The sequence below is a fragment of the Vanellus vanellus genome (assembly GCF_965231255.1).
Source record: "Vanellus vanellus genome assembly, chromosome: 21".
In the NCBI taxonomy this organism is placed as follows: domain Eukaryota; kingdom Metazoa; phylum Chordata; class Aves; order Charadriiformes; family Charadriidae; genus Vanellus; species Vanellus vanellus.
In genome coordinates this window covers 6603238-6724472 of record NC_138926.1, presented here as the reverse complement: position 1 = coordinate 6724472, position 121235 = coordinate 6603238, and the positions used below count along the sequence as shown (strand labels likewise).

The 121235-nt window shown below is 52.5% G+C and overlaps 6 protein-coding genes and 1 long non-coding RNA gene across 9 annotated transcripts; 6 read left to right on the top strand and 1 right to left on the bottom strand.

Annotated features, from left to right (window-relative positions):
• Nucleotides 1–4837: 4837 nt before the first annotated feature.
• Nucleotides 4838–12274, top strand: ABCG4 (ATP binding cassette subfamily G member 4; the record flags this gene model as incomplete). The annotated part of the gene is made up of 14 exons (XM_082493788.1): nucleotides 4838–5157; nucleotides 7627–7744; nucleotides 7832–7964; nucleotides 8212–8262; nucleotides 8448–8593; nucleotides 8924–9047; nucleotides 9295–9409; nucleotides 9711–9850; nucleotides 10175–10273; nucleotides 10465–10633; nucleotides 11196–11296; nucleotides 11490–11648; nucleotides 11819–11937; nucleotides 12049–12274. Exons 1-14 carry the CDS (start codon nucleotides 4929–4931, stop codon nucleotides 12272–12274), a joined length of 1929 nt encoding a protein of 642 aa, XP_082349914.1. The 5' UTR covers nucleotides 4838–4928.
• Nucleotides 12275–18178: 5904 nt separating this feature from the next.
• NLRX1 (NLR family member X1) lies at nucleotides 18179–25501 on the top strand. Its single transcript, XM_082493885.1, has 9 exons — nucleotides 18179–18292; nucleotides 20014–20141; nucleotides 20352–20412; nucleotides 20819–20916; nucleotides 21123–21739; nucleotides 22206–23620; nucleotides 24440–24526; nucleotides 24637–24888; nucleotides 25043–25501. Exons 2-9 carry the CDS (start codon nucleotides 20021–20023, stop codon nucleotides 25359–25361), a joined length of 2970 nt encoding a protein of 989 aa, XP_082350011.1. The 5' UTR covers nucleotides 18179–18292; nucleotides 20014–20020; the 3' UTR covers nucleotides 25362–25501.
• A 309-nt stretch (nucleotides 25502–25810) lies between these two features.
• Nucleotides 25811–30098, top strand: NHERF4 (NHERF family PDZ scaffold protein 4; the record flags this gene model as incomplete). 2 transcript variants are annotated; one of them, XM_082493884.1, is made up of 10 exons in its annotated part: nucleotides 25811–26182; nucleotides 26787–26814; nucleotides 27122–27186; nucleotides 27400–27611; nucleotides 27741–27927; nucleotides 28015–28151; nucleotides 28227–28431; nucleotides 28619–28815; nucleotides 28994–29164; nucleotides 29418–30098. In XM_082493884.1, the coding sequence occupies exons 1-10, from the start codon at nucleotides 26167–26169 to the stop codon at nucleotides 29460–29462; spliced, it is 1263 nt and encodes a 420-aa protein (XP_082350010.1). In that variant the 5' UTR covers nucleotides 25811–26166. The 2 variants fall into 2 exon arrangements, with proteins under 2 accessions (XP_082350010.1, XP_082350009.1); XM_082493883.1 differs by lacking the exon at nucleotides 29418–30098 and having other exon boundaries at nucleotides 28994–29254.
• Nucleotides 30099–37959: 7861 nt separating this feature from the next.
• Nucleotides 37960–78894, top strand: CBL (Cbl proto-oncogene; the record flags this gene model as incomplete). The annotated part of the gene is made up of 16 exons (XM_082493831.1): nucleotides 37960–38106; nucleotides 45835–46082; nucleotides 63069–63215; nucleotides 64549–64705; nucleotides 66232–66353; nucleotides 67388–67525; nucleotides 68359–68446; nucleotides 68993–69124; nucleotides 69546–69749; nucleotides 71266–71397; nucleotides 72500–72877; nucleotides 73823–73917; nucleotides 74441–74596; nucleotides 75082–75185; nucleotides 75626–75808; nucleotides 78408–78894. The coding sequence occupies 16 exons, from the start codon at nucleotides 37960–37962 to the stop codon at nucleotides 78686–78688; spliced, it is 2712 nt and encodes a 903-aa protein (XP_082349957.1). The 3' UTR covers nucleotides 78689–78894.
• Nucleotides 78895–78941: 47 nt separating this feature from the next.
• LOC309680377 lies at nucleotides 78942–83093 on the top strand. Its single transcript, XR_014269929.1, has 4 exons — nucleotides 78942–79065; nucleotides 79502–79610; nucleotides 81493–81615; nucleotides 81745–83093. It is a non-coding gene; the product is annotated as an uncharacterized lncRNA (long non-coding RNA).
• Nucleotides 83094–92635: 9542 nt separating this feature from the next.
• On the bottom strand, nucleotides 92636–104216 carry MCAM (melanoma cell adhesion molecule). Of its 2 annotated transcripts, XM_082493829.1 has the most exons (15): nucleotides 104139–104216; nucleotides 99177–99304; nucleotides 98865–99075; nucleotides 98686–98756; nucleotides 98510–98597; nucleotides 98100–98279; nucleotides 97885–98012; nucleotides 97559–97721; nucleotides 97349–97470; nucleotides 96895–97033; nucleotides 96662–96783; nucleotides 96425–96560; nucleotides 95541–95682; nucleotides 94974–95091; nucleotides 92636–94086 (listed from the first exon to the last, which is right to left on the bottom strand). In XM_082493829.1, the coding sequence occupies exons 1-15, from the start codon at nucleotides 104203–104205 to the stop codon at nucleotides 94057–94059; spliced, it is 1845 nt and encodes a 614-aa protein (XP_082349955.1). In that variant the 5' UTR covers nucleotides 104206–104216; the 3' UTR covers nucleotides 92636–94056. The 2 variants fall into 2 exon arrangements, with proteins under 2 accessions (XP_082349955.1, XP_082349956.1); XM_082493830.1 differs by lacking the exon at nucleotides 94974–95091.
• A 9514-nt stretch (nucleotides 104217–113730) lies between these two features.
• Nucleotides 113731–115158, top strand: RNF26 (ring finger protein 26; the record flags this gene model as incomplete). Its single annotated transcript, XM_082493950.1, has 1 exon — nucleotides 113731–115158. The coding sequence occupies one exon, from the start codon at nucleotides 113731–113733 to the stop codon at nucleotides 115156–115158; it is 1428 nt and encodes a 475-aa protein (XP_082350076.1).
• Between the last annotated feature and the right edge of the window lie 6077 nt (nucleotides 115159–121235).

Here is a 121235-nt window from a genome sequence, read left to right as displayed (position 1 = left end):
GGTAAGGGCCTGCCTCACTGTTTCATGGGAAGAGTTGGCACTGAGAGTTGGGGACTGGCAAAGAGTTCAAAATCTGCTGCTCTTGCTCTCTTTACAGCTTCCTCTGGGTAGAACTGGGCCACCTGGGATCCTGGCCACTGGCCCCATGCCAAGGGAGACTACCACCCTGGATGTCTGCTTACCTTTGCCATGTGGTTCCATCACTGTGTTCCTTCCATAAGTTCCGTCCATCCCAAAGCTGTCATCAGAGGAGAGGAGATATTCTGGACTCACTGTCTGGCAGGGCTGCCTTCCTGCCTGGCCCCACCCCATGACTCTCCGGTGTCAGGGGATGCTCTGCGAGCAGTAGGCGCTGGGGAGCTGCACATGTTTCCTGCAGCTGGGCTTGGGGATGTTGGTGTCTTGGCCTCTGCCTGGTGGCTTCCTGAAGGAGGCTCATATCCCCTTTTCTTGCAGAAGCATCTGTCCCATCTGTGCTGCAGGTTGGGATTCCTCTCTGCCAGGTATTTCCTGAAGACGGGCCAGTGTCTGGCCTGAGAAATAGATCTGTCCTCTGTGCTTGCTGCAGGCGTCAGGCAGAGCTGGAACGTGGGACCTGCCCCCTATCCCCATGCCATGGGCAGAGCTTGCAGGGCAGAGCAGCGTAGCCAGGGCTGCACCACCCATTGCTGAGGAATCAAGTGTCAAAGTAGGACAAGCTGCTCTACAGCCTCCCTGGGGCCAGGATAGCTAACTATGTGGGGAGAAGTGTCAGCTCCCAGATGCAAAGTCTTTCCCGTGACCTGATCTGCATGCTGGCTGCAGGCCATGCTCCTTCCAGGGGTCTACAGTTTTGCTCTGAGAGCCCCTTTTGCCAGGGACTTCTCTCCCAGCAGCTTGGGGCCTCGAAGGGACATAGTAGTCAATGCCCTGCAGGAAAGATGGGTAAGGAGATATAGGTGAATGTCCTGAGCGCAGCAGGACCCTTTTTGGTCCTGTAGCTGGAGAAACAGTCCTGGGGTGCAAGCCTGCAATGACTCCTGCGGGCACCTGAGAAGGCAGCTGGGGCTGTGGGCTCTCACTGCCTACCGTGGGGCCTCTTAGGCTGCGCCCGGCTGCTATTAATGTGGCCCTTGGCAGGAGCAGCCATCATAGGCACTGCTGTAACCGTCTACTATGCCACCTCTCTTCCCAGGAGTGAGTTTCTGACCAGGCTCACTTCCCTAAATTCTTTGTTCTCCCCACTGGCCCATCACTTCTCACTGGGGCAATGCTCAGTGGGTTGCATTCATGCTGATGCTGGTACCTGTTTCCAGCTGGGAACAGCCTTGTGCTCCCAGAGGACCACCCTGGCTCCTTCTGAAACAGCAATGGAAAAGCCAGTGGTTTTTATTCCCCCAGGGAAGAAGAAGGTGGGCTGGAGCATGTGTGATGGGATTGCTAGGGGAGCTAGAGGACCAGTAGCACTGCTGTGGGTAATTAAAAATGTATTTACAGGAAATCATGCAGGTTTTCCAGTCATGCAAAGAGATTCTGCTGCCTGCTCTGTCCCCAGAGCCCTGGACATACATGACAGAGCCAAGACAGGCTCTCTCTGCCACTGCCACTGTTCTGGACATGTAAGCCACCATAGGGACAGAGCTATGGTCAAGGCCACTGTAGGAAGGTCCTAGCTGCAGACCAGATGGATGCTGAATGTGCCCATGGCACTGGCCACCAAGCCTTTCTGGGCATTGGATTCCCATCCCTGCTGGCCTTCCACCTTGGAACGACCCCACAGCAGGATGCTGCAGCAGCTACCAGCTTGGTCTCAGGAGCTCCTGACCCAGCCTTGAGCAGTTGAGAAGGAAGGGGCTTTAGCGTCTTGACTCCCAGACCCTGCTTGTGCCCACCTGCAGGGCTAGGATGAGACCTACTAACGGTGAGTGCCCTCGGGATGGGAGTCAGCATGCTGAACGCAGAGCAAACCAGATAGGTCCGGCGTGCCTTTTGCTCCATGGGGATGTGACTTAAAACCTCCATGTGGAGAGTCTGGCTCCACAACCACCTGCTTGCGCCCTCCCCCTGCCCAGCCTGTGGGCTGCCCTGCCCCACAGCCTCCCTGCTGGCTGTACCCCACTCTGTCAAAGAGCCAAATCACTGCCCTAAGCTCTGTCCCAGCCCAAGGCTGGCTGTGGGAGGGGAAAGCTTTCCTTGGCTCAACAGATGGTTTTTTAATTAATACTCTTGTTAGTGCCACTCATTTCCATATGTCTTTCATGTTTAAGTGCTGTGGTGGGTGAGAGGTGTGAGTAACAGCGAGGATGGAGCCAGGCGCGGCGCTGCGGAGGGTGGAGGTGCAGGGGGATGGCAGGTCCCCCCCAAGGAGCTGCAGAGGGGAGTGTGTGCTGGGGGCAAAGCCCTGGGGACAGGGGGTGTGCTGTCTTATCAAGGCTCTTTGCGGCCAGCTGTAGCCCCACCAGCCCTGGCTGTTGACGCCTGGTGTGGGCTTCCCAGGCAGTCTTCTGCATTGCAGCCCGAGTTTCACCCAGCTTGTTCCCCCATTGGGGTGGCTGCGCAGTGGTACAGCCCCTGTCCCAGATCAGTGCAGGGCTGAGTAGGGGGTCCAGTAGTGTCCTGGGTGGGAGCAGACTTAGGGGGTGCTGGGCTCATGGGGTTTTGGGCAGAGGTGGCGATGGAGGGGAGCTACGGTGGGCTCTGCCCCATATGTGAACAGCAGCGGGGAGGGGTGCTGGGGGCTGCAGAGACAGGGCTGGCAAACCCCGGGCTTGTGCCGCTGGGGATGCTCGGGGCCTTCGGGCTTGCGGGGAGAGGAAATAGGGCCGGGCCCTTTAAGAGGATTTTTCGCTGCCTGGCAGTGCTGCCTGCCTGGGCAGCCCATCCTGCCGCCCGACAGGCAGCAGCAGCAGCAGCAGCAGCGGGGACAAAGCTGGCGGAGAGGGACGCGGCCGGGCAGCCGGGCCCGGGGGGCTGCTAGCCACTGCCGGGCTGGGGGCGGAGAGCCCCCCTCTCGCCCTGCCCGCCCGCCCGCCGCCCAGCGCAGCGCAGCCCGCTGCCCTGCCCAGCCCTGCGGAGGGATGGGGAGGAGACCCCGGCTGGGGACCCGCGGGGGCAGCGCCCAGCCTGGGTGCCGGCGCTGAGGAGCCGCCGGCTGCCGCCGAGCCGCTCCTTGCCCTGCCCGGCCGGGGCGCCCGGCGCCGTCCCCCGGCCCCCGCCGCGGGCATCGCCCCTTTGTCTGCGGAGAAGGGAGAGGCGCAGGGCGCTGCGGCGGAGGCACGGCCGGGCGCGGAGCGGCGGCGGGGCACGGCCGCTGCCGGCGGGGAGAGGAGCTGCCGCGCCCGCTGCCTGCCAGGTGAGCCTGCGGGGGACCCTTCCCCGGAGGAGCCCCCTGCCCTGCCCTGCCCTGCCCTGGCCTGCCCGGGGGGCGAGGGGAGAGGGGGGGGGGAGGGCGGCCGGGGATGGAGGGGGCCGGCGGGGAGCCGGGATGGTGGAAGAACATCCTCGGCAAAGCTGCCTTCCCCGCTCCTCGCCGCGGGGACGGGCTAAGCCGCGGAGAGCGGCTTGAGGGATTTAGCGCTCCTTGTAACGCCCCGCCGAAGGAGTCAAGGTGAGCCCGAGGGCGCTTTGTGCCTGCTGTCCGTCCGTCCGTCCGTCCCCCCCCCCCCCCCCGAACCCCTCGTCCCCGGGGCTGGGTACCACGGCGTGTCCCAGACCTCGCGGCTGCTGAGAGGGGCATCCGAGTGCCGGGATCCCGCAGCCCTCCTTCCCATCTCCTCTTCCCCAGGGCTGGGGCTGGCCTGCTTCCAGCCCTGAAAGGGATCTGTCTGCAACGGGGAGAGGGCTGGGAAGATCTCGGCGCAGCTCCTGGCGAGGCTGGCTTCCCCTTTCAGGGGATTGTGCGTGCACTGCAGCTGCAGCGAGGAGCTGCCTGCAGCCTGCGCCTCAGCAAAATGTAGGTTAGCGAAGCATTAGGACCTAGCCTTGGAGGCAAGATGGGTGCCGGGCCCAGCCTGCTCTCGCACAGCTCAGGCTCCTTTTGCTGGTGTCATGGGGATCCCCAACCCCCTCCCAGTCTGTGGTGCCGCAGTAGGACCTGGGGTTAGGATGCTCCCCACCCTGCCTGGCTCAACATCCCTCCAGCACCGCAGAGTCCTCAAGCCAAGCGGGGAGCTTGGCTGTGCTGCGGCCGGCTGTAGGGAAGGCTGCAGGCAGAAGACCCTGCCCAGCAGGAGAGCGTTTGGGCAGGTGTGTGTAGTAGCATCATGCAATGGCCCCAGTTAAGCCCTGGCCTGGTCTCTGAGCCTGTGCTGATAAGAGTCGGGAAGGTGAAATGAGCCAAGGGAGGCAGAGAAGGACTGGCACTAGCAGGGCGCCATCCCTGTTCTGTTAAGTCTTTCTCAGCCAGCCCATGGGGACCCTGAGCACCAGCTGAGGGTCCAATCTAGCTAGGACTGCTGTGCCCCAGGAGCCTGGGTAAGGCACGGCATGCCTTGTCCGAGGAACTGACTGGCAACAGTCTGCTTGCTTGGAACCCCATACCTGTGTCCCCCAAGCCCTGGTCAGGCCAGGCAGGGGGAATTCCTGGTCAGCCCTTAGGGACATCCAGGCACAGCTGAGTGTCCCCCATTGAGGGCAAAACATCAGCTCTCCCACCTCCTGTCCTGTGCACACCGTGGTGGACAGGAGCGGGGCAGGGAGCCCAGCAGCAGTGGGGCTGGGGGAGCTGAACAGCCTGCCAGCTCGGCTGCCAGAGCTGGACCCAGCTGCAAGAGGTGCATGAATTATTGACTGTGGAGCTGATCAGCTCCTTCTTGCTGTGAGCCCCTTTGTGCCGCTTCAGCTGCCCCAGCCAGGTCCATCTTTCCATCCAGCTGTGGGTGCCGGACCCTGGCCCTGAGAGAGGGGCCCACTGTAAGTCAATCCCTGTGCATTTCCCACAGAGCAGCAGGATGGCAGAGAAAGGCATGGACCCCACGTGTGTCTCCATCGCCCTGGAGGACACGGTGTGCCATGCCAGTCCCCCAGATGCCCCGCTCCTCACCACCCATTTGAAGAAGGTGGAGAACCACATCACAGAGGCCCAGAGGTTTTCCCACCTCCCGAAGCGCTCAGCTGTCAACATTGAGTTCATTGACTTGTCCTACTCCGTGCGTGAAGGCTCCTGGTGGAGGAAGAGAGGTAGGAGCTGCCGGCTGGGGAAGGGCAGGGGAGGGGACCTGCAGGGCTATTGCACCCCTCTCCTGTTCTGCATGCCTTGATCTCACCCAAGTCCCCAGCATCTCCCTCTGTGCTAGATTCATCGCTTCTCTGCCAATTCCTGCTCCAGGCAGCCCCAGCCTCTGCAAGCACAGTGCCTCAGCTCTCTGCCTGCCAGCAGGAGCTTACTTCATTGCACGGCAGCAGGGCTGCACATGGGGAGACACAGCGGGAGATGCTGGAGCTGCTCACCCTGCGCTCACGCTGCTGTCCCCTGCAGCAGTGGGGGCTGGGTGGGTGGTCATCCTGTCCAGCCCCGTGGTCTGTCTGAGCGCCAGGTGCTGTTTGTAGCCATGCTGTGGCTGCCTGTCCTTGCTGGGCGCCCACGGGTGGAGGGCAGGTTCGTGTCCCGCAGAAGTTGCTGCATGCCTCTGCTGTGCAATGCTGAAGGAAAGCAGATTGCATCCCAGGGAAGCCTCTGGCCAGGGCTGCACAGGGGAGATGGGGCTGCGCGGGGGAGATGGGGCAGATTTCCTGGTTTAGGGGCAGCCAGGATGCTTTAGTTTCCCCAGCACTGTTGTTGGGGGTATGATACCTGTGTGTGATGTGCCGACAGCAGGAGACCCCAAGGGGTGCCCCAGTTCAGAGCCTGGCAAGGAGAATATGTGTGATTTGCAGGGGATTTCCTCTCCAGCGGCTCCCTGTGCAGCTGAGGCCGCGGTTCCCTTTCCTATGTGCGACTCTGGCCGAGAGCTCAGGGAGGGGAGAGGGGAGGCAGATGGCGGCTGGTGGGTGGTAGTCTGCTTTAATTAGCTCTCTCAGTTAATGGGATGCCAATCAGGCAGCCCCATGAGATGGAGGGGGAGCTGATCTGCAGAAGCTGAAGGCAGGCAGGGATGAGCGGGGGACCTGGGGTGAGCAGACCAAGGGTGCAGGGCTGCTCAGTGGGATGCCCTGCCAGCCAGGAGCGCTGTCCTCAGCCAGGCTCTGCAGCTAGGGAAACTGAGGGACTGAAAGACAGTGGAACCAGCCTGGATATCCCCCCGGATGAGGTCTGCCTGTTTGTCTGGGATGCTGAGGAGGAGTCATAGTAAAACCACAGGTTCCCCAGGGCGGAGTGTGCTGGACCAGCCACTTGCCAGTGGGCCAGTGCCCTGCACGGAGGGAGGGGGAAAGGCTCGGGCAGCTGAAGTGGCGAGGAGCTTTCCAAGAGGTGCCGGTATCCTGGGGTGGCAGTGGGAGGGACTCTCCTCTCTGCTAGGCCAGGTGTGGGTGGAGGAGCAGGCGGGGAGCTCCCGGTGCCTTTGACCGCAGCCCCCAGGATCCGCTGCGCTCTGCTGAAGCAGGAGGTTACTGGCAGTCAATGAACGCAAGTAACCGCTGCGCAAGCTGCAGTGGCGCCGACGTGAGCAGCATGCGCGGTGCTGGAGCCGTGTGTGTGGTGCTGGGATGCGCTGGGGGGGCTGCTGGGCATGCTGGCTCTGCTGTCATCATGCACAGCCCTCTCCCCTCCCCTCCCAGCCCTCGCTGATCCTGGGTGCAGGGTGCCTGACTCTGAGGGGTGCAGGGGAGGAAGCAGGAGCTTGTGGTGCCAGACCCCCTGTCCGGGGGATGGACAAGCCAGCGGGGCTGCTCCCCTAGTGTGGTACTAGGACCATGAGTTGGTCTGGCCCTGGGGCTTGCCCCAGCCTGTGGGCAGGGGATGGACATGTTGCCTTTGTCCAACACCAGCTGCTACCACAGGGCGCATGGAGGGCATATTTCCAGCAGGGAGATGCTCAGACCTGGTCCATGGTTCAGCACGGTTCTAGCACCCTGTATACCATTGCTCTCCTGCCAGAGCTGTGTTTTGGGGGCAGCTCCTGAGAGCCTGAGGCTGTGCCTGTTCCCTACTCCCAACACATCATGTTCCTTCTGCCAGAAAATGCTAATCAGCTGCGTTTAAAGCAGAGATAATTCCAGGTCTGATTAGCAGTGGCTGCTGCCGGGTATCACAGCATGAATGCCAATGAAGGCAACAGCCAGGCATCCAGCGGGCTTGGGGACTCTGCCTGCCCCACGTCACCCTGTTTTTCATTGCCCCTCTCCACTGGCCCTAGGGACTGGGATCTGACAATGTGCGCAGGACTAATGTCACAGCCGGGTAATCTTCCTCAGCAGCTACGTGCCCTGACCCAGAGATTTCCATGGTCTTTGCCGTGATCCAGGGCGTATGCCCCTTCAGTGCTGGAAATCGGTGGGGCCAGCCAAGGACTGGGGTCAGGGATCACGCTGGAAATGCAAGCTGCTGTGGCTATAGCCCTGGTGATGCTGATGGAGACAGTCTCCAGTCACATGCAGCCCCTGGCACGACGCATGAAGGTCCTGAGGTCCCACAGGTGCTCAGATGGCATCGTGGTCCCTGTAGCGCTGCTGCTCTTGAAAGCCGAACCCATGCTGCTCTCCCTCCAGGGTACAAGACTCTCCTCAAATGCCTGTCAGGGAAGTTCTGCCAGCGGGAGCTCATTGGGATCATGGGGCCCTCGGGTGCTGGGAAGTCTACACTCATGAACATCCTGGCTGGCTACAGGTGAGGCTGGGGAAAAGTCAGCAGGTTTGGGGGTGCAGGACTGGGGGTCCTGTGCTACATTCCCCCCGACACGCCTCTTTCCTACAGGGAGACCGGCATGAAGGGGCAGATCCTGGTCAATGGCCGGCCACGGGACCTGCGTACTTTCCGCAAGATGTCCTGCTACATTATGCAGGATGACATGCTCCTACCACACCTCACCGTGCTGGAGGCTATGATGGTGAGTGATGCGGGAGACAGGCAGCCTGCTGGGCTCTCTGGGGCATCCTGTGGACTGTGTCCTTGGGCACTGAGCCCACACTGACATCAGGCATTTCCAAGGGCTCTGGGACACAGGAACAAAATCCTGCTGTTCTAGCTCCCTTCATACTGAGCCGCTGCTCCCAGCCCTTGGCTGGGCCACGGTGCAGCTGATTCTGTTGCCTATGTCTGACAGTTGTGTCTCCCTGCCCATCCTCACCCTGCAGGTCTCTGCTAACCTGAAGCTCAGTGAAAAGCAGGAGGTGAAGAAGGAGCTGGTAAGTGGAGAGGAAGGTGGGCCCAGGCCCCCTCATCTCTCCTCAAGACGGGGACAGTACAGAAGGGAGGGCCTTAAGGGTACGAGGGGATGCTGAAGGGCTCCCAGCGATGGAGGTCTGAAGGGAGGTGGCAGGGATGGGGTGAGGGTCGGTGGAAATCCATGGTGAATGAGGCTGTCTCACAGGTGAACGAGATCCTGACGGCCCTGGGGCTGCTGGAGTGCTCCTACACCCGCACCATCTCGCTGTCAGGGGGGCAGCGCAAGCGCCTGGCTATCGCCCTGGAGCTGGTGAACAACCCTCCTGTCATGTTCTTCGATGAGCCCACGAGGTGAGGCTGCAGGGGCTGGGGTTCCCCAGCACTGCCTGCCCAGCTGGGCTTCCCCTGTGGGGGGACACCGAGGTGGCTGGCACCCTCTGGAGCCCAGCAAGGTTGCGAGACCTGAGGGTGGGATGTGACTGTGCCCTCCAGGGGTCCAAGAGGGCCGAGGCATGGCAGGGCTGGGGCTGTAAGGGAATGCTCTTCTCCATCGACCTGGGAGGAGGGTGCCCACAAGGGGAGGCAAGTGGGGGCACCTTTAGGATGTAAAGATCTCCCCCTCTAAAGTCTCCCCTTCTCTGTCTGCTGTCTTTCTCTTCCACCCATCCTCTGTGGCCACAGCGGTCTGGACAGTGCTTCCTGCTTCCAAGTGGTTTCCCTGATGCGGTCCCTGGCTCAGGGTGGGCGCACCATCATCTGCACCATCCACCAGCCCAGCGCCAAGCTCTTTGAGATGTTTGACAAGGTTTGGACTGGGCTAGGACACAGGAGTCTTCAGGGGTGCAGTGTCCCTCTGGCCCGAAGATGCAGGAGAGAGGCCGTGGGAGGGATGGGCTGCAGGCAGTTGACCTGGGGCTTGTGTGGCACACAGCCCCGATGGCTGGGGTCTGGCAAGGGTGCCTTGTGTCACCCTAGGACAGGGAGGCGGGTAGGAGCAGGCAACAGTGCTCTTGGCTTCTCTGCACCTGCCATATCCTGGCTTTTTCTTGCAGCTGTACATCCTGAGCCAGGGCCAGTGCATCTTCAAAGGTGTCGTGACCAACCTCATCCCCTACCTGAAGGGTCTTGGCCTCCACTGCCCGACATACCACAACCCTGCTGATTTCAGTGAGTGCCCCTGCCCCAGCTGGGGCTCTGGTGAGGAGCAGAGGGTGTCAAGCTCCAAACCCAGTGCCCAAGCTCTACGGGCTGCCCAGCATTCCCCCGGGTTGCCCAAGGAGCAGGACTGCCCGTGTCCTTCCCGTTAGGTGCTGGGTGGGCAGTGCTGCTGTGTGGTGCAGCATCGTGGGTTGGAGGTTGTGCTGGGTTCCCACCCTACTACCCCACAGGGTCATGGTCTGGGCAGGCCGAGCAAAGTGATGGCAAGGGCTGGCTCAGCACCTCACAGGGGTCTTGTCCTCCTCCACAGTTATTGAGGTGGCCTCAGGAGAGTATGGGGACCTCAACCCCGTCCTGTTCCGTGCTGTCCAGAATGGCATGTGCACTATGGCTGAGAAGAAGAGCAGCCCCGACAAGGCAGATCCATCATGCCCAGCACACTGTGTGACGGTGAGTGGGGATGAGAGGAGCCTCCTGTGGTCACAGGGAGTGGCAGGTAATGGGGTGCCCACCCAGGGACACTTCAGTCCCCTCTGCCCCACAGTGCACGGATATCCTGTGATACCTAGAGGCCCTTGGACACAGTGGGTAGCATGGAGGCGTTCAGCCAGCCTCCGCTTTTCTTGATCATCAGCTCTGTGCTTGCAGCTGGCAGTGTCTGTGATCACCAGGGGTGCTCACAAGGGGCACCCTGGGAGTGTTTGTGTGCCATCCTAGTAGGGAGCCCATGTTGTGGACTTGACCTATTTCCCTGACTTGTCCGTGGTCTTGCAGGACGTGGACCACATCGAGAGCCACACGTTTGCCACCAGCACTTCAACCCAGTTCTGCATCCTCTTCAAGAGAACCTTTATCTGCATCCTAAGGGACACGGTGAGGGCAGGGGAGGCTGGGCCAGAGCTGAGGGGATGGGGCCTTTTGGTCACTGGGGGCAGGCGGAGACAGGAGTTGAATGGGGAGTGGGGCTTACCCTTGAGGAGCAGGCAGGCTGTCCTCTGCTCCCCTGGGATGCTCATGGGATGTGGCCCTGCCTCGTTGAGCCCCTGTACCCTCTCTACCTGCAGGTGCTGACCCACCTGCGGTTCATGTCCCACATCTGCATTGGGGTGCTGATCGGGCTGCTCTACCTGCATATTGGCAACGATGCGGGCAAAGTCTTCAACAACACCGGATTTCTCTTCTTCTCCATGCTCTTCCTCATGTTTGCCGCGTTGATGCCCACTATCCTCACCTGTAAGGAGCTCCTTCCATCAACACCCATTCACTGCTCCCAGCCCTTGGGACAGAGGGGGTGCTCCAGCCTTGTGGGAGTGTGTCTGCCAGGAGGCGTATGGCAGAGCCAGATGAATTGGACAAAAGGGGGGAAATAAGAGAGGAGAGGAGAAAAAATCAAACTAAGAAGAGGGGGGAAACTTCTGTTTGGGTATATTGCAGTTTTGCCCTTTATTTCATGTTTGGCTATAATGTACTTGCTGGCCATTTTTTTTTTTGCTGAGAAAATGACTGTAAAGTTGTATTTTCAACTACTTCACCCCTCTTTCACTTCCTCAGAAAGTTTGCCTAAAAACCCCCAGCCAAGTTGACTTTTCCATGCAGAAAGTTCCCACATTGGTCACTGACTTTTTTCCCTGGTGAAGATATGACCACCTGCTCATGGTGCAGGCAGGAGGCTGTCTGGTGCTGTGTGCTGGGGCAGCATCACATCTGCCTGCATCGGGGCAGGTGGGAGTGGGGGCTGGAGCAGCGCAGCCCAGGCCAGGGCACTGCTGGCTGCTAACTCCTTGTTTCCATGCAGTCCCCCAGGAGATGACTGTATTCCTGCGGGAGCACTTGAACTACTGGTACAGCCTGAAAGCCTATTATCTGGCAAAGACCATGGCAGATGTGCCCTTCCAGGTGAGCTTTTGGCTGGAGTAAAGCTTGGCCCTGATGCTGATGTGCCTTCCTTGGCACAGCCAAGTGCCCAGATACCACAATACCTGGCTGGTCTTTGAGGGGTCCCTGCAGCCCTCCATTCCCCGTGGAGGGTCTGTGGGGTGAGGGTGGCCATGGGTCCAGCAGAGCCGTCTCTTTGCTTGCCCTTCTCCAGGTGATCTGCCCCATTGCATACTGCAGCATCGTGTACTGGATGACAGGCCAGCCACCTGAAGCCACACGCTTCCTCCTCTTCTCTGCCCTGGCCACTGCCACAGCCCTCGTGGCCCAGTCCCTTGGACTTCTCATCGGAGCTGCTTCTACTTCCCTACAGGTCAGATGGGGCCTTGGCTTTGTCTATTATTTGGAGATGGGGTGAGCATCGCATGGGGTCCAATGACAAGGAGGGGTGGGGGGAAGTGTTGCCCATAGGCAGGCATGTCAGTGCCACAGGTGGTGCAACTGGGGACAGGGATGTGACACCCAGTGGCCTCTGCTCCCCAGGTGGCCACCTTTGTGGGACCCGTCACTGCCATCCCTGTCCTGCTCTTCTCGGGCTTCTTCGTCAGCTTCAAGACCATCCCCACCTACCTGCAGTGGAGCTCCTACGTCTCCTATGTCAGGTGGGACCCCGTGCTCTGGATAGAAGCTCCCTGCCATGGGCTCCCATGGGCTGGGGAGAGCATGGGGCTGCCTGGGGCATTCAGTGACTCTCGTGGTGTGCTCTGCCCTAGGTATGGCTTTGAGGGTGTCATTCTCACCATCTATGCCATGGAGCGCGAGGACCTGGAGTGCCTCGAGGACTTCTGCCCTTTCCAAAAACCCATCAAGATCCTGCAGGAGCTGGATGTGGAGGAGGCCAAGCTGTACCTGGACTTCCTCATCCTGGGCATCTTCTTCATCATCCTGCGGCTCCTGGCTTACCTGGTCCTCAGGTACAAAGTCAAGTCAGAGAGATAAAGGGGCCCCGGTGCCGTTCCCGGGCCTGGCCTGCTGTGAGAGACAGTTCTGCAGATAGACACAGTGCTCCTAGCAGGTCACGACCACGGCGGAGGCGTCGGTAGGTGCCAGCGAGGCCTGGCTCAGTCGAGAAGGCTTTTGAGACATCTCGGAACTGTTTTAACCTTTCCACACACTCGTCATTGCAAAAATTTTGTACAGCCCTGGCACGTGCCACCCTCTCCCCCAGGACTGCCGAACCCCACGGAGCTTGGATCCCCTCTTGTCTCCCTTGCCTGGCACTGCTCTTCTCCGCCAAACACGTTGGGACACCAAGGACAGTCCCGTGGAGGCGGCTGTCTGCAGAGCAAGGCCAAGAGGAGCTGGCTGCTCTGGGCAGGAGGGGAGCGGTGCCGTGGAGCTGCCTGATCCTGGGGCTGAAGCCAGGAGGAGACACCTGCAGAGCATGGATTGGTAGCACAGCACATAGCCCCGTTGCTCACCCTGGCCAGGAGCGTGTGTGTCAGTGCTAAGAGCCCAAAGATGCAATAGGCAAAGTTGCACAAGGCTTTAGTGTTTCCTGTCGCTGTAGCCACAGAAATTGCTGCATCCCCTTTTTCTTTCAGCATAAATGCCCCCTTTCCCCCCTTTTTCTTCTCTTTCTTTTTTTTTTTTTTTTTTTTTTTTTTTTTTTTTTCATAAACCCCACTGCTTCCCAGTCTGCATGGAGGGGAAAGGGAGCAGTAGGCGGAGGAGAACTTGGGGGTCTGTCTCAGACTTCTGCTTGGATGCCATCCTCAGAGATGGGATCTTCAAACCTCGGGATGTGGCAGGGTCTGTGGGAATGGGACAGTATTCTCAGACCTTAGGAAGTCTCATGTTCAGTTCCTGTTGTCTTTGAGGTCTAAGCCAAGAGGATAAAATCAACCAACATGGAGAGAAGAGACTGGTCCCTTCAAATGCCACATGGAGTGGGGAGGATTTAGGTTCCCACACCCTGCCAGCACCAGGCGGCTGAAAGCAGGGCTGGGCTCAGCCATGCCATCGCTGGAGCCTCTGCTGCAGGAGAAGAGCTGGCCCTGAGCCCTTCCCTTGCACCGTCTCACTCCTCACTCCTCACTCCTCTTCCCTGGGCACAACTGTGGCTGTCTCAGCAGAACAAGGAGGATGAGCCTCGCTCAGCACTGGCTGTGCAAAGAGGGGGTGCCAGCCCCGGAGATGCTCAGCCTCATCACAGAGCAAATCTCCCAGGGCGAGTCTGTGCAGAAGGGGGTCCCAGCAGTGCCAGAACTGGAAAGCAGGTGAGATCTTGGAGCACCGGGCAACACTGACACTGGGAAGGGATTTGCACTTTGTGACTGGTATCAGAAAGAGGTTCTTTTTGGCAAGTGTCTCTGGTGGCTCCTCCAAAGTCACCTGCCTCTCCACATCACTTGCCGATAAAAGGCATTGCAGCATCTCACTGGCTCCCCAAAGGAACGGTGCTGAGACCAGAGCTGGTGGCGCATCTGCACGCATTGCTGTGCTGGGAACACAGCACACTGCTTAGCCACATAGCACAGGCCTGTCTCTGTGGGCGTGCTGGCACTGGTGTTGCCAGGCTGCACTGGTCACCCACGTGCATGGGAACCCACTGCTTTTTAGTGAGCACGGACATGGAGAAGGCAGCTCTGCCCCACTCTGGTACGCTGGGCCCTGGTTCAAGTGCAGTCTGTGAGATGCTGCTGCCGGCACTCTCTGAGCAGCAGGGGATTGCAGGGCAAATGCCAGGTTTCAGCAAAATCCTTGAGACTATTCTTTGCTTTTACTGGCTTGTGTTGGGACTGCTCTGCACAGCAGGGTCTGGCTGGCCTGCAGGTGGATGGCAGTCACGTGCCAGCACTGATGCTGGGCACTTAGTAAAGTCATGTTTCCCCTGCCTGGGCAGTGTTGCTGCAAGGAACTTGTAGCCATGGGGCTCTCCTGCACAGAGGGTGTGGAAACAGGACGTGTCCTCATGTCCATTCCATGGTGAGCATTGGGGTTTTCCTCAGGGGCTCTTGTCTGACTTTCTGCTGTCCCTCACAAAATTCCCCTCCGCTCCTGGATCTTCCTTCACTGCCAGCCATGTGCCATGCTCTGCAATGGACTCATGACAGCTTGGGGGGCTGCAGCCTCCTGGGTGTGACACTGCAGACTGTAGCCACAGGGACACGGTCAAGTGGGGAACGGTCCCCATGTCTGCTCTGTCACCATGTGGATGGATGGACAGGGAGCCAGGGGGATGGTGGAGCTGTGGCCTATCACCCTCTTCTCTCTCACTGTCCATGGGGCTGATGGGACTGGTGCCCCACTTCTGTCCTGCTCTTGGGCTGTGGCTAGTTAAGCCTTGCCCAGTGCAGGGTGTGCACTGCTGGGCTGAGGGTTTTCCTCCAGATGGATACCAAGTCAACAGGAGGTGCCGATGGTGCGGCTTTGCACAGCTTCTGCCTCCTGTCCGCTCCTGCCTCCTGCACACTGGAAGCACTGCCGTCCCCAGCGCTGTGTGCACGCGGTGCCTCCTGGGACACTCCTGTGCCACCACAGCCAGTGCCACCACCAATCCCAGAAGGACCAGGATGAGATGGACTAGTGATGGCCCATTTGTGGAGCACAGCGGGTTACCAGCAGGCACCTGCGACTGTCACTGCCCATGTCTCCCACGCACAGGGATGCTGCAACAGAAGCCTTCACTGGCCAGTCTCTGCTGCTTGCAGGGAAAACCTGTGGCACAGGCTGCCTGAGCTCAGCGTGGCCGGAGGAAGACTGCCGGGGCAGGCAGCTCCACAGGCGGCTGCTTGGACCAGCCTGTCAGGGATGGGGCAGTTGGCAGCACACCCAGGATCTTCAGGACAGTTCAGCACAGCCTGGGCCTCCTGTGCCGGTGAGTGCACGGGTTGCAGAGTCCTGGCTGAGCACGTACGCAGCCACTGCAGGGCAGAGGGCCAGGGCAAGCTTTGGAGATGGAGGATGGATGTGTCCCTAAGCTGGGCAAGGATGCTGGGTCATGGGGGTCATGGGGCAGGCACCCCTTGTCCCCAGGGCCAGGGCAGCAGGAGGCCTGAGGTGCCCTGGAGAAGGGCACTGGCACTCCCAGCAGAGCTGGCAAGTGAATGTGTTGGTACAAAGGGACTGTGATGAGTGGGGGATTTGGGCACCCTGTGGTGACACAGAGGGCCCTGCCCCAGGCAAAGGGGTGGTATGCTAGGGCAAATGGTGCCTGAGGAGTGAGCTGAGCCGAGGTGCCAGAACAGGGCCATCCATTGCCCTTTCCCTCCCGGTGAGGACAGTCCCAGAGACAGTGGAAGGCCCAAAGAAATGCAAAGGGACCAAGCCCGTTTGTACTGAGCCCCACAGGCTGGTGTGGCTGGGCTGAGCACTCAGGATTTATTGCCCCTCTGCTGCCCAGGTGGCCGCCTGTCCTGCAGGAGCAGGACGAGAGGGGTTGTCTCTGCCCTGGCACGGCAGAGGGATGGGGTGCAGCTGCCCTGCTCTGGGGGCACCTTAGTAGAGCAAGGCTGGACCACTCCAGCCCACTGGCTAGCAGGCATCTCTCTGGGATGGTCTCTTCTGGGCAAGATAGGCACCAAGCCAGGCTGTGGTGCCTTGGCAATAACACTGGTCATTTTGTGGTGTGGGGCCAGGGGTGCTGGGCTGGCATGCAGCAGCGAGGATGCACTTTATCAGAGCAGGGGAGCGGTGCCGTGGGTGCTTCTGGCTGCAGGAATCCCACCAGGGAACGCATCTGGATAATCATGAGGAGTATGACGGAGGAGAGCAGGCTTCTTCCCCCGCACCTCCTCTCCCCTCCTGCCCCCTGCCTTCCCTTGCAATGCACTTTGAATGGATGAGGATGTGGTTCAGGCTATGGCTCCAGCTCCCTGGGAGCATCGGTTGAACCTCAATACATCTAAAATTGCTTCAGCCCCTTAGCCTGGCTCCTTCAGTCCACAGGCATGGTTGTATCAGGTACTGCCTCTCCCTCATGCGTGCTGTGAATGCAGGCAGGCAAACAGGGGTATGGCCTCTCACCTCCACGCATGTCCAGGCCACCTTTGTCACACGCACAAGAAGAGCAAATGCATCATCACCTGGCTGGTGCTAGGGTTTGCTGGAGGGGAGACCGGGCTAGTGCAGGGAAGGGATGGGGCTTCTCCCAGAGTTTCATGCCTCTCTCAAATCGGGCAATAAAACAGTGTTTTGTCCTCACTGTGTGTGGACACCATTTGTCCTGTCTGTCTGCCACAGGAGCCCCTGGTGCCACAGGCAGCCTGCGGTTGCCTGGCATCTCTGCATACATCCCTGCCGTGCTGGATTCTGTGCTTTTCCAGCCTTCTCCTTGTCCACATGTGCAGAGGAGGTTGTGTAGTGGGGTGCACGTGTGATACAGGGCAGGGGTGGACCGTGCAGAGAGGTGTATATGTTGAACCCCGTGCTCCCACATGACCAGAGGTGAGCTGCTTCTTTCCTGGGACTGTTTGCCAAAATAAAATGCAGGTAACAGCTCAAAGGGAATCTGCTCACACAGCCATAGCTCTGCTGTGGTAGCCGCATGTGGATGGCATTTGCCCGGGTCCTTCTGCCTTGCTGGGGGAAGGCTGCAAAGCGGGGCCAGGGCACCACTGCCCACAGCTGCAGCCTGGCAGAAACCAGGCAGGGTGGAGGTGAGCCCCTGGGCCTGGGGGAACATGGGGCAGGGCCCTGCTGGCTCTCTGGGCTGTGCCACGTGCGCAGGTAAGTGCCCTGCAGGGACAGGGTGTTTGGGTTCCTGCTTCCTGCTGGTGCTCACCAGTGTTCAGAGCGTCCAGGAGATGTTGAGCAGGTGGAGATGTTGCAGCTTATTTCAGTCTTTCTGAGATGCCAGCTGTACTTGTTGGATTTCGCACATCAATAAAACTTATATTTATAGTGTACTGGCTGGATGCCTCCCCTCCCTGAGCGGCCAGAGGGCATGCATGCAAGGGGAGATGTGCGTGCCCGGGTTCGCTGATGGGCATCCCTACACCAGGGTGTGGAGGGCAGGTGCTGAGGGGCAGCACACAGACAGGTGTCTGCACACATTGCTGGGTACAGGCACCGAGTGTGCGCGCAGGTGTGCAGGGACACGCACGTTTGTGTGGGCAGGGCCTTCGGGGTGCAAGCGTGGCCTCTGGGGTTACCCGGGCGTGAAGCCTTGGCCCCAGCACCCCTGGCTCAGCACTGCCTGTGGCTGGCTGGAGCGGGCTGGCGCTTCCCGGGACAGCACCCAGGGCCCGAGCACGGTGCACACAGCCCGGCAGGCACTGCTGGCTCTGGTCTCAGCACTGCCTCGCGGTGTCGCCAGAGCAGATCTGCAAGCAGCGAGAGGGCAGGTATGTACGTCTGTCTGTGTGTGTGCATGTCCATGCGCGTGTGTTACACAGCCGGGCAAAACCAGGCGGTGCTGGGCTGCCCTGCCAGCACAGCTTCCTCTGGACTCTTTTTTCCTGTGGGGCTGCTGCCGCCCTGCGCCATGCTGTGTGTGAGGCAGCGGCAGCTGGGCACGGGGGGGATTTCACTCCAGAGCAGGACTCGTCCTTGCGGGCTCCTGTTGCACAGCCGGGCACCAGCTGGGCATGCAGAGCCACCAGTGTGTCCGCAGGAAGCGCCCCCTTGCAGCACTGCTGGTAAGACCGCAAGACACCCCCCACCCCCCAAACCGTGTGTGTCCCTGTGTTTGGGGGTACAGGTGTCGTTCCTTGCCGTTGTGCCTGCCAGCGCCGCTGCCGCGCCCCCGAAGCGGGGCCGTGGTTGCCCTCCCCACCACGCTCGGCGGAGCGGGCAGCCGCTGTGCGCGGGGCAGGACGGGACGGGGCGGCGTTGCAGGAAGTTACAGCTGCAAAACAGCCGCCTCCGGAGAGGAGCCTCTTCCCGGGACAGGGATGGAAGGAGGTGGCTAAGCAACACCGGGCTCTCCGCCGCGGGCCCCGCAGGCTCAGCGCCCGGCAGCACGAGCACAGGGAGCCGTGGGCTCAGCCTCCCTGGCAAGGAGTCCTGCTGGAGGTAACCCTGCCGCTTTCGGCGTGGCTGTCACCCTCGCCTTGCTTAGCGCCAGCCTCACCGTCGCCCTGGGCTGCAGGGCCCCGCACCGCCAGGGCCTCCTGCACTGTGTCCCTCCGGACGCGAAAGCGGAGAGGCGGGAGGCCGTGGTAGTGAGAGAGTGAGGGCGTGCGGGCCGGGCGTGCAGCAGGGCTCCCTGAGGGGGATCGCAGCAGGCGGGCGGCACGGGGACCTCCGCTCGGCAGCGTGCCCTGGCAGCAGAGGGGGCCGGGAAGGGGTCGGGAGCCAGGCACAGGACGCATCGGCGTTCGCTTGGTGCAAAGTCCTCAAGGCCAGGACGCCCAGGTTCAAGGTCAGCTCCACTGCCTCCACTCCCGTGCTTCAGTTTCCCCATCTGGATAAGGTGAAAAAAGCCCAGTCTGCTCGTCCTCTCCTGGGGGAAGCCAAATGCAGAGAGATTTGCACACTGCCCCTTCCTATCTGCTGGGGTTTGCTGGCATCCCCCCCCCCCCCCCCCCCTTGCATCAGGTTCTCAGGATGTTGAGGCCTGTGAACACAATCTGTGCTCCTGAAGGATCGCCCTGCTGAGCCGGGGGGGGAGCTTGAGTCAGCGCCGGCACAGCCGGTTCTGCCAGACCGGACCGTATTGGGGCAGGTAAGGCTGGGCAGGGTGCTGCTGTGCCACATCCCTGGGGAGCGGAGCTGCTCGCCCCATCCTGCTCTGCCCCACAGAGCCGGCCCAGAGCACCCCAGAGCTGCTGAGCCCCTTGTCCGCCGCCGGAGATGGGGGCTTTGCCTGGGAAAAATAAGTTGGTGCAGCCCCAAGGGACCAGCTGAGCCCCCACAGCCCCCTGCCAACCTGTGGCCCAGCTACTGCTGGCTGCAGCTTCCCAGGCTGTCTTAAATGGGAGACAGCTGTGCTCAGCACCCCTGTGTGCTGCAGGGCATGGTGAGGGCTGCCCGCCTGGGGACAACACTGCTCGACAGGACAGGCCACCACAGGGCAGCCCTGGGGCACACCAGTGCCAGGCTGGGGGAAGCCGCCATGCACGTGAATATGGGATCACCTTTATTTTCTGCCTTTCCAAAGCCCCCCCTCCCTGCTGTCTCCCCTCTCCCAGTCCCAGCTCCTGGATTCACAGGATTTCATGCAAGTTTGAGGAGAGCAGTTGGTTTGTTCTAATATAAAGCCCTGAAATGTCAAGCCCTCAAGCCTGGGAGGAGGAAGCCCTCTCTCCACCACTTTTGTGCTCTCAGTTACGATAGTTGTTATAGCTGTACTATTACAGCCAAGTCTAGGCTAGTGACTTTTGGCTGCTAACAGGAAGATTGTCCCCTGCCCCTTGTGCCCCTAGTGAACTAGGTGGCTGGTCCCAACAGAGGCCCTGGGGGGGGGGGGGGGGAGGGGGGGCATGCAGACTTGCCTGGCAGGTTGAGTACCTCCTCAGGACCCTGCTTTGCTGCCCTCTTGGCTGCAACCCCCCGGTGATGCCCAAGTAGGTCTGTGAAGGGTGCTGGATGGGGAGTCTGAGGCAGGATGTGCTTCTGCCAGGTCAGCTCTGCTCCAGCCACCCTGCCGGCTGGCCCACCACTGCTCCCCACGGCTGGTAGGTTCCTGATCCAGACATCCTTGGGCTGGGGTGGGGGTAGGTACAGCCTCAAGCTACAAAGCTGGGCTGGTCCAGACACTCAGCTTGCCTCATGGGCTCTCCCCTCTCTTTCAGGCAGAGGATGTCACGGGCCATGCAATGCCAGGGCTGCCTGCCCTGGGGCAGCTGGACGCAGCTGTGTCGATCCCTGCCAGGGAGCAGGGGGACCCGGAGTGTGTATCTGTGTGCTGCTTCAGGGCCAGGTGAGCTGGGCTCTGTGCTTGTAGGACTGTGACCCTGAATTTGTCCTGCCCCCAGGGAAGCCCTGTCCCTGGCAGACACAGCTGCACAGTGGCTCCTGTGTAGTCTATGGATCACCCCAGCAAGACGTGAAGCCAGTGAGCTCGATGGTATTAGCTCTGCTGGGCTGGAGAAGGCCATCTTTGACCATGGGCATTCTTCTTCCCCCCCAGGCACTGCAGGCAGCACCTTCCTCAGGAAGATCCTTTGTGCAAGCAGCATCTCCCTCCCCAGGTACAGTACCACACAGCTGGGGCCTGGCCCATTCTGCCCTGTGGCTGCTTGCCACAGGATCTGGGTGGCTGAGCTGGCTGCCTTGGGACCATCAGGGTTTTGTGGGCAGAGATGCTGCTTTGCCTCCACCTAGAAGAAAACCCAAATCCAATTCCTTGCCGGCTCTGAATTCAGCCCAACTTCTCTGCCTTGCCACGGGCTTGCTGGGGATGCACAGCGCCTGGGTTGCTGACCTGCGTTGAGTTCCCAGCCATGCCCTTGTCCCTTGGTGCATGGGACATAAGGGGTGAGCTGGCTCTATTCAGTACTGCCATGGTACTCACTTGTGATCTGCCCACCCTGCCCCAGGCAGGGCTTGGAACTTCTGCCCCCTGCTCTCCTGGTGATACTCTCCCTCCTCTTGCAGGGGCTGTGTTCGCTACCAGGGAGGGTCCCAGGAGCGCTCTGTCCAGCCCAGCTCCTCTCGCCACGGCCTGTCCCAGCTGAGGAACGTAGCCTCTTCTGGTAAGCTTGCAGCCCTGCGCTGAAGAGGATGGAGGGTCCTGCACAGCAGGTTGGGGGCAGCTGCTGTCTGGGCAGTGTGATGGTTAGCAAGAACTGGGTTGTGTCCTCTCTGCAGCCACCTCACTGCGGTGGCTTGGAGCAGGCAACTTCCACAGTCACTTGCTACTGAGGAGCCCTTGTCTTGTTAAGCACCTTCCTCTTCCTAGATGCCATCAAGAAACATCAGAAGAGCCTGTCTGCATGGTTCAGCCACCAGCCCAATGAAGAGAGGCAATTCGGCCCTTCCTTCTCGCTGGATGCAGTCCACGTGGACCCAGTGATCCGGGAGAGCTCCCTGGAGGAGATCCTGAAGCCCTCACCTGACCTAACCATCCAGAACCAGCTTCAGCAGCCCTGCAGCCAGGTTATCAGCCTTCAGAACCTTTTTGATGTGGATGCCTGTGGGCGGCAGGTGAAGAATGTGGTGCTGTATGGCACTGTGGGCACGGGGAAGAGCACCCTCATCAAGAAGATGGTGGTGGACTGGTGCCATGGTCTCCTACCCCGCTTTGAGCTGGTCATCCCCTTCTCCTGTGAGGACCTGTCCCATAGTCATGCCCCCATCTCCCTGAAGCGCCTCATAACCAAGAAGTACCAGCACCTCCGGGATGTGGTGCCAATGCTGGGCACTTCCAACCTCAAGGTGCTTTTCATCCTCAATGGCCTGGAGCGCCTCAACTTGGACTTCCGTCTGGCTGGCACAGAGCTGTGCTGTGACCCCAATGAGCCTGTGCCTCCCTCTGCCATTGTGGTCAACCTGCTGCGAAAATACCTCCTGCCAGAGGTCAGTGTCTCCCTCCAGCAACTTCATGCTGGAGAAAGGCTGGGGATGAGCCCTGGGGCATTGCAGGCATGGCCATTGTGCTAATTGCTTGTAGTCCAGCTTGGCTATGAGTGAACAGGCAGCCTCCATTCCTGGAGGGACTTACCAAGGTGGCCTCATGTCACTATTACTGGTTTGTGTCTGTGAGATCTTTGGTGAGGCCTGTAAGGCAACGAAGGCAGTCTGCTGGGCTGTGGTCTTCCAAACTCGATATATGTCTAGCAGGGGGTGGGGAAAGATCTTCTGTCCCTTCTGCCTGGGCCAGATTTGAACCAATGCCCTTTGGGCAGCAGCTTCTTGAACCCCAGCCCCTGGGTGGTGTGATCCTTGTGCACCTCTAAGTGGGTTATGCACTTTGGACCCTGCTGAGCTTAGATCAAAGCCATAGAGGGAGCACCTCCAAACTTACCCAGCCCTCTGCTTCCAGGCCAGCATCATTGTCACCACGCGCCCATCTGCGGTACGTCGGATCCCTGGCAAGTATGTGGGCCGCTACGCTGAGATCTGTGGCTTCTCCGACACCAACTTGCAGAAGCTGTACTTCCAGATGCGTCTCAGCCAGCCTGGGTGCAGTGGAGAGAACAGTGTGGGTAGCAGCTCAGGTGAGCAGGAAAACTTGGTGGAGATGTTGTCGAGGAACTTGGAGCGCCACAACCAAATAGCCGCCGCTTGCTTCTTGCCCTCTTACTGCTGGCTGGTGTGCACCACGTTGCACTTTCTCTACTTCACCAGGACGGTGCCTCCCACCCAGACTCTGACTGGCATCTACACCAGCTTCCTGAGGCTCAACTTCAGTGGGGAGGTGCTGGACAGCACTGACCCCACCAACATCTCCATGATGAAGTATGTGGCCAAGACGGTGGGTAAGCTGGCCTACGAAGGGGTAATGTCCCGCAAGACCTGCTTCTCAGAGGATGACCTGCAGCAGTGCTTTGAGGTGGAGATGAAGACTGAAAGTGAGCTCAACCTCCTGGAGGTCTTCCGCAGCGATGTCTTCCGCTTCTTCCTCACTCCATGTGTGCAGCCAGGCAAAGAGCACACCTTTGTCTTTACCATCCCTGCTATGCAGGAGTACCTGGCAGCCCTGTATGTGGTGCTGGGTGAGAAGAAGACTCTGGCACAGAGAGTGGGGAAGGAGCTGTCAGAGGTTATTGGGAAGGTGAGTGAAGATGTTGCCGTCGTTCTGAGTATCATCTCCAAGGTGTTGCCCTTGCGCTTCCTGCCAGTGCTCCTCAACCTGCTCAAAATCTTCCCTCGCTACTTCTCCCGGCTGAGCGGTAAGGACCGGGATGCTATTGCCCACACCATGGCAGAGGAGCTGTTCAAAGAGGAGGACTACAACAATGATGATGTCTTGGACCAGATCAATTCCAGCATCCTGGGTGTGGAGGGCCCCATGCGCCACCCTGATGAGGCCCCTGATGATGAAGTCTTTGAGCTGTTCCCCATCTTCATGGGTGGGATACTGTCCCGCCGTAACCGTGCCATCCTGGAGCAGCTGGGCTGCTCCATCAAGAACCTGGCAGCCTTTGAAATCGCCAAGGCCATGAAGAAGACAGTCATCAGGAACAGCCGCAAAGGGCTGCCCCCCTCTGAGCTGATGGACTACCTCTTCTTTCTGCATGAGTTCCAGAACGAGCGCTTCACAGCTGAGGCCATCCGCTCCCTCCGTACAGTCAACCTCTCATCCGTCAGGATGACCCCTCTCAAGTGCTCTGTCCTGGCATCTGTCATGGGCACCACATGCCATGAGGTGGAGGAGCTGAACCTGACCTCCTGCAACCTTGACACAAGCAGCTTGAGAACCCTCTTCCCTGTCCTGCTGCGATGCAAAGCTCTCCAGTGAGTACCACCTTCTTCTGCCCTTGGGCAGTACTCAAAAACTGGGCTCTCCCTCACCTCTGCCCATGACAGGAATACCCTTGGAGCCTGAGCATAGCAAAGGCAGGGAAGGGTATGGATGCCCTTGTTTATCCTCAGTGCAGACCTAGGGGACTACAGCTTCCAACATGCAACACTTCTTGGGCAGCCTTGCTAGGGCACTGCATGCTGGGACTTGCAGTCCCAACACACCCTCCTAGAGGACTCTGTGGGAAGCTGGTACCACAGGCTGGACCCTCCCATTGCTCGGTCCCCTGGTGCCACACAGCATCCTCGTGTAGCTAGCTCTGCTGCTAGTAACTCAGGGCAGGAGATAGGCAGCCCAAGGGTGGGAGTCTGGGCTGCGCTAAGGGGTGGGTTCCGTTCCAGTCCATTTGTGGAACTGCAGTCTTCCTGTCGCCCAGGGGGTGGCGAGCCGTGCTCAACAGAGATGGACTCGGCTGTGCAGCGGGGCTGTGCAGCACTTCCTTCCTCCAGATGCTCAGGAGGGCTTGGTGGGGTCCTGATCCCCCCTCAGGCCTTCACCCATCCCCTGCGGACCCTGCACCTCCTTCCTCTCCCTTGCTCCTCCTGGCACTGGCTCTGCTGGTTGATGCTACCCAAGCTCTGGTGCGGTTTCAGTATGCCCCCTTTTGGAGAGGAAGCCTTGCGTTGCCTTGTCTGGGGAGCCCAGGTAGGATGGCAATAGGGAGGGCCAGGGAAAATGGAGAGAGCAGGGTTGCCAGCTCCACAGGTAACAGCTGTTTCGGTCCTACCACCCCATGTCTCGCTCTACAACAGTCTGCAGCTCAACAGCCTGGGCCCTGACGCCTGCAAGGAAATCCGAGACCTACTCCTGCATGACAAGTGTGTGGTGAGCAACCTGCGGTGAGTACTGCCTCTGCCCTTGCATGAAACTGTCTATGCTGCCCACCATGTGCCCTGGCCCTGGGCCCCCTGCCCAGCCTCGGCATTGCCCTGAGCTCCTGTGTCCACAGGCTGGCAAATAACCCCGTGGGCGAGCAGGGGGCACAATACCTGGCTGAGGCACTGGCAGGCAACCACTCGCTAACCCATTTGTCCCTGCTGCACACTGCGCTGGGGGACCGGGGCACCGAGGTCATTGCTCGGCACCTGACAGAGAACCAGCACCTTCAGGAGCTCAACCTGGGCTACAACTCCCTGACGGACACAGCTGCCCTGCACGTGGTGGAGGTGGCCAAAAAGCACGCAACACTGGACAAAGTGCAGTGAGTTCACTCTGCCCCATCTCTTCCCTCTTGCAGGCAATGCCTCTGACCCAGTGTCCCTCCTTGTGGCAGTGAGCAGGGAGCTCTTGTCTGCCTCTGCATCCTGCCTCCCAGCCCTCATAGTGTCTTCCACTCTTTTTCTCTCAACCCGCAGTCTGTACTTCAACGACATCAGTGAGGATGGCAAGCGGGCACTTCACAGCCTGCGCATGGACCGGGATGGTGTCAGGGCACTGGTCTTCCTTACAGCAGGCACCGATGTCTCCGACTACTGGTCCAATATCCTGAACGTGGTACAGAAGAACCTGCCTTTCTGGGACCGTGAGCGGGTTCGGCAGCACCTTGCCCTCATCCTGCAGGACCTGGAGAGCAGCCGGAGACAGACTGCCAACCCCTGGAGGAAAGCCAAGTTCCTACGAGTCGAGAGTGAGGTCAAGAAGATGTTGGGGAAACTGCAGCATGGGACCCTCTAACCTGCTGTCCATCCACCCAGCCGGGGAGGGAGCAGTGCTGCTGGGAAGAAAACACTGGAGTGCACCCCAGCAGTGCATCCCCTGCACCCTTATCCGCGTGGAGATGCCTAGTGGTCGGGTGCTACCAAGGCTGTCAAAGGTGCTGGGTATGTGGGGCTCAGCCCTCATCTGCGGGCAAGGCTGAGTGGGGGACAACTGTACAGAGACCAGGCCAGGAGCAAATGGGACTTATTATTCTGGGCTTGTAGAGACCCAGCCCCTGTACCCTGGCCACTGCGGGCCTGGCCACGAGCCACAGCAGTGGTAGAGGGGCAGGACTCAGGCTTGCTTGTGAAACCTTTGGTAGCATTAAAGTGCACCTCTGTTTCCACTGAAGCACACTACTGCCAAGACTCGATCTCCTCGGCGGGCCCTTCCTGGGGGAGGAATGTGGAGGTGGTGGTGCAGCCATCCCTGCAGCAGTTGGAGTGGAGGGCTCTGGCCCTTCCCCGTCTCACGGGGTTAGGATGGGGCAGCCCACTTCTTCTCCAGCCCATGCTGAACCAGTTGGTCTTCCCTACCATGGGCTGTCCTTGGTGGCATCTGGGAGCTGGGACACCAGTATCTGTTCCCAAGCTGGGTGTCCCAGGGTGCTGGTCCCTGCTCCCAGCTCTGCTGGGTGCGGACTGGCAGTGTCCCAGGGCTGGGAGGGCAGGGGAGACATCAGGACTGTTTAACCATTAAACCTGGGGCGTCTTGGAAGAGGCGGGGACACTTCCCTGCCACTTCATCCTGTACCTTGCTCCCTCCTGCATTCCCTGCAGCCATGAAGCAAACAAAAGGTATGTGCCGGGGTAGTGGGGCCAGTAGAGACCCTTCCCCACATGCATGTTTCCAGGCCCTGCTTCCGAAAGGAGCAAAGCAATGTTGGAGCCCAGGCAGGCCATGGAATGGAGCTAGAGGCATCCAAGGAAATGGGGGTGCTTGGCAGGAATCCCCTCTCCTTGGGTTTGGGGGTCCTTGTGCTGGAAGAGGGTGGGGGAGTGGTTTATGGGGAGGTGCGCAGGGGAAGGACTCCATCTCCATCTTGTTTCCAGCCAACTCTTTGGGGCCCTGGTTACCCCTCCATCCCTCACTCAGAAGCCCTATAAACCCCCAGGACTAACCTCCATCTGTATACCACTGCATGGCCCTATTTTGCCCCCAGTGCTGGCAGGATCCCGCTGGGCTGGGCAGTGCGCGCCCGTTGGACCCAAGCAGCAGGTGTCCTACTGTTTTGAAATGCAACGCAGGCAGAGGGGCTGGGGGGGTTGCGTGGACTTGGCAAACCCACCTCACCTGGCGTGGCATGCTCAGCCTGCAAATGGACAAGCCTGAGTGCTCGAGAGCATGGGGTTGGCTCCCAGCCTGCCGCCTCTGGCACTGACCTCTCCTCTCCCTCTGCAGGGCTCGAGGGTGACAAGAAATCCATCATGTAAGTGCTGAGCTCCCTCTGGCCGGGGGCTTCCTGGGGCTCATGGCCCCACAACTGGGCTGTGCGCATCCTCAGCTGAGGTGGTGTGGGGTCACAGCTGCCAATCCCAGCTGCCTGTCCCAAGAAGGTCTTCCCTGAGTTGTTAACTCAGGAGGGATGCTGGGGATAGTCCAAGAGGGAGATTCCCTCCTGCCTTAAGAGGAGGCACTGGAGCTGTGGCCCTGGCTGGCCCTTTCTGGGAGGAATGGGGCTCCCCACGGCCATGCTGCTGCACTAACGTGGCCTCTCCTGCCCTTTATCATTTCAGAAAATTTGAATTTAACCCCAAAGATGGCATTGACAACCCTGCCTTGTCGCTGGCCGAGGACACAGGTAAATACCCTCACGTCCCCAGGGCATCCCTGTGTCAGCACAGTGTTCTGGCAGCTGGGCATTGCTGAGGTCTTGGGCTTTCTCACGTGGGGGAGCTGTGGGGAGGTGAACACGTAAGGCAGCAGGGATGGGGAGATCCCAGCCCTGGATGGAGTAGAGAACCAGTGTTAGCATCCCTGCAGGGCCCTGCTTACTGGCTGTGTCCCCATGCAGATGGCGAAGGCATGGGGGAGCCCCGCTTCTACCTACTGAGCAAGGGCAGCACGGAGACCTTTGGCTTCTGCCTCCATGAGGAGCTGGGCTCCCGGGGCCACATCATCCGGCAGGTCGAGCTGGGGGGACTGGCCCAGCGCAGGGGGCTGCAGGATGGGGACCGCCTCCTCCAGGTCAATGGCTACTTTGTGGACCACATGGACCACCGCAGGGTAAGCTGGGAGCACCCCGGGGCTGTGAAAATGCAGGATGTGGGATCCTGCTGCCCCCCGGGGCCCTGATCCCATAGGCTCTGGTTGGAGGGATGCCCTGCCCGGGGTTCACAGCCTGGGTCTTTTCAGGTGGTGCAGAAGATCAAGGCCAGTGGGAACCAGGTTCTACTGGCAGTGCTGGACGGTGACTCCTACGAAGCAGCCAAAGCCCTGGGCAGGGACATGTCCCAGATGCTGCCTGCTGACATCCGTCCGCGCCTCTGCCACATCACACAGGACAAAAGCGGTTTTGGCTTCAGTGTATCAGGTCCAGAAGGTAAAGCAGGCAGCAGGATGCTGGTGCCGGGAGCTTCCCTGATGCATCACCTCACTCACCCCAGATTGCTTCTTCTCCTCCCTGCAGGTGTGAAGGGCACCTTCCAGCTGTCAGTGCAGCAGGATGGGCCAGCGGAGAGGGCAGGGGTGCCACCAGGCTCCTGGCTCCTGGAGCTGAACGGGGCCAGCGTGAGGAGCTACTCACATGCACAGCTCGCCAGAAAGGTACATGCTCCTGGAGTGGGTGGGTGGGGGACCAGGGCTGGCAATGTCACCGAGCACCCTGCGTTTCCCATCCAGCTTAAGCAGAGCGGCAGCAAGGTGACGCTGCTGGTGGCATCCAGTGCAGTGGAGGAGTTTTACCGCCTGCGCGGCCTGCGGGTCACAGCTGCCTTGGCAGACACCTCCTGGCTCCCCTTCAAGGTCCGGGAGCTGCATATGGTGAAGGGTCCAGCTGGCTATGGGTTTCTGCTCAAGGAAGATGACTGCAGCTCAGGGGCCACAGGTGAGGGCACTGAGGGGGCCAGTCTGTACGTGAGCAAGGCACGTCTGAGGGTCAGGAATAGGTGTAAGCCCTGTGCCCACAGTGGGACCCTGTCCCCATCTGCTCATGGGGGTCAGCGGTGCTAGTCCCCTCTGGCTGAATGCCTCTGTGAACATCTCCCCATCCTCCCTCTGTCCCTCTCCGGCAGGCCAGTTCCTGTGGGATGTGGATGCGGGGCTGCCAGCTGAGCAGGCAGGGATGAAGGAAGGGGACCGTCTCCTGGCTGTGAATGGTGAGAGCATTGAGGGGCTGGACCACCAGCAGACAGTGCTCAGGATCCGTGCCCGTGATGACCAGGTGACGCTGCTGGTCATCGACCCTGCTGGTGATGAGTTCTACCAGTCGGTAGGTTTTGGGGACCCAGCATAGTCCCGCCCTGGTTGGGGAGCCCTGGGGTGCTGCAAAGCTGCATGATGGGATGGGTATCTTGCTCCCAGGCCTGCACAATGAGGTCCTCTCTGGGGGACCTGGCTTGCTGTGAAGCGCCAGGAGCTGTACGGCAATCCCTCTTCTGCTCTTCCAGATTGGGCTGTCTCCTCTGCTGTTCTTTGAGGACAGTGACCCTGCCTCAGGCTCCCACATGCCCTCCCTGCCCTCTCCCAGTGGGTCCCCTGAACAATGTCACATTGAGGTGGGACCAAAGGGACTTGGCTCCTGGCTGGTGGCTGCTGCCAACAGTATAGAGCTCACACAGGTAACCTCTCTTGCCAGACCCTCACGGCAGTGCTGCTCACAGCCCAGCACTGCTCAGAGTCCTGGTACCCTCCTGCCCTGCCTGTCCTAATATTTTCCTGGCACCTGTGAGGCTGGCAGGAGGGGGCTGCGTGGTCCCCTGGCCTCAGGGGTCAGGCAGAAAGACCCCTCCAACCTGCCCATGGGGCAAGGGTGGAGTGTGGTGGGGTGGGTGGATGTGTGCTACCCACGATGTCCCCGCCGTGTCTCCACAGAGCCTTCGCCAGGAGGAGCACAGGAGGCTGCACCAGGCATTCTAGCAACCCAGGACCACACTGCCTCCAGCCAGACCACATCCAGCCCATGGGTCCCCCCCTGCCCCCAGCTTCCCTGAGAGCACAGCACTGCTCAGCATGGCTGTTGCATGGATAGCTGCTGTGTCTCCGTGCCTGTGATGGGGCTCACAGCCTCACACCTCCCAGAGACTCATCTCCACTGATTGAGGCTGGCTCCAAGCTTTTATTAACCATGATGGTGGCTTCTTGTAACCTGAAGACAGAACTGTGTCTTTGCCTGCCCAGGTACCTCCAGGGGTATCTAGGGATTTTACACTGAAGTCCTTGCTGAGCTCCAGGCTCTGGGACCCCCCAGGAGAGCTGAGGCACTGCCCTCCATGCCATGACCCAGAGGACTGGGGAGCATGAGGCTTGGCTCAGCCCAGGGCTGGCCTTTGGGCCATTGTGTGAAGGGGAAAGGGAGCGGTGGAGGCCAAAGGGGTGCTGGAGTAACCCCCCACCTCTCAGCCTGTTGTCTCGGGTCTGTCCCTGCATGGACATGTGCCCCCCCCCCTTGTGCTCCACCTCTCATCCTCCCTGAGAACCTGTGGGCAGTGAGTGCTTGCCACCCATCACAGCACTATTTCTGCATCATGCATTTGGGATGTGATTAAAGGGCAAATCCACACTGCTGTTCATGTGTTCATGTTCTGGAGAGGACTGTGACTCAGCAGTACATCTCAGGGCCAGACAGGATCCATCTTCTCCTGCCTAGCCCGGGGCAGCTGGGGTGTTGGGCAGTGGATGTGGGAAGTTGATAGGGAGCGTGCTGATATGGAGAGAGAGCCTGTCCCACCCTGGGAGCCCCAGGGTGCTATATGTCCAGGGGGTTGAGGCCAAACTCCCTTAGGTGTTCCTTGTGCTCCACAGCGATGGTCGTTCCTACCTCTTCCCAGTGCTGGCTGGCCTCTGCCATCTTGGCCAGCACAAGGTCTAGGCTACCCTGTTGGAAAAGAGGACAGTGAGAAAGGGGAACCGTGCTGCCAGGGGGAGCCACCCACAGCCACATCCCCACTCACATGGAGGATCTTCTCATACTCCCTCTCCATGGCATCGAGCTTGCCCTGCAGCTGGGCGATGGTCTGGTCCTTCTCTGCTAGTGCCTGGGTGGCAGTCTGCTGGGTCTGCTGGCTCTCCCGGAGTCTGGTGGCTGTGGGGTGCGGGGGCGGAAGCAGGGGACACTGAGCACGTGGGCACAGGAGCCTGGCACTGCGTGACCAGTGCACAGGAGGGTGCAGGCAGTGTGCGGCACAGCCTCTGCCCAGTCCCCTTCATCCCTGGGGTGGCAGAGGGCTCTGGGACAGGGGTGTGATCACAGCATCCCCTTTGCAGTCAGCATCTCCCAAGGTCAGGGATGCACTGGGAACAGGGTCAGGCTTTGCCTTCAGCTGCTGCCATGCTGACAGCATGAGGTGAATGAATCCCATCTCCCTTTGCCCCCTTCCCCTACACCCCCCCCCAAATGCACTTTTCTGCCCTGGAGCAAACTCAATCCCCACCCACTGGCAAGGGGCAGGTGTGCTGGGGGACCATACCGAGCTGCTCCTGCAGGCTCTTCACCTTCACCTCCAAGCACTGGCTGTGGGCTGCTGTCTGCTTCTGCAGCTCCTGGTATTGCCGGGTCATTTCTGGGAGCCAGGGAAGAGAGAAGGGGACAAACGTGGTGACTATAGGGGAGACAAACAGGCAGCCCCTGTGCTTGGATCCCAGCAGCTGTGACCAGGCAGGGGCTCCAGCAAGGCCTGGCCTGAGGGCTCCCCTTGCAGGGTGACGCATCAGAAGCAGCCATGTGTGCACCCTCTCCCTGCCTGGCAGGGCTGTGATGATGGCGGGGGGGGGGGGGGGGGGCAGGGGGGAGCCCTGGAGGGAAAGTTTTACCTCTCTGTCGAGCGTGGGAGAGTGAAAATGAGCACGGAGTTTTGCATGTGGCAGAGACCGCAAACCTCTGGCTGAGGTTTTACTGCTGCTAAAATCAGCCCATTCTTGAGCGCTAACGGAAACAGCAAGGCAATGGCTTTTGCAGGCAGAGAAGTCTGCCTCTGTGGTCTCCTCTGCCTGTGCCGAGTACAGGCATCTGGGGTGCAGTGAGTCCAGGTCCAGGTCCTTTGCTGACTGCATGGGAGGGAGCAGGGCTAACCAACAGCAGGGTGCTTTGGGGCTGAGCAGTCAAGGCCGAAAGGAGAGGTGGGGTAAGCGCGGCTGGTTTTCCCCAGCAGCACCAAGGTGTGGGGTCCCTGCGTCTGTCCCACTGCCCTCTCCCATCTCTGCCCTCACCTTCATGAATGTCTCGCTTGTCTTCCCGTGCCTGCTCCAGTGCCTTCTCCAGGTCCCACAGCCTCCGCTTGAGCCCTTCATTGTCAGCTTTTGCCTGCCAGGTCATGTCCCTCCAGGGAACTGCAAGCCAGAGATGCACAGGACTGCCACAGGGACAACGCGCTTCCTGATATGTGACCCACACCACGACCCCTGTGGTCTGAGCACCGGCAGTCAAAGGGCACCATCCAAACCATACTGGGTGGCTATTCCCTACCCAGTACCTCCTCGGTACCTTGGCCTAGCAGTGACTTATTCCTAGCCTTTCTCTGTTCCCAAAGCCAGTGGGATGTGGACACCTTCCCAGCCCATGCCTGGCCCCAAGCCCTGCCTGAACCAGAGTGAATCTCATAGCAAGAAACCTCTTCTTCACTTCAGCCCAGCACTGTGCTAGGGAAGCATTTCCAGGTGGATGCCTCACCGCAGCATCCCTACCACCTTCCATCTGCTTTCATCATTGCTCCTCTCTTTCTCTGCCATCTCTGCAGCATTGCTGGAGGCCAGCAGCTGCACGCCAGGGACTCTTGGGACAGCACAGGCAGCTCCTGGGGCTGCAGCCCACATGCAAGGGAGGCTGTGTGCCATCCTCTGGCATGACTTGCTGCCAGGAAGGGCTAGTCCCTAGGAAGTACACGCAGGGCAGCAGGCATCCCTTGCTTGCCCCAGCCCCTGGCTCCTGCAGACCTTACCCAGGTGCTCTTTCGGCATGTCAGCCTCTAGTGCTGCTTTCCTGTACTTCTCTTCAGCTTGGCTTTCTGCAGCCAAAAGGAAGAAGGAAGGGACAGAGTCAAGAGAAGCTTTTTAAAGGGTTTTGGCCCAGGGATACCAAGGGCTGTCAAATGGCCCATGGGAAGCCTGCCTTGGGATGTGTCCTGGGAAGAAAGGTAAAAATCCTGATTTATTCTAACAGTAATGTTATCCAGCCTCATTGGTATCTGAATCCCTCAGCTTTCCCCACTGTGTGGCACAGGCTTCCTTCGCTTGGCTCATGTTTTGCAAGACCAATAGGTAGGGTGGCTTAACCCTACTTCTCTCCCTTTCCATCCTTCAGTCAGTTACTACTGAAGCCATTTTTTTTTCCCCAGTGGAAAGAAATAGATTTGCAAAATCAAGTATTGTACTAGCAAGTAGTTTGATCCAATCACTTTCTGATGTCCACCTCCTGGAGTACAGAAAGGTGAATCACTACTTGCCAGTTATGTATCTTGTAACTAGTTGTTGTTGAGTGACTGTTGCAGTGGCATGAACCCAACCTTCAACCTGTTAAGTGTAGCCGGTTTTACTTGAAGTGACTGCCCTAGAGACATGCACGCTCATTTGCGACTGAGGGCTGGGATTTTGCAGTGAAGATGGGACAGTAGCCACAGCGCATAGAGGCTTGGGAACCCCTTCCAAACCAGATGCTCTTCCAGCCTAGCACATGCTTTCACTTTCAGAGGGATGTAGCAGAGGCTGGGGCCTGGCAAAGCTGCTCTCTTTGACCTCCCCCCTGGATCCTGCTGGGCTGGAGGGTGCAGTGGGGTGCAGGGTGCTTCAGGCAGGGCCCTGGACCCCCCTGTCTCCCGTATCTCATCAGGTGTAACTGTGCTGCTGCCCTGGCACAGGGTGAGCAGGGCTGTGGGAGATGCGAGAGCTGCAGTCAGGCTGTTCTATGGGCCCCCAGAGCAATCCCTCACCCCGGTACTCCCAGCTCCCGCTTCCAGCAGCCCCCACGATGCCCAACCTTGCTGGAGCCGGGAAGCAGCAGGGGAAGGACAGAAGAGGTGCATTCCTGCTGGATGGAGGGAGACAAGGCCCCAGGCTCACCTGCTCTGTCTCTCTTCTGCTGATGCTTTGCTCCTTTTCTCCCTTTCCTTTTGCTTTTCAGAGGTATCCTCCTGCAAAGTGATACCAGCGCTCCCTCTCAGTAACTTGTGATCACACACTGGACTTTTAGGGGAGAAAGGTGAGGCAATGCGCCCCCCCCCAGCACATGAAGGGAAATGCCTCTCCTTCCCCAGGAAATTAGACCCAGAGACATGGAGTTGCCATGCCGCCAGCAGGATGGCTGTCCTGCCAGCACCTGTCCTGCCTGCTACCACGGACCTCAGTCCCTCAAGATGCAGCAGTTGCCTTCAAGCTAATCCCTGCTGTTGTAGCAACTATTTGCAATGAAGGTAGGTTGTTATCTGGCCCAAAACCCGCCTCTGCCTTGCAGCAGCTGAGCATCTCATTCCTGTGACAGAGGCGTGGAACGAATGCGCCCCATGCCCAGCGCAGTGCCAGGGTGGTCCAAAGCCAGCCCTGTTCCCCAGCACCGGACTAGTCACATTTGGCTGCAGGATTGCAGGACACAGCTCTGATCAGGTAGGCTGGACCTCATCTTGCTCACGTCCCAGAGCAGCAGTCCCAGAGCAGCCCCAGCATGGGTCCAGCTGAGCTGTGGGGAAATGGAGACATGGCGGGGAGTGCGACCCTCCCAGGTCACAGCCTGAAACGAGCCCGATGTCTTCCTCCCTTCCTGCCCTGGCTCTCCCCTCCGGCACACCCTCCTGCTCAGCACTGTGTTTTGCCCTGGGGACTGCGGCTGGATTTGGCTCCTCTTTATAAAATAGGAGAGGAAGGAAGGGAGAGGATTTCAAAATGCTGTTTCTGCTCAGGATGTGATTAACCCCAAATACCTGTGAGTGAGTAGATGACTCCTGGGTGCATGGCAGTTCTTCAGAAGGACGCGGACCTCGTTGTGTGGGCAGGGCAGCAGCAGTCAAGTGGGAGCTGATGCGTGGGGAGGCTGCAGTGTAATCTGCTGCCAGGGCAACCCAGGGACGCCTGGCAGGGACACGTGGTCTTGCTGGAGGAGCTGGCAGGGTGGCAGGCTGGGTGTGGAGAGCCAGGGGAGCTGGGCCTGGGCCAGGGACAATGGTGGGAGCCGTTCCCCTCTGTAGTCAGGCGGGCACAGAAGCTGGCTTGCACCTTGTGCACACCCATGCACACGCGTCTGAAACTGCTGCCCAGCCGCACAGGCCTGAGCAATCAGAGAGGCATCAGTGCATGTGTGGGCCTGGCAGCTGGCTGGCAGGCAGTGTGGGGCACACAGAAGGGAAGGCGAGCGCACACTTATGCCCTGCCTTGGCTGGCAGGACCAGCAAGGGACCTAGACACTGCTCTCACCCACAAGCATACACGAGACGCACGCAGCCAGCCAGAGTCACCCAGGCACCTCTCGGCTGCCGGCTGCCAGGCTGGAGGGAAGCGATTTCGAAACAACCAGCACGATGTGGCTTTCTGGCGCAGCGATGGCAAGTGACCACTGTGCTGAGCTCGGCCCTAGCCCTGGCAGGGGCCCGAGGGACAGAAGCGAATGGCAGCCCTGGAGAGGAGTGCTGGACTCCCCTTTCCTGCAGTGAAGGAACAGTCCCAAGTAAAAGCAACCTTTGCTTGAAGTCTCACACGCAAATACACCCGTGACTTGGGGTGAATCAGGCCCAGAGAAGCAGATAGTTAGGAATGCAATTGCTCAAGCATGTTCCCTGATCTCTTTGGATTGGGGCCATGGTGATTTTTATATTTGGCTCCACAAAGCTGGTGTAACCCTCCCCAGCCCTCTCCCCAGGTACTTGTGGTATCCCGGAGCTGGCCAGGGCACCCTCCGGTGGTCAGTCAGGCTTGACTAGTAGCCAGAACCCATTAGCATCTAATGGGAAAAGCCTCAGGAACACAGCCTCAATAAATGTTGACATATTTGAGGTCAATATAATCCTTAGGAAAATTTGCCCAGGTAATTAAAGCCAGACAAGGAGCTGCCTGTCCCAGAAATATTTACCAAGCTTTACCAAAGGCAGTAAAATCAAGGCAGAGAGTTCTACAACCAATATATGCAGGGATCCCTTGCTAGTCCTGCTAGTCCCTTGCTAGTGCAGCATGCTGCTTCCTGCTGTCCTGCTGATCTGATGCCTCAGCAAGCTGTGCGCTGTGTAAGTACTCATCACGAGCCATCAGCCAACAGACAGTCCTGGTCCCAGGCGGAGACTTGTGAAAGAAAGCAGCACTGGAGCCATGTGGGGCAGTGCAGTGCTTTGCCATGACACATGTAGGCTGGTGTACAATGTGCGTGCGCAGCCAGGGCAGGGATGGGGGGAGAGGAATGGCATGCACAGCCTCCCTGTTGGCAGCACAGCAGCATGAGCAGAGAGCTCTGCAGCCATGCCCCAGGCTGGCAGGGGCTGAGCAGCAGCAGCAGAGTGTGGCACGTCTCCCCCTGTGGAAGATGATGTACCAGGGCAGCAGCTTTTCTGTCTTGCTGTGGCTTTGCACACCTGGCACCCCAGGGGTCCCATCTCCCATGCGGGAGTGTCGCACACCATGGATGGCACAGGGGGAGCAAAGGGGTGAGCTCTGTTGTGGGTTTCATCTCCAGTGTGGATACCAGCTTCCCAGAGGCTGAGGCTGTGCTGTCCAACCTCTAGGCCTGAGCTCTGGGTGCTCAGGCTCCCCAAAGCGAGGCTGGCGAAACTGCAGCATTTGCTGGTTTGTTTTGTCTTTCCTCCTTGAAGCCTGTGTTGTGAGACTGACGCTGTGCTGTATCAGCCTCAGCTGTTTTTTTACAAAGGAAGTGTTCCTCTGCCTGGGAAATGAGGCTGAAAAGAGGTTTTGAAGGCAGTGAAGAAACAGAACTGAACTTAGTTTCGAGCCCATGTTGTAATTTCTGAAGGTTTAGTGTTGTCAGCTCTACCACAAGATTGACCTACTCCCTGGTCTCCTTTTCTCTTCCTGTTCTTCTGTCTGCTTTCACCCCCAGTCTGTGCACGCTCCCACCCCTGGGGACCTGCTGGAGCTGGGCTGCAGGTAACCTCAATAGCAGCTCCAGTGGGTTTTTACTTCCACTGACTTTGCAGAGTGAGACACCTCAAAGACACTAACAGCAGCCAGGTGCCTTCTAACCGCACCACAGTGCTACTAGCTGTTCCCATTTCCATCCCTCTGAAGGAGATGTTGGTTCAGGCTGCCTTCGCTCCTGCCCTGCATCCACTGCTGAGCGCAGCCCCAGCAGCACAGGGGAGCAGTGCCACGGGGGAGGGCTGTGTCCCCACAGCAGTGCCTGTGCCCGGGGCGTTGCTGCACCCTCCACCCTGCATCCTCCATGCTGGACCCTCCACCGTGTATCCTCCATCCTGCAACCTTCATCTTGCATCCTCCACCCTCCACCCCGGGGGTGCGGGTCCCGGTGGCGCCGGCGTGGGTTGGGGTCGGTTTGTCCGCAGCGGAGGCTGGCAGCCCTGCTGCTGAGGGCTCATGTTTGGGGTGCTGTCGCCGCCCCGGGTCGGGCTCAGCCCCCTTCCCGCCGCGGCCAGAGCAGGGTGCGGGCCGGCTTCTGGTTTCCCACGGCCGGGGGGAGGACGTTTCGCCAGCCTGGTGCGGAGGGCGGCGGGGCCCGCTGGCACCAGCAGCCGCGGGGGACGGGCGGGGGAAGAGGCCGCCCGGCAGCCGCGCAGGGCCGTTCCCGCGGCCGCTTCCCCGTTTTCGCGCTGGCCGTCGGCCATTCGAAGAAAAGGGAACTCGGCTGCTGGAAAGGGGAAACGATCCTGTTTTGCAACCTCCGGAACCGTCGCAGCGCGCCCGAGGAAAGGAACGCCGGGAGAACCGCCGCCGGACCCGGCTCCGTCCCTCGGGGGCGGTGGCACCGGAGGCAGCGCGGCCCGGGCACCGCCCTCGCCGTTCCCATGGCGACCCCGCCCCGCCCGCACACAAACATGGCCGCCGCACCGCCCTCGCCGCCGCCCTGCGCCTGCTCCACGGCTGCGGGGCGGGGCCTCGCGGCTGGGCCGCCGCTTGCCCCTCTCCCCCCCAGGCGCGGGCGCGGACCAATTGGCGCCGGCTCCTCCCCGGCGGGGGGGGCGGTCCCGAGCGCGCGGTGGGGGCGGCCCGCCAATCGGCGTGCGGCGTGGCCGGGGCGGAGGGCGGAGCGGCGCTAGAGCCGGGCGCCCCCGCTGCCGCCGCCGCCGCCGCCGCCGCCCGTGGTTGCCGCTGTCGCCGCCTGCCTAGTCCGGCCTGGCCCGGCCCTCTCCGGCCCGCGGGAGCGCCCCCACGCCCGGTTGCCCTGCAGGGCCGCGGCCCGGTGCCGGACGGGGGCGACGGGCCGGGCGCGGGTGTGGGCGCGCTCGCGACCGCCCCCCGCCCCCGCGCCGCCCTCATGTCGGCGCCGCTGAAGAAGGGCCCCGGGGGGCTGATCGGGCTCATGAAGGACGCCTTCCAGCCGCACCACCACCACCTCGGCCCGCACCAGCCCGGCGCCGTGGACAAGAAGATGGTGGAGAAGTGTTGGAAGCTGATGGACAAGGTGGGCCCGGCAGGGGCGTCGGGCTGGCCTGGGCAGGCGGGGAGGGCTGTGGGGCGGCTCTGGGGGATCGGGCTGGGGCGGAAGCAGGCCCTCTGGGTTGAGGTAGGGCTGGGGCAGGGTAAGGGGGGCTGGGTAGTGAGGGCTGGGGCAGACAGGGCTGTGCGGGCTTGGGGTTGGGCTGGGCTGGGCTGGGCTGAGGAGTTTGGGGCGGTGGGGTGGCTCTGGGGGCGGAGGGGGCTCTGGGGTAGGGTAAGCCTGGAGCTGCAGGGTTTTGCAGGGTTGACTTGGGACGAGAGAGCTGCATGGCTCGGGGTGAAATGTTTGGGTGGGGGGCAAGAGCTGTATGGGCACGGGATAGGGTGCCACGCTTTGAGGGGGAGGATGTGGGAGCCGGTGGAGAGGTGTGTGGTGGAGGAGAGGCCAGAGGTGGGGTGGGAGTTGGATGCGAAGGCTGGAAGGTGTGGAAGGAGAACAGCAGCTCTGCAAGGGATGAGTTTCGTGCAGGGCTGTGGGGGGAACAGGTTGGAGAAAGAGGGGAAGATTTGGGGTGGAGGATGCAGACCTGTTCAAGAGGATCTGGGATTTATCGTCATATTCTTGTAGAGGTTGGGGTGAGCAGCAGTGGTGCTGGTGAAGGGGAGAGGCTGGGTATGGGTAGGGCCTGGTGGGGAGCTGCAGGTGCATCCTGGTGGTGTCAGCAGTAGGTCCTACCTGTGTATAACTGCATAAGGGAGGAATTTAGGATTTGCTTGTCTGAAGGTGAGCCTCAGCCTGTGATAGAGCCTGATGTGTGAGCCTACGCATCTGCTTTGTGGCAGTTCTTTTCAGAATTAAGAGGGGCATGTTACTGAGCTCAGCACAAAGCCTTTCCCTTAAAACTGGGAGACAAAAACTGTAAAAGTCTGGATAAAACCCTCTGTGATAAATGCATGTAGTCACACAAAGATAGGGAGTATGAAATCTAATGTTAAACAACAAAAACCTGTGGTGCAGGACCTGGAAAGGCCATCTTCCAGTCCCAGGCCTTTATGTGGGGCACTGCACTCTGGGGTCATTCAGACTCTCTCTTCCTCCACCTTCTAAAATGCCAGGAAATGGCTGTTGCTAGGGGCAGGACACCAGACCTTTTGGCCTGATGGTGTGTTGGGGTACGGCAATTGATTTACTAGCCTGGCTAGGTGTGTTGTGAAGTCCATTGTTTTAAGAAATCCCGGTAAGTTGTTAGTGGATGCTAGCATTGTTTATAGAATGATCCAGTAAGTGAGCATAGGCATTCAGAAGTGGACATAAAATAAAAATGTAACACACTTCCTGGGATTTTAATTGATCCTCCGATGTTAATACTGTTCAGCCCTGAGAATTGAGGCTAGGCTTGGCATGTTGGAGTCTAAAATGTGCAGTGCATTTTGTAATGCTTGGGTTCAGGGCCTTAAAAGTGGTGCAGAGTTAAGAGTATCGCCAAAGTTGCCTGCAGTCCTTGGGGAGTGTCACCTCGCCACCTTCTTCCCCTCTGGGAGCAGAGCAAGCAGGGCTGCTGGGCATACCTCATCCAATTGCCCTGCAGGCTTATGCATTTCAACTTTTCATTCTCTTTTCCCTTCATTGTTTATGCATGCAGTGTCTGAATCTCCTGCAGTAAATGCTAAAGTAGGCAGAGTAGATGACTTTGTTAAAGACATATTAAATTACGTTCATGCCAAGAAATCACTTTTTGTTGGCTGGCTCAACAAAAGGCACGGTTTATAGTTGTGCCTTGCTATGCTTGTGATGAGCTTTGATCACCTTCTACAGAGAAAGATTGGGATAAAGAAAAAAGGCTTTTGAGAAGTGCCAGTGGCTCTCTTACAGACACTGAGGGCAAGCATAAGTGCTAATGTGGGAAAGGTAGTTTGAGCATGGAAACAAGATCTTCTTAGAAGTAAGTTTAACTCCCAGATACAACTTGTAAGAATGCATGTTTTCATTCTTGTGCATGTGATATAGGTGTAAATGTCAACCTGTGTTTCACCTCATAACTCGGTCTATTCAAAGGAAAAGGTTGGCCTCATTACCTTGGCATTTTGAATTGCAGGGGGATGGTTTTTGGGGGGATACTTTCACAGTTTCAGATATGCATAGCCGCCATGATATCACCTACAGAAAAGCCAAGGCTACTGTTTTATGTGTCAGAAGCTAAAGTAACCTCTTTTAAATGTGCACTGACTTCACAGTTTTGCTTGTAGACGGCATCCAAAAGCTCTTAGGTGTAGGCTTAATTTTTAAGGCCTTGAAGAGTTAGTTTTTCAGTCTGATTCGTACAGGAAGAAGGATTTAGTTGTGAAAAGTCTTTCAGATTTCAGTTAGACTTTAGCTGTACTCATGCACACTTATGAGAACACATCTGAATTAAAAATCTTTTTAGTAGTGTAGCAAATTGCCAGGCAAACACAGTGCTCATGAAACTAGTGATGAGAAGGGCTAAATGAATTGAAGGTGTTGAAAATGGGTTAGTCTTCTGGGCCGCATAAATGAAATTACACGTGCAAATAAAATAATTGTGCACATGTTTAATAGATGATGTATTTGCCTTTTAGAAATGTATGCTGTATCTGTGTGTGCACACAGTACATTCACGACCTGGTTCGTTACTCTACATAATTAGCTGGTGTTGTCAAAGCATTCGCACATCTCTGTTTTCCTATGTGACTGATGAATTTCCTATTCAAGTTGATTCTTTTCCAAATATTTTCCCTATAATGATTTCCTTAAGCTGCCTGATGTATTCCTGTCTTTCAGATTCTTTTGCCTGAAGTTCTAATTTTTGTCAGTACTAACTGTTCCTCCTGCAGTTGCATGTGGTCCGTATAGTGTGGATGTAAAATAGCCCTTTTCATCATTGTGCAGCAGGATGTTCACCTTCAGCTGAATTAGGTGACATTTATGCATTTATCTACAGAATAGAGGTTAAATGTGTCTTTGGAAGCTGAACGCATTGTCAGATGTCTTGGAGAGTCTGCAGACTTGCAGTGATGAATAACACAGTAAGCAACATAGCAATTACCTTGCAGTGTCCTGGACCTAGTAAAGTGTATAGATTGGTTCAAGTGGGAGGAACTGCTGTTGATTTGTTTTTATCATACTTGCTTTTCTTATCACTGTCTAGGCAATAAGGCAGTGCTTAGTATAAGAAAACATATGATGTATTGACTGGTGAAAACAATTTGTATTTTTTACACAAAAGGATAAGATTGTGATTCAGTTCCTGCACATGTGATCTGGGCAGCAGATAATGCAGACCACTTGAGTTCATTGCTGTGGATGGCGTTTGAAGAATAGGTGATGTAGTCACGAACCACTCAGGATGAGGTATAAGGAATGTAGCAGAAGAATGGTAGAGTACATGTAGTAAGACATGGAGGAGGAAGACGAGCTTTGAGATAAAGCTTCTCTAAACAGCGTACCGATGCCATTTGGTTTCTAAAACTCACATAGAGAAATGCCACTGCAGGTTACCTTCATTGTAAGTAGAAGAGAGGCCAAATACAAATTGAGCAGGAGATAAGAGGCATGTGAGTAGGTTTTCTTTTGCTTAAGATGAAATGAGATGTGATTTCAATAAAGAAGTTAGCTATTTAGCTCTTTGAAGGAAGGAAGGAACTATGGCTTTTCAGAACTGTGAGGAAGGGGTCTGAGCTGGAAGGGAAAAACTGTTATCAGGGAAAAACTGTTATCTGGCACAGAAGCATCTGGGTGCTTGTCAGGCCTGGAACTCTGACACTGTCCCCCGTCTGAGGCAAGCAGGTGGGTGCTGTCTGTGCCAGGGACTTTCTGCCAGAATAAGAAATGGGGTGCCGTATTAATGGCTGCAGCAAACAGGCTGGCGCTAGCTTTTTTAGTGGGTAGGGCTGGGGATAAGCAAAATGAGGAAGGTAATGAACCAAGAGGATCGAATGGGTAGACGGGAAGCTGAGAGAGGGGGGTTCAGGGTGTGTTGGAGGAAACAGCCTGATTGTGTGGCAGCTGGTGAGTCTGCCTTGAGGGGCCACAATTTGTATAGGTTTGTGTCCTCTGTTAAGCAGCACTCTCTGTCCTTCCTAACAAATACCGTGTATTGTTAAATGGGTGCATTTGCTTAGGCATCTCATTTTTCCTGAATGCTTCTTCCTTGCTTCTGCTAACATGTACCTAATCCAACTACATAATCTGACTGCAGTATTTAAAAAAGCTTACGAACCTTGCTGTGTTTCTCAAGTTATCTATAAGTTGTGCCTGTGACAGGGCTCTGTATATAATGTCACTGTTTTCCTGTGCTAGTTACCCAGTTCCTTTTCTGTGCAAGTCTAATGAAGCAGTGCTGAAGAGAAATATTTTAAATCCCGAGATCACTCAAGGCAAGCTGCAGAGTCTTGAGGGGAAAGACTTAGCTCCAGGCCTAGAAAATCTAGATGAGATTTTTTTCCTTGAATGAGTAGATAACAGATTCTTTCTTCAAAACTGAGGGGGGAAGTTGTGTTTTGATTAGTTTCTCCTCTTGAATTTGGAAAATGAATATCAGTGAAGTCAATTTTAGGGTTCTTCGCAGGCCAGCCTCTTAGAATCTTCATGCTAAGCTTGAAATGCTTTATTGGTATTTCTAAAAACCCCAAAATGTCTCTGTAAAAGGTTTGTTCCTGAGAGAGCAAAGCATAAGCCAGGGAAACTTGGGTGAGTTTGGATGGTAGTTTAAAAAAAAATGGATTGGTTGTGTTTGTTGCTATCACACCTAATTGAAAATATTTGCTGCTTTTTGCTCAATTTCCTTCCACATTGCTGGTCCCTGTGGAAGGCAGGGTAGCTCGCTGAGGGGCAGCTGTTCCCAGGGCTGGGAACATTCCTTTTGACGTTGTCATGATGCTGCAAGTGCACACGTAGAGAAAACCAAAATGCAACTGGTTTTGTTGCTGCTGCGTTATTATACAACCAAGTTTGCTCAAGAAGCAGCAGTCCCCAGTTATGTAGCTTTGTTTAAATGCTTATCTTAGCTAATTTTGGTCTACTTGGTAAATAAAGGAACTCATTTGATAATAAAATCACGTCAGTTTTTGCCTTTCTGTTAACTATTTGAGATATCTTTGCAAGTCACTTCTTGGGAAACATTTTATAGAGTCTGAGAATGAGTGGTTTGCAGAGCTTGCTTCTGCTGTGGGGAAATTTTTCTAATTGATTTTGAAGTTTGTTACATTACTGAAACACAGTGGTTCTGCTGCTTCTATAGCTGGATATTTTCAAGGGGTAACAGCCAACGTACTCCGACTTGTATGCTTGCTTAATGTGGCTTCCTCATAAGAGCTGACTGTGTTTTTATGAAGGTTTTAAACCCACTGTGTACTAAACAATTCCTGTTGAAGTAAAAATTTTGCTATCCATAGCGCAATTCCGCTTTGTCTGAGGAGGATATTTAGAACCTGTTCATGCTGTGTAATGAAACTAGTTTTATTCAGGGGACAAATGTGTTGACTCAATTTGTTGATATGGTTCACTGTACAATGTTCACAGGCTCCAAGGAAGCAGCAGATGAGGCATCAGAATCAATTGGATAAATTGGTTGTCTGACCATCCGTCTCCTTATCTAGACCTAATCCTTGGCAGGCTTTTCAAAATGGAGGGAAATTTTTTGTAGTTTTTTTCTGTGTGTTCTTGCAGAGTCTTTTTAGGCATGTAATTCTTTTAATGGCCATCAGATTTTTCTGTTTGAGTTTTGATACACTGGGTGCCTTTCTCTTCACTGAAATTGAGTCTTTTTCAAGTCAGCTCTTATTAGAGGCACTACTGCAAGTCAGATATAATTGAAGATGCCAGTTAACTTGACAAGGTTGCTTTTTGCATATACCCCGAATGGCAAAGTTAAATGCTAAAGTACTGTTTCAGAATAAATTACTTTGTTTACCGCCAGCAGTTAAGTGTTTGAGGGAAGTAGGTATTTAAGTATGCATTGAAGGGAACTAGTCAATTCCTCTTGAAAGTTTCACAAGATTTTGTGGAAATGATGTACTGCAAAAGGTTCTTGTATTGTTCTTTTACCTCTTCCCTTAAGCTTTGCGTTCTGCAGAGCTATGTTGTTTGCTACCTGTAATCCCTTATACCTGGCAGTGTCATTAGTTTAGGCCTCATTCTTGTGCTTGGTTTTAAGCAGTCAGATAACATCCATTGTAGTGAAGAACTTTAGGAAACTGTATCTACATTTTGTACTGGCCTTTCTCTCAAGTTTGATGTAAATCACAGAAGCTAGAAATGGTAAGACAGCAATAAGACTATACAAGCCGCTTGTTCTTAGCTTGTAAACCTCACAACTCTAGAGTTGCAGCCTTTTTTATAACAGAAAATGCACCTCTAATTTTTCAAATGGCTGCTTTGCCACTATCTCTCCCTATCATTCTTTCAGTCTAAATAATGGAGAATTTTGGCTATGGTGGATGGTTAAGTGGCTTCTTTTATCCTCCCCTATCACATAAACTTATTATCATGAGCTTTTGGCACGTAAGCTATGTATTCCTGTATGTTAAAGACCTATGTTAAGTTTGGCTTGCATCCTGAGTTGTTTGTGTACAGTTGTAACAGTTGTATTGCTTGTGAGTTCTAAATATTGTACCTGTTATTTGTGTCTTAACTACATAATGCAAAAGTAAGTGCTTATTGGTCATCCAATAAATTCACTGTAGATGGCAAAAATTTGAGTTGATAGATTCAAGTTCTTAGCTTTGAGAATATGTGATCTTGCTGCTAAAAAAATAGAGAACATGTGGCTTGGAAGCAAGAAAAATGAGATTTTTAGTTGTATGCCGAGCAGAAGACAGGTTGCGGTCATCTAATAACCCTTTAATCTAATTACTAGTATCACTGTGGATGTGTTTTTACTGGAAAAAAAAAAAAAGCAAACAACAAACCCACGGAAATTATTGTGAAGAATCTAGTTTTGCTATGAGATTCATTTAACAGAATTTTGAAGCAAAGTTGATGCGTAACTGGGGACAAGTTCTTGGGAGCTAAACTTTTACCCAGACTTCTCTTACCATATCTGTTATGCTACAGCTAATTTCTTGTTCTTGCACAGAAAAACTCCTCTGCGTCATTCTTTCTTGATGGTTGTCATTACCCATAAAAGCTATTGTTCCTCTTAGTCCTTGTATATATTCAAGGAGGAAGAAAAGGAGATTCTTCTAGCACCCTTGCCTTCAAAAGACTTTCAGCCTGGGAACACTTAAATGGTATCAGTGGTATTTGTAGCAGTGGAACTTCCTCTGTCGGCATATTTGTCCCCAAAAAAATGGATTGGTGTGAAAAGTCACTTTTGCAGCTAAAATCAGGGCAGCTAGACAGGTAAAGTTCTGCCTATGAGCGTGTTCAGAGTCTGAAATGTGGCAGGAAGTACTAGACATGTATGTGGTAAGTTACATCCTTGCTATTTACAAACTCCATATTGAATTTTCTTGAATTTTGTTTTTGAAAATGTGCTTGTGGTGAAATGCAGCCTCAAGAAATATAATCATGTGTGCTTTGGGAGTTTTGTCAGTCCACGTGCACTTCAGTTCATAAACTAGATTGTTTTGTGGTGGCTGGGCTCCCTGTCTGGACTTCAGCATCAAATGCGGTTTGTTGAGAGTGAATGTTTCAGTGTATTGTGTTTGTAAGTAACACTGAACTAGTGTTTAAGTAATTGATCACTACTTGCTGTTTTTAAGTTTTCAATGGTATTTTCTTCATTAACCGTAGGTGGTGCGTTTGTGTCAGAACCCAAAACTGGCATTGAAGAACAGCCCACCCTATATCCTCGATCTGCTACCTGATACCTACCAGCATCTACGAACCATCCTGTCACGCTATGAGGGAAAGATGGAGACCCTAGGAGAAAATGAGTATTTCCGTGTGTTCATGGAGAACTTGATGAAGAAAACCAAGCAGACCATCAGCCTTTTCAAGGAAGGGAAAGAGAGGATGTATGAGGAGAACTCCCAGCCTAGGTAATGGGGAGAAATGTTTTCAAATGTTTATGACATAAATTGGCTTTAGTGAACAAGAGTTTGAAGAAACGTCTGCTGGTTGATATGTTGTCTGTCCACAAAAACAGACTTTGAAGAGATACAAGTCGAAGTGTAGAGGTTTAAGTAAACTGTACTTGGGTATATTGAAATCTGAGAGTGGAGTAAGTGTTCAGAGCCTGTATAGCCTCCTTAGTTGTTATGTAGTTCAGGTGTGCTAGGTTAATATAAACAATAAGTCCGCTGTGAAAAAGTTTTGTGATCCTTTGCATTCTCACATATAGAATGCCTTGTGAGGGAGGGTTATAAGGTTCAGAATGATGTTTCTGGAAATTTTAGGAAACAACAGAGTATTTTGTTACATAAGAAAACAGTCATCCAGACTAAAACTTGTTGTAATTGGTCTTTAGACTTTACAGAACTTTTCCTTTTTCGGGAAACAGAAACTGTTCAGTATTTCCGGAGGTCAGGGGCAATTAACCTTGTTTTGTGCGAATAAAACATCTTACTAAAACCCCATAATTTACATGGGAAAGTTGATCTTTAAGGTAGATCATGGTGCCACACATATGAACCATTCTTTTATTTTGTTCAGAAGGCATAGCTGAGACATCTTCAAGGTGAACATCAATTACTAAAAAGGATAGGTGAAGGTAGAAACTGAAATTGTATCTGAATATAAAGCTCTCGGACAAAATAGCATGAATTTGATGAGCACTGTACTGTACTTGAAAAGGTGCTTGTTTCTTTCATTTAGCTTTAAGGAAAGGAGAGCCAAGGTGACTTAAGAATAGAATAAGGGTCTGGAAAAGGTTAATCTTTCATATTTTCCTAACTGATGGCAGCAGGTCTAAGGGACAGAGATGTATGAAACATACATTTGTGACATGGAAGTTATTTCAGGATTTTGGAGTAGGTGCTGAATTAAAAAAATGAAAAAGTGGAAAAAAGTGAAAACCACCCAGTGGCTGATCATAATTTCTCTGGGGAGAATATGTGGTTAATGCCTTGGCAACTGCTTGCTTGAATTACTTGGGGGGGGTGGAGGGAGGGGGTGGGTAAGTGCTGGCATATGTTTCTGGTATATTGAACTCTGTAGTATTCCATAATACTGAACTCCAACAAAAGACTATGATAATGGCTCCAGAAAGCATTGTTAACGTTGTTTTATTTTTCATCAACAGTGTTGAAGAATGAATTAAGAAATTGAAGTTTCTTTCTGGATTGTTGTTTGGCATTGTTTTTTTTGAAATGATAAGACTTAAAAACTTAGAGAAACTCTGAGAGTTTGTTTGAGACTGGGTTTGGGAAGTGTAAATATGGCATCTTCATTTGGTACACTTGCTTATTTTAAAAGTTTACTTATCTGTATGAAGCCTTCAGGAATTGGGTTCAATGTAATGGGTGAACTCAAAAGTTAGATGTAATATTATCCACTTGCCCCACTCCCCCTGGCTTTGGGAGAATGTGGTTAGTATAGGCACAGTTGCCTCAAAGCAGGTGAGAAGTGGGTTTTGAGAGATGCTGCTAGCTTGAATTTTTGAAAAGTATTATAGAAGATAATAGATACAACAAATATGGGGAGAAAAGAGTTCATTGGCCTGGTATGTTTTGCGCATGAGGTGATATTTAATGGAAAATTGCATTTTTTCAGCCTTCACTCAGATCAAAAAGAGCCACAGTGTGTAAAGCACTTTTTACTGTGAATATGTTGATGAAACTGACTAAAATTAATGTCTTCTGCTAGAACTGGTCATTTTCTTGTATCATCCTTTGAGATATTAACAACAAATTATCATTCAAGACTGTGAATGATTTTTACAGTGCGGTGGGTTGCTCTTAAAATATTTTAAGTAGCGTTTATCTTCAAAATGGTTTTGTGTGTTGCTCCCATGTAATAGAGTTGATGTTATTTTCTAGAACTCTTACTATTGCCTCTAGAAGTAGGCTAAGAGAGTATATGAAACCCTTTAGAATTTATCTGTGATGTTTATTCTGGTTAACTGTGCATGTATTGTGATCTGTTCATCATAAATATGGAACATCTGATGAGTAAATGATAGATAGCTATGGCAATCCTAAGTCCAACATCTCACCTTCAGTCCCTTGTTTTTCAGAGGCAAGCAAAGAGAAGTAATTCCAGAGAGTTAATCATCCTAGTCAGTTTGTAGTCAAACTAATTGACCAAAGGGGGCAGGGGAAATACAAATTGATGGATATGAACTTCAGAAACAGGATTCCAGTAGAGGCTTGCTTTCTCACAGAGGTGATGGGGAGTCTTTGGGGAATGGATAACTGTAGCATTTATGAATAAACAGCTTACCAGGGAAGCAACTGTGGTGGGACTTGTAAACATAAGTGTGGAAACAGAGTGGCATCCCGGCTAGTCTCATTACATCTTCCTTGGCTTTTCATTCAGACCAGGAAGCAGCAGTTACTGTTTTGCCATAAAGGGGAAATATCAGACGCCCTTTTCCTGGTGCTGGTAGTGAGCATGGTAACTTTCTCAATTCTCTAATTTATCACAGAAAAGAAAGAGGTTAGAGTAGTCAGTGTATATCATTTGTGTACATGTTCACGAGAGATCTGCACAAAGACTGACACTATGGTGCAGCTAGGGATTCTGTTAAATGCTGCACATCCAGTGTCAGACTTTGTGGTTGTGTGAACTTTTGGAACCTGATCACTTAAAGTGCTACTTGTTTCATCTGAAATTTAGTTAAATTAATTTTTGCTATAAATGCATCTTTAGATTTAAAATGTATATAATAATTTAAGGGGAATAAATGAGATTTTTCTCACCTTGTTAGGCATTGAAGAAAAATATTAATCCTTTCTCTAGTAAGAATTAATGAATTCAAATATTCAAAGCGTGGGGGAAGCTTTCTGGGAGGTTGTCAGCAGTCTGTAAAGCAAACAAATATAACTTAGTCTGGTATTCACTGGAAATGTACTCATGGCAGTGTGTGTATATGTATGTATAGATAAAAATTCTGTTTTGCTCTTGATCTCATGCAAGTTTGCAGCTAATGTTAGTCTGCAGTGTCTTGAAAACATGCCTTTAAAAATCTAATCTGGTGTACTGATTAATTGTTTGCCTTGACTTTTTCTGACTTTTTTTTCCTGTTGTCCTTGAAGCTTCTTTCTTCCTGTCTTCCAGATTTAGCATTAATTTTGTTTCCTGTTGTGTGTGCTCTTATTTTCCTCCCCCAAATGTTTCTTGATGTAGAGCAGATGCACTATTTTGCCATTTGCATAACTAGTGTGAAAGCTGTGCAGGTGTTTGCTACTAGCAAACAGACCAGTAATTAGAAATGACTGAAGTCTCTCTTAGATGGTAGGATCAGAATTGTCTTGATCACTTGAGCATCAACCTTCTGTTTTTATTATTTCTAAATTGCTCTTTGTGTATTTCCTTTCAAGCTTTTTAGAGATTCTTCAGTGTGTTTCTCTGGATTAAGGCAGAACTGGAGCACAGCTGAGGAGAGCACCACGTCTTGTAGCTGCTTGTGTTGCTTTGAGAGCTCGTAATAGCCGCAAGATGGGTGTCATCTAGCATTGAGTGGTTTGGTGCACTGTGTTGTGTATATGTTTAGAATAGACGTGTGGGAGTATAATATGGATGCTGTTGCCTCTAAGGCAGGCAGTTTAAAATCCAGTAGTACAAAATAAGATTGCAGTTGCATATTGAATGTTTAAAAGTGTGTATGTAAAGAGAACATGCACCTTGATGTATTCTCTGCCTTTCAAACTACAGTAGAGGAGTAGAGGTGCTAAGAACGGGGTTAGAAAAGGCTTGTGTTAACACTTGCTGTGCTTATGGATGTGGGTGAGCGTCTGTTCCTTCAGTTTTAAACTAGTTGCATTCATAGAGTTGTTAAAAGTGAACGCAGCTCTCCTATGTCATACTTTAACCGTCAGTGTGCTGAAAGCATCCTCCTGTTGTGGCTAACACCACAGTTAGCGTGACGTCCAATGCTATAAACACTCAATGGCTTGCTTTCTTTTCTTAGGACTGTAACGGTTGTTTTCCCTCTGTAACACTGTGGTTTTGATGTATAGTCATTCAGATGAAATTGTTACTCTTGCATAAACTCATACTGCCATTTTTTGTGAAGAGAACTCATTTTATTCGGAGAGCTTTAAAGATGCTATTTAAATTTTGCTTTAGCTCACTTCCATATCTGTTTAAAAATTAATGCTGTTGAGGGTGCTTTTAAAGCTATGTATGTACTTCCTGACTAATAAGTACATGCAGTAACTTCTAGTTACTGTTTGAAGACTGGGTTTTAGCAAGCAGAGTGGATTCAACTTGATGACTTCAGAGTAGGTGTCGGTTTTTTTAGTGGAGATACTATATTGCTCCTCTGAGTTTTGATAGCATAGGAGCTTATTTGGTTGTCCTTGCTAATAGTTGGTGTCTTAAAACAAATTATGTATTTGGGGATCTGGTAAAATAAAATGGTAACATCCAGAGGCTTTGATATTGGAAGCAAATAGTATTTCAAGAGTTAATCATTCTAGATATTTTGTTATATGCTTGCAGTAAGCTAAAGGCAAGTCATTCAATAATTGATTGGCTGTGCTACAGTAATTAGCAGGTATTCTTGAGGCTACGCACATTTCCAAAGCTGTTGGTTCCTATTCTTTATAGGTCCACTGTGCTTTCTAATTCAAAAGGCATTTTAAGACTTGTCACTTGAAGTTTTAAAAACAAAACAAAAAACCACTCATAGGTGAAGTTTGGAGCCTATATAGTTGAAACAGTGCAATAAAAGAAATTCTATAGAGGGTACTTAGCAGGTCTATATGCAGAGGAGAAAGGTACACACCTGTTTAGCACCCAGTAGCTTGCTGTGCTGCCTAAAAGTGGTAAATATTGTGCATTTCTTAAGTTTACTTTTCAACCAGTTTTTGTAACCACAAGTTAAACATACATAATTTTTTTTTCCTGCAATGTGATGGTTCCATTGATTGATAGTGCTATTAATGCTAATGCCACAACAACTCTGAGCATGCTGAACTTGCCGAAGCTCTTGATTACAGTTTAATTTAGAGGCTTAGAGGTTATGTTGGAATATTTTTTTTATTTCTATTGCAGGAAGCTTTTACTTCTCCAGACCCCTTATTTGCACAGAAGAGCTGTCATTTGTCAGTTTTTTCCACTACATAAATTACTCATCACAGCAGATTTTTTGCAGTTGTGTAAATAGATTATGCTTCACATGGCAGGACAGAAAATAGCTTGCTGATCAGTAGACAAAGATAGGAATTGTCTGTTACTTGGGAAAGGATTAATTAGGCTGAAGAGTCCATTTTTCATCAATGAATCAAATTTACTGCCCATGTTAAAACAGTCTATGAGGGAAAATTCAGAAAAATTGTTTTCTAAATAAAATCGGACCACTGCATTCGGGAATGCAGTTGTGCAAGCTGGAGGGTGGGGGTTAGGTGAAAGGCTGAGGAGTAGTAATTACTTGAGATGTGGACTGGATGTTTAGGAAATAGCACAAGTTATTTTACTAGTTCAGCTTGCATACTTTGGAAACAAACTGTTAACAAACACAGTTAACGAAACTAACTTCTCTTGTGGAGGAGACAATGTGGTTAGGTAGGGAGTGTCATAAACCCTCTCCATATAACTTGAAGCTGCAAAAAAGGTTTGGAAAGCTAGTCCATATTTAATTGTTGTCTTTCTGACAATAGCATTATGGCATGCTGACTCAGCAGGAGTTTGTATTCTTTTCTAGCTCCAAGGTGAAGGCTTACTAATTTACACAGGAAAAAGCTACCAATATTTAATGTCTACTGGAAATGACCATGCATATCTCTAAAGGGGAAGGAAATGCATGAAGAATGACTTGAGAAAAAAAAATATTGGATTTTAAAGAGGAAAAAGTTGGAAAGCACTTGTGCTAAACCATGAACCAGAAAAGCCCTCGGGGGGGAGGGTTACTGCTCTAATTTCGTATTTTAGAGTGCTTGCACACACTCCTGTCCAGTGAAAGAGAGATAATATAAAATGTGGAACTGAAATGGTGCATGGTGTGTGCCAGTCCTCCTTCTATCACTTCCTTCTAATAAAGCTAATACTTTTTTTTTTTTTTTTTTTTCGACAAAACCCACTAGTGTGAAGTCTACATCTGCATTTAAATTAGAACATCTTAAAGAAAAGAACAGGCTCCAAAGCTGCCCACAAGAAAGGTTTCCTTGCCAGGCTCCAGCATATGAACACCAACTAACTGCTTATTACCCAAGAAGAAATTCATTATCATTTAAATGTTGTTGGAGAGAGGAATGTGAATTATTTCTTTTTAATTTGGCTTTAAATTGCTAGTTTAGGTGATAGCTGTGGAACTTCAGTAACACTTAGCATAATTAGCATAAGATTGCACTTATTTATTTTTCTTTCTGTCAAAAATTGGACCACTGTTGAAAATAAATTTATGGGCAAATGTAAGCTTTCAGATTATTGCATAATAAGGAAGTAAGATTTTTATTCTTCTTTGCTCTCAGAGCCTATAAAATTGTAGAGTTTTATAGAAGACTAACTCTGGACTTGATGTTGTGGATGGAAGTGCAATTGTGTTATTTAGTTTGTAGTAATTATTTTTTGAAATTGCATAGATTTCTCAATGCTGTCAAAAACGTGCTACTGCTGCTTGGCAACTGTATCGTGTTTCTTGGGTGCTTAGCTTGTTTCTTAAAGACCAAGTTCCATGTTTTGAATTTCTGTTGGTTTGAAGAAGTCTGCAGTCATGGCCCTTTCAGCCAGAAAAAAGGTTGTGTTTTGGTGCGTTAAAGCTTTTTTGAACTATAAGATAGTGTTGAAAAAAAAACTCAGCTTGCTAGAAGGTACTGAACAAAATCAAGCCAGCTGCTTTGTAACGGTTTAAAGCAATACTTTCTGCGGTGTTAGTTTGTGAACTTGATGGCTTTGCCCTGTTTCCATCTCTGGAAGGTGGATCAGGTGACACCCAGTTATCTGCCACACACTGCTGGCTCAGGTAATGTGACTTGCTGACTGCTACTGTCCTGTAGAAAGGACTGTAAAATTACTGTTGAGGACAAGTTGGTCATGGTAAATGAGTAGAGTGTGAGGGGAAAAGTGGAGATCTGTTTCTAAATTACTCAGTTGGACAGCTATAGGCTGGGCAAGTACTGCCATTAGCTGCAATCCTAGAGTCTGAAGCTTGAAAAGCAAACATATGCTGGAGTTGTATGTTGTACTGGAGCGTGTATGTTGCAAAATATCTTGGATTTAGTATTTTGACAGGATGTGAGTTGAGAATGAAGCAATAGAGCTTACAGATCCTTCTGCCAGGGAAGGCCCGGTGGTGTCATGATAGCCAAGATGGTTTTGAGGCAGCTGAATATCAAGTATGAAATACAGAATCTTCCTTATTTTAGAAACAAGGATTTTGTGCTTTGTTTTTCACTTCAACTGTAACAAGTAGCCTCTGAAATACAAACTCTGACTCCAGTGCAGAGACCCCAAATATAAGTATAATTAGTAGTGGTGTTCTGAGCAGGAAGTTTTGCTGTATAGTCCCTTGAATCTGGTAAAAGAATTAACCTGTTACATAGGTGAGAGGTTATCCTTTATCCTGTTAATCCTCTAAGTATATGTTGAGCTCTTTCAAGACCATTAATAATATCAAAGTAACTATTCTCTTTAAAGTGCTTTCTATAATATTTAAATTGAGAAAAATAAGTGGATTTTTACTCTCTTAACATTGAAAGAAATCTAGCTTGTTAAAAATATAACACTAGCGTTTGTGTCTACAATAATATGTCCAGATCCTTTGAAGGTCAGTAGGCTGATGCTTCTGGTCAGCACACTGGACTGTGGTGTCCTTTCTGCTTCAGATCAGTCACAGCCATTTGCATAACGATATGAGTACTCCAAAGGCTTCTGGTCATTGGTGACCTGCAGTATATTTTGTGTGACACTTTAAACTGATTGGCATGCTCTACTCACAGAAATCCACAAGGTATTTAAATATATGTTGAAAAGTGCCAGGATTCAGAAGACTGTAAGGAAACTGTAATATTTCTGTCCTGTAATATCTAAAGCACTGATAAGGGAATTAGCTTGTGGAATTTCTTGCTTCTTTAAAGCTACTATTGGTACCATTTAAAAAAAATTTAGAATGGAAAGAAATACTGCACACAGAGAATGGCTTTCACTGGTTAACTATTGCCCTTTGGGCCGCAGACATAATTAATTGGTAAAAAAGGGGAAGGGAGGGAGGGAGTAGAAGGGAAGCTTCACAGCAGTCGCAACTGTTTTACACAGATTTTTTGCAGATATCAAACAGAATAAGAGTCTAATGCAGTGGTTGCAGACATTTCTGATTAGCCCTCCTGGAGGCCAGCTCAGGTACGATGTCCTGTGAATGTGGCAGTTTAGCTTCCAGATGGAGTTAGATGTGTGTTCTGTGCATGAGCTGACATCCTTAGCCAGGCACACTTGTGCCCATGGCATCCACTGACGTAGGCCAGCTCCTCCACAGAAGAGGCAATAGGGCTACCCTGCGATCAACTTATTCAAGCCTGCTTTTGACAGTGTGTGATGGAACTGGGATTAGACCTAGAACGGACAGAAATATCTAGTCCTGTGGTTCGTGTGTTCCCATTCCCATTTTACTGTTTTAGTAAGTGAAGTCTTGAAGTTGCAGAATTAACCAGCTGGTTTTGTAGCTCCACAAAGAATGAAACAGTGAAGCCTGTAGTTCTTTAAATGGAAAAGTGTTTGGAGCCGAACGTTGTGTTAACAAGAGGTGATAAACATGTTATGTGTTTTGTTTCATAGAATCGTAGTATGATTTGACTTGGAAGGGACCTTGAAGATCATCTCGTTCCAACCCCCCTGCCATGGGCAGGGACACCTCCCACCAGCCCAGGTTGCTCCAAGCCCTGTCCAACCTGGCCTTGAACACCTCCAGGGATGGGGCAGCCACAGCTTCTCTGGGCAACCTGCGCCAGGGGATCACCACCCTCACAGTCAAGAATTTCTTCCTAATATCTCACCTAAATCTCCCCTCTTCTAGTTTAAAGCCATTCCCCCTCATCCTATTGCTACATGCCCTTATAAAAAGTCCTTCCCTGGCTTTTCAGTAAGCCCCCTTTAGGTACTGGAAAGGTTGCCAGGGTGAGCTAGTCTACAAAATCGATGCAGCATTAGCTGATGCTGTAAAATTCTATAGTACAAATAATTAATTTGCTGATTTTAACATGTCTGCTGTATTAGTTGTCCTGTGGAAGTACTGTAAATGTTACAGAGCAGTGGCCCAGCATAACTTTGGAAGGTGACTTCTGTTGAGCCAGTAATAGTTAAGTGGAATTTCATTCACTTCCTGTGTTGCAAGTTTTGTTGAAAGTAGTTCCGCTGTTTCTATTTTTAAAACTGATTACTGTGTGTGGAGGACTCTGAAGCTGTCTCAGAGTTATAAGAGACATCTTGGGATCACCTCAAGCATTTCCACTTACTGCTTTTATGCATAGGCTGGAGTTTTAACATAAAGAGCACACACAAAACTTCTCGCTAGTGCGGTAGTAGGGTATAAGATAGAGTTGTTATCTCTGGAACCAGGTACAGCCACCTATCTGCTGAAATTGGGCCTAACTGCTCATGTCTGGTGCATAGTTCGCAACATCTGAAAAGCATGTGTTATATGATAACCTCGCAATTCTGTGGTTTCTGAGAGGTGCATTTTACTTGTTGGAGACTCGTTAAGAGAGCCAGGTTTGTGTTTGTTTTTTCTCTTAAGTCTTCAAAATATGAAATTTTAAATGTAAAGTAATTACAGGAAAAAACAATGTTTGACTGTTTGCAGAACTGTGCTTTTGCAGGGGTTTGTTTTGGTGGTGTGTGTGTGTGTTTTTTTTTTCTTAAGTACCAGAGCTTGTGTTTACCTGTAGCGGATGCTGACCCTGTTGCCTAAACATCATGTAATTCCAAAGTAACCCCAGAAGTGAGAGGGTAGGGAACTCGTATTTCCTTAGTGATTAATTTCTTGCAGTAGTACTTAGTAAGTGTATTCTGCAATAATGAGCACGTGATAAGGAATTAGAAATTCCCTAGCTCTAATTCTAGCTTCCAGCACTTTCTCTTTCTGTCCTTCAGCTGCCTCACCTGTAAAATGAGATTAAAAAAAAAACTTGTTGGGGCTTTTTCTGCCTCATAAAATTTAATATCTCATATTCCAAAGAATGTCAACGTCCTGAAGGAAGCCTTGTCCATCAATAGGGTTTTGAGGTGTGATTTACAGAAAAAAGCACTAATTGCTTAACTAGTGAAATAATTAGTGTGCTTGCAGCTCTGCATGTCATAAACTTACATGGAGAGCTACTGGAGATGTAAGACTGGGGTATTACAGAAGCCATTTGGATTGCGAGTTGTTTAAAAAAAAAAAAAGTTTTCAGCAGTAGCAGTGAATGAATAATTGTACAGCAATTACAGTGTGTTTTCCCTCAGTTTAACTGAGCAATCGTCTCATTTCCAAGCCACAAATTTGTAGTTCTTTTACCAAATAAACATAGAATTTCTGAAGAAAGGAAGTGGTGCATCTGAGTTGTCCTGGGAGGATGTGTTAATTCTGCAATTCTGTGAGGACAGAAGCAATTAGAAACTGTGTCATCTGTTCTAGGAGCCTTTAGTCAATGAGTTTAGTGCAAAGGTGTCAGATGCTCCCACATCCTCTGTAATGCTTTTTCCCTTAATCTTCCATTAGAATAAATAGGTATACCTTTTAGAAAATGTTCTTTAGTCATTCCTCTGGTGTACTGAGATTGCATTTCTTGTTGTGAGCTGCATTTTTGGGTCATGCCCCATTAAACAGCCAATTTGGCTTGTAAGGAGAGCCTTCTCTTGAATTTTGAATAGGATGGTTTTACAGTAGCTTAGGTCCTCTGATTTGAATTATTTTTACCCTTTTGAATCTTCATTTTTGCTGTGTAATGTTGGCCAGTTTAGTGTTGATTTTATGAAATAAAGCATTTTGTCAGAAGTGTGCTGAAAGGAAGTCAGGTGAGTCACGTTCAGCTTAATTTTATTTTGGGGGCAAGGTGGAGGTGTGGCTGTGTTTGCCTTAGCTTCCTGTGAAGAATCTTTGTTACACGCAGCCTATTCTTAGGGAGGCTGAACATTCTTTGTGAAAATCCAGTGTTCACATGTGTAACTGAAGTCAGTGGGAGTGCAAATAGAAAAATCCCTTTGAAAATGTGGTCCTAAATAAGAAATATGCACAATAACTTCAGAGAAGTGTTTTGTACTTGGTTGTCTTGTGTTACAGCTCTTAATTCCTCTGTACGGCGGTGTTTGTAGCATGCTTTCAACAGAACGAGCTTTACAGACGTGACAGTATGTGCGTGTCAAACTATGGCATGTGAGCACAATATTGTGACTAAATCATCCAGCGGAGCAGTCTCCTTGCTACATGTGAGGAGCAAAATTATACTGTGGCTGTTGGTTAGCTGTGAAGTAGTTGAGAGACATTGAAAGAAAATAAAAAAATTCTAGCTGGCAGTGGCAGAAATGATAGTACTATATTAACATTGCCTTACAGTAAGAAAGACATTTTAGTCATGAAGCACATTAGGTGCTGTGTGACTTTGTAACCTGAATGAATTTAACCGATTGCGTTGACATAGCTGAAAGAGGCAATGCTCTGATTACAACAGTCCTCTGCTGTTAATGGTTTTAAAAGACTGAGCCTATACAGTGGAAAAACGCTTTTGTCCAGCAAACAGGAAACTGGAAAAGAAAAATCTGCTGCAGGTCTGGGGGAGGCAACAGCACCAGAAAACCCAGCTGGGGCCCGGCCGGTGGAGGGGCTGCAGCGAGGAGCTGCAGTGCAAATGGAAGTGCCTGCTCGACCTTTTGACTTCCGCTAAGATGCATGGAGCAAAAACAGTCATGAAGCAGGAAGGAAGTAGCACAACCACAGCGGAGGGGGCACGGAGGAGGGAGGACGAAGGAACATGCCTGCAGCTTGCAGAGCCACCGGCAGGCTGACCCGTCCTTGGGGAAGCGCTGTGTAACTGAAGAAACAGGCTTGCTTCATGCGGGTCTTGGTTCCCCAAAACGGTTGCTCGAGCCCTGTCAAAGGTAGCGCAATTTTACACGCGAGTGTGATTGCAGCTGAACAGGCTCTGGTGATGTTTCTGGGTTGTTAAAGAAATGGTTCTCTGTTAACATTGTACAGAAGCAATAATGCCTCCACGCTAGAGCTGCAGATGTTTCATAGTAAAATATTTTGCTACTGTATAGAGTGGAAGAATATTTGGCTTTCTAAGCTTTCATTTTTAATGTATGTTGTTGATTCACTATCTAAGAGTAATAAGCTGAATACTTTGCATGTATGTATGAAAGCACTTGCAGGAACATGAAATCCTACCAAAACTATAGCTGGTGCTCCGTCTCTGAGCAGAAACATGCTGTAGTTTTTCGTTTGAAGCTGGTACAGGTGTTGCCTTCAGCACAGTTGCAAACAGTGAGGAGAGCCAACTGATGTGGCCTGCGGTCCCTGGGTAACGTTATCAAAAGTGCTTATATGACAGATGTTAAAATTCCACTGAGTATCAGTGGGATTTAGATGTCTAAGTCAGTGATTCCCAAAATGCAGTTGGCATACCTCTGGAGCAGCTCTTGGTAACAGTCTTTGTGTTCATTACTGTGTTTAGCTAAAAGTTTGAAAGAGAGCCATTGTGGTCTAAAAGAAAGATTGCTGGAGGTCCATGACCAAAAATGTTTGGGAATCTCTGGTGTAAGTCACTTAAGTGTTCTTTGAAAATGTTACCCTTTTTCTGGGAGAACTCTTGCTTCCATTTAATTGAAGCAATGGACATGAGGACAGTTACTGATGTTACTAAAAATAAAATACAGTCATAATCATTAAACATCAATATGTCGATAGAAAATGTTCACTGTAATTGCAAGCATTTATTTGGTCTATATTAATTTACAAATGTGTAACTTGGCTTATTAAAATAAAGGAGTGCCCTCTTGAAAGAAAATGTTTGCCCTTTTAGCACAGGATGAGTAACTAGTTGCTGTGTGTAAAAAGCTAGTTACTAACATGAAGTATTCTGCAATTTGCTGCTCTTTATGTTCATTTCCTGTGGTTTTTTTCCTGTTGTTTACCTAAGATACATCTAAATATTTGTAAAAAATTAACCTTAAGAATTGAAAATGTTCAGGTATTAGAAATTTTTTTGTAAACAGAGTCCCTTAGTGTGTCTGTGTGTGTGTGAGTAAAAAAATCATTTGTTTATCCATCCTTAAGCCTGTGGAAGTTCTTATTTCTCTCACTGAAATGATGTGCTCAGCTGAGTGCAAGCACTTCCGGAAACTGTGATAAGGGAGAAGGCTCTTAGGCAGAAGTGATAAGCAACTGGACAAAGAAATATACCTTAATTTCTTGCAGCATTAACTGTTGCTTTGTTTAAACCATGCCCTTGTTCACTCAGATTCTTGTGAGAGGGTTGGAAATGCATTAGTGCACTTGCGTGATCGTACCTAGATTTTCACACTGTGCTGGGCAGCAATAGGAGACTATATGCCTGAAATGACTTTCCTTCTGTCTACCAAACATTGCGTACATTAGTCTTAAGCATGCTTTGGTTTTGTTTTCTGGTTTGTTTTTTGTTGGGTTTTTTTTTTTTTTTCTCAAACAGGACATGATTTTTCAACCGTTAAGAGTGCTAGCAAGTCTGTGCTAGCTTGTGCCATATCCCTAAAGAGCTTTAGGAATGCTAACTTTGTAGTCACTTGCATTAATGCATTGCTGCAAGATGCCACTTCACCTGCTAAGATTGCACACAAATACTGCATGTTAACCCTTCAGGGAAAGGATTTGGAATTTAATTCTTACCAATTACTTCCATGTTAGTGTAACAAAAGTTTGCTCAAGCCTCCATTTTTATAAAATTAGTAGAAACAAATACCATCTTTTTTTGCTTGAGTTGTAGATAGATTAAAGGATTCATAATAGCATAGTGTTGGCTTTTTTTCCTTGCACTGCCATAAACTCTTACCTTTTTTGTCATTTTATGGAAGTGAGGACTTTCAGAAGACAGTTTAGGGAACAAGCTCTGCAGCTAGAATCTCTGATTTGCATTTTTGCCACTGTTTGTCAGCCAAAGGCATTGCAGGGACATGGTGGGAACCTACCCTCGGGAGGGAACAAACTGGGGTGTGAGTTTACAGTTAAATCATATTCTCTGTAGGGCTAGCCAGTGGCTGCGCCTTAGAATCTGAGCCGCCCCTGCTAAATGCAAAGTTGATTGTCTGTTACTGGAAAGGGGAATACACAACTTTGAATTACTTAAGGTTACACCAGGGTGGGGAGATGCGCAAACAGATACTACTGGTAAGGTAACAGCCTGGTTTTGTACTGCTGCAGCTTCTTTGTGTATCCATACATGTAGGTCCTCAGCCACTCGTCTTCATAAATGTGATTGTGATCACATAGGAAGTCCTAACTTTGCTGTTCTGATGCAGCTTAGTTTTCCAACACACAGGATCCTGTGTAGGTTTTTGTTTTGTTTTTGAGACATGCTTCCTAAAAGCAAAAGGTGAGGAGGAATTGCAGTAGCACTCCAAAGGTATGACAGAACTGCAAAAGCAAGATGACTGGAAATTGTGATACACTAGTAAGGCACGGGGATTTTCCGACAGTCCCTCTCTGCACGGGATCAAACAACCCAATCATATAGCTGCTTTAACATGCACACAGTTTGAATGTGTAACACATCCGGTAGAGAGCTACTGAAGGGAGCAGCCTACAGAAGAGCATCTGGGTGGTTTTACATACATTAATCTTGAGGACCTGTTGTTATCAGACATGTATGAAATTGCAAAAAACAGAATCCCTTGCCATATAGCTGGCACCTATTTAAAACACTTTGAGCAGCTTTCATTGCTAAGATACAAATTAAAATGTAGTTGAGTAAATGAGGGTAAGAGAGGAGAACTACTGTCAAAGATGATTTATAGTTTTGAGTCATCTATAGCTTCTAGTCTACCCAGACTGCATCATAGCATGGAGAAAGAGTTCATGTGGAGCTAAATGGTATAATATATGTCAAGCAAAATAGATCACTTCCAATTGAGTTTAGATTCTATGAAAGTATGATATGGAGCTAGAAGACCTAAGCCCAAATGTCCAGAGAATTTTTTCAGAAAGGTTGGAGACAGTTACCTATCTCCTTTAACTGGAGGTCAGTTCCACAATCAGGCAGATCAACGGGATAAGTACTACAATTAGGAATAGCACGTCTGGAGCAAGTGGTATCTGAAAAATGTCCAAGATTAAGTAAATTGGAACCAGTCTAAGCAGAATACTAGGAATTAGTGAAAGGCTGAAACCTGGAGGGAGTATAGTTTGCTGCCAAACACAGCTGTCTTCAGGAAGATGGCACACTATGATAGTAGCGTACCTAGTGAGAGAGCTTGGAAAACAAGGCATTAAGAAAATAATATGTGGCTGGGGGTGCTTCTAGCACCTCTCTAAATGGTTCAGTATTTTGCAGTCTGCAAAATAACTTGTTGTTCAGTGTTATGACTGAGTCTGTGCAGTGCCTTGGTGGTTGATGCAGTCTTCTGACCAGCTCTGGTCTGTTTGACATAACTTAGAAGTTGTCCTTTCCCACGTGATACTAGTTCCTTCTTTTATCTTGAGGCATGTGACGTGGGGGTGAAAAAAAGCCTCTGGCCTAGAAATATCCCTGTCTCTTTTCAGGAACTCCATTTTCCTATCATCTGGAGAATGTAATGGAGTGGAGGAGAAAAGAGTCGACCTTTATTTGGATAAAGGAACAAGAGAAAGAGGTGCCACACTAGTGAATAGATATTTTTTTCCCATCTATGAGTAGAAGATGACCTCTTTAGTGTGTAATAGTGCTATTGTTCTACTCCTAAGTAGGAAGACACTTATTTTGGTATTCCTACACTGCTACAGGCACTGATGCTTTGAGGTACCCAAGCTAGCTCTATTTCTGCATAGCACAGTTACAACATAGACCTTAACTCCTTAACATGGTTTCTAAGATTACAATGAGGGAAGCAGCAGTCCTGGGCTGCAGTTTGTACTGCTGGAATTTGATGCCATTCCAATGCTAGTTTCTTGTGAAGCATGTAACCCAAAATGCTCACAGTGCTGCTGTGTACTCTCTGCTAGGCAATAGTCCTCCTGTCTTCTATTTCTGGAAATCTTTTGCATATTGTCTAAGTCTGAAACAGAGAATATCTCTTCTCTTCTCCCACTTTCCCTCTTCAGTTTAGAAAAGGGCGTACCCTGATGGACTAGAGCACTCCTGATACATGAACGTCATCAGGCAGAGAAGGGACTTGGGGTACCAATTTGTAATTCAAACCGGATAATTACTCAACACATATGGTTGAGCGCCCTGACCATATGTAAGTTATTACCATTTCAGAAAAACCCTGCAGGTGTTTTGATCTTTCCTTGGGAACTGGGCCTGTTATTACCGATTAGACGTTCTCTGAGCAAATCTACTGTGTTGGGACCCTCTGGAGACTTGGAAAGACATTCAGCTTACATGATCCAAGGCAGTAGTAGTTTTATGTGCTCTCATAAGGAAGTTTCAGACCTAAGAGCAAAAGACTCTAAGTAAGGGCTGAATATTGGTTTTGGATGTTTCCTGTGAATGTATTTCCTTGGGGGAGTATGCCTTGGAAATAACCTGCCCACCTCAAAGAGCTTATGCAAAGTTAGTCATTGTGGAAAATGTCTTGACGGACACAGGCCTTGCTGATAAGTACCGTATGATGGATGTGTTCTGAATGCTGGATAAATACTTGAAAGGCTATCCCAAATACGAGGAGATTTCTAGGCTGGGATACTTCTTGAATTGCAATAGGTGCTATTTCTGTTTTGTTCAGAATACTAAACCACATCTGTCTTTTCTAAAATAAATGTTTGGTTTTGTGGTCCTTTGTAGGCGTAACCTGACAAAGTTATCCCTGATATTCAGCCATATGCTGGCAGAACTCAAAGGTATTTTCCCAAGTGGCCTTTTCCAGGGAGACACGTTCCGTATCACCAAGGCAGATGCTGCAGAATTTTGGAGAAAGGCTTTTGGTGAAAAGTAAGTTTCTAACTATGCTTAAAAATACAGATGTGGGAACAAATTGCACACAGCACTGTATATTTTTAAAAATTCTGGTTTGCGGTTCAGAAAGGTCTTTGTCAGGTTAAAATGAGCAATGGGAGAGACTTGCTAGCCACTTGGTCCACTCTCTGGTGTGAGATACAGGATTGTTCCTACATATATTCCCAGTTCCTTCTCCTGTCTTGTTTTAAATGTGTTAAGTGATGGGTCTTTCCCCACTTGCCCTAGGAGACTCTTGTACTGTCACAGAGTTTCCCTTGATTATTCAGCTTAAATTTTCCTCTCCTTAATTTAATTTCTTCACTTGTAAGCAAGCTCCACAAACTATGAGAAATAATCTGCTTTCTTCTTGCAAAGGTTACTATGCCCCCAACTAGTAAGTTGTCATTTTGCTAAGCCATTATATTAAATTATTTTCATCTTCCCTCTGATTAGTCTTTCCAATCACTTAGTCACCTTTCTTCAGGCTTTTCTGAACTTTTGTCAGTTTGCATAATGGCTTTGTTAAGATAGAATGAAGGAGAAATTGAAGTGCAATTTATATTTGCATGCAAACTGTTGAAATGTCAATTTTAATTTTTTTATCTAATAAAACGCTGACTAAATGAACTGTAGAGCAATGTTTGGGGATTAAAGTTAATGAAATTGGGTACTGCTTTCTAACTAAGGTAGCTAGGGTACTTCACATAAAGAGTTTAATTAGTAGCTGTCAGAACAAAAAGCAATAATATGTTTACTCATGAATAACAGCTGTCTGAAGCTACGCTTGTTCTTTCTGTTTCTATTCCACTTGATATTTTAAAAGAAGGAGTATTTCTTCTAACAGGAGCCTATGTTTTGACTTCTGATTATGTTACTTCTCCAGTTAATCCCTCTTTAGAGAATTGTTTGCAGCTTTTATTATTTAACTATCTAGGCCTCTACTAAAAGACTTACTGTTAACTTCTTCTCTACCAGCTACAACATGCTATGAAATTCTTATCAAATGATGGTGTTTTGTACAGCCCGGGGGACATACAAGCGTTGACGTGGTAGAACTGTAGAAAAAGAGAAAGGAGAAAGCAGAGCTGGACTTCAGATTCCAAAATTTTGCATATGCAGAGAAAATTGTCTGAATTTGGCTGCTAATTTCCCACGGTACCAAGAAATCCTGTGCTTGCCTAACATGAATAAATCACCTGTGGATAATTCTGATTTTCGTCTCTTCCATTATCATGAAGTGTATACTCACAAAAAAAAAAATGTAAGGCTTGTATATGGTGGTGGTCCTCAGACATATCACATTTACAGATGGCTTGGTTTTCCCCAGGACTATCGTTCCTTGGAAGAGCTTCCGTCAGGCCCTGCATGAAGTGCATCCAATCAGTTCAGGGCTGGAGGCCATGGCCCTGAAGTCAACGATTGACTTGACGTGCAATGACTACATTTCAGTATTTGAATTTGATATCTTCACACGACTTTTTCAGGTAAGAATTGAGGAACATGAATCAATTGAAATGTGTCTCAGTGCTGCAGGTTAGACTCTTCCTAGGAGAAACTATATTTTACACACTGAAGTGGCTATTATTTATCCCGTAAGGGATTTGGTCGTCTTGCCCTTCATCCCCTAAACAGCTCTAGTAATACTTAGGACCCTGTATTATAGTAAAAGTGTGTGATACTTCTGGTTGTAGAAGAAAAAATTGTCTAAATATATACCGGAATTGTAAGGCACATTCAGTATCCTTCCATGAATAAGTTTTTCCCTTTCAAAGGTCACTTTTAGACTGAAGTTCTGACACAGCTTCTGTAAGCCAGGAAATGCGAAGCTTAGTTTATCAGTCTGTCTTTCCTTGTCTTTTTCTTTCTTGTCAGTTTTTTTTTCCAGGGGGTGGGTGTTCAGGATGGAACACAAGTATGGAAATTTGGGCTTCCTAGCTTTTGAACTGACACAGCCAGGATGTTGTGGACACGTCTGTATTCTGTACACGAGAAATATCTGTATTACTGAAGTGATAGTAATAGTAGGTAAAATTCTAACCCACAGTCTTTAATAGTGCTAAACTCAAAAACACAGCTTCTGATGGTGCAATTGGGTATTTACAAGAACAAACACTTACTTCTTTGGTTCTGACTTGCTTTCCCATGTGATAGGGTGGGTTGTAATTAAGATATGTCTAGATGAAAAATTCCCATGTTCGGTGTTGCAATGTGGCTGATCTCATTCAGTACTTTTTCCAACTATAGTACATAAAGAGGCAGTTAAAAGTTGCTGCGATTTCCAAGAGATGCAAAGTTCTTCGGGAGAGCTAATATCTTCTTTTAGACAAGTTGAGAAATTTGGAAGAATTGGATGAGATTTAGACACTCAAGCCCTTCTTGGGATTGAAAACTTTCAAAGTGTTGTTATGACTTTCCGTGCCTCATTTTAAGGAATATTTAACATGTATATACTGGTTTATTTATTCTAATCTTAAACTAGCCAGTAGTCCTTGCCACACCCAAGTGAGGTTAGGTGGTTAAGGAATAGTCACAAGCATCTTACACACAGTGAAACTGAGACAGAGGGGGGAGGTCACTTTCCTGAGGCCACATAGGAAGTCGGTGTTAGAGATCAGACTAGTCATGGTTTCTGGTCCTGTGCATAATCTTTTTAATCTCCTGTCTTTATCCCTGTCTTAGGAATGAGTCATTTTCTCTGCAGAAGCAGCACAAATTGGTAGCTATTCTTGAGCTGTCTTTTTGTGACCTCAGTGACTTCTCCCTTGGTATTTCTTAAAGGGGTTTTGATTAAGGTCTGTCTTAGGTGATGTTTTTATCACCAGTAAGAGAGAAACTCAAATGCTAAGGCCGCTGCATGAGAACATAGATTTTAGTTCCTTCACTGGATTTATGATGGGATAAGAAACCTGCTACTTTAACTGAAGAACTGATCCCTTTGATTAAGGAATATTGTACGTGTTGATGTCTCTTAGAAGTGAATGGTTAATATATTTCTTTGTTGTTTCTCTAGCCATGGTCCTCTTTGCTCAGGAACTGGAATAGCCTAGCGGTGACTCATCCCGGTTATATGGCATTCCTAACATATGATGAGGTGAAAGCCCGGCTTCAGAAATTCATTCACAAACCTGGCAGGTTAGTGCTTGGCAGCAGTGGCTTTTTTGATCGTTCTTGCTAACATTGCTGATTACTGCACTGCACTGACTGAGGAGATTGGTTTTATTTTGTCTTTGTCCTCCTTCCTCAGAAATTTAATCTTTGAAAAACCCTAGCTTGCTCTGTATTTGGAAATTATCTCCGTGTGGTGACTTACCTCCTGCCCACTCCCACAATTGTCACAACAGCTCCCTCAGGCACGAGCAGCATGCAGAGGCAGACACTGCCAGAGTGAGCCTAAATGGTGGGCTGTTTAGGACCATGAATAAAGGACTGTATCTGTAGGTCCCATAACTTTCTGGTGTACATGCATAAAACCAGGAGAACTGAGCGGATTGCAGCCCCCAGAAGCTGTGTGTCCATTTGAAGCAAACTTCAGACAGACAAGGCAGCTGACCAGTGTTTTTACTGGCAGAAGGCAGCATGGTAGGCAGAGTAGGCTGCAAGGTAATGCTGCCGGCTGGGTGGACTTCAGAGGGTGTCAGGGGCAGCACATGCTTCTACAAGGGCTGTGGACCTGAGCAGTTTTGGGCCACCTAATGTCCTGTGTAGAACCTGGCCCAATACAACAGGGCTGACAGATTTCTCTTTATGCAGGAAGGACCAAGTGTTCATTTCTGGAGGTTGTTACTGTACTATTAGTTCTGTGCTGGTTTTAAAAATAGAAACCTTGTGTAGTCTGTTTGTTGGTTTTGTTGTTTGTTGGGTTTTTTTAGAGTTAATTTGAAACAAGTTATTTTAAGGATGCTAACTTTTCTTGCTCTGGATTCTGGGTTTAATTTCACCTGGAGGCCAGTGTTTGGATGCTTTTCTCACTTCGTATCAGATTGCAAGGTTCTCCTTTGATCTGCCTGGGGGTAAATTGAGGAAAGATGGTATAAATCATCAAGCTATTCCTGCTAGTTTTTATTTGCTGTCTTGAGATAGCCAGACAAAGGGTGCCTACTTGACTTTTAATCTTTTCTGTCTGTTCCAGTCCAAACTGAAGTTTCTTTTCCTTTGTGTGTTTTTAGTTACATTTTCCGATTGAGTTGTACACGACTTGGTCAGTGGGCCATTGGCTATGTCACCGCAGATGGGAACATTCTTCAGACAATCCCCCACAACAAACCTCTTTTTCAAGCACTGATAGATGGCTTCAGGGAAGGCTTGTAAGTAACTTTATCAAAATGAAGTTATTTGCCCTTTTGCCCTTTTTCACTGTGAGTTTGTTTTAGAAATCTTAATCCTGAGGTGAGGTCTTAAAGTCAGTTGAATGGTAAAACATATGCTGTGGGTTCCTCACACATTATCTGCTTCACAGAAGAGCCAGCACATTGTAGAGGTCAAGCAATCACTATTGACATCACTGAGCCCCTCTTGGACATGTCTCAGCTCTTCCTTTTCATTTAGACCTTAATTCAGCAAAACAGTTCAGTCCTGTGAATAGTCCCACTGATGTCAGTGGAATAATTCATATACTTAATTTTTTTGGCACTCGAGAATACTGAGACGGCTATCTTTTGCACTGGAGAGCTGTACTGTCCTTTGCAATAGCAGACGAAAAGCGTGCGTCGGTGTTTCCCATGTCATAGATTCTTTTTGAGTCAAGTGTCCTTAATTTGAGCCACCACGATTGATATTATGGCATCAGTTCTCTTACTCTGGATATTACAGTTTCACTATGGGATGATTTAAGAGTAGTAGTCCAGGACCGTAACATCCTGTTTAAAACAAAAAATGCTGCCAGGAAGGAAGACAGACAAGCTTCTTTTTATTTTTAATAATGACATGTTTGGGTTTTGTCTGATAGTAAAATTCTTCCAAAACTTCTTTTAAATTTAAATACCTTGAATTCCCACCCCTCACTTTTCACCCTTGTTCTTTATTTCCTCCACCATCCCCCCAAAAAACCTTATATGTGTGTTCACTTGCACGTGTGTGTGTTTGTGTATATGCACATAGAGAGAAAGATATCTTTTTTTTCTCCCCCAACTGCTTACAGTTATTTATTTCCTGATGGCCGGAATCAGAATCCTGACTTGACTGGCCTGTGTGAGCCCACACCTCAGGACCACATTAAAGTTACACAGGTGAGCAAAGCATTCTATTCCATCAAATTTGCTTGCTTTCTTCCTAATTTATAGCCTCCTTGGCTGCTTATACAATTCAGTCATACTTGGTATCCTCAAGGCTTGTTTTTAAGGCTGATGTATTTTACAGGAGTTGCAGAAATCTTTGAATGGTAGGAATGCAGAGGAGATTGCAAAGGTTAGGTAAAGTAAAGCTTTACCTAAGCTGACAGATTTCAAGATATTTTTTTTCAGAATGTTCTGCCAAATATTCATTCTTTTGTGCCATCCGGCATATCTTAAGCCCTGCTTTCCTAGACTGTTCTTGGGACACCTAAATGAAAATCTAGGATAACTTCAAGCCCACTTTTTTTCTGAGCTTGACAGATGTATCTAGTGCATAAAATTATAGTGAAATCTTTGCAGACTTCTGTTCTCCTTTGCAATGTGTTCTTGTGTTTGAAATATTTCTTTTTCCTGCAAATCCTGTGTTGGGTTTCTTGTAGCTATGACTTACCATGCTTGTTATTTTACAGTATCAACCATGTCTGTCTATCTTTCCCCAAGGAACAATATGAATTGTATTGCGAGATGGGCTCCACATTTCAGCTGTGTAAAATATGTGCTGAAAATGACAAGGATGTGAAGATTGAACCATGTGGCCACCTGATGTGCACGTCCTGTCTCACTGCATGGCAGGTGAGGCATTGCCTCTTGTTTTGGAGCTAGTTGCTCTTTTACAGAAGCAGTATATTCTCTTCTCAAAACTCCTCGGTTTCCTTCAGGTATGGAGATGATATAGCATAACTGAGAACATAAGTTCATAGTTCAGCAATATCAGTGCATCAGTGCCAGCTTCACCAGCACAGGGAGAAGCTGGTTGAACGCCTGATCTCTTAATCTAGGAAGAGACAAGAAGTGTGAGGACTTGGTAAAAGGTTGGTTTCCTATTTCAGAAGGAAAATACTCCCCGTAATGGTAGCACAGTTTGCCTTTCTGTCTTCCTCTCCATTGAAAGGTACCTGCCAAAAAGCAGGTTAAAACCTCTTTGTATATTACCTGTATGTTTCACTTCTGCATCATAGTGGCTGTTCTAACAGATCTCTTCTCTTCCCTGAAGGAATCAGAAGGCCAGGGTTGTCCTTTTTGCCGCTGTGAAATCAAAGGCACGGAGCCGATTGTAGTAGACCCATTCGACCCCAGAGGAGGAGGAGGATTATCACGGCAAGGTGCAGAAGGAACTCCCTCACCCAATTATGACGATGATGATGATGACAGAGCTGATGATTCCCTCTTCATGATGAAAGAACTTGCTGGTACCAAAGTAAGGTCACCGTAGTGTGTGCTAGTAGATGTTGCAGTATGTACAAAGACTGCATGTTCTCCATCAGTTTTTGTGGTCTTAGTGATTTGTGAGTATGAGGGTTGTGAGACCTTATAACAAGAAAGATTTTACTCAGTATGGAAAACACGGATTTAGGTTCACTTTTGTCAGTTCAGTTTACACTGTCAGTTCTATTAAGCAATGGTGATCACGCTTTGAAATCTTTCATCTTTTGTGGGTTGTCTTGAGAGAACCCTTAGAAGGGTGAAAAGGCTGGCTTGACCTATTGGAATGTAAGATCTAGGTTTATAACGCTTCTCTGCATGCTTAGCAATGCTGCTTTGGATTTATTAGCTGTAGTTCACCCATATCAGCAAAAATTCATCCATTTTCCCCACTGATGTATACAGCCAACCAGATACAGTCTTCCCAAAGTCCTGATGACTAACTGGGTAGAGGGCAAGCTGTTTTGCTGAGGAAGTCAGTTTGACTGTCATCTTTTTATATGGTGTCTGATAAACATGTATAATAAAGGTGTGATAACCGTCTGCCATTAATCCTGTTTCCTGCCAGGAGATGTGTACAAGACAGGCATTCTTTATGGATCCCTGACTTTTTTTCTAAAAGCTTGTTGCTGCTCTCACATATCTGCACTTAGCATTGTTTTATTGCATAGGGAAGCGGGTTTGAATTTGGCTAATTTTGTAATGGTTGAATTCACTAAAATAAACTGCCTTTCCTGGTCAGAAAGAATCCTCTACATTGGTTTACCTATGGTCATATTTCTCTTTAGTTTCCACACTGTGAAATAGTGTACTAAACAGTAAACCATATTCCTGGAGGTAGTTTTTGTGTACCTAGCTTAGGGAAGCAAAGCAGTGTGACATCCTGTCGTGATTTGCAGTAGGTTACTCTTTGGCATTAGTGAGTTCAAACCTGTGTAAAGCTTTTCAAAGTCAGAAAGCACTAGCCTTGCTTGTAAAATAAACTATGAAAAGAGAAGAACAGGCGCTGTTCTGATTTGTTAGGTGGACAAACGACTTTCCAGGGACAAAAATGGAGGTTTTGGTGCACACTAGTGGTTGCTGCAACAACCAATGACACTGTAGTCAAGGTAGTTTGCATACTGGTGCCTTCAGTGCTAAGTAGGTTTTGCAGCAGATCGCGCCCTCTTGTGTCGAAAAGAAAAGCAGCTTGCTTCTGCCCAGGGCCCAGTAAGGCAGGTTTGTTAATCCGGCAAACAGTTTGTCTTCTATTGTGCCATTGCTAAGTGTGCATTTTCAGTTGTGTGCCACAGCTAACCCCGTTGGTGATCTTCAAGGCTTGCTCCAAGTCAAATGCTGTTGTGCTGTGAAAGTGCCCTCATTTACTGGTGTATGGTTGTTGCAATGTAGTAATTTGTTACCAATAGCGATACTGAAGCCAGTACAAGTCACAGAGCTTGAAAGCTCTCTAGAGAAAAGGAGTTCTGATGGATTGTGTCATTTGTGGATTTTCCTATTCTTTTATTTTTCAGGTCGAGCGTCCTCCTTCTCCATTCTCAGTAGCTCCGCAAGCCACTCTTCCTCCTGTGCCGCCACGACTGGATCTTTTGCAGCAGCGAGTGTCCAATCCGCCTGGGGCTTCCAGTCCTGGGACGACTTCAAAGGTCAAATACACTGTTTGCCCTTTCAACTATGATTTTGGTGGGACAGGCAGGAAGACGAGTGTTCTGGTGAACACTACATGTTCTCTGTGACATCTGTACTTTCACATGACTTGTTCTTCTTCCTTTTCTGTAGTCCTGTTAGGCCACTTACCTTTCGTTCCCCATGAGACCCTAGTCTGTCCTGAAAGTAAATGCTTCCTTCTGGAATCCATGGTAGGACAGTCCCTTTTTGCTGTTTAAAAGGCCTGTCTTTTCTTCACATTTGTCCATGGAATTGATAGAAAGAAGCTGGCCCTAAGCTGAAGTACTTCCTCACTTAGGGTGACTGGTGTCCTCGGGTTAACTGCCAAGTTATTGTTATTACCAGTATCTTTGCTGGTTTTCAGCCTTACCCACTGCTGCCTATGTCCTTTGGAGCCACATTTATGGGCTTGTGTTTTGTTCTAGCTAGCAGGCTAGGTGTGGGAAGGTGTCATATTCCTATCTCAACTTTTCTTCACAAATTTTTCCATTGAGCATTTTTTCAGATTGAAAACTAAGGAAGGAATGAAATGTATGTGACTGGGAGAGAGTAACTAGTTCTCTGACTAGCAGAAGGCAGTAGTGTGGTCTTGGAGACATCTGGTCATTGACTGTTGAGATACGGCAGCTTTTCTTCAGCGGGTTTGGATGAAATATGAAATTATGCTTGAAAGTTCAGGCAGAAGAAAATATCCAATTCTATGAATATTCATTGCTGACTGATGAATGTTAACCTCTATAAATAACCCCCAGTTGAGTATTTTTTTTAAATTATGGGTATCTTTTGTTTGGAATCCAATCTAATGCTGCTGTAACCTTTTTTCTTCCTTCAAGAAAAATAATCTGGGGTGTTTCGTGCCTAGCTGTGGCTGCATGGAGTCACAAGCTTGTAGAGAAGGTGTCTCTGGAGGGTTAACTTGTGGAGATGTGGCGAGTTATCTCCACATCCTTTGAGATACCTTGTAAAAATAGATAAAACAAAACCAAAACCTCACCTTTCTGCCACCTGCCTCCCTCCTTTTTATGTTTTGTGGCTGGAATACCTTTGTTAAGCAATATTTTACATTATTCTGTCTTCCAGGCTGCACCTGGTACTCTTCACAAGGATAAACCTTTGCCGATCCCACCCACGCTCAGAGATCTCCCGCCACCACCACCTCCAGATAGGCCACATTCCATTGGAACTGAAGGTCGACCTCAGAGACGTCCCCTGCCCTGCACGCCAGGAGACTGTCCTTCGAGAGACAAACCACCCCCTGTGCCCTCCAACCGTCAGGTGGATCTTTGGCCATCGAGGCCGATTCCAAAAGCCCCATCTGTAGCTCTCAGCCCCGGCGACCCCTGGTCTGGAAGAGAACTGTCAAACAGGCACTCGCTTCCCTTTTCCTTGCCCTCTCAGATGGACTCCAGAGCTGACAGCCATCGGCTTGGGAGCACACTCAGCCTGGACAGCCCAGTGGTGAGTAGGCCTATTGCAGGTGAAGGTAATCTGTGAGGAATTAAGTCTTCCAGGGTGCCCTCTTCTCATAGTTTACATATGAAGAGGGCTGTTTTGTGCCAAGGGAGAGATGGAAAGGAACTGGTAAATGCCCAGCAAGGGAGAATAATGGGAGGACTTGTTTGGGAGTAGTTTTGTGCCTCTTGGGAGCAAGGCTGAAATCCCAGTTTGAGCAGTCATGAGCCACAATTTCATAATCACTGTTCACCTTTCCATTTTGAAAAACTGAGAATCTTTTGTATTGGGAGCTGGTATGCTGAAAAAGTGCAATTTACTCTTTTCAGTTTTCTGTCCTGTAAAACCTGCACACAGTAGCTATGATTAGTTTAACAGTAAAGTCTGAGTTAAATTTGGATCTGTTACTATTACCAATGTCACGATGTATAACTTAGTAGCCCAACATGTTGTTCTCTGTAAGAAATCCAAGGCAGTTTTGCTTTCTTTGATTCCATTCCCCAAATTTTTCCTTTTAAAACCTCCAGCTTTCTAAAATTGAAAGCAAGTACATTTTTAGCCCGATTGTCTAAGAAAATGACACTTGCACAGTTGTCATTCTGTCTCCGTATGTGTGTGTTTGTCTGCATGCGTTTCCTCTTGTCATCCATTTTGGCCTTTTGGCCTCTTTCAGCTGAGTTTGCCAAAGCTATTGGAATCTCAAAAGATAGGAAGTTCCTGCAGTTTTCGTGTAAACAAGCAGCTGTCTACTGGAGAAAAACCCTGCTTGTGCCCTCACTGAGGCAAAACTGTCACAGAATTACTGGATTTTTAAGGTGTCAGTAAATGCTTTGGAATAAATGAAGATGCTTCATTCCCCTAGAGGATGTGTTGAATGGCTGGCTGACAGCTTTGCAACTACATTGGTGTATGTGGTGTTTCTGATTCCTGGTTTGTAATTTTTTCTTTCAGAGCTTGAACAGTGGTCCACCAACAACCTCAGAGTGTGAACACCCCAAAATTAAACCCTCCTCGTCTGCCAATGCGATCTACTCCTTAGCTGCCAGGTCTGTTGTTTTCTAGCAAAAGTGCTACTTCATAACTTACAGAATGGTAATTGTAGGGCTCTCTCCATGCTGGTGCCAGGGACAGAATTTGACACAACTCTGTCAGCTTTAGTTTCAATCTCTGACAGTTTCAAAATACGCGATCTAGAGAAAGTAGATGAAGTCAGCATCCTAAAGATCTGTGGATAGTGGTGGTAGTTACCCTTGACTGTGGCGATAGAGAAAAGGCTACTGTTGCAATTAGCTCTTTTATGAATTCACTTCTGAGTTGGTCTTTACGTGAAGTAGGTGATGTATAAGGTGTATGGTATTGTCAACTTGCTTTTGCATAATGACCTTGTGCCAGTTTGACCTTGCAGGTGGGCTGCTAAGAATCCTGAAAGCCAGGTTATTTCTTTAGACAGAATCACTATAAGATGACTGCTTGTTATTTCCGCTGTGGATTTTAAAGGCCACTTTAATATTAATTACATTTGGCATAAATGTTTTTCTGATGTTTATATCTTATTTCTTCTGCCTCTAGACCACTGCCTGTGCCAAAACTGCCTCCTGGGGAACAGTCTGAAAGCGATGAAGACACTGAATACATGTCACCGTCCTCTCTGCCTGTGGTGCCTCCAGGTCCTGCTGTACAGAAAACAGAGATCAAAATGCCTTTGGAAATGACTCAGAGTTTACGGTGAGATTCTGTTTGTTTGTGCTGCGCTTTCTCCTCGCAGCTTTGGGATAGTGTGTTTGTTTACTAGGGTGGAGATTTTGCTTGCTCAGTTTGCTAAATTTCCACAGTGATATTCACCAGATCTAGACTAACATAGCTAACTGTCAATGGAATGTGACTACTGCTTTTTTGCAGAATCCTTCTAGAGTATTAAAGGAGGCAAATAACCACTCCCTGCTCTTTCTGCAGTAACCTTTTGAGAGCAGCAACAACTGAAATTCGAAATGCTATTAAAAGGCTGTGTTCTGGTGGTATCAATCAAACTCTTTTATGCTAATATGCTGTATTGCAATAGACATTACTAGAGAATTTTCTGGAACAAATATTCTTTCACAGAACAGTGGTGATTTCACTTTGAAGCAGGGATCTGTGCAGAATCTCACTCAGAGACTTAAGTGTTGGTGGTTGACCACTGTCTCAAGTGGCATATGTGTTCTCTCCTTCAGAGTTGTAGACTGCGACCAACAGACAGATGGCTGTATGTATGAAGCAATGTACAACATTCACTCCCAAGCAGCATCCTCTGCTTTCGAGACTGTCAACACTTCTGGTGAGTGAGTGTGCTAAAAAAACAACTGAGAAACTGAGGTACAATGAATTGGTCCCAGTCCCAGTTGGAACAGCATTTTAGGGTAAATTAAATGTTACTTGCTTTCACTGTTAAAATAGCTAGGATGTATGTAGAAATATCTGGGTCTGTGTACTGCAGACTGCATGTGGGGATGTTGAGAAGCCTAGTTGGAATGCACTGTAAAAATACTCACCAGTTGTTAAAAAAATTGTTGTCTTGAAGATTTTTTTTTCTGGGCATCAGTTATCAGCCCACATCTGTGAGCTTCTGGAAGGAGCATCTGTTGAATGTGGGGTTTTGGCAGTAAAACCTTAGTTCTGTGTCCTGTCAATGTTTGTGGACTATAGGGGAACAGAGTCCGCCTTGAGAGACAGAGGGTCTGTTCAGTCCCAGAGCTCAGAATGTGCCTCTTATTCTAGACGAAGGGGATCTGGCAGCAGCCACTGCCGGCAACGGCCCTGAAGAGTCAGAAAACGAAGAAGATGGCTATGATATCCCCAAACCACCGCTACCAGTTGCTATTGCTCGTCGCACACTGTCCGATATCTCCAATGCCACACCTGCCTTCAGCCGAATGTCTTTGGAAAATGACCCTGTGACAGGTTAGAGAACACCTGTACTCCTCATGTTGTAATGGGTTACTGATGGCTTGCTATGCATGTTTGAAACTTCCGTCACTGACTCGAGGTTTTGTATGTAAGCTGTAAAGTCAGGTTTACAAGTCAGAATTATAGTGGGTCTTGGAATGCACCGCCTTGGTCATTTAATCACTGAGCTAGCAAATCACATTTAAATCACACTTAGAAAAACCTTTCCTCATCTTAAAGGATATTCCTTAAGCCACTGTTTCTTACAGGGCATGGTATACTTTTTGTATCAGGACGTACCAGAGCATGAAACAGAACTTCAGAACATTACTGCTTTTCACGGTTCCAAGTGAAAGATGACATGGCTGGCCTTGTACAGCTTGTCTGGCTCAGTCTCGGCTGCGGTTGTTGCCAGCAGATGGCAAAAGTGTACTGTTTGATGCTGTTAGTTCTTTTGAGCAGGGACCTAGTCGCTCAGCAAGGTCAGCTTTTTGTCCCTGGGGAGTCCTGTCCTTCTGGCTGCAAGACACATTTTCTGAGGGAAAAAACAAAGCTTCGTCTCTCCAAGAGCTTTTCTGAATAATGCTATCCCTACAACTGCCCAGCAGCTCTAAAGCTCTGAAACTCTTATTGTTGGGAGGCTTTCAGCAAGTCTGAACACCCTGGCAATTTGGCAAGTAAGAGGAGCGAGTTTCTTGTTCCTTCTGGAGGTACATGAGAGGCAGAATCTCCTGTAGCCAGGACCGCTTGCCCCAGTGAGTCTTCTGTTCACCTGCTTCAACACTTCCCCTTCCCAGAGCTTGCCCTCCTTCAGCGCAGGGAACAGTTTACTGATGAAGAGAAGTTTATTAGCTTTTGCCACTCCTCCCTGCTCCCTGCCTCACTTTTTAAGTCTCTCACTGTGTCTGTAGAATGTGGCTGACAGGGATAAGAGGAGGCAGAGAGAGCTCACATCCTCCTCCCCCTTGAAGTACTGAGCTTAGTCATTGACACTTCTTTGTTTCTACAGCTCTGAAATAACACTGCTATTGTCCTGCTTTGTAGTGTTAGGAGATCTGCTAATGAAAAACCGATGAGGAAATGCTGATTGTTACTGCTCTGGAAAGCATACGCGGTTTTCTGAAACACTGGGTATTGGCTACTGCTGAAGCCTGGTGTTAAGCAAGCGTAATTAGTATGGGATACATTTTGGTAAATTTATGTTCTCGTGTGTTGTGTCCTACTGTTTAGTTTCTTAATCATTTACCAAACAAGCTGTGCTAGTAGTTGCCCTTTTAAATTGACCTATTGTCTCTGAGAGTTCATCCAGTTCAAGCTGAAACAGATATTTCAAAAGACAATTTGGGGGAGAGAAGTGGCTAGTCCTTTTTCTCAAACGTACAAAAAGCTTTTTATGTGTAAGAAGCTTGTACTTTAAAGTTCAGGGAGCTGAACTGCATTGTGGTTGGTGAGGAAGCTTCAATGAATTTGTTTCCTGAAGAGCCTTCTCTATCTTAGTGCTTTTGGTACAAGTTTTTCAGACAGGCTCCACAATGACAGCTTCTTTTCTGACCAGCGCTGCTGTGCCCACTCTTAAAAAGGGGTTCTTTGGACATTATTAGTCTTACGGATTTGTCTGTTGTACACCAGTTCTACTGCTAGAAAACTCTGTCTTGAGTACCTTGAGGAGTTTCTCCAGAAGACAAAACTTTCTTTAAGGTGATGTCAAATATTCTTGCAGAAAAGTTTCTTGTGGTTTGCAAAGTAGGAAAAAATGCTTTCTTCAACGACACAGGAGGTTAGAACTCAAAAATTATCAGATGTTGGATTAACACATTGAGCAATGTGTTGGAGTGTTTGATGTCGTTTGGTTTATTGGCTATTCTTTTTTCTCCCCAGGAGTAGTGCATGATGTGGCTACTGGCAAGTAAGACATCTGAGTGACTAAGAGGGGAGGCAGAACAGGCTGAGCTTACTGACCTGCCATAGATGCCAGCTATTAGGTAGGGTGAGCTTCAGCAGGAGCTCTTGTGGATGGCCCTGGCCTGCTGTTGGGCTGCCAGAGGAAGAGGAGCAGACCCTTCAGAGAACATAATTCAGTTGCTGGAGCAAACATGGTGGATGAATTGTAACTGATAGATCTAATTATGTTCATACACTCCAACAGCACGCTGCAATGCAGACATTTCTGTGAGGAGAGATCAGCATCTGGACAGTTAAACTGGGGGTTGCTGTCTGATTCTAGAAGGAAATGGGATTTTTGGTAAAGTTGCATGTTCTCCATGTCATTTTTTCCCAGCAGGTCTCTGCTTCTTATTCTAAGGCTGATATCTGAGCTCTGCTCACACACACATATCCCTGGTTAATTTTTTTCTGTTTACGTGGTCTTATCTTAATAAATAAGCCTGGTGTGGCCTCCTAATTAAAAATATATCCATGGCCGATTTTGCACATGAGAGGGGAAGCTGAGCTAATCCGTAGTGTTGTGTGGGAGTGTGGCTGATTGGAGAAAGTGGCACAGCTTTCAGTGGCATGTTTTTGAAGTACCATTTATCAGTCTGATGTCATTCCCGCTTTGTTCCAAGCAAGAGTCACATGTCCCTTTTTGAAGTGATGTGCTTGTTTCTCCTTCCAGGTTTTTCAGATGGCTCTCAAGTTCCAGAAAGGCCGCCGAAGCCGCTACCACGAAGAATAAATTCTGAGCGGAAAGCAGGGAGCTGCCAAACAGGCGGAGCCAGCAGTGGGACCAGTACGTCACTGCAACTCTCCAGTGAGATCGAGAATCTAATGAGCCAAGGCTACTCATATCAGGACATTCAGAAAGCACTGGTCATTGCACATAACAATATTGAAATGGCCAAAAATATTCTCCGGGAGTTTGTTTCCATTTCCTCCCCTGCGCATGTAGCCACATAGCACATTACCTCCACACCTGCAACTTCTGTGGACCAACTGCCTGGGCAGCTGTAGCCCAGCTACGCACCAAAGGGGAAGGGGGTTCCTTTAGAGACTTCGTGCTGAGGTCAGTCTTGCCTCTTAAGAGAATCAGTTATCAGGTTTTTGTGGTTCTGGATTTCAAAGCAGTGGAATGACACGGAGCAGAATGGTGTTTTATACAGTGTATGTCTTGGAGTCCTTTACCCCTACCTCTTGTTTGAGAGAAGGTTTATTTCCAGGGTGTTGGTAGAGAAAGGTATCACAACAAGGGATCCCCGAGCTGATGCCCTGGAGGCTGGGGGGAGTGTTTTGTGCTGTGAATTCTACGTGAATGCTCTGAGAAACAAAGTCTCGAGGTCAGTGTGGTGTGTCCTGTGGTTCATGGTACTAGATTTGGGTCTGTTCGCTGCTGTGTGTCTGGCTCAGGCTTTTTAGAGCAGCTGGGAGGTCACTTTCTGCTGGGAATAAATAGGAGGCTGTGGAAGAATCTGTTGATTGCTTCCTGTTTGCCATGGCATTTCCCTTTTGCCTGTAATAATAGCATTTATTGCTTATGATTCAAGTCCTCCCTTTTTGCCTGGAGATAGCGTGACTAGTTTCTGTCAGGCATTTTATCTTGGCAGTGCTGGCAGTTGGATTTATCTCATACGTGTCCTCTTGTCGGCAGCACTGGCAGCACCAGTTTCCAGGCACCTAGACGTGCTGAAAGTTTTGCATGTTTTTGAGGGGTGGGAGAGGGTAGGAAGAATTGGAGTGAGAGCAAAGAACTGGCTGCTACTTCTCCTTTTCTAGCCTTGAGGATTTTGTGCTTCAGTGCTCGAACTTGATTGTGGCCCTGCTGGGCTTGAGCAGCCATCACTGGACACTCCCATGCGCTCTTTCTCTAGGAATGTTGGACCTGGTAAATATGATGTTTTATTTATCTTAATTGCATGGTGGCTGTTGCAGACTAGTGGCCTTCACACACATTCCATCATCTCCTTCAGAGAGCTCTTGCGGGAGCCAGCTGTCTTTGTGCCAGGCTGTTTTGTGGAATTGGTAGATACAGCTGATGTATTTGTTGGTATCTTACCTGCTTTGCAGTAAAAGAAATGCAGCAGTTCTCTGCATGGCTATCAAAACAACATGGGGGCTCTTCTTTCCATTTCCATTACTCTAAGGTATTGCCAGAGTTTGTGTTAAAACAGATCTGGGAAACTTCTGTATTTGTAAAACGATCACATGGCTTTAAAAGTCAGAACTCAGCTGTTACTTTGAAAAAACCTGACTTGCATACTCAGCTACTTAACTCTGTTCATGTATGCTTAGTGTGCGAGAAGTGTGTTTCCTTTTGAGAGGATTTTAATCAAGTAGGGATACACAGATCACAGCCTGACAAACAAACAAGTGCTCTGTGTACGCTCAGAGGCTATTAGCCTTTCAAAGCATGTCTAGCCTTATTTGCGTCTCTCTTAAGGGCAGCAGTAGTCACTAGGCAAAGGATTGCAACTTGAAATATTGTTGGCGTGACTATGGCAGTTGGATGCAGTTTAGCCTTTTAAAGGGTCTAGTAGCTGTGCCTGAATCTCAGAGGATCGGCTTGCCATTGGCAGAGAGGACTTAACAAGTATTAGCAAAGGGGGCTAAGCATAAAATGTTTATTTTAGGTAGAGCATATGTTTCTCTATAGATCTACAGCTCTATAAATTGATGCAGTGGGTTCCAGGCAGTTTAAAAGCATGAACTGTTTCTCTTTACTCCCCACCTTTCTGTAGTAAAGAAGATGCTCTCTGAAACGGTAAGGCGATGTCCTGCAACACTTACAGGTCATCACCACTGTCGCTATTTCCAGGCCAGGGCTGAAACTTGCAAATGCAGCACACTGGTGAGATTTATGTCAGTGGGCATGGTGCTCTGCAGTGGTGCAGAGAGAGGTCAGGCGCAGCCAAGAGCAGGCAGGGTCTGGCCTTGCTGGAGGTGCTGAGCTGCAGAGAAGGTGATGTAAGTGCATATTGCACTTGGGGAAAAAGAGCTGTTCTTTTTCCTCGGCCCAGACGTGCAACAGTCAGCGGTATCATGAACCAGTCCTGCTCTTTCTGTGTGAAGCGCTTTGCCAATTATGCATGGCAGCCTTGGTCAGTGTGTCTTGTGGGAGCTTCTGGAGAAGCCAGTCCAGCACTGGTGCTACTGAGACAGGAACACGGAGCAGCTCTGGTTGTTCTCGCGGTAGATCTGCATGTTACCCTTGTGAGCCTGAGAAACCAGTCCTGGCCTATGAGAGTTATTTCCTGGCTTTGTTCTGGAGAACCCTTTCGTGAGGGAGCACTACGGTTTTCTTTCCCTCTTTTTCATATTCTCTCCAGTGCTGCCACCAGCTCTGTGTTGGGTTTGGAGCCTCTTCATTTCTGATTTGCTGTGTAAACTCAGTGCAAGTGTGTTCAAGTGTGGTGTGTGACTGGTTCACGCAGGCAGAGGTGCTGCTGCCAAGGCTGTGTAGGAGCCAAGTCCAGCCAGCTAGAAAGCCTTAACTCTTGTCTTGTGCAGTGTGTGTGGTCAGAGTAGTGAAGCCCTGTCCCATACAAGCTCTTTATTACAGGCTTGTTGTAATGTTAAATTAAATCATGCCTAGCAGAGCTATTACAGGCCTGTCTTTGGGTTCCTATGGGTGTTGTTCCAGGTATTAGAGATTAGAGAGAGCAATCTTTGTGGCATGTATCACTAATTTTTTTGCATGTGTCCTTTCTGTGCACTGTTTGTGTCTCAAACTGATTTAAGAAACTTAAGTCTTGGCTTTTCTTCCTTAGAAATGTAAGCATTTGCTAGTACCACTGAAGTGCAGCAGAGTCCTGACCGTGTCTTATGGCTGCGCTCTGTGAAGTCAATCCAGGCACTGTACAGTGTAGTTTTCTTGGTGTTCTTTCAGAAAGGTAAGCCTAAGATTGATTTCTCTTTTTTCCCTTACCTCCTTGGTCTTTATTCTGAAGAAGTTAACTTAGTGACGCTACTTTAAAAAGAAAAAAAAAAGAAAAAAACAAATGTCTGGTGCCTTTCTTAAGGGAATGCTGCATCGCTAGGCTGGATCTGAGTATCCAACCCTCTGAAAATGAAGAGCCCGAACTAGACAAGCTGTAAAGATGCCTTTGAGCGTGAGACTGCTTTGAAAGGGGTGAAAAGAAAGGGCAAGAAAGATGGGCAATTGTCACTTCAACAATGACACTGTGTTTCGTAGCATTTCAACTGTGGAGGTTTCCTACTTTACCTGTAACTAACAGTGACTTGTCTGGACTGGTGCTCTACTAAGCTTGGTGTGAAGACAGTAGAATTGTAGGACAGGATTGGTTTTGCTTGTAACAAAATACGAGTTCTGCTCATAAAAAATGCTGGGTTTCTCCCTCCCTGTCAACCCTCGACACAAAGCAAGCAGAAAACACTTTGTACAGTAAGAGCTGGGCACAAAATGTGTGGGACTGGTATGCGTCTCTGCACAGCGAGCAGCAGGTAGCTGTGGAAAGCTATCTGTCATCTGTCATCTGTTCTGACCAGGGTTTCCAGCTGACTTAGTATGTTCGATGCGACCATAGCTGCATGGGAATCTGAAATGAGACATATCCTGCCAGGGGTGTGGTAAATCTTGTCTGCTGCCTTGTGTGTCTGTCTCTGCAAGTGCTGCAGCTTGAGGCATGCGGTGTCTCTGCTGGGAACCAGCGGACTTGCTGTCACTACAAACGGCTTTTCTGCGTGCCCTTCCCTGAGCCCTTGCCTTGGGGGAGCCAGCCAGGCTTGGGGTACAGCATGTTGCTTCCTGCACTAGACTGATTACATTACTGTAGTTAATCCTGAGGCAGGGTCATTACTGTAAATGTTCTTTTCAGTTGAGCAAGAAAAAATGCAACTCCCAGGGCACTTTCTTAAAGGTGCCACTTTAAAATTAGTGGGGAATAAGGACACTTATTTTTAAAGTTCCTAATAGAAATCTTTTTTGAAATTCCCAGTGGGGGAGGAACAGTTGTTCTTTCTCTTGAATGACAAATACCAATTTGTATAATATCAGTGTTAAAAATGTTGAGATTTTCACAAAATATTTTAAAAAAGTATAATAGTGTCATTAATATAAAAATATAATAGCAGTATTTAATCCTTTCAGATCTGTAAAGAATAAGGAAAAACAGAAGGTAAATATTCTTACAGAGAGTAGCTGAGCTTTAAGGTTCACTTGGTTTAAAGTCCTCATTTTGTTTGCAAATGCATTGTTAATGTTTAGAGGTTATACTAATGTTATTTATTAATTGTTTCCATTCTTATATGCTGCCCACTAAGAGCTTCTTTGTTTGGGATTTCATTCACCTGTGTCAGTAAAAAGAAAACAAAACAAAGTTTTATTTTTAAATAAAATTTCCTTTGTTGTAGCATACCGTCTGTGTTGTGTTGGTTCTGTGAATCCTGGGTAAAGAACATCCTGCTCAAGCCTGTCTCAGTCAGATTGTTCAGGGTGCCTGAGTCTGAGATGCTCAGTTAGTCTCCCAGAGCTCTTGCAAACTGCAACTGACTTTATAGCTATTTTAACCAGTACCACAATTATATGAATGTGAATTTAACAGCTAATGGATACTAACAGAGGGCAGGAAAGGTTTATGCGAAGTTTATACTAATAAGTCGATAGAATAGAGTTAATGTATTCTAATAGAATCGATTAATAGACCTATTAGAGTTTGAGGATGACATTAACAAGTTTGTCACCACCCATGAGCACAGTCAAAGGGAGTCCATAGGAATCTGGTAGAGTAACGGGTTCTGCAGTGTCTGTTGGGGTCTAAGTAGATCCTGAAGTGTCAGTCCCACTCTGCTGGAGTTAGGCTCCAATTGCCTACCACAGACTCTGTTAGTACATTACTGTAGACTCTAAATGACTTTTGTAATTATCGCATAGCATTTCCATAAATATATGTCACATGATTCTAGAATATAATTATATATTAAATATAAAGGCTGTATAATAAACCCAAAAGTATATACACATGGATAATATTACAAACCCCTAATACTGTGCAGTCTAATTGATGCGATACACACTGTTAGATACTGACGGAGTCCAATGTACCCTGCCAGAGTTTGAGACATGCTGGGGGGGCCTGTGTGAGTTCATGACAGAAGACAAGACCCTGTGAAACTCTGAAATTCTTCAGCCATGTGTCTTAGCCACTGGTGGAGTCTGGAGTGCCACGAACACCTGGTAGAGTCTGGCAGGTTCTGGGCCCCAAATTAGGGTCAAATTAGGTCAAGTGAACCCCTCAAAGATATTGCCCTGGGGTTAAATGAGGACACAGGGGTCACATGAGGACACGGGGGTCACTTGAGGTCAAGTGAAACCCTCAGAGATGTTGACTGGGGTCACTTGAGGACACGGGGGTTACTTGAGGTCAAGTGGAGCCCTCAAAGATGTCGACTGGGGTCACGTCAGGACACAGGGGTCACTTCAGGTCAGGTGAAGCCCTCAAAGATGTCGACTGGGGTCACTTGAGGACACAGGGGTCACTTGAAGTCAAGTGAACCCCTCAAAGACGTGTCCCTGGGGTTAAATGAGGACACAGGGGTCACTTGAGGACACAGGGGTCACCTGAGGTCAAGTGACACCGTGAAAGATGTCAACTGGGGTCATTTGAGGACATGGGGGTCACTTGAGGTCAAGTGAACCCCTCAAACATGTTGACTGGGGTCACTTGAGGACACAGGGGTTACTTCAGGTCAAGTGAACCCCTCAAAGATGTCGACTGGGGTCACTTGAGGACACAGGGGTTACTTGAGGTCAAGTGAACACCTCAAAGATGTTGACTGGGGTCACTTGAGGACACAGGGGTCACTTCAGGTCAAGTGAACCCCTCAAAGACGTGTCCCTGGGGTTAAATGAGGACATAGGGGTCACTTGAGGACACAGGGGTCACTTGAGGTCAAGTGAAGCTTTTGAAAGTTGTCGACTGGGGTCACTTGAGGACACGGGGGTCACTTGAGGTCAAGTGGAGCCCTCAAAGATGTCGACTGGGGTCACTTGAGGACACAGGGGTTACTTGAGGTCAAGTGAACACCTCAAAGATGTTGACTGGGGTCACTTGAGGACACAGGGGTCACTTGAGGTCAAGTGAACCCCTCAAAGACATGTCCCTGGGGTTAAATGAGGACATAGGGGTCACTTGAGGACACGGGGGTTACTTGAGGTCAAGTGAACACCTCAGAGATGTTTACTGGGGTCACTTGAGGACATAGGGGTCACTTCAGGTCAAGTGAACCCCTCAAAGACGTGTCCCTGGGGTTAAATGAGGACATAGGGGTCACTTGAGGTCACAGGGGTCACTTCAGGTCAAGTGAAGCTTTTGAAAGTTGTCGACTGGGGTCACTTGAGGACACTGGGGTCACTTGAGGTCAGGTGAACCCCTCAAAGATGTTGACTGGGGTCACTTGAGGACACAGGGGTCACTTCAGGTCAAGTGAACCTCTCAAAGACGTGTCCCTGGGGTTAAATGAGGACATAGGGGTCACTTGAGGACACAGGGGTCACTTGAGGTCAAGTGAACCCCTCAAAGATGTCGACTGGGGTCACTTGAGGACACGGGGGTCACTTGAGGTCAAGTGAAGCCCTCAAAGATGTCGACTGGGGTCACTTGAGGACACGGGGGTCACTTGAGGTCAAGTGAACACCTCAAAGATGTTGACTGGGGTCACTTGAGGACACAGGGGTCACTTAAGGTCAAGTGAAGCTTTTGAAAGTTGTTGACTGGGGTCACTTGAGGACACGGGGGTCACTTGAGGTCAAGTGGAGCCCTCAAAGATGTCGACTGGGGTCACTTGAGGACACAGGGGTTACTTGAGGTCAAGTGAACACCTCAAAGATGTTGACTGGGGTCACTTGAGGACACAGGGGTCACTTGAGGTCAAGTGAACCCCTCAAAGACATGTCCCTGGGGTTAAATGAGGACATAGGGGTCACTTGAGGACACGGGGGTTACTTGAGGTCAAGTGAACACCTCAGAGATGTTGAGTGGGGTCACTTGAGGACATAGGGGTCACTTCAGGTCAAGTGAACCCCTCAAAGATGTGTCCCTGGGGTTAAATGAGGACATAGGGGTCACTTGAGGACACAGGGGTCACTTGAGGTCAAGTGAACCCCTCAAAGATGTCGACTGGGGTCACTTGAGGACACGGGGGTTACTTGAGGTCAAGTGAACACCTCAGAGATGTTTACTGGGGTCACTTGAGGACATAGGGGTCACTTCAGGTCAAGTGAACCCCTCAAAGACGTGTCCCTGGGGTTAAATGAGGACATAGGGGTCACTTGAGGTCACAGGGGTCACTTCAGGTCAAGTGAAGCTTTTGAAAGTTGTCGACTGGGGTCACTTGAGGACACTGGGGTCACTTGAGGTCAGGTGAACCCCTCAAAGATGTTGACTGGGGTCACTTGAGGACACAGGGGTCACTTCAGGTCAAGTGAACCTCTCAAAGACGTGTCCCTGGGGTTAAATGAGGACATAGGGGTCACTTGAGGACACAGGGGTCACTTGAGGTCAAGTGAACCCCTCAAAGATGTCGACTGGGGTCACTTGAGGACACGGGGGTCACTTGAGGTCAAGTGAAGCCCTCAAAGATGTCGACTGGGGTCACTTGAGGACACGGGGGTCACTTGAGGTCAAGTGAACACCTCAAAGATGTTGACTGGGGTCACTTGAGGACACAGGGGTCACTTAAGGTCAAGTGAAGCTTTTGAAAGTTGTTGACTGGGGTCACTTGAGGACACGGGGGTCACTTGAGGTCAAGTGGAGCCCTCAAAGATGTCGACTGGGGTCACTTGAGGACACAGGGGTTACTTGAGGTCAAGTGAACACCTCAAAGATGTTGACTGGGGTCACTTGAGGACACAGGGGTCACTTGAGGTCAAGTGAACCCCTCAAAGACATGTCCCTGGGGTTAAATGAGGACATAGGGGTCACTTGAGGACACGGGGGTTACTTGAGGTCAAGTGAACACCTCAGAGATGTTGAGTGGGGTCACTTGAGGACATAGGGGTCACTTCAGGTCAAGTGAACCCCTCAAAGATGTGTCCCTGGGGTTAAATGAGGACATAGGGGTCACTTGAGGACACAGGGGTCACTTGAGGTCAAGTGAACCCCTCAAAGATGTCGACTGGGGTCACTTGAGGACACGGGGGTCACTTGAGGTCAAGTGAAGCCCTCAAAGATGTCGACTGGGGTCACTTGAGGACACCGGGGTCACTTGAGGTCAAATGAACCCCTCAAAGATGTCGACTGGGGTCACTTGAGGACACGGGGGTCACTTGAGGTCAAGTGAACACCTCAAAGATGTTGACTGGGGTCACTTGAGGACACAGGGGTCACTTGAGGTCAAGTGAAGCCCTTAAAGATGTCGACTGGGGTCATTTGAGGACACGGAGGTCACTTGAGGTCAAGGGAACCCCTCAAAGATGTCCAGTGTGATTAAATGAGGACACGGGGGTCACTTGAGGTCAAGTGAAGCGCTCAAGCATGTGGTTTGAAGCCCTTGTGTCCTCAAGTGACCCCCGTGTCCTCAAGTGACCCCATTCGACATCATTGAGGGGTTCACTTGACCTCAAGTGACCTCCATGTCCTCAAGTGACCCCAGTCGACATCGTTGAGGGGTTCACTTGACCTCTAGTGAACCCTGTGTCCTCAAGTGACCCCTGTGTCCTCATTTAACCCCAGGGACACGTCTTTGAGGGGTTCACTTGACCTCAAGTGACCCCCATGTCCTCAAGTGACCCCAGTCGACATCTTTGAGGGCTTCACTTGACCTGAAGTGACCCCTGTGTCCTCAAGTGACCCCTCTCGACATCTTTGAGGGCTTCACTTGACCTCAAGTGACCCCCGTGTCCTCAAGTGACCCCAGTCGACATCTTTGAGGGGTTCACTTGACCTCAAGTGACCCCCGTGTCCTCAAGTGACCCCCGTGTCCTCATTTAACCCCAGGGACACGTCTTTGAGGGGTTCACTTGACCTGAAGTGACCCCTGTGTCCTCAAGTGACCCCTGTGTCCTCATTTAACCCCAGGGACACGTCTTTGAGGGGTTCCCTTGACCTCAAGTGACCCCCATGTCCTCAAGTGACCCCAGTCGACATCTTTGAGGGCTTCACTTGACCTCAAGTGACCCCTGTGTCCTCAAGTAACCCCTGTGTCCTCATTTAACCCCAGGGACACGTCTTTGAGGGGTTCACTTGACCTGAAGTGACCCCTGTGTCCTCAAGTGACCCCAGTCGACATCGTTGAGGGGTTCACTTGACCTCAAGTGACCCCTGTGTCCTCAAGTGACCCCCGTGTCCTCATTTAACCCCAGGGACACGTCTTTGAGGGCTTCACTTGACCTGAAGTGACCCCTGTGTCCTCAAGTGACCCCTGTGTCCTCATTTGACCCCACTGGACATCTTTGAGGGCTTCCCTTGACCTCAAGTGACCTCCATGTCCTCAAGTGACCCCAGTTGACATCGTTGAGGGGTTCACTTGACCTCAAGTGACCCCTGTGTCCTCAAGTGACCCCCGTGTCCTCATTTAACCCCAGGGACACGTCTTTGAGGGCTTCACTTGACCTGAAGTGACCCCTGTGTCCTCAAGTGACCCCTGTGTCCTCATTTGACCCCACTGGACATCTTTGAGGGCTTCCCTTGACCTCAAGTGACCTCCATGTCCTCAAGTGACCCCAGTTGACATCGTTGAGGGGTTCACTTGACCTCAAGTGACCCCTGTGTCCTCAAGTAACCCCCGTGTCCTCATTTAACCCCAGGGACACGTCTTTGAGGGCTTCACTTGACCTGAAGTGACCCCTGTGTCCTCAAGTGACCCCTGTGTCCTCATTTGACCCCACTGGACATCTTTGAGGGCTTCCCTTGACCTCAAGTGACCTCCATGTCCTCAAGTGACCCCAGTTGACATCGTTGAGGGGTTCACTTGACCTCAAGTGACCCCTGTGTCCTCAAGTGACCCCCGTGTCCTCATTTAACCCCAGGGACACGTCTTTGAGGGCTTCACTTGACCTGAAGTGACCCCTGTGTCCTCAAGTGACCCCTGTGTCCTCATTTGACCCCACTGGACATCTTTGAGGGCTTCCCTTGACCTCAAGTGACCTCCATGTCCTCAAGTGACCCCAGTCAACATCTTTGAGGGCTTCACTTGACCTGAAGTGACCCCTGTGTCCTCAAGTGACCCCTGTGTCCTCATTTAACCCCAGGGACACGTCTTTGAGGGGTTCACTTGACCTCAAGTGACCCCCGTGTCCTCAAGTGACCCCAGTCGACATCTTTGAGGGCTTCAGTTGACCTGAAGTGACCCCTGTGTCCTCAAGTGACCCCAGTCAACATCTTTGAGGGGTTCACTTGACCTCAAGTGACCCCCGTGTCCTCAAGTAACCCCAGTCGACATCGTTGAGGGCTTCGCTTGACCTGAAGTAACCCCTGTGTCCTCAAATGACCCCTGTGTCCTCATTTAAACCCAGGCACACGTTTTGAGGGCTCCACTTGACCTCAAGTGACCCCCATGTCCTCAAGTGACCTCATTCGACATTGTTGAGGGGTTAACTTGACCTCTAGTGAACCCTGTGTCCTCAAGTGACCCCTGTGTCCTCATTTAACCCCAGGGACACGTCTTTGAGGGGTTCACTTGACCTCAAGTGACCCCCATGTCCTCAAGTGACCCCAGTCGACATCTTTGAGGGCTTCACTTGACCTCAAGTGACCCCCGTGTCCTCAAGTGACCCCAGTCGACATCGTTGAGGGGTTCACTTGACCTCAAGTGACCCCCGTGTCCTCAAGTGACCCCCGTGTCCTCATTTAACCCCAGGGACACGTCTTTGAGGGCTTCACTTGACCTGAAGTGACCCCTGTGTCCTCAAGTGACCCCTGTGTCCTCATTTGACCCCACTGGACATCTTTGAGGGCTTCCCTTGACCTCAAGTGACCTCCATGTCCTCAAGTGACCCCAGTTGACATCGTTGAGGGGTTCACTTGACCTCAAGTGACCCCTGTGTCCTCAAGTAACCCCCGTGTTCTCATTTAACCCCAGGGACACGTCTTTGAGGGGTTCACTTGACCTCACAGAGGTTACTTGAGGTCTAGTGAATGCTCAAAGTTGTCGACTGGGGTCACATGAGGACAGAGGGGTCAAATGAGGACACAGGGTTCAAATGAGGACACAGAGTGTCACCTGAGATCAAATGAACCCTTTTTAGATGTCACACTGGGGTCAAGTGAGGACGCAGGTTTCAAATGAGGACACGGGGGACTCTTGAGATGAAGCAAAACCCTCAACGACATTGCCTTGGCGTGAAATGGGGACACAGGCGTCAAATGAGGACACGGGGTTCACCTGAGGTCAAGTGCACCCCTTTGTGATGTCACTCTGGGTGTTACTGAGGGCACAGGGGTCAAATGAGGACATGAGGGGTCACTTGTGGTCGACTGAACCCCTCAACAACATTGCGTGGGTTTAACTGAGGACACGGAGGGTCACCTGAGGTCAAGTGCACCCCTCAAAGATGTCACCCTGGTGTCAGCTACGCACACAGTGATCAACGAGGACACAAGGCCTTAAATAATATTATACTGGGGTCTAATGAGGGCGCATGTGGCGTTTAGTTGTATCAGGCACCACCAACCCAATTAAATGGGGTTAATGGAGTCAAAGGAATCAGCTGGGTCACACAGGGTCCGGTGGTGTCATCCATAATTTGAACGACGTCTCAGTATCAGTATCTCAGGGCACCCTGTGGTTATTGCCACGTCTTAGTATTAGTACCGTTCGCTGGTGTGCAGGTTGATGCAGTCCAACGTGCCCGTGTCTTAACAGACTTATGTGTTAGTGTTTATCATCGATGCCAGCTTTTATCACAGCTGTGCTTTAGCATCAAATACAGTGCAACAACATAATTGCTTGTTGGATTTATTTATTAGTGGTTATTAGTATCTATCGCAGCTAGCAAAACAATTCTCTGTTAGAACTCGATAGATTCTAATACTGCAATTATCGATAAGTAACTACTAGTATCTACAGAATCCACTACTAGACTTATTTGTTAAGGTTATTGGTATTCACTGGAATCCACCAACAGAGTTGAGTTTAGCATTATTAGCGTTTATAGTAGCTATTGTTAAACAGAACTATGTTTATCTGATAGCTGTAGTATTCTAGTCTAATATAATCAATAACAGCTAGTGTAGGCACTAACAGTAACTAATAGTAACTCAATTTTTAGAACTGATTCTAATAAACAAGTCTATTAGTAACCTTTAGCATTAATAGCAGCAAGTAGAAAAGTGTTCTTATAAATTCTAATACTAGAACTATGTATTAGAACTAGAATCTATAGTAGGCAGTAACGCAAATAGCTTTGTCAACCTATACAGTATGTATTAGAATCTAACAATAGTTACATAAGAATAGTAGTTACAGTAGCTGGTCCTAAAATTATCTATCAGAATTTATCAGAATGCATTTGTAGATTTATTTGTATCTACAATAGCTGGTAGTAAGATTTTCTTGTATAATCTACCAGTATCTAATAATTCATTAACTAGTTATTAGTACCTATATTAGCTAGAAATATAATAGTCTAGTAGAATCTATAACAGAATCTACTTAAAGAATTATCAATGGTAGTTATTAATTATTATCTATTAGAATTCACGAATGGAATTTCTTATTAGTATACTTAGTAGGCAGCCATACAATTTTGTCTCATCTTCTATGAGAATCTTCAACAGAATTTTCTATTCATATCTGTATTAGTATTATTGCAATTATCTACTGAAGACTATTACTATTAACATCTAACAAATTAACTACCTATTTGTATTTAGAAATCTATAGTAGCTATGAATACAATTACCAATTAAAATGTATTAAAATATGTCAATAAGAATTATCTATTAGGATCTTGAGTAGCTAGTATATGAATAACAGTTAGAATCTAATTAAATTCTTTAAGGGAAAAATCCATTACTATCTATTAGTGTCTATAGTAGCTATCAATACAATTATCTACTATGATGTCCCGACATCTATTAGAATCTAGTGATAGGTTTATCTATGAGTAGTTATTAGTATCTATATTAGCTATTAAAACCACTACCTAATAGATTCTAGTGTTGGCATCTATTAAACTCTATTGACAGTATTACCTTTTAGTATCTACCATCATTAGCAATATATTACAACCCAATACAACGATTATCTACTAGCATACATTAGTAGACTTACTAGTATTGGTAGTTATTAGGATCTACATTAGCTATTAATGTAGATAATTACCTATTAGAATCTATAGAATTATCTGTTGCCAGCTGCAGAGGGTATAAACATGTCATCTGTCGAGACCTCAACAGGATTATCGACTAAGAGCTATCTATACCTTGTTGGCCCTTACCTCTTAGTGTTTGGTATCGGACTTGTGCACCACCTCTTAACAGCATCACCTATCACCAGTGAACAGAGCACGTTTTCCTGCCCCGGCCGCGGTGCAAAGGCGGGATAGGCCAACCCTGTTCTGTGCCTTCGTCTGGGAAGCCAAGGGCCGTTTCCGGCAAAAGCCGCCCCAGAGCAGCATGTGCCACTGCAGATGCCTTGCTGAGAGCAGCCGGGCTGAGACCCCGGGGCAGCAGGCGCCAGCCCACCGCGACCTTCAGCCGTGTCCCGAGTGCTGGGGGCCTGGGTGAGGAGGGGCTCGAGCCGACACTCCTCTGCTGACTTACGCCCATGTCCTAGGTGAAGGTCCTGCTGTTGTGGAAGCAAACCTGAGGGTGGGAGCGTGCACAGTGCCACCCGGCCTTGGTAACCTGCTCCTGGGGAAGGGAGCCTTAAAATCGAGTGGGGACGGGGGAGACATGCTGCCCTCACCCTCCAGTGGGGCTGCCGCCAGCGGGAACAAACTCAGAACCCAGCTTTGAACTTTGTACTTTATTTTCACATATATAAAAAAAACCTTGCAAGTTTCAGACAAAACTTCTGGAAATTTACACACAATCCAACAAAACTATATATAAACCGAAGCTTCTGCTTGGACAACACTTGTAGCTCAGGAGTATAGCTCACCACTTGTCAGTGTGTTGGCCGCCAGGCTGCCACACGGCTCGCCGCTCCCGGCAGAGGATGCTGGGGATGCGCGAGGGGACATCTCTCCTGTCACCCAGGGTTAGCCTCAGCCCCTTGCCGAAGGGCTGGGGGGAGACAGGCTTGTGGACAGCATAGCACTGAGAGTACATGACTTAGAGGAAGGAGGGGCTGCGGGGGCTGATCTCGCTAGGAGGAGGCAGGAGGGAGAGCCATGGTTGCAGGCAGAGGGCTGGGACGGGCCACGGCCGCGGAAGCTAAAGGCAGGTTGCCTCCTCGTCTCCCCTCTCCATCACTCAGCTGCTGTAGCACCGGCCTGGCTGTGGGGCCAGAGGTGCCACCGAAGCACAGAAATAGATCAGTTTTACCTGGGGCTGGTAAATGCCCAGCACAAAAAAACCCTGAGACATCGCCAACTGGCCTTGGCCTAATACTCTTTAAATTTGAGGGGGAGGTTCTGGGACCCGCTGTTGCCAGCAGCTATGCAGCCCCTCTAAAAGCAATCCAATTCCCTGGGGAGTGGGGAGAGGGAAGCCCTCCCCCTCATGTCAGCAAGGCTACGCTACAAACCAGAGAACCTAAGCCCTTGGTCTGGCACGGGCCCGAGAGATGGGCACCCCTGTCCTCGCTCTGCCAGGTACTCGCCTCCCGTAGGATCACAGCTACGTGTCGTGGAGCTCCCTTGCCTGCACAGCACCGCCGGGACACGCTGGGCTAAACAACGGGACAAGAACAGCTCAAAGGAAAAGCAAAGCACTAACACCTCCCCAGCACCTGGCAAACACCGCTCTAACACACCACTTCCATTCTTCGCTCATCTAACCTGCACACCGCTACATCTAAGGTGCCTGGGACATCCCGAAAGTAAAAGTAAAATTTCACCAGCTTTTCTGAGCAAGTTTGGGGTAAAACGCATCAAAACCTTCCCACACACGTACAGGACAGATTTCCTGAAAAAGCCTTAAATCCTTCCACCAGGTAGCTTAAGGGGATATTTCTTTCTAACATGGCTGTTGGCTACTCTGTAGTAGTAAGCAAGTCCAGCTTTGCTGCTGCTAAGTTGACAACCTGCAAGCCCACAGTTGAGGTAACAGACAGGTGAGTTCAGGGGGTGTCCCCCGCGCACTGGGTCTCAGCACTGCGATGCAGCAATCGTCTCTGGCCGTGTCCCCAGGCACTGGAGCAGGGGTGGGACAAGGCAATCCAAGAGCAGGAAAGGTTTGAAGGAAGAAAGCACTTCGTAGATTCCCTCTCTAGTTTCTCAGATCGATGTATTTCTCGCTCTTCAGTCCACCAAGACAGAAAGAGGAGGAAAAAAAAAAAAAAAAAAAAAAGAGCAGTTAGGGGTGAATACAAAACCAGGTCCTCTACTGCCAGCGTCTGTGTGACAGACAGCAATGCGATGCGGGAGAGCTGCCAGCCCGCGCCACCCCGTGGCGGCTGAGCATCCGTCCCAGGGCAAGGGGCGGCGAGAGTGAGCTGCAGGGCAGCAGGACCAGGGCGGGGTTCTTGCTTGGCCTAAGGCAAATAAAACTGCAGCGGGCACAGGTGCCGCATCCCTTGACTCCGCAGGACGCGCAAGTGTGGCAAACCCTGCCTTAGCATGGTGACGGTCGAGCACCGATACCGTGAAGCTCGAGCCCCCAGTGGCTCTTGACCCCAGGTGAGAGGTAAGCACGTGGCGCAGGAGACTCGTCTCATCCTTCACCAAGAGCTTTGGCTCAGAGATGCCAGAGCAGGGCCCATTCCTGCAGCCTCCGCTCCAACTCCTGGCCAGAAATGTTTACGTAGTTCCTTCTCCCAGGGCACCCTGGGGAGCCCAGCTCCTGCTCCAAAGAGCAGGGAAGGAGGCAGTGCCAAGCAGGCTGGGCAGAGGGCAGTGTGCTCCCAGGAGGTGCCAGAGGCTGGCACCGAGCAGAGCTGCACGCCCGCAGGGGAAGGCTGCTCCTACGCCCTTGGAGCAGAGAGCCGTGGCTTTGTCACCTCCCCTCCCTCCCACGGCCCCTCTCGAGCGCTGATGGTGGATGATGGAGGCCCATGCAGGGTGGGGAGTGCTGGGAGAGGAGCAAAGCATTACCTCAATGCACCCCCCTACGCTCCTCACCTCCGCTCCCAGCCCCGGCAGCAGCCCTGGCCCTGGGGAAGGGCCGTGCACGACGCTCTGTCCTACCTGGTCTGCGGCAGATCTCTTCTCGCCGTTGGCACCCTGCAGGAGCCCCGCCTCTTCGGAAAGTTTATCTGACTTAACTTCAACTACAATCTTGTCTTTACGTGCCTCTGGCTTTGTGCTAGGGGAGGGAGGTGACAATTTTGAGACATGTTTGTGATACCAAAGAGGGCATGCGGCCGGCTGAGTGAGGCCAAGCCCTGGGGCTCCTTCTCAGGGGATGCTCTGGAGCGGGGCCGGGGCAGAGGAAGGCCGGGGGTCAAAGAGGCTCCAGCTCGGAGAACGCTTTGGGCTGCCCAGCCCCTCCCTGGGGATGGGTCCCTTGGCTGCTCTACCACTCTGCTGTCCTCCTCATCGCCTCCCTGCATGGACAGGGGAAGCAGTGCAGACCCCAGGCTGTGGGAAGCTGGAAGCGCTGCCGAGACCCCAGCGCAGTGCCCCCCGAGGCTGCACTATTGCCTCCCTCTGCGTTGGGCAGGGAGCAGCTGGTGCAATGAGATGGGAAGCATGAGTGATGGCAAGCACCTCTGGCCCCAAGGGCTCCCTGGGAGGGTGGGCGGCAGTGCTTACATGTCCTGTTTCCCAGCGCGGCCACATGGGATCTTGCCTTTCTTGTGTAGGAAGTAGATGACAGATCCCAGCACAGCCACCACAAGGATGCAGACGATGATAGCCACAATGATCACCCCTTTGCTCTCTGATGTCTTTTCATCTAAACACAATGGGAGAGGAAGAAGTTAAGGCTTATCCCACCCTGATGCTCTCCAGCTTCTGCATTATTGCACCTCCTTGGGGGCAAGGAAAGGACCCCTTCCCCCAAAAGAGCACCATGAGGACTCCAGTTCCCGGTGCTTCTCCAGATCCCTGCAGGACGCAGATGTCAGTACAAAAATGCTCCATTAGGGCAGTTTCTGTATGAACATACTTTGCATTCTGCTCCCAGCTGCCATGCCCCTGCATGCTGTAAGAGGATGGCTTACAGAGTTTCCTGCAAGACATCAGGCCATCCCTTTGCTTCCTTGCCCAGTGGCTCTGGGCTGTGAGAAGCTGCACTTGATGGCCTCGCTGGGCTACAGGCTGAGGACAAGCAGGCAGCTTTGACAGTGCTGCAAACAGGTGGAGGCAGAGCTGCTGTTTCCCTTGCGGCTTGGCAGGGAGAGGAGCAGCGACACGTGCGGTGCTGGAGGAAGCAGCCAAGGCTCCCTCCCCAGGCCAGAGGCGAGCATGACTCCCATCGGTGGCATGCTCCCACCAGAGCCTAGGCTGACAGACGCACGCACCCAGCTTGGTGCCGAGACTGACCTTTTCTGATGGACTCCACTGGCAGAGCAGGAAGGGAGGGAAAGAGACAGAGCTCAGCCACGCCACGGCAGCACGGCACACATGGGCACCTGTGCGAGGGGGACTAATACGTGTCTGGCTTCCCGGGGCAGAGGCCAGTGCCCGAGACTCACCCAGCAGCTGGATGTGCTTCTCGCTGACACCCAGCGCATTGGAGACCCTGCACATGGCTCCTGCCCGCAGCAATTCATGGTTCACACGCACCGTCAGGTTGCTGGCGATGTGCTGATTTTCAACGTACTCATGAGCCTGTGAGGGGGGGAGGTGGCAAAGGATTCAGCACCTGAGGCAATGTGCAGCCCCTCTTCAGGTGGCCACAGCCTGGACCCAGCACCCTCCAGAGCTCTCACCGTCCCATTGACATTCCAGTGGACAGAGGGCCTGGGGAACGCGATGGCCTTGCAGGTCAGGTTCACCACCTCATCCTGCCGCACGTACAGCGGGGAGCTGATGGCGACGATCCGTGGCTTCCCTGTGGGGAGGGCGCATCAAGCACCTGAGGCTCTCAGGAGGAAACAGGGCCGATGTTGGGTGGGACAGGACTCTGGCAGGACAGCGTGCCCACACACATGCCGGTTCTTACCCTGAACAGCCACAGCCACCTGCTTGCTCTGCTCCAGCCCAGGCACGCTCGGAGCAATCACCTTGCAGCTGAAGTTGCTGGAGGTTTCAAAGGTGAGGTTGCTCAGGAAGAGCTGGTTCCCTTCCGCGACCTTCCTGCCCTGTTGGGATGTCCCACAACATTGAGCCCTGAGCACCAGGCCCTTCTGTGCGCAGCTCTCCACGATCTGTGGCTGTCACAAAGGGGCTCAGCCCTCCCTCCTGCGCACAGCGAGGGAGCCTGCAAGTACAGGACCTCTCTGCAGTACTGGCCAGAAGGTGAAGAGGTGCAGATGGACAACACAGGTCCATCCAAGGATGAATCCCACCCCTGGCCTCTCTCAAGAGAGATGGAGCAAGCTCCTGGCTCTGCCCAGCTTGCTGCAAAGCCCTGGGTTGCCAAGCCTGAGCGCGACAGTACCCAAATGCCTGCTCACCTTCTCATCCCTCCACTGGTAGTCCAGGGCCACAGGGCTGTGGGCGTCACAGCTCAGCCTCACACTATCCCCTTCGTGAAGGGGTGAGGATGGTTCCATCTTCACACGGACCCCTTCAATGTCTACGAGAGGGACGGAGATGAGGGTAGAGTGAGCAGGAGGGATGGGGCACCCACCACGAGATGCACAGGGCCCTGTCCCCTGCCTTACAGTTCACAACAAGCTCCACATCCTTCTCCAGCTGTCTCATATCATCCAAGTCCAGGGTCTGGCATCTGTACAGGCCGCTGCTGCTCTTATTCACATCGCGCAGGTTCAGCACCCCACTGTTGGTGTCTGCCAGTGAAGTCAGGTCCTGCCAGTTGTCCTCCAGCTGCAGGCAGTGGGGAGAAAGCAGAGCCCTTAGCCCCATGCAGGCACCCTCCATCCCAGCCGATGCATCCCTCTCACGAGGGCCCTCCAGGCAGGGAGCAAGGAGCAGCCAGGACACAGGGGGTCTGCCAAGGGAGAGGTGCAGAAGTCCCCTCTGGTCTCACCTCTCTCTTATAGAAGCTGAAGACAGGTGCTGGGTTCCCATCGGCCTCGCACACAAGTTTTATGTCGTCCCCTTCCTTCACCAGCGTAGAGGATGGCATAACGTGCAGCTTCACATGCTCTGCCGGGTCTGGGGGAGGAGGGAGCAGGGAGGGTCAGTGTGGGGCCCTGCCATGTGGCACTGGGCAGCAGGCATGGCCCCCAGCCCCTGACTCACAGAAGACGGTGACATTGACTCGCCGTGACTCCACAGTGCGTCTCTCTCCCCGCAGCCAGTAGTGCACAGTGCAGTAGTAGAGGGAGTTGCGGTCCTCCCGGGTGACGTGGGCGAAGAGGGTGCTGCTCACTGTGTACAGCCCACTTGACTCACGGGTCAGTGTGGTTGGGATCTTCACCACTGCAGGGGATAGAGCCGCTGTTCCCAGCCCATGGGGAGGCCGCGGGAGGCGAGGAGGGCTCCCTTGGGAGCACAGGGCTCCTTTGGGTGGCCACGGGCTGCCAGTCCCCAGCTAATGAGGCCCTGCATAGCACAAGTGTCCCAGCCGCTCTCCCAAGCAGGCAGGTGTGGTTTCTCATCCCCATCCCCATCCCCATCCCCATCCCCATCCCCATCCCCATCCAACTCACTCTTCTCCTCTGGCTGCAGCTTCTCCCCGTTCTTGTGCCAAGTGATGTTGGGGGGTGGGAAGCTGTTCCTGCTCACGCACTGGGCAATCTGCAGCAGCAGAGAGAGCCTTGGGCACCAGGTGCCCCCATGGGGAGAGGGGAGCGGGGAGCCTGGCATGGCTGGAGCCTCTCCTCACCTGCGAGATATCACTGCTCTGCACAGAGATGCCTCCTGCATTCGGCGTGATCTCAGGGGCCTCAGGGACCTCTGGAAAGAGAAGCCACCTCACGTGTATTAGGAGGGATGAAGCGGGATCCCCCACCAACCCCACAGTGCAGATGCATGACCATGCTGCCCTCCTGCCCCCTCACTCACTGTAGACGTGGAGCTCAGTACGGTTCTCGCCTTCACCGTGGCTGCCTGCCCCGACCTGGCACACAAAGGTCCTGGCGTCCAGCATCGTCACCCTGCTGATGGAGAGGGCCTTGTCCTCCCCCACTGACAGCCGCCCCTTGTAGTCTGTGTTCTCCTCCAGGACCTCACTGCCCGTGATGCGGCACAGCCTCACCCAGTTGTTGCGGTCAATCTGCAAGGCAAGGGGCCAAGGCCAGGCTCATGCAAAGCCCGGGGCTTTCACCTGCCACCCCAGCCCACGGCCCACCACTCCTCTCCCAGGTCAGCACTCACGTAGAACCAGTTGATGTAGGTGTAGGAACCATTTCCAGGGATGTAGAAGTTGCATTCGATCCTGGCCATGCCCCCACTCTCCACTTCGACCACCGCTGGCATGGAGACCTCCAGCTTGCTGGCTGCAGCTGCGGGACAGAGCCTGTCAGGGGTGGGAAGCATGGGGAAGCCCCCGTGTCCGAGCCAACAAGGGAGCTGAGCCCAGGCTGTCCCCATCTCCATCCCCTGAAGGGCGTGGGGCAGAGCTGCGTCCTGCGCCAGCGTCTCCCAGGCACCACATCCCAGCCCAGCGGGAGCGCCAGCCAGGAGCACGGCCCCACTCCTGCCGCCACACTGCCTTCTGCATCCACAGAGAGCCCTCAGGGTCAGGCCACCAACCCTTTCCCCAGAGAGGGGATGAGGCACGCTGTGCTTGCACTACTGGTCTCCCCAGTACACCTGGAGACAACCACCCACCCCACTGCTGTTGCACTCCCCACCAGGCCTGTTCTCCCCACAGCATCCCAGCCTTGCTGACATGGGCAGCAGGACCTCTGAGCCTCCAAATATCCCCCCACACCACCGAGGCAGGGAGCGGCTGCACCCTGCCTGGGGATGGGTATGGGAAGGAGATGCATCTCCACAGCTTGCGAGAGAGCCAGCAGCCTCAACTGGAGCCCAGGGCAGCGCTGATCCCCCTCACACCCCAGAGCATGCATCTACCCCACCCCCCGGTCTGAGCCAGCATCCCAGACCAGCACCCACCGTGCCTTACTGGCCCCAAGGGCCAGGCAAGGAGGTGTCAGGAGGTTAGCGGAGGCAGGGGAAGGGACTGTGTGCTGGAGGCTGAAGGGGCAGCACAAAGGCTGCACCTTCCCGTGGCCCGGGACTGGAGCCCTGACGTCAGCCTGTGCAGCCCCCGCAGCAGCCCCGGAGCTGAGGCATAAATGAGGCGCTGTGTTCCTTCGCAGCAGGACAGGACAGGGCACACAGGGCAGCAGCTCAGGAAGGGTGCCCCAGCCATCTGTGGCTGCCTGCTGCTCCCTTTCGCCCTCCAAGGCAACAGGGCCCATAGGGGAGGCAGCACGCCCCTGAACTCCATGGCTGTGGCGCAGCCGGGACTCTTGGGTCCCTCCCCAAGCTCTGACCCTGCCGCCCAGGCAGGAACCCTGAACCCAGCAGTCAGAGCATCCACCCCTGCAGCGTACCCAAGGCGAGCCCCTCGCTGCTCCTCTGCTCACTGCCCACAAAGCAAACCCAGTGCTGCCCACTCAGCACGGGTGGCACCAGGGACCCGCACCCCCGGTGAGCAGAGCCTGCCCACCCCAGCACCCCACCTTCCCTCCCAGCCCAGCCGCCTGCTCGCCCACAGCAGTAATGGAGCTCCTGGCCACGCTCCAGAGCACAGGGGAAGGTAATGGCTATCGATCCAGGACAGGGAACAGAGCGGCTTCCTGAAGGGCTGGGGGCAAAGTAGCCCCAGCCGGGCACAGCAGAGACAAGGGCTGTGTCACAGCAAGGCTGGGAGGGCCACTGCCACCAGCCCTGTGGGTGCCAAAGCAAGGGGGGTCCGCACACCCTGGGCTGGCACGCAGCCCTGCAGGAAGGTCTGTCCCCCAGCAACAAGGCCAGCCAGCTCGGCACCCACGGCCCAGCCCAGGTATGGGAGCTGGGGACAAGAGGCTGGAGGAAGCCAGCTGTGTCAACAGCTCCCTTGATAGTGCCGCTCGGTAACAGCCACGGAGCCTCGCAAGGGAGGCAACTTCAAAGGGCAATGCCGTGCCCACAAAATACTCTTTGTCTGAAGTGTGTATGTGGTGGCACAGTGCCAAAATGCAGCCAGGAGCCCTTCTGCCACAGCAAAGGCCCTGGCTCACAGGCCCTAGCCACCTTGGGACCCCCCAACAACCAGCTTTTGGCCCTCATCTGCCCCATCGGCACAGTACAGTTGGCACCAAGCAAAGAGGGATGAGCAAAGCACTGCACAGGAAAGGAGGTGCTAGAAAAACAGGTGAAAGCCCCAGAGATAAGCACGTGCTGGGGTCAGGAAGCTGCACGGAACATACGTAGGAAAAGATAACTTTGCACTGGAGGCACCTGCCCACCTGTACAGCTACAACTTGGCTGCCTCTTGCAGCCAGGCACCCGCAGACTTGGGCAAGCCTGAGGCTGGGGTGCACCCCAGCTGCCCCCCTGTACCCTCCCCTGAGCCCTGACACTTCTGGGCTGCAGGTAGCCAGGCTGGGCTTTGGCCCCCCCCATCATTTTTACTCCTTCGGGATGGGCCACAGGCAGAGTCAGCCCCTAGGAGAGGGAGAGCTGCTGGCCCACCCCACTGACCCGCTCGGCATGAGAGCCCTCATCCAAGCAGCGAAGCAGCTGAAACCATGAGCTCAGAGCTGGAGAATGGCTGGCATCTGGGGCTGGTATGAGGCACACGTCCCTCCCACCCATCCACTGCCCTTGAGGAGGTGGACATGGACGCTGCAGCCCCCACCCCGCCTGGAACAAGGACTCACTCCTCCCCAACTCCTCCAGGGCAGGCTGGATACTAGTCCTCCCCCGGCCTGGAAGGAGCACTCAGCAGCACCAGGAGTGTGGCTCGCTGGGGGACACAAGGCCCCCCACAATCCTGGAGACACAAGGCTTCCTCCTGCAGCTCCAAGACCCCACAGCCTGCCAGGCACGTGGGCAAGCTAGAGAGGCACTGGGCACAGGCACCCTGGCATAGCAGGCTCTGGGGACACGGCGATCCTCCCTTGTCCCCAGCGTGGGTGCAGATACTAGCTTGGTGAGAGAACCTCGGCAGGGCTGGAGACCCATCAGCCATGCGTGGAGCAGCCCAGCTGCAGAGCTGAGCTCTAGCCTGCACCGTGCACCCTAAGTGCCTGGCACAGCTCCAGTGGGAGACCTAGAGATCTGGAGAGGACGTCTGCAGCAAGCAAGCAGGGAAGGGAAGAGAGCCTCCGTGCCTTTCCATCTGGCTGGCGGACAGCCGGCCGGCAGCCAGAGCTCCACAAGAACAAAGATTTGCTTTTAGAGCCGGGGAAGGGGGTGGGGAGCAGCACAGCCCCTCCGCCAGCCTCCTGTGGAGCCGAGGTGTGTGGGGAGCCAGCGAGGAGTGCGGCTGCGTTGGCGGTGCAGAGCCCCCAGCACAGAGCCCCCGGCATGGAGCAGTGAGAGGAGGGGCACCACAGGGGTCTGGAGCCACACATGGGATGCCCGAGGTTTCCACGGGTTTCTGTTCCCCTCGCAGGGAAACCAGCTGTGGCCAGACCCCTCCTGCTCCCATGCACACATGCTGCCCTCCTCTGCCCTGGCAAGGCTGCCCTTCCCGCACAGATCCCCGAGCCGGGGCGCCCCAGCTCCCAGGGAGCGGGACCACCTGCACCCCTTCTTCTTCGCCGAGCGGAGAAACAGGGTGCAGAGCCCCAGCCCTGCAGCAAGCAGCACCACCGCCAGCGCCCGAGAGCCTCCGCCCCGAGCCACAGCCCTCGCTGTGCTGGGGACGGGGAGGGAGCCAAGGCTCTGCCTGCAGCAAGGACCGGCACCTTGCACCCCCCAAACCAACCCCACCTCCCCACGAGGACCCAGTCATGCGCAGCAGGAGAGGAAAGGTTCACAACCCCAGCCAGGCAACGACATCCACAAGAGACCTCTCTAACAGCTGGAGATTGCAGTGCAGAAGGGGCCAGGGTGGCACCGGCGGCCCCAGTGTGGGCTCAGCCCCCCGCCCCGGCAGCACAGCGGGTCCCCCGGCCTGCCTGGAAACGGCTTGGCCACGGCCACGCGTGCTTCTGGGAAGCAGCAAGCCCTTCACAGTGGCTGGGCTTGCAAACACGCCGATGCCACCAACAAATAAGGGCCTCGCTTGGCACGTGTGCTGGGAGGAAGGGGATCCCAGCACGAGCTGGGGTGGAAGCAGCCCGCCTTTGGCTCGGGCGCTGAGCTCTCCCGAGGCGCCAACGCCTTCGCAGGCTTCCCCGGCGCCTGGGGCCACCTCCGCAGGACGGCTGGGCAGGGACAAGGCGAGAGGGCGGGAGGGAGCAGCCAGCGCACCGGGACCGCTCCCCGGCCTCCGGCGATGGGAGGGCATGCTGCGGGGAGCAGGGCAGGGCAGGAAACGCAGCCCCCCCGAGGGTGAAAATGGACTGGAAAGAGGATAAAAAAAGAAAGCGTGAAAAAAGCCAAGGGAAACACAGCGCTCAGGGAAAAAAACTCCTTAGAAGGAAAGGGGTGGATGCTTCCTAATAACTCGACCAATTCACTCTGCTGCACACTGAACACACGTGGGGGCACCCCGGCACCCCGCCCCGCATGCCCCTGCCCCACGGAGCGCGGCTGCAGGAGCCTGCCTGGCGCCGGCCACCTCCCCTGGCCACCGGGCCAGCCTCCCCGGGGAGGCAGAGGCCACCCCTCACCCCGCCCTGCCTTAGGGGAGCCTGTAGAGGGGTCCTGAGAGCGCAATGGGGCGCTCCCGGCTCCCCCCGACCCCCAGACCCACCCCCGCCGCCGCGGAGCCCGGGGACGTGCAGGCGAGGCCCTTCGCTCGAGGGGGCCGCTCCCACCGCGGCTCCCCCGGCACCACAGTTTTAACATTCCTGGCCCCAAGCCAGGCAGCGCCCGAAGGGAGTCGGCTCTGCTGGATGCCCGGGCCGGCCCCGGAGCGCCTCTGCGGGGAAGACCCCGCCGGCTGCCGCCCCTCGGAGCGCTCCGCCCGGCCTTGGGAAGGGGAGCCGGGCAGCGGCACGGGGAGAAGGGGCACCCCTGCCCGGGGAACGGCGGGGCTCCGCGGCCCGCCCCGCAGGCGGCCGCACCCGCGGCTCCGCAGCGCTGTCCCCGCCCGACCGCCCCGCAGGTGCGTCCGACCGTCCGCCCCCCGGCTCCGACCGTCGCGTCCCGTCCCGTCCCGTCCCGTCCCGTCCCGTCCCGTCGCGTCGCGTCGCGTCGCGTCCCGGCAGCACCGCGCCCGGCGCCACTCACCGCAGCAGAGCAGAAGGCAGCAGCCCCAGCCCAGGGCGAGCCCGGCCGCCCGCCGCCCCCCAGCCATGCCCGCCGCCGCCGCCGGCCGCCCGCGACTGAGCGGGGCCGCGGGCTGACGTCAGGCGGAGGAGGAGGAGGAGAAGGAGGAGGAGGAGGAAGGCGCGGTACCTGCCCACCGCCCGCGGCCGCTTATCACCCCCCAGCGGCAGCCGGCCGGGCGCCGCCGCGCCGAGCCCCGCAGCGCGTTCCCCTGCGGTCCCCCGGTCCCCGCCGGCAACGCTCGGGCGGGAGCGGGACATCGGCCGGCGCCCCGGCTCTCCCAGACGGCCCCCTTCCTGCGAGCCCCGAGCGAATCCCCCCCTCCCCCGTCTCGGCACGGGCTGTTTTCAGGCATTTCGAGCTCTGCTGGAGGGGCTCGTTCCAGCTGTGCTTTGCAGACCTGCAGCTGCCAGGTCCTGCCTGTCCGGGCTTGCGCAGCCTGATCGCGGCAGACTGCCGGGCGCTGGAGGTGGAATCACCAAGCAGACGCGGCGGAGGGGCCGGGTCGGTTTCCACAGGGGCTCGGGGAATGCTGGAAAGGGGGACAGTCCCCGAGAGTCTCACTTCCAGGCAGTGGATCTGGCTGACACTGCTTCGGGGCAGAATTGACCCCCTCCCCTGCTCAGCCCTGCTCTGCCCCAAAGCCCAGCCACAGCTTCTGGGTCGCGGACTCAAAGATAGGGGGACCAAACCACTCTTCTTCATCCTTGCCTGGTATCTGAGAGACGCCTGGGGACAGTGGGGTCCTTGGGGAGCAGCACGAGGCAGGCGCCATCCCAGGCAGGTCACCGAGGTCTGTGGGGTTTGCGCCCCAACCCCGCTCCACCTCGGCCTCCCTGCACCCGGTGCCCCCAGCCCTGCCGGGAGGCTCTCTGCAAAGCCCCATCCCTGTCCCCAAGGCAGGGCCCCGAGGCACGGCCCCGCTCCGTGGTGCACAGCCAGCCGTGGCCAGAGCCCCCGCGCAGCTGCTGAATAGGGCGGCTGTGGAAAAGCCATTAGTTGCGGTGGCCGGGGCAGCACGCCTGGCCCGGGGCCGGCCCGGGGGCGGAGGGGCTCTCAGGGCTGCACAAGGCTGCTATTATCCGGGGGTAATCACCCAGCCCAAACACAGCCCGGCCCCTCCTGCAGCCCCAAGACAGGCCCCCCGCACGAGGCTGGGGGAGCACAACAAACCTCCCCGGTTGCCCACAGTCAACCATGCAGGACACCCAGGTCCAGTGCCTCTGCCCTGTTGCAGCTTGGCTCTGTGCCTCAGTTTCCCCCCAGGGCAATCAGAGCCAGAGGGGCTATGTCGGAGGACAAAGCACTGGGGTTTTCTTCTCCTTCAAAGCCTTTCTGCCTCCCACACTCTCACTGCCCATTCACACAGGACTCGCTGACCCACGTTCATCCCACCTGAGGACAGGCCCAGCGCTGCCCCAGCATCTCCTGGGAGCAGCAAGAGCACTCCCCTCCAGCTCTTGACTCTGGGCCTCTGAACCTTTGCGTATCCTTTCCTCTCCTCCACTTGCTTTTCCTGCAGCGTGGGCTGCGCTACAAGTCCCAGGCAGCATGAGCTGCACCTCTACAACCACCCTGAGCCACTCTGGGGCAGGGCTGCAGGTTCCCCTGGGCCACAGCATCCCTCCTGGCCATCCCCAAGCACCTCTCACCCCACCAGCCCCTCCAGCCCCAGCAACCCTGTGCTGGGCCCCAGCCCCAGCCCTGCTCCCCGGCTGGTGCCATGCAGTGGCCCTTCCTATGCCCTCCTCCTACCTTCTCTGTGTGTCTGGCCAGCCCCCCCCCAACACTTTTCCAGCCAAATAGACTTGATGATTCATCGGAAATGATTAAATTTTTTCCCCGTGAGATTAGTTGCTTAAAATGGCAATGCTGGGCAGGCATAGGGCTCATAGCCCTGGCGTTGCTGTGCAGAGGGGAGGCCTCCTCCCAGGCGGCAGGTTCGCTGGGAGGAACAAGTGCAGGGGAGCTGTGCCGTCACACACAGACTGCTCGCGAGATGCTCTCCAGCATGGCTGTAGCGTGGGGATGCTCTTGCAGCCGATGGTGGCAGGAGCTCCCTGTCTGGAATGGGAACAGCCACCCCTTGCATGGGTGCCCACGCCTCAGGGACCCCCTGACAACATGCTCACACTTTGCTCTCCCTCCAAAGGGCAGGATGCGGCACCAGAGGAGCCTCAGGCTCTGCTGCCCTTAGAGGAAGGAGAAGGATGTTCCATTTTGCTCAAAATACCATGATTTAAGCCCTGCAAATGCCACCCTGTGAGGGAAGAGGGCCCGAGGGGTCCTGCTTTCCCGCGGGAAAGCATCCACCGAGTCAAACAAACAAGTGGGAGAACCCAGATGACACACTGCTGGTGCATTTTGTTCTGGTGCTAACTTTTATTCTGTGTTAAAAATAAAGCAAAATGTTGCTAATAAAACCTCAGAAATTTCCCAGCAGTTGGAAAGGGCACTGCCGCTCCCTGGAGAAAACAGGCTGGCCAACCGCTGCAGCGGGGAGCGTGCCACCCTGAAACAGCCTCCTGCTGTTACAGCAACCGCAACGGCCGTGCCTCCAGTTGGTCAGGCTTCTGCTTTTCAAACTGTTTAACTTTGAAGAAAACTTTTTTTTTTTTCCCCACTACCAAGCTAATGGTTCTGGGGAAGACAGGCAGGATTTGAAAGCAAGGCCCTGCTGCCCTCACAGCTGGCATGAAATCACCCCGCTACGCTGTGTGTGGCACCCGGTGGGCTCGGGGTCTCTGCGTGGGGAGCACAGCAGGCTGGCCACCTTCATCTTCCCTCTGTCGCTTTATCTCACGCCTTCTTATTTATTTGCTTGCTTAATGGATTTGGCTTCGGCCCCCATTCACTGCTGTGCAAACAAACAGTGTGGATTAGGCTCCCGTGTCGCAGTCCCACGCACACAGCCAGGGTGGGAAGGTCAGGGCACACAGGTCCGGCCCCAGCCGAGGCACGGAGCAGCTCTCGCTCTCTGGCAGCTGAGGGAATATGGGCGTTTGGGGTCCCAGCACTCTCCTCCTCCAACCCTCCTGCCACCTCTTGGGTGCGAGGTTGCGCCCGGGCAGGCGGCTCTGCCCCTGGGGATGGTGGGACTCGCAGAGCTGCCAGACAGCCGCTCCTCTCTGCGGGAAACCTGGGCACCGCAGGACAGCTCGTGGGCGCAGCCTGCCCAGGGCACGGCTGATTACCTCGGTGTCATCTGAGCGTTGCAGGTTGCAGGCAAGATCTGGAAGTGTGTAATTGCGTTTGCCTTTCTCCTCTGGCTCCCGCTGAGCGTGGCTCTGTGCAGCCGGAGAGGAGTGATGGCCAGTGTGCAGAGCCAGGCATGGGCCTGGGGCTGAGCACAAGGCTGCATCCCAGCACACACTTCAGCCCCTTCCACCTTTCCCTGCCCTCCCAGCGAGACCCGTGGGGCTCAGCTGGGCCCTGCCAATGTTGCCGGAGGGAGCCGGCCGCAGTGTGGGCTGAGCCGGCAGGCAGCATTCTGCTCTCCTGCTGTGCATGCCCTGACATGCTGCTTGGCACACCCCAGGTGGGGACGGGGGGCCCTGTGCCTTCCTCAGCCCCTGCAACCCCTGAGCATGCTGATGGGGCCCAGAGCAGCCCAGGTGGCTCACGAGAGGTCTGCAGGGTGCCTGGGGAGCTCAGTGTGCTGCCTGCCTCCCCACAAGCCCCTCGCCAGCGCCGGTGAGCAATGAGCTGTCAGCTGGCGCTGGTTCTTGTGCGGCTCCAGGGTGGATGAAAGGCAGACGTGCAGGGCGGAAGCCGGCTGCCACGTCCGCCCAGGCCTGCACCTCTTCACACAACACCGTCAGGGCCGAGAGGGGCCCCACTCCCCAGGGAAGGGACGGGATGCGGGCCAGCGCCGTGCTTTCCCACACTGCCCAGGAACGGCTCACTGCTTCCCCACCACTGGGGCATGGCAGTGCTGCGGCTCACTGCCTCTGGCAGAAAACCCCCAGGGCACCTTCCCACCGGCCCCTGGTGCCACATGTTGGGGTGCCTTAGGGCTCATGCAATGCACTGCGGTCTGGGGTAAGTACAGGGACCTGCCTGGGCTGTCCAACCTCTTGCTCCCCATTCCCTGGGTAGAAGACTGCGAGGGATGGGGTATCAGATGTGCCATGAGGGCAAAGCTGCCTTGGGGTACCTCCACACGCTCTCTGTCCACTGCTGGGAGCCTTCTTCGACGCCCCTGTCCTACAGCTCAGGAAAACACCTTCTTCCACCCCCCTTCCTCGGCTGAGCTCCCAGTGGCTTCTTTGTGTCTCTGCTCTCCTTCCTCTCTTCTGCAGGGCCTTTATGTAGGGATTATTAACCATGGCTACGGGGCCTTTGTTTAGGAGGGGCCGGGAGTGGGAGCCGGGTAAGGGGCTGGGCGGGCAGAGGAAGGAAGGACGTGAGCGGAAGGGGGGAAGGAAGGTGACATCTGAATTTCTGTGCCGGAGGAGCGCAATCTCCTGCGGCAGCTGCGTGGAGATGGCTTGGGGCTCGGCGGATGCAGAGCAGTGGCAAAGCCCCAAAGAGCTGGCGAGGGTCACCCAGCCCCATGCCATTCAAAGCGCTGTCCCCAGCATCAGCCCCGCTGATAGTGCCACTGCCAGAGTGCCAGGACCTCCATCTGCCCTGCGAGGGCTGGCTTGTGGCATGCAAGCAACATGGGCTTGGCCACGCTCTGCAGGGAGCAGTGCCGGGGTGTCGAGGAAGGCTGTGGAACCATGCAGCCTTCCCCTCGCACCCTGCCCTGCCCCGGGGGCCCGACCCTCGCTCTGTGTGGGGCAGACAGACAAGGACAGCTGGGGAAGAGAGCGCTCCTGAGGAAACCTTAGCCAGCCGGCAGCCACCGCCAAGGTGCAGGGGGAAGGAGCCCTCCACCCAGGGCTGGCCTGTCACTGGGCATCCCAGGGGTACAGGCTAACCCATGACCCGGAGCAGGTGCAGTCCTGGGACAGCGTGCAAACAGCCACGTACTGCCCTCTTGCTCACACGTGTGCAGCCAGGCTGGGCTGGTCACGTATGTTCTCCAGGACCTCTCCCAGTCCTGATGCAATGCTGCCCTGGTGCGAGGGTCAGGCTTTGGGGCTGGGTGGGATGGGGACTGATGGGGCAGCAGGGGGAAGCCGGGAGCCCCGGGACAGCTATTTATAAACCGGCCTTTTCCTTCAGAAGACTTCCGAGTTCATCTCCCCCCAGTGCTGGCTGGAAAAAGGCCCCATTGTCTCGGCGCCAGATGGGCCGGGGCCGGGCACTCGCCCACACAATGGTGTGGATTATGCACCCGGCCGCCGGGGGTCCGGCAGTGGGACGCCTGGGAGGAGCAGCTGCCGCCAGCGTGGCAACCCCACGGCACGAGCTGCCGGGCCGAGAGCGAGGCACGAATGGGTCCCGGCTGTGCTCACTTGTCACCCCTGCTAACACCACACAGCTCTCGTGCCACAACTCTCTGGGGGAATGGGGAGGAGGAACACCCCCGCTCTGCACTCCATGTCACCCAGTTTTCCCAACTCACTGCAGTGTCACTGGGCGGTGTTCTCCGCACTGCCAAGAAAGGGAGGAAAAGCCAGCGTGGGGACCCAGCATCACCCCCTGTGCTTGCCTGTGGCCCCAGGCAGTGAAGTCTTTGTCCCGGCTTTGTCTGCAGGGCTTGGGGCTCCCCCAGGACAGCTCATTAGGATCGACTGCAAGAAAGCATAGTGGGAGATTAGCCCCAGGCAGGTGGCGAGGCCAGCCCCGTCTTTGGGGGAGCCCCTCTTGCACCCATGGGCTGCGGAGGATCCCTTTGGAGGGCCTTGGGGAAGGCTCTCTGCTGCTGTGACGGCACATAGAGTAGTGGGGAGGGCAGATGAGGGCTGTCTAGGAGACAGCAGTCCCCGTGCCACCTCCCTGTGCCGCTGGCTCTGCACCCTGCTCAGCCCCACAGTAACGGGGACATGCTGCAGCACCAGAGCCCAGGGGAATCGTGGGGCTGGCCGGGCTGAGCAGGGATTTCTCCTTGCAGGACTTTCCCATGGAAGAGGACTTGCTTTTCCCAGGGCCATCTGGCCAGGCTCCAGGAGGAGAGAGATATCCCAGCTCCCTTCGTGGGGAGACACACAGCCCTCCAGAAACACATCGGGCAGCCCTCCTGCTCCCACTCTTCCACCAGTCTGCAGGGCAAATAAAGGCAGGCAAGGTGCCCACTGCCAGGGACACTGGGAGACAGGGGCACCCTCCAGCTCCTGAGCCTTCCCACTGGCTGTCCCCGGCAGCCCCAGCCATGCAGCATGCAGGGCGGATGCCGGCTGTCGTTCCCTGCCAGCAGGGATGCGTGCGGTGGGGGATACCATCAGCTGCACCTCCAAGGCTAGGCGAAGGCCATAGGAAGAGCAAGCCAAGCCATCCTGGAGCTGATCCCAAGTGGGGACGGGGGACTTTCCTGGAGCGGATGCACCAGAATGAGCTATTGTTCCAGCCTGGCCTGTGAGCACCGGGAGGCAGAGACCCGCTACTGTGCTGAGGCATCTGCCTGGCCCTTGGCGAGAGCATCTTGAGGGGACCCAAGGTAAGGCCGCTGGCAGTGCCCAGGAGGACCATGCTGGCTGGCTTCTCCCAGGCACTGGGGCTGCCACATGGCCAGAGGCCCACAGGCAAGGGTACCCTGTGGATGGTCCTAGCTGCCCGGCCAGCCGTGAGTGTGCTGGGAGCACTGGAGTGATGCCAGTGGGACCCACACCCCAGAAACTCCCTTCCTGCCTCAGGGCAGTGGCAGGGCAGGATGTACCAGCAAGGGCATGGGGAGGCAGGGGAAGATGCTGAGGCTTGGAAAGCTGTATTTGCCCAGGAGAGAGGCCTGGAGAGAGCTATGGTGGTCCTTAGGACCATCTCCCCACTCCGCAGCTGCAGGCTGTGCTGCCAGCCCTTTGTCTGCCTCCTTTTTCCCATTCCTCTGCTACCCACAGCCTGTTCCCAGCCAGTTTGCTGGGACCTGCTCAGGGTGTGATCCCCCAGTACTACCAGCCTGGCTGCAGGCTCCGCACAACCTGGACCCCAGAGCACAGGGTCCTGACTCCCCCCAAGCATGCTGGGCTCCAGAGAGCTCCTCACGCACCATGGCACCTGACCCCAGGGTTGCTCCCTCCCTCCCTCTGCTTCCAGCTAAAAGCTGCAAGGACGCAGCGGCTAAAGGGCCGAGGCAGCCCTACAGCTTGCTTCCTCTGGCTGCTCCGTTTCCCCGAAATGTGGGGCGGCTGCCCAGCTGCGGTGAGCTCAGCACCGGGAAGGCAGCTCAGAGGCATGATGCAGCAGCAGCCCTGCTGCCGGGCTCGGTGCCAGCACAGCCAGTGCACCACACAGCCCCTGCCCGGCAGTGGGTCTCCAGGCAGGGCTGCCTGTGGGGCAGGCAGGGGTGCACACACATCCCAGGGTCCTGCGCCCGCAGGGTAGGCTGTGGTGGCCGTGGTTAGCACCAGCGCAGCCCGGTTAGCACCAGCGCAGCCCGGTTTACAGCAGCGCCCCGTCTACCCTGTGCCAAATGAGCACTGAGAAAGTGACAAGGGGAGGGGGCGCACAAGCGGGGCACGTACTGTCCCGCTGCCGGCAGCTGCCATGGGCACAGCTGGGAGCGTGGTGGCATCGCGCCCAGACCTCCAGCAAGTGCAGGGACAGCTGGGGGGACCCTCCTTGCAAGGAGGAGTCCTGGCCACGGCCCAGCTGCTGGGTACCCTGGCAGAGACCTCTGTCCCCCCTGCAGGGCCCCAGGGAGGCATTTTCCTTCTCTGCACCCCAGCCTTGCAGCCCCTCCACCAGGAGCCCCGCTCTGTTCTGCTCCAGCCAAATCGGTGTTCCAGCCTGAACCGATCCCCTGGGTGATCCCAGCCCCTTTCCTCCCTCCTCACCCTGTGCCAGGGTGCCTGAGCCCTGTGCTTCTCTCCAGCAGGTCTGGAAGTTGCGGAGCTGGACAGGCTACGGCAGGGGAGAGCAGGCACAGGCTCCCCTCTCCCCCATGGAGCACGGAGCAATGACAAAGAAGCCCTGCTACGGAGCCGCAACCTCTAAACCCTGCAGCCCCTGCCCCTCTCTGGCACTGCAGCGGGGACCCCACCAGCGCACGGTGCCCTGGGCATGGCAGGGGCCCGGGCAGGCGCTGGGAGCAGGGAGGGGGAAGCAGGTGCAGGGCTGGAGGCAGGGAATGAGTGGAACACACCCAGCCCTTGGCTCGGCTCTTTTTTTCCTTCTGTTTGGTAGAGCAATGAGAAATCCAAACATTACCATAAATGCTGAAAGCATCCTGGCTCTGTCACGTGGGCACGGGCGCGTACATCGCTGGGGGATCCAGGCACCCACTGCGAGGGAGTCCACAGCCGAAACCGGCCAGGCAGGGAGGCGACAGGGCTGGCAGAGAGCCAGCCAGCAGGACAGGCCCCAGGCAGGGACAGACAGAGAGACAGATGCAGATCTGCCATCCCAGCAGCCCATCCAGTGCTGCAGCTGGAGGAGAGCACCCAGGAGTATCAGCCAACACAGAGCATGCCAGAACATGACGCCGACCCCGGCTCCTGCCCCAGCTCAGGGTGTTATGGGGGGAACAGATATGGGGGAAGGGGCAGGTGGCGGCAGGAAGGGGACTGCAGCGTCCTGCTCCCTCAGGGCTCCTCCCTTGCTACCCAGGGGTGCTGCACTTCCTTCCTTGGCCCCATGCTGGCCGGTTCCTCCTGGAGCTGCAGATGTCTTTCCCATGGGTCATCTGCTCCGCTTGCTTTCCCCTTCCTTAAAAAGCCTTGGGCTCCAGGGCTGTTTTTTCCTGAGCTTGTCATCACCGTCAGGGCTGCGGGACTAGACCATCTCCTGGGGCACAGCGGAGCGAAGGCCAGAGATGCTAGCAGCCCCATGCCCTGCCCAGGAGCCGGCAGGAGCTGCTCTAGGGCTGTAACCTTGGGCCAGGCCACGACCGTGGGTTTATTCTGGGACCTCCTGCAGGAAACTGCTTGGTGGGTGAGAGGAGCGCTGCCCTTGGGCTGATCCTGTCCCAAACACTGCTGCCCGCGGGACCCAGCGAGTGAGTGCAAACCTTGCCTGTGCCAGGGCTGAGGCTGTCACAAACTCATCATATGTGTGGCCCTAGGGACCCCGTGGGTGGTGGGTGCCCCCCACGCTGCTGGAAACCAGGGTGACGGGGCCGCTGTCATGCCCTGGGTCCCCCGCCCTGCTGGGAGCGGGCGCGAGCCACCCCGGGCTCCGCGGCGCCGCCGCCAGTTAAAAGAGCGCTGATGGCCCTTTAAATGCGCGCCAATGGGCGGGGCCTGTCCCGGTGGCGACAGCCAGCCGGAGGCGCCCTGCCCGGCAGCGGCCACGCCCCCATCGGCCGCGCCCCCGCCGCGTCCTCCGAACGGCCCAATGGGCGGCGGGGAGGGGCGGGAACCTCGCCGCTGATTGGTCCGGCGTCTCGCGACCGACCGAGTGAAGATGGCGGCGCCCAGCGCCGGGGGCCCCCCATGGGGCCGCGGCTGACGGCCCCGTAAGGGCCCCGGGGGGCGCCTGGCCGCAGCCCGGGCCCGCCCGCCCGGCCGCCATGGACCTGCTGTTCCTGCTGCTCCGCGGCCTGCGGATGGTCCTGGACCTGCTGGTCCTGGTGCTGGACGTGAACTTCTTCCTGGTATCCTCGCTGGTGTCGGCGCTGTTCTGGTTGCTTGCCGCGGCCTGCAGCCTCCCCGCCGCCGCCGCTGCCGGAGCGCTGGCCTGCTGGGACGGGCTGCTCTTCTCGCTGGCCTCCCTGGCCCGGGCGGTCTGCGGCCTGGCGCTGGGCGCCCTGCAGTGGCCGGCCGGCCTGCTGCGCGGCTGCTGCTGCGGCCTGGAGGGGCTGAAGGTGGCGGGGCACCTCCTCTCGCACCTGGGGCTGCGGAGCAAGGAGCTGCTGCACCGCGGGCTCTGCAGCCTGATGGGCTGTGGCCAGGCCCTGGCCAGGCAGGTCGGCGAGGGCCTGGCCATCGGCACCAGCCTGCTGGCCTACCTCGTCAACAGCCTGGTCAATGTGTGCCTCATAGGTACGCAGAACCTCTTCACCCTGGTCGCAGCCCTGTGGGACTCCATCGCTGGCCCCTTCCTCAGAGTCACAGACCTGGTGGCTGCTTTCCTGGCGCATGTCTCCAGTGGTGCCATCGCTGTGTCCATCCTGCTGTGGTCACCCTGCCAGCTGGCCTTCGAGCTCCTGGCCTCCATTGCTGAGCTCTTCATCAACATCTTCTTCGTGAATATTTATGGCCTAGGCTTGCTTCTCCTCGTTATTGTTGTCAGCACCTTTGTCTTCAACCCCGGGCTGCTGTGGACACTGATAGACTATATGCTGGGCTACTTCACCATGCTGCCTTCCTACCACCGCTTGCAGCGGGATGTGTGGCGGCTCTATCAGGTGGCAGTCCTGACACTGGGTATGGTCATGACCTCCCAGGCCTGGCGCAGGTTGGTGGATTGGAGTCTGCAGGTGACCAACTGGAGCCGAGGAGGCAGAACAATGAATCGGGAAAGCAACCAGCGAGGGGCAGCTGCGCCTGCCCCGAGGCCCACAGCACCTGGCAGGCTGATGCTGGCAGGGATCGGCCAGCTGCCAGCTGAGCACGAGGACCAGCTAGATGCAGAGCAGGTACCACAAGCACGTCCTGCTCTGAGTCGAAGTGGCCTGGCAGGGCAGCGTCGCCAGCCACCCAGGGAGGAACCAAGCACCTCCTGGGGGAAAACTCTGAGGAGGCAGCAGCTGAACGCAGCAGCTGGGGATGGTGAGGGTGCTCCGGATAATGACCCCTGGATGCTCTTGAAAGAACAAGAGGAACGTAAGAAATGTGTCATCTGTCAAGACCAAACCAAGACAGTCCTGCTTCTGCCCTGCAGGCACCTGTGCCTGTGTCAGGAGTGCACGGAAGTCCTCCTGCAGCAGGCCATCTACCAGCGCAACTGCCCGCTGTGCCGCCAGATGATCCTCCAGACACTTAACGTGTACTTGTGAGCCCAAGGGGTGGGTGGCTTGGGTCATTTTCCCAGGAGGTCAAGGGCACCCCTGTCTGCCTCTTGCTGGGAAGGAGAACTTCCCAGGACTGCCTTGAGCAGCTTCCAAAGAACTAAGGATGGTGCTGAAAGGGCAAAAGGCTGTCGGGGGTGTCTGCTAGCTACACTTGCTACGTAACTAGATTGTAGCTCTTGCTAGCAAGCACAATAACTGATCTCTGCAGCAGGGTGAGAGTTATCTTTTTTTTTTTTTTTTTTGACAACTTTTGCTGTTTCAGGGCCTGTTGCCTCAAGCCTGCAGCAGTCTGAGATCCAAAGCAGAGCACAGAAAGATGCTCTGGTCCCTCCTAGCCAAGTCTGATGGAAAGGTTAAAGGCTGTGCCCTTCTGGGAATCGTAGGGGCTGGTGCAAGGCAAAGGAGGGGTTTTCCCAAGGTCTGGCCAGAAAACTACCTGGCAGACTGCATTCAGGCCGCTGTTTCATCTTCCCTGCATCTAAGTGGGGGAGCTCCCTGGGAATGGAGAAGTATGCCCCTTTTCAAGGCCCTGAGAGAGCTAATGAGCACACTCAAGCATTTTAGGCTTTGCTACCAGAGCACTGAGCCTAGCTCTCAGCTAGAGAACAGCAGATTTTCTGCGTTACTTCAGTATCCCAGCCACCGTGGCTTTGGTTTTTGAGCTTCCTGTTCCCCTTGCCAGGACAATGAGGAGCTGCGATGAACGCGGGCTCCCTGCAGGCCAGTTGACTGCAGAGCTCAGTGTTACTGCTGCTTCCATGCATCAGCTATGCAAGACTAGCAAGCACACATCAGGTTACTCACCTGGGGAGGCTGGAAGGAGTTACTCTTTCTGCAGGGGTGGTGGTGCTTCTTGGGGAACCTGAGGGGTGGCTGGCTGGCCAGTGCTCACAACCCGGGCAGCAGCAGCAGCAGCACAAGTCTGAGCCAATACTGGGGAATCCTCTCTACATAACATGCAATTTCTTCAGGCTCAAAGTGCCATGGAACTAAGTGGTTTACACTGGTACTTGCTTGCTGCTTCCCAGGCTGGGCTGGCTAGAGGGAATAACTCTTTGGGAGGAGAGGGACACCCCAAAGCTCCTGGGAGCCCACTGAGACATTCCAGCTCCAAGCAGAAGTTCTGCAGATCTGTGCTGTGGATCTGCAGTTGTGTGCATGGAGCAGTACCAGGACCATGGCTGTCTTTGATTAGGGCAGGGTTACACTGCTGTTGTCTTACTGTATGTTAGAAATGTAGCTAGTTTTATTTAAAAGTGTCCCCAGAAGTCCAAAGAGGGCATCCAATCCTGGCTGGGGAGGCCTGAGATGGCTCATCCCAGCTTGGTCAACCAGCACCATTCCAAGAAATTGCTGGGCTCCAAGAGGGCCTTGCACTAAAAATCTTTTCCTTTTCCCGCTGCTCGCCTGAGGTCATCCACATGCCACAGCCAATTTTGGCTGGAGCCAGACTGGAGAGAGTCTTGACTCCTGGACTGCAAGCCAAGAGCCTGAGGGCAGCTGGCATGGTCTTCCTTCTCTATTCTCCTTCTTGATTAGTGATTTAAGCCAAAACAAAGGCAGCAGAGAGACGCCAGGCCAGGCCATGCTGAGTGATGTCTCTAGACTGTAAACCTGAGTTGTGGTAAGATATTACCTTGTTGGAGAGTGGCTTTGCTCTGGGAGGCACTGCAGGGGCTGGTTGCCCCCACGTTTGCAGGGGGGCTGGAGGGACTCCCTGGGCCAAGCTGGGCTCTTGAGCACTAATGGGTGTTAGAAGGGCCTGGCCCCAGGGCTGTCAGCTGCTTCCACCTCACTTTAGAGAGATACAAAGCTCCCTGCCCAAGCCCCCTTGCTCGGCCTCTTGTCCCTGTGCCTCCCCAGACAAACACCACCCATGTTAATGTTTGCTCTCTCCAGCCACCTCTCTTGTGGCTGGCAGCCAGTGACACTTGCCGTTGAGTAGGCAAGCCCTTGCCAGAGCAGTGAGTGTGGGCCCACAGGCTGCCTTCCCCAGGGCCCAGCTTGTCCCAGGCACTTGCAGAGCTGTACCCTTCCCCGAGTGTGCCTCTGGAGACACCCAGGAGCGGGAGTGTGGCCACGCTCCTGGCAGCAGGCAGTGATGGTTGGTCAGGACCAGCTCACGGATCTCAGGGTGCAGTGCTTCCTATGTGAATTACAGGGAGGAAAGGACACCTCCCCAGGACTGCAGTTTCTCACCTCAAACCCTTTTTCTATTATAGCAGTCACGCTTATTGTTTTAGGGCCTGTTTGTTTGCTGTCTGTTTATAAAAAAAGAGAAAGCTTTGCCTTAAGTTTAACTCTTTGCACTGTGGACTAGATACTGAGCAGATTAAAGTTTCCTTTACCAAAAGTTGCCTGCTGCCTCATTCTTGGGAAGGGTTTCTCTGGGGGAAAGGGATCTCCTCTCTGCTCACCCCTAAGCTCCAGAGGAAGCCCATCACTCCCTGCCAAGGGTGGGGCGTTAGCTGGAAGGCTGACACCGCCAGCAAGCTCAGGGGAACTTGTCTGGGGGTGCTTGCACCCAGAAAGGCAGTGCTGTGGGATACCTCGGAGCTAGGCTGCTGTACAGGAAGAGTCTGGCATGTAGAAGATGAATCCACACCTGAAGACATGGTGGGTGGGCTTTCCAGGGCTGGCATCCCCCAGCCTCTGCTCTGCTAACCCACAGCAAGAGGAGGGTTGTGGATATGTCTGTGCAAGGGGGCAGAAAGTGCAGCTTGCAAGACACCAGTGCTAATGTCTGCATCTTGCCTGGACACGTGTTTGGTGCCGCAGCCTCTTCTGGGCCTAGAAGCAGGCAGAATGGCGGGGGGAGCTCTTGCTGGCAAGAGCCCAGAACTGGTGGCATCTTCACTCCTAATTCAGGTCACTTTGAGCTGTTTAGCTAGGAGAGACGCAATGGCCACTTTGCAGAAGGGCTTGTACACATAGCTTCATGTCTTTTCAGGAGCAGTCCCCCCAGTCATGCTCGGGTTCTTCAGGACTGGAGCTCCCCAGGGCCTGAGCAGCCTAAAGCAGAGGGCCTGGGATTTCCCAGGCTGGCAGAAACATGCACAAGGATCTGTATTCCCTGCTCCTGCGTGTCCTCAGCACCTTGATGTCCTGCTGCTTGTGATGGAGGGTGTTGGCAAGTCTGACTGTCCCAGGGATGGAGGCAGCACCCCTAACATTAGGGGTTGCAGAGCGGCAGGCAGCATGGGGTCTTATCTTGCAGAAAGGCAGTGGCAGGCTCAGCTGCGCTGGGCTACTGGTTAGCAGATGCATTCACTGCACAATGAATTACTCCCTGGCCACAATGTGAGCTCTTGGCAGGTTGCTGTATGCTTTTAAGCACCCTCTGCTTTTCCAGCATCCTTGTAAATTGTTTGGAAAAAGTGTTTCAGGATCCTGATGGGCAGAGACCCCAGGAGTTCTGGCTCACCCTGCCTTGAACTCACCTGCCTTGGCAGGGTCACGCCAGCAAACTAGCTAATTTTAACCAAGATCCTCTCATGCCCTGGCTGAAAACCACAGTTGGGGGAGGGAGTGCTGGGAGGCCAGAAAGACACAATCTGCTGCAGGAGTGCAGCTCTGCCAGGCACAGTGCAGGCACAGGAAAGAGAGCCACACCGGCAGCCTGTCCGAGCCCTGAGTGGGCATGGGAACCGAGGCACTGCTCAGCCTTCCTTTCTATTTCCCAGGGCATGTAAGCCAAGGCAGGCTGGGCACCCAGGGAGGCTGCAGAGCTGCCCTGGGGCAGGAGGACTGCGCCATCAGGGAAATGTGTCATCCCCTGCACAGGCAGGGTGCTCACAGCCCACCACCCCCTCAGCCAGTCCCAGCAAGGGAGAGAGAGGATGTTCAGCCACCTCAGTCCACTGCGGCCAAGCCAGGACAGGATGTGAAGGACACAGCCTTCCCCTGGGAGTCATCCTGCATGCACTTGGCTCAGTCACTGGCCACACAGCAAGCAATTAGGGGAAGAAAAGGCAATCGCCTCCCAGCTGATGGGCAGCACGCAGGGTCCCCGAGACTTATGTTCAGCCATGCCAGACCTGCCTGCTCTGGCACTATAGCTTTTGGTGCAGAGCTGCACTGCCTGGGGAGGGTGTCCAGCAGCAGCAGTGCTCGCAGACTAGTCCAGGGCATGAAATCTGGAGTCCCCTGAGGTACTCCCTGCTCCAGAGCTTGCTTGGGAGCCTCACACGTGAGCTGAGTGGGCTGGTCTCAGCCCATTTCAATGCCGAGACTCTTTTCCCTTCCCCAAGGAGGGAGGAGCATGATGCTGCTAGGTTACTCCAGTTTAGGAGCACTGCATCGGGGGCGGGGGGGAGGCTGAGGGGCTGACAGCTTGCTGAAACCAGGGCCCCCCAGGCCCTGGGAAAATCCTCATGATCCCTTTGTCAGTCCACCTGCATCACTCCAGCCCTAATAAGCCACTAGTCCCAGCCTGGGGAGAACAGCTATCATCTGCTTGACAGCAGGGAGCTGGCATGACAGACGCTCACTGCAGATGTGCAGCAGCATGAGCAGCTAATGATACCAGGCCAACAGGGAGGGAGCAGGTGATGATCAGCAGCTGAACCGTGGGGGGCCTTTGGGCTGCTTCTGGGCACCAGCTTTGCTCCTTCATTAGCAGCACCCGCAATCCCAGCACCTCGGAGCCACAGTGCTGAGGCCTTGGGGACACAGCGTGGCTGAGGCTGGCAGGGACCTCAAGATCATCCAGCCCAGCCCCCAGTGCGGGCAGGGACAGCTACAGCAGGTTGCACAGGACTGCGACCAGTCAGGTTCTGAGTATCTCCATGGATGGAGAATCTACCACCTCTCTGAGCAGTCTGTGGCAGGGTTTGATCACCCTCACAGTAGAAGATGGACAGCCCTTCGCCAGACTCCCTCACCCATGGATTGTCCCCTCCCCTGCCATTCCCAGTTTAAAACTCTCCTTACCAGGTCAGCTGGCCTGCTGGCAGAGGTCACCTGAAGATGACTGGAGAGTGCTCCCTGTACCTTGTCAGTGATGAGGGCGTTGAACCTATGCCATAACCGCAAGCTTCTGCTGCCAGAAGTCATCAGGACAACCTTCACCATCGAGGGCATTTCCACTTTCAAACCTGGCAGCCGCATGCTCTGCCACCATAGTTGAAGGTTCAGGCTCTTGTAGGGTCTCAGAGATGATCCAGTTGATCTCTTTCATGCCCTCCCTGATGCCACACAGCCTGCTGACCTCCTCCAGCAGTTCCTCCCCTTGGCAGCACAGCTCCAAGACATGCAAAACAATACACCTCTTGCAGGCTGCCCCAGCAAGAGGCTCTAAGCACCTTCTGCAGCTCAGGGCTAACCAGGCTGCGTCCTCCAACATTGCAGGAAGAGTTGCTCCAATGGCTGCTGGGGTCTGTGACCTTGGTGTGCCAAGGACGTGTGCTGCTCTGAGAAGAGGTACTGGCACTTTAAAATTAAAAAACAAACCCACAAAGAAAAAAAAAATCGAACCAAACCCAAACAACTCACCTTCCTGTACAAACTGCTGCCTCTGTCAGCTGCACTACTGTACCTGTGTGCTGAGCCTGGCTCTTATATAGGCTTCCCCCTTACACTGGCTAAGGGATGCTGGCCCCTCCCTAACCTGGGCTCAGCTGGAACAGGGGCTTCAAGCACTTCTTCCTCAGGGGCAGCTGGCAGAGCTCATCAGAAGCAGCTGGAGCTTGCTAGAAACTTGCCAGAAGTCAAGGTATCCTGTGGCTTTCCTTCCCTTATCCTCATTTTTTCCTTATCCTCTTCCTCTTCCTCCCCAGGCAGCAGCATGTGCCCCCATGTTCCTCAGAGGGTTCCCAGCAGTCCCCCAATGATCCCAAAGTGTTCAGAAGACCAAGAGCATCTCAAAAAAAGCAGAGCCTAGAAACTGCTATACCAATCGCCCTGTCTATGGCTGCCTCGGTTAGCTGTGCTCCCCCACATTGTGACAGGGATGACAGGATGCTCCCTGCCCCCACACACCTCCCCTGGCCTCGTCGCAAGAAAAGTCATTTTCCTCCTCCCAGAATAGACAGCACCGGCCATCGATCTGCTCTGCGGCATTG

Coding starts and splice junctions, on each gene's coding strand:
- NLRX1 (XM_082493885.1), top strand. CDS start 20,021: ATGTCACGGGCCATGCAATGCCAGGGCTGCCTGCCCTGGGGCAGCTGG. Junction 20,413..20,818: donor AGCAGCATCTCCCTCCCCAG/GTACAGTACCAC, acceptor CTCCTCTTGCAG/GGGCTGTGTTCGCTACCAGG. Junction 23,621..24,439: donor CTGCGATGCAAAGCTCTCCA/GTGAGTACCACC, acceptor GCTCTACAACAG/TCTGCAGCTCAACAGCCTGG.
- MCAM (XM_082493829.1), bottom strand. CDS start 104,205: ATGGCTGGGGGGCGGCGGGCGGCCGGGCTCGCCCTGGGCTGGGGCTGC. Junction 98,598..98,685: donor AGAGCAGTGATATCTCGCAG/GTGAGGAGAGGC, acceptor CTGCTGCTGCAG/ATTGCCCAGTGCGTGAGCAG. Junction 96,784..96,894: donor GGTGGCTGTGGCTGTTCAGG/GTAAGAACCGGC, acceptor CCCTCCCCACAG/GGAAGCCACGGATCGTCGCC.